The 144179-nt window shown below is 44.2% G+C and overlaps 1 pseudogene; it reads right to left on the bottom strand.

Annotated features, from left to right (window-relative positions):
* Nucleotides 1–5173: 5173 nt before the first annotated feature.
* Nucleotides 5174–5291, bottom strand: LOC126420163 (5S ribosomal RNA; annotated as a pseudogene).
* Between the last annotated feature and the right edge of the window lie 138888 nt (nt 5292–144179).

Here is a 144179-nt window from a genome sequence, read left to right on the forward strand (position 1 = left end):
GTTCACCAGTTGTGGATTAAAGTTAAGTATTCTACCAGTTACCTCCTTTTTTTACTAGACTCAACTCCTATAACTGTTCCAGACCTCACGCCAGTCTGCGTGAGCTTAACGCCTGCATTTCGGCATCCTCGCATAGTGACTTGGCTGTCTTGCCAAGTCACAACATAAAGTGCATGGCACTCATTAAAAAAAGAAGTTCAAATTTTGGCCACCAGGTGGAAATCTGCCGCTGTGAATGCAAAAAAGACGTAAAGATATGTTTCCGTATGTAATGGATAAGAAACGGGACATGGGCAGAAAACGTCAAACAAGTGGGAAAGGTATAATGTTGATTTAATTATTAACCACTGCTTACACAATTTATTCAGTAGGGACACCGGAGATGCTGCATTCATAAAGCGACGTGATCCCAAATCGGGCAGTTCTGTGTAGTCATTGAATCCTGTAGTGTAAAATTTGGCTCTGCACTCCACAGAACACTGTCCGACCACAAGTGGTCAACTTCGATCCGTGCCAGAAACTGAAGAGCAAATTCAGGACGTCACTGCGGGTCATTAGGCTTCAGCTGCTGCACCGTCTGGATCTTCTACGTGTACAGTACCAGTGTAAAATAGACTGCAAAACGTTCCGTACTTTTGACCATGGGATGGACACTCTCAGCACACTGCACGACCACTGGCACTATCTGGGTCACTTACTGCATGGTCAGTTACAGCGACAGCAAACTCGTGAAAAAATTCCGTCGGGATAAGACGCTTATCTCTTCCGGGTCCCACACCAAGCTCATCCGTGTTTTTCTAATTTCATCGTTTCTTAAACCATTTAACGTAATCAGGCCTCTCCTTAGACCTTTGAGATGTCGATACCCGCTCAGTGCAACACCATAATTGCTGTCGTTCACGTAAAACAGTTTTACTAACAGCACGCGGTCTCTCTTCTCGATAGCCATTCTGTTTACTCACGTTATGGCTTCTCGAATGACAACATCAACGTCAAAGCGTGATACAATCAGTGCTCAGCTCCAGATTTGAACCTGGCGGCCACAGTTAGAACTGATCGTTTTTCTAGCGTAAACCGGTTCCGGATTAAGGCAGCATATCTGCCTAGTTTCGCTAGTATACGATAAGTATAGCTCACACTGGAGCTCCGTGATTACCTGCACGAAATATAACCATCCTGCATAATTACAGGAACTTCCTACTACTTTTGACAGATTCTACCTCCTGTAGGAAAACGTAACACTTTTTTTTAAAAAAATTCCATGTGTATATGTACTAGCTGTTACGACTGACAGGTGTAGAACGCTGCAGTCACAGTTTTTCGTGATCCTTTGGTTCTTATACTACTTTTTAATTTAACGTTCATGATTTTACACACTGTATTACTATCTTGGCTTTACAATTCATCCTTTCCCATGGCGTATTTGTTAGAAGTAAATCTGTGTTATAGTAATCCTGAATGTTTCAGTACTTTCGGTACATAATACTGTGGTCCCTGTAGGCTTTGTCTAACTATTTTACAGCTTCCTCCAGACCTTTAACCACTATTGTAGTTTAGTTCAAATGAAAGGGTAATGAACATGCTACTTTCAAAATATATAAAAAGCAATCAATACCTTCCTACACTGTCGGTTGAACACCTTTGCGTCAAAATGATTGAGATATCGACACAATTTTAATTTTTGATGCAATAATTTACCAACAGCCGTATATATTGTAGAAATTTATTTTATTTTATGAACTTCTATGTCCTACCAGTTTCGGCATTACATTGATGCCATCTTCAGGCCCCACTCGTAAAGTCGCAATATACGGAAGGAGCCTTATAACTGGATCCGTGAATCAAATCGTCCTGCAACAGCTCTTGGTGGCCAGGCGACACAGGCTGAGGCGGTTTGCAAACATTCTGGATCATTGTAACCTTAATCTCATCTGAAACTTGAAAGAAGATTAATGTTAATGAAGTAAAGAACCTTGCAGTGGACACCAAGTGAAAAAGCTACTCCGTATGTTTCAGATCTAGACTGCCATAAAAAATGAGAAGGAACTGTTAATCAGAACTCAGGGAGAAGTTGTAGTCTAATTCACAATCGATTTATTGATCTTAAACATGACAAGACAACAAAATTATTAAAGAAACTTCATACAAAAAATCTTTATTTAACAAAAGCCTTACTAAAATGGGATCTATGGTGGACAAAGTGATCTGTTGGGGATCGACACATGACACTAATCAGAACACTACTCGCTCTATCTGACTCCATATACGAGAATCCAGGTTATGGCATCAAACTACGCCACCACCAAGCGCCTATATTCTACCATCCAAAAAAAAAAAAAAAAAAAAAAGAAAGAAGAGGGTGCTGAGAAATAGATATTATAGCCCTACATCGCAGCACTGAATACTTTACCATCCTACTGGTCAAGGCAGGACACCACAATGCGTTCGGCGACTGAAGTCATTGATGGCGGGAATCTGTTATTAAATGCGCGTTCCCGAAAAAATGCAAGTACGCGGTCTCGCATTCGGTTAATTCAGAACGCAGGTACTTCCCTAAGAGCCTCTGAAACCCCGACGGATTCCAGTGTGCCGGTATGCCCATTTGCTGGTCTGCCAAACCAACTTGACTCGGTGCCACGACTGTGCGTGTCGGAATACGTCAAATGTTTAGATGGCCGACTCAAGACAAATAAGTACACGCACGCGTCACTCGTTGTGACTGTGATGATATAAGCAGTACCTCTGATGGTTCAGAAGGTGACTGGCACAGGCTCTAAGTCGCTCACTAGCAAAGGACACAAGTCTCATTGTTTAGGTAGAGACCTGCAGTTCTTTACTAGCGAAGCGCCAGTACAAGAGACTTGTACAAGAGAGCCCTCTTTCCTTCCTCTGTGTTTCCTCCTCAGCTCGGTTCCAAAAGCACATTTCTCTTTTTTTGACTTCCCCAATTTTCGCACAAGCCAATCACGAGCTAGAGCCAGGCATTCTAAGCTCAGAGAATGGCCTTCGCACTGCAAACCAATTTGGCCAATCAGAGATTGTAAAGTTAATTGGCAGAAAACGGAAAAAATTCAGCTCCACGGCCTCTTTCCCATGCATTTGCCATATCTTTCGCTAACACAATACAGGGTGAAAGCACAGCCTTCCATAAACAGCTTGTTATCTACCCTGTTGCGTCCATTTCAAAGTTTGCAAAGAATGGCCATAAACACGCGAACAGCTTTGTGCATTGACAAAAACATGTTTTGAAACAGAGTCTGGACGTCTGGGCGCCAGTTCCCCTGTCCCACAGACATTTGCAGAACGTTTACATTTCTTTTGGCGGCTTGCTCGCTAACAAGGCCTACAATGCGCTGTCAGTGACTTTTCGGCGCTAGGCCTTATACCTGGATGTCTGCCCTCTATCTGGCACCAAAGTTAATGTGTTTTGCACAATGCGACCACTGCACGCGGCCGTCTGGAAATGTCTCTTCATCGTTCCCCAGAAAAAAACGCGCTTTGTCGGCCCACCGACGCCGTACTTTTACTGCAGTCGTTTTAGTCGGCACTCTGTTCCTTTGAATGCAGGTAAAGCTTACTGTATTTCTTTCCCTAGAGCATGCCAAAAAGACCATAAGCTGCTGCCCACCATTTCATCACAATGTATGAAGTCAAATCACCATAGAATCCCATCGCATCAGAAGTGAGAGTGCCCTGCAATCTCTCAAACTGCAGTCTGGGAGAAAAACTAAATGTAATACGTAAAAAATCTGGATAAACTTCACAATGAAGTGCCATAAAGAGCTATGAATAATTTTTTGCATTATTTTTATCATTGTGTACAAACGGTCTACTCCTTTCAGTGGCATCTTATTGATGGTTATATCTCGATTGCATGGCATGAAGCTGTACCTTCTCACTGGGAAAAAGTGTTCAACATTTAAAAAATCTTTCTGTATCAGTGCACAAAGATACTTGGAGAGGGCATTATTCTTATTTTGATCCCCGCAATTATCGGAATAAATATGCAATTCTTCAGCATTTGCAGGAAGTTAATTGTTCTCACAGTCCATGAGAAATGAACATTGGGACCCTTTTTTGCATCTTCATGATAGAGATATATTTGGAGGTATTCTGTTTGATTCTATGAAAGGCATAAACATTGACATTAATTTTACGTGAGAAGTATGTTTCCTGAACGGGAATTACTGGAACAAGTTAAATTTTGCATATAATCTAGGTAAGTGGCACGAGCACGAATCTTATTTCCATTTTCATTCTTTTGAGACTCCTGCTTCAATCTGTTATAAAATTTCTTTGCTCTCAGCTTACGTACTATTATCCCACCGGAAGTAGTTCTCTTCGCTGCGTCGCTCAAATGCGAGATCTTTATTTTGACTTTCAGAGCAGCAGTCCGACTGAGGATGACCAAATTTCAAGTTAAATTGTGTTTTGAAGTACTGATAGTATGATGTGAAGCCTTTTCTAATATATGATTTTTTCAACTTAAAAATACCGTACAATTTTTTAGCGCGAAGCCTTTAATCAGAGTATTTAATTACAAGCAGGTGGTGTAAATTGTTTATCATATTTACGGTAACAATTTCATAGTCACGAATGCGTCGTTTTTTCGTGACACTTCAGCGCCATCTACAGTGGCACTGTAAGGTAATTAATAAGAATAGAGATTCGACAGTATGATTAAGAGCTATAGAAAGCGTAAAAAATATTGTTGGCTCTCAGTTTTTATCCCATATCGAAAGAATTTAAATAAAGTAGAACCTGAGCTATAGTACGTGACGAAAAAGCAGAATACTGTCGCTCTTCACATCTTTAGGCCATCTTCAATTCCTGTTTTAAAATAGTTAAAATGCCTGTAAAATAGGTATACAAAGCTTTACGGTACTGCTGAAGGTGATCTGTCTGTAGCATGAAGTAATAACACTCAAAATACGCTAAGCGCCGTTCCAAAATCACGTGACTTGCGCTGTAGTAGATGTAAAACTAAAAACCTAAACTCCTCTCGAACAAGCCACGAAGGCCCAACGGTACTGACGGCCACCGTGTCATCCTCAGTCATAGGCGTCACTGGATGCGGATATAGTAGGGCATGTGGTCTTCCCGAGACCGGAGCCGCTACTTCCCAGTCAAGTAGCTCCTCAGTTTACCTCACAAGGTCTGAGTCCACCCCGCTTGCCAACAGCGCTCGGCAGACCGGATGGTCACCCATCCAAGTGCTAGCCCATCCCGGCAGTGCTTAACTTCGGTGATCTGACGGGAACCGGTGCTACCATTGGAGTAAGGCCGTTGGCTCCAGTAGCTGTCGCGGTCATAATTCTCGTTCTGCGCATCCGAATGCTCGCTCCATAGATATTTATACTCTATGGCATCGAACAAATATCGCGGTGCGCACCAAAGTCGGCATCTCGCATCAATACCACTGAAGTTAACGAAGCCTCGCTGCAGTCCGCATCGACGAACGGCAGGACCTGACGGAGCTATGCACCCTCTCCCAGCGCCTCAGCACCACGGCACAGAAGCCGAGACGCAGACAAGCATGGAATCGCTCACCCCAGATCGTGACCGCCGATCAAGCATACAGCATCGCCTACTATGGACATTCGTTTACTCATATCTTACAAGGTGTACAACTTTGCTTCCGCCGTTTTTTCCCCAACACTTGTGGCTTTAATGAAACATTCAAAGTATTTTCCATTGCTGGCCACTACTTTCTCCCATCTTTCGGGCAGAGTACGAATCCCACGTCGAAAAAATTGTTCGTCTTTTGAAGCGATCCACGAATAGATCCAATTTGTGACTTCTTTATGAGATCAGAAGCGTTGGTCAGCCAGGCCAAGCGCTATTGATATAAACAGGTGATAGTCAGAGGGAGCGATGTCAAGAGAATACGGCGGGTGGGGTAAGACTTCCCATTTTAAAGTTTCCACGTACGTTTTGACATCTTTTGCAACGTGGGGTCGAGCGTTGTCGTGCTGCAAAATCACTTTATCGTACCTCTCGCTGTATTGCGGCCGTTTTTCTTTGAATTCTCAGACACATTATTTACTTTCGATAACGAGCACCTGTGATTGTTTCACTTGGTTTTAACACCTCATAGTACATGACGCCGAGCTGGTCCCACCAAATGTAGAGCATGATCTTGGAGCCGTGAATATTCGGTTTGCCCGTCCACGTGGAAGCATGGTCGGGATATCCCCATGATTTTTTGCGTTCAGGGTTCTCGTAATGAACCCATTTTTCGTCCACAGTCACAATGCGGTGCAGAAATACCTTCCGTTTTTGCCTCTGAAGCAACTGCTCACAAACACACAAACCCCGTTCAACGTCTCTTGGTTTCAGCTCAAACGGGTCCCAAGTTCCTTCTTTCTGAATCATGCCCACAGCCTTGAGACGTTTTGAAATGGCTTGCTGTGTCACTCACACTAATCGTGCCAATTCTTCTTGAGTTTGACGCGAGTCTTCACTCGGCAATGTCTCCAATTCTGCATCTTCGAAAACGTTCTCTCTTCCACCACTATGCCGGTCTACGACGTTAAAATCACCGTTCTTGAAGCGTTGAAACCACTCATGACACGTTCTTTCACTAATAGTGACCTTACCATACGTACTTGGCAGCATTCGATGAAACCCAGCCGCTCTTTTTTTCATATTGAAAAACAAAAAACAGTAACACCTCCCGCAAATGATGAGAATTAGGCTCGTAAACTGACATTTTCAATCATGAACAACTTTTTGATGCAGAGACAAATCGACTAATGTTTGAATGAGGTTATGTTGGCCGGCCGAAGTGGCCGTGCGGTTAAAGGCGCTGCAGTCTGTAACCGCAAGACCGCTACGGTCGCGGGTTCGAATCCTGCCTCGGGCATGGATGTTTGTGATGTCTTTAGGTTAGTTAGGTTTAACTAGTTCTAAGTTCTAGGGGACTAATGACCTCAGAAGTTGAGTCCCATAGTGCTCAGAGCCATTTTTGAGGTTATGTTGACCGAGGCCCAAGCTAACGGCCTGACGTCTGCGATCTGTTTCTTTCTACCGCTACTTACCGTTGTCGCCACCTATCGGCAAACGGCGGAAGCAAAGTTGTACACCTTGTAGATTAGACTGTCATTTTGAACTTTCTGTTTCATGAGAAGAGTGTAGTAAATGCGTACATCAAGTGACGCTCTAATATTCACAGACAGTTGTTAATACTCGGCACATCCTTGTGGCTATGGCTTATATAAAGTTAAGCAAATCTTTGCACCATTCTTGTAATAAATTGAACTAATATTTCATATGCTCTTTTGTGGAAAACTGACATTTTAAGACCTTGAGTGTGTACAAAATGCAAATTTGTTCTTGCAAAGAAGATAACAGCAATCAGACACTTTTTATAACGCTATATATTCACATCAACAGCGCCGTTACCGGTTTAGAACTGACAGATTCGTAATCAGACGTCTTGTTCACGTTGAGATACATTTTTCTTGTAGTTTACATTAGGTTTTACTTGTTATTCCCCCAAGTTGTGGAAATAGCTTTGAGTGGTGGTGCCCTACATCAAAACATTACGTGAGAAACTGTCTAGTTAACTATACCTGTGCCTGATAACGATTTCAAACGACTTAAGTAACTAAAACATTTTCACTTTAATAATTTGTTTACATCATCTGAAATTGTTATGGGGCTCAGTTACAAATAAACAGATAGTTTCTCACACTGTATTTCTACTGTGGGGCACCACCACCCCAAGCCGGCTGGTGTGGCCGAGCGGTTCTAGGCGCTTAAATCTGGAACCGCGCGACCGCTACGGTCGCAAGTTCGAATCCTGCCTCGCGCGTGGATGTGTGTGATGTCGTTAGGTTAGTTAGGTTTAAGTAGTTCTAAGTTCTAGGGGACTGATGACCTAAGATGTTAAGTCCCATAGTGCTCAGAGCCATTTGAACCATTTTTGAACCACCACCCCAAGGAAGTTTAACTGCATGTTCACAAGTGAAAACTGGTGTAAACAACAACAGAAATGTATCACACGTGTACAAGCCACCTACTGATTGATCTGTCGGCTCGAAACCGGTAAGGGCGCTAATTTATTATTTGTACCACACTGGTAAATTCTGCAGGCAACTTCCAATCGTGCGCAGGAAAATAATGGTATCTCAGTTATACAATGTGAGAACGCATTTGGAAGGTCCTGAAAATCTAAATAAATCGTAAAATTTTGTTATTCTGCATATTTGTCGGAAAGTTTATTTTGCCTTTGTAAGTGAGAGGCTTTCTACAGACGTACTATTTTGCATTTACACGAACGTAAATTAATGAAGAGACTATTATTGAGCACAAGTTGATAGAAATGGACACGGAAAAAGTTCATAAATATTTGTTTGACAATATCTATCGTATTATTTCCAGTACATGGACCGTTTTTCAACTGAATACGGATATGATAGAGATACCGGTATGCCTGAAACTGAATCAAAATAGATACTTTAGTAATGTCTAAAAGCTTTCATTGGAAATGAAATAGAACAGTTACAACAAAAATACAGATTTTCAAATGACCTAACATTTCTCTTTCAAGGTTTTGCACAAGCAAAATTTTACCCAAGATTTTGCCCTTCAGCGATTTTGTTTTTGATTCAAGACTTAGGCCGCCTGTGATAATATTCTCTGAGACGGAACAGATGCTTTAACCAATGTCAAATTTTTAAACGACAGTTTATAAAATATTGGAAATTATACTGTGTAATTTTCATTTATTCTTCCCACAGGAGTTCTCGAATAAATCGAAAGTTCATCAGAGGAATCTCCTCATGATTTATTATTCTTGCAGTTTTGATCTACTGATTTAAATGATTTAAGATGACAAAACAAATATATAAGTACTTTCGACCAGTCGATGCCTCGAATAAAAATATCATCGATTCATCGAATTTATCGTAGACCGACAATACATCGGTTCACTTAAATGAACCCAAACATTTTATAAAAATGTATGTATGTATGTATGTATGTGTGTGTGTGTGTGTGTGTGTGTGTGTGTGTGTGTGTGTGTGTGTGTGTGTGTTTGTGCGCGTGTGTGTGTGTGTATGAATGTGTGCGTGTGCGCGCGCATGTGTGTATGTGTATATGCATGTATGTGTGTGTGTGTGTGTGTTCCAGGTGTCCTCCTAAACCACTAGACAGACTTCAACCACACTTGTTACATATGTCCCTTACTGTGAGCTAACAATCAACCAGTCGATCTGGGGGTACCAGCAGCCTACCAATCATACTTGAGGAGATACACTATGTGATCAAAAGTATCGGGACATCTGGCTGCAAATAACTTACAAGTTTGTGGCGCCCTCCATCGGTAATGCTGGAATTCAATATGGTGTTGGCTCACCCTTAGCCTTGATGACAGCTTACACTCTCGTAGCCATCAATCAGGTGCTGGAAGATTTCTTGAGGAATGACAGCCCATTATTCACGGAATGCTGCACTGAGGAGAGGTATCGCTGTCGGTCCGTGAGGCCTGGCACGAAATCTGCGTTCCTAAACATCCCAAAGGTGTTCAGGTCAGGACTCTGCACAGGCCAATCCATTACAGGGATGTTACTGCCGTGCATTATGAACAGGTACTCGATCGTGTTGAAAGATGCAATAGCCATACCCGAATTGGTCTTCAACAGTGGGAAACAAGAAGGTGCTTAAAACATCAATGCAGGCCTGTGCTGCGATAGAGCCACACAAAATAACAGGGGGTACAAGTCCCCTCCATGAAAAAGACGACCAAACCGTAACACCACCGCCTCCGAATTTTGCTGTTGACACTACATACGCTGGCAGATGATGTTCACCGGGAATTCGCCATACCTACACCCTGCCATCGGATCGTCACTTTGTGTACCGTGAGTCGTCACTCCACACAATGTTTTTCCACTCTTCAATCGTGCAATGTTTACGTTCCTTACACCAAGCGAGGCGTCAAAAAAAAAAAAAAAAAAAAAAATGGTTCAAATGGCTCTGAGCACTATGGGACTTAACATCTATGGTCATCAGTCCCCTAGAACTTAGAACTACTTAAACCTAACTAACCTAAGGACATCACACAACACCCAGCCATCACGAGGCAGAGAAAATCCCTAACCCCGCCGGGAATCGAACCCGGGAACCCGAGCGTGGGAAGCGAGAACGCTACCGCACGACCACGAGATGCGGGCAAGCGAGGCGTCGTTTGGCATTTACCAGCGTGATGTGTGGCTTATGAGCAGCCGCTCCATCATGAAGTCCAAGTTTTCTCACCTCCCGCCTAATTGTCGTAGTACTTGCAGTGGATCCTGATGCAGTTAGGAATTCCTGTGTGACAGTCTGAATAGATGTCTGCGTATTACACATTACGACTCTCTTCAACTGTTGGTGGTCTCTGTCAGTCAACAGACGAGGTCGGCCAGTACGCTTTTGTGATGTACGTGTCCGTTCACGTTTCCACTTCACCATCACATCGGGAACAGAGGACCTAGGGATGTTTAGGAGTGTGAAAATCTCGCATACAGACGCATGACACAGGTGACACCCAATCACCTGGCCACCTTCGAAGTCCGTTGCGCGGAGCGCCCCATTCTGCTCTCTCAGGATGTCGGTAATATGGAGTACCTGGCAGTATGTGGCAGCACAATGCAGCTAATTTGGAAACGTATGTTTTTGGGGATGTCCGTAAACTTTTGATCACATAGTGTATGCTGTCATAAAGAACGGCCACATGGTGAGTGACGTTTAAATGTATTACTTATGTACTACTAACTCTATTCGCAAAATGTTTCACAGACAGTTTGCGCATATGCTGCTGAATATACCTATACATTACTGTGCGACAGATAGTACAAGAGATATGACGACTTAAACATTGAAATGCTTGGAAAAATGCCGCGTGATGATGATGATGACGTTGGTTTGTGGGGTGCTCAACTGCTCGGTCATCAGCGCCCGTACAAAGTCCCAATGTTTACACAGTCCAATATTTCACGCAATCCAATCGAGCTAATGTAACGAATGATGATGATAAGGAGGAGGAGGACAACACAAACAGCCAGTCCCCGGACAGAGAAGAATTCTCAACCCTACGGTCGCAGGTTCGAATCCTGCCTCGGGCATGGATGTTTGTGATGTCCTTAGGTTAGTTAGGTTTAACTAGTTCTAAGTTCTAGGGGACTAATGACCTCAGCAGTTGAGTCCCATAGTGCTCAGAGCCATTTGAACCAATTCTCAACCCGGTCTGGAATCGAACCCGGGACCCCGTGATCCAGAAGCAGCAACGCTAGCCACTAGACCACGAGCTGTTGGCAAGGCCCATGATGCGTGAAGTTTTAATACACCTGTTCTTTACCACTAAGAGCTCCTCCAATCAAGCCAACGTTAGGAAACCCCTCGTGCTTGGCAGTGCTTTTGTCAGCTTTAAACTGCAAAGCACAAACGGGTGGAGTCGAAAAAAATAGTCGTTTATGGAGCTATAAAGAGACGTTGTCATGCAGACGTTTACAAAATTGCAGACACGGGAAGCAACTGTACTTATACATTTGTGCATGATGCATATTTCTTTGTGTAACCATTTCATAATTTCAGGGGCCGGCTGGTGTGGCCGAGCGGTTCTAGGCGCTTCAGTCCGGAACCGCGCTGCTGCTAGGGTCGCAGGTTCTAATCCTGCCTGCCGGCCGAAGTGGCCGTGCGGTTAAAGGCGCTGCAGTCTGGAACCGCAAGACCGCTACGGTCGCAGGTTCGAATCCTGCCTCGGGCATGGATGTTTGTGATGTCCTTAGGTTAGTTAGGTTTAACTAGTTCTAAGTTCTAGGGGACTAATGACCTCAGCAGTTGAGTCCCATAGTGCTCAGAGCCATTTGAACCATTCTAATCCTGCCTCGGGCATAGATGTGTGTGATGTCCTTAGGTTAGTTAGGCTTAATTAGTTCTAAGTTCTAGGGGATTGCTCAGAGCCCGGTTGATGTAAGGTATTAAAAAAAGACTTAATTGTATTGAATATACCGGAGCGTTAAATATATCTGTTAATTTTGATCCACTGACGTCACACATCGACTGTTTTTAATATACGCATGTATATCGCTCATCCCTACACCAGCGTTCAGTTGCAATTGTGCCTTACGTGTTACTTGACCCACCATTGTTATTACTCTCACTTCGGATCGTCAACGGCCGTTATCTTTTCACCTCTAAAGTTTTGGAAAGCACTGCACTACATCTACGCTCGCTCAAAAGCAGCGAGTAGACTATTACTGAGCACACGGTGGTCCGCAGTTCATCGCGCAGTTTAACACCCTAAAACGGAAAGTGAAGGGCTATTAACCGTGCCGCTTGTGCAGAATGACGCAGAAGCGAATCCGGGGGAGGAAGTATGCGAGGTGAATGAATGGCGGCAGCTGGTACTGCTAGCGGCCGCGTCATCCACGTGTCCCTGTGCAGTCCGCGAGGGCAGGGCAGAGCAGAGCAGGAGCACTCCATTCACAGGGCGCAGCCGCCCGTGGCGGGCACGCTTCCCCCGCTAACATCAACCGGCGGCGCCACTTTACAAGATGTCACTGCCTTCGGACGCCTCTTATCATCACAAACGCCGCCCTCTGAGAGCTACAAAACCCTCCGTAAGTTCGCAACGAAATTTCTCTTTTCTGTAACGGAGCGTGCACCACACCGAAAGCTCACTTCCTGGCAAGTTAAAACTATGCGCAACTGATCCAGAAGTGAGACCGAGTTAGCAGAATCGAGTGAGCAATTTTCGTTGGGCGGTGGGTTGCCCTGCCACAACTAGGGACGTTTTAAAACCAGATTCGATACGGTATCTGCTATAGATTTCTTTTTTTTTTTAATTGCGTCTAGAGGCCACTAAATGATTTGATGCGAATTCCGACTTCGTGTCCGATGCTAAGATTGTCATCCCGGAGTAGCACTTACAGTCGATATCCTCAGCTATTTGCTGCATGTATTCCAGCCTATGCCCCCCCCCCCCTCCCCTCTATACATACCGTGATTCGTCACTCCACACAATGTTTTTTCCACTGCTCATTCGTCCAATATTTACGCTCATTACACCAAGAGAGGCGTCGTTTGGTATTTACCGGCGTGATATGTGGCTTATGAGCAGCCGCTCGACTATGAAGTCCAAGTTTTCTCACCTCCCGCCTAACTCTCATAGTACTTGCAATGGATCCTGATGCAGTTTGGAATTCCTGTGTGATGGTCTGGATAGATGTCTGCCTATTACACATTACGACTCTCTTCAACTGTTGGTGGTCTCTGTCAGTCAACAGACGAGGTCGGCCAGTACGCTTTTGTGATGTACGTGTTCGTTCACGTTTCTACTTCACCATCACATCGGAAGCAGTGGAACCAGGGATGTTTAGGAGTGTGGAAATGTCGCGTACAGACGTATGACACAAGTGACAACCAATCACCTGACCACGTTCGAAGTCTGTGAGCTCCGCGGAGCTCCCCATTCTGCTCTCTCAAGATCTCGTTGTTTGGGAGATTCCCGACATTGCTTTTGATTCTCAAGAGCTCTCATCCTGCTGCACCAAACACTTGATTCTGCCAGTCAAAAATTTTTCAAACCAATCAAGTATTCCTTACGACAACAGATTTCGCTAGGGTCCACCGTGTGGCTGGTCTAGGCGCTTCAGTCTGGAACCGCGCGACCGCTACGGTCGCAGGTGCGAATCCTGCCTCGGGCATGGATATGTGTGATGTCCTAAGGTTAGTTAGGTTTAAGTAGTTCTAAGTTCTAGGGAACTGACTACCTCAGATGTTAAGTCCCATAGTGCTCAGAGCCATTTGAACCACCGTGTGGCACAGGATCGAACACGTATTGAGAATCTATAAATACGGGATCTGCTTATTCGTTTGTTTTACGATATGTTATACTAGAAGTTAATGGGTCACGTTTCGCATGGGTCATGCTTTCTGAATTCATACTAATGTCTCTCTCTCTCTCTTTCTCCCTCCGCTCTCGGTACTGGAACTCTTAGCACGTTCTAGAATCTGGCGGTAGACGGATGTGAATCATACCACTATACAACACATTTTTTTTTTCTTTTACCAGAAACCAATTTATTTACCAGGCGTCTGTGGCTCTATATTTCGAGAGAAAACGTTCACAAGGTACGGAAGTTGCCTATTTTTATATGGCAGGGCAGTGCGTACGTTAGGGGGATTTATTGCTGACCTCTGATGAGTTCGGTACGTATTTATTACATATTTCATTACTCCTCTACAACTCAGGTATACTGCCCATGACGCGCAAGTTGTCAGCTTTACTACCTATACTCATACACAAACACACTTTCACATCAACTTCTTCTTCTTCCTTTCGGCCTTCTGAGGACCGGAGGGCTCGCGACTACTCTTTGGTAAGGAGTTTGTTCTTTTCTGCTTCCATTACCCCATTTCCTGGCTGTGAGCCAGTTTTCTCTCCACTGTCCACATGATCCCTGTGGTTTTTTTTACTGGGCCACCGTTTTTGTTGTGGTTTCTCTTACGAGGTTTCCATTTGTTCCACATTCGCTTTTATCGATGTAAACCGTTTCATGTTAGATGCCTTCCCTCTTCCTGTCACTGTGAAAATTCAGTTGGTTAGTCTTTCGGGACTCACGCAAGTCGAGTATCCATAGAAAACCAGTCGCCCTTTCCTTACATATTTACCACGTCCTCTGTTGTTGGTGCAGCTCGTCGTTGTGCTGGCTTCTGTCGGTGCCTTCATTTTCTCTTATGGGCCCCGGTATCCTCCTCAAGATCTTCCTTTCCTTGATCTCCCGTTCCTGTGTCGGATCTGACCATCACGAGCCACTCAGAGACATACGGAAGAGAGAGTTTTACTATTGAGTTGTAGTGTTGGACAAGTCCGTTTGCACGCCCATCTTCCGCAGCAAGCACAGAAATTTTTGTTTTGGTAAATAAAACCACCTTTTCTTGCTGCAACTGCAATTTATTTCTCCCAGACGCGTTTCGCATTAATTTTTTTTCTCTAGGGCATCTTCAGCGGTACCTAGAACGATTCAGTTTTCTTTTGACATGGGTTCTTTTTAGATTATCAAACAGTACACATCGCGTTTTTTATGTAAATAAGTAATTATAGTTTGCTGGCACCTGCATTTTCTCTCATCCGGTCTGGTGGTCGCACCACTACTTTATTTCCGAAACATAAGCACAAATTTTTATTCCGAACTTTTTCTTTCATACTGTTCACAATGTTTATCTTTTTTTTGCGGTGCACTATTACCCTTCTGCCACTAGTTATCGATATTTGTGTGTTCGACCAAATATCTATAACTAGTGGAAAAGAGTAACAGTGTACCGCGAAAATAGGGATAAACATGGTGAGCTGTGAGAAAGATTAAGTTCTGAATACAAAAATTTGCTTATGTTTCGGAAATGAAGTGGTAATGGGACTTCCAGACCAGATGAGAGGACATGCAGTCGCGGACAAACAGTAAGTCATTAAACTTCCTGGCAGATTAAAACTGTGTGCCGGACCGAGACTCGAACTCGGGGCCTTTGCCTTTCGCGGGCAAGTGCTCTACCCAAAGGGCGTGAGTCGTGCTTGGGTAGCTCAGTTGGTAGAGCACTTGCCCACGAAAGGCAAAGTTCCCGAGTTCGAGTCTGGGTCCGGCACACAGTTTTAATCTGCCAGGAAGTTTCATATGAGCGCACACTCCGCTGTAGAGTGAAAATTTCATTCTAGTAAGTAATTAGTTATTTATATAAAAAACACGACTTGAACTGTTTGACAACCTGAAAAAAAAACACATGTGAAAACAAAACTGTATCGTTGTAGATGCTACTGAAGATGCTTTAGAGTAAAAAAAAAAAAGTTTGGAGTTTGAGGTTCCTGGAGAGGCACTTGGACGAGTAGATACTTCTTCAGGAGTGGTAAGCCCTTTTAGACTCGGTGCATATGGTGTCTATGGGTTGGTTCTCGCTCTGGTTTGCGGAGATCCCCTCTGGTACGTACTTGGCTGCAGATACTTATGCTAAAATGGTGTCTTCCGGTGGGACTGTAGAGAGGACTTCCTTGATGTTGGTCATGAATACAATCTTGTGGATGGCGATCTCCGCGGCGGCCTTTACTGCTACGCTTTAAGGGCTGTTTCTCTATATGTATATTTTTTGTCCATAAATTACAAATAGTTTGCATTCCTCGCAACTCATTAAAGTTTTCAGGACATTTCCCAGATTGTAAGGTAAATGACAGAACTTTAATTTAGAATTACACTAACTGCAGCACACGCAAAGACATTTAAACAGGCATTTTTCCCGCTCCTTATACGCGATTAGTGCGGGAAGATATCCCAAGTGGTACAATGCTAAGGACCCTCTGACATGCACTTCACAGTGTTCTGTAAATCATGTATGCAGGTCTTTGTCTGACTTGTGAAGCCCTGAACATTATCTCACACAGCGAACAGTCCAAATGATTACAGTAAAGTACAGTTACTTCTATTGTGTTGTTGTTGTCGTCTTTGTTGGCAGTCGGGTTCGGACACTGATGAGCAATACAAATGAGAAGACAATAGAATGTAAAGAAAATAGTACTACAGAAGAATAATGAAGACTAGGCGGCTAACCACGTAACTAATTGAGAGTACGAAGTGGAGAGAAAAGAAATTCGTGGCACAACTTGAGTGAGAAGGGATAGACTAATAGGTCACGTCTTAAGGCATCGTCTGTTTGGTAGGGGAGTTAAGTGTGTGGTGCAAATTGTAGAGGGATTTTGAGGCTTGAACACAGTAAGCATGTGTAAGTAGTTGTGTTTTCCGTTTTATTTCAGTTTTTTTGCTTTCAGGCCATGCCCATTCAGCCATCCGTGAAATGCAAAGACTGTTCAATAGGGCATTGGAGACGATTTTTTTTTTTTTTGTCAGTTACGGCGATACGAACGTAACCCCGGTCCCCGAGCGGAGAAAATCTCTGACCCGGCTGGGAATCGAACTGGGGCCTGTTCGAACAGCTATCTGCCTCGCTGACCACGCAGCAGCGAGGCGGATGTAGCTGGTTGTAGATGAAGCAGAAGGGGAATAATGAATAAATTTGCACAGAATAGACTAGCGTGAAGAGCTGAAGATCACAAAAACAACCCACAAACAGAAGTAGTCTGTCCTTTTTTTTCAGTCATTTGTACCGTTCTTGGTGGTAGACGAGAAATATCTTCTGGACCTTACAAAAGGTTTTGTGGGGATTATCCCTACTGGTATGGTTCAAGTAGTTGTATCGCAGTTGGTTCCGGGACGAATGGGCCACAAAGCGGGCGGCACATCCCCTGCAATCTGGCAGGCCCTGCCGACGCTCGCAGGGGGCGGTCACGTAGGGGAGGGTGCGCACCCTCTCTCCCCACCCCCCACACTGCACACAACCCCTGCAGATCGCTATCTACCGCAAGGGGTGATCCGCACCCTGGCCCAGAACTAATATTTACCTGCCGGCCGACTCGCAGTCACCATTTTCGAGCTTTCAATTTATTTGTGTGTCCGTGCTAGGGCGACTGTCCCCAGACGGTTTGTCTGGAAACTGATCAGACGCCGGGGACTCGAATGTATACACAAAAAGCTTACCTCGTACGCCTTCCTCCCTGTTTAGCCAGTGACTGGAGAATGTTAATTAATTTGTGATTAGTTAGCGCAGGGAGGGTACTCTGGGGTTTGCTGATTCAATCAGAGCCAGATAATTTGAACAGCTGTCATCTCTGTGCGCTGGCCGACCAATCTCGAGCAGACAGCAGCAGCGTCCGCCTCTCAGGCACGGATAGTGACCTCATTCCCCGCACCCATATATATAATTATTTGTGTTATGCCCTTGAAGAGAGCATTTAGACTAAACTTCATGTCTATTTCCCTGTTGTTTTCTCTTTATGTTCGTGTTTGTGCTTCCGTTCTTTAGGCCCTGTGTTCTCTTCGGCTTCTCTTTTTTCCTGTTCGTCCTATCCTCTGGCTGTGTTCTTGTCGCCTCTGTTCGGTCCTTTGTGTTCGTTTTTTGTATAGTGTCTCTTGTAGTTTGTTTCTTCTGATCAGGCTCCTAAGGAGTGTTTTGTTTTGTATCGTTTCCTGTGTGATGTTGAGTTGTTCCGTGTCATTTCTTACTTCATTCATCCATTTGTTGTTTTTCCTTGTGCTAACCTAGTCCCAGATCTGTCTCGTTATCCTATGTGGCTCCATTCTGTTGAGGTGTCCGTAAAACTGTAGTCTTCGTATCCTGAGGTGGTGTGTTATTTTCTCTGTGTGTTGGTTAGTTCTTCACCTGAACTCTTTAACCGTATCCTGTCTTTTTGCGTGTCCTCGAATATTTTCATGAGTGTTTTTCGTTCCGTCTTCTCTATATGATTCGTGTCTGTCCTTCTGCTACTGTGGTCTCGGTTGCATATAGTGCTTCTGGTAGCACCAACGTCTCGTAGTGTTGTAGCTTGGTCTTTCGCGAGATAGCTTTCTTACTATAGTGATTCCAAGTCAGTTTGTAGGCCTTCTCTAGTTTCGCTCTTCTCTCTTCATTCGATACCTTATTTCTTCCTGTAATCTGTAAATTTTCTCTTAGGTACTTGAAATTTTCTGTTCTATGTATTATCCCATATTTTGTGTGTAGTGATGGTTGTTTTGGTTGCTCATGAACTGTGTTCTCTCGTATGATATCTGTCCTGTCTTGGCTGCGATTTCGTGTAGTTCCTCTATGGCTCTTATTGTTTCTCGTACCGTTACGATGGCTAAATCGTCTGCGAACGCTAGGCACTTGACTCTTACTTTTCCTAACGGGACTCCTTTCTGTGTCTTTTCCCATTCCTTCACTATTTTGTCTAGTACTATGTTGAACAGGGTGACCCGTGGTCTAGGGGTTGCGTCTTTGATTCATAATCAAATAATCAGCATTGGCGGCCGAAGACTTCCGGCGTAAGAAGTCAGCCTCATTCTGCCAACGGCCTTGTCAAAGAGGGCGGAGGAGCGGATAGAGGTTCAGGGCACTCTCTTGTCCTAGGGGTGGGAAATTGCCCCTAAAGGCGGAAGAATCAGCAATGATCAACGACATGAGGATGCAGAAGGCAATGGAAACCACTGCATTAAAGACACGTAACGTGTATCCACAGGACATGTGGCCTGTAATTGAAGAAGTGTCATGATGATCTCTCCATTGGCAAAAGATTCCGGAATAGTCCCCCATTCGGATCTCCGGGAGGGGACTGCCAAGGGGGAGGTTACCATGAGAAAAAGATTGAATAATCTACGAAAGGATAACGTTCTACGAGTCGGGGCGTGGAATGTCAGAAGCTTGAACGTGGTAGGGAAACTAGAAAATCTGAAAAGGGAAATGCAAAGGCTCAATCTAGATAGAGTAGGGGTCAGTGAAGTGAAGTGGAAGGAAGACAAGGATTTCTGGTCAGATGAGTATCGGGTAATATCAACAGCAGCAGAAAATGTTATAATAGGTGTAGGATTCGCTATGAATAGCAAGGTAGGGCAGAGGGTGTGTTACTGTAAACAGTTCAGTGACCGGGTTGTTCTAACCAGAATCGACAGCAGACCAACACCGACAACGATGGTTCTGGTATACATGCCGACGTCGCAAGCTGAAGATGAACAGATAGAGAAAGTGTATGAGGATATTGAAAGGGTAATGCAGTATGTAAAGGGGGACGAAAATCTAATAGTCATGGGCGACTGGAATGCAGTTGTAGGGGAAGGAGTGGAAGAAAAGGTTACAGGAGAATATGGGCTTGAGACAAGGAATGAAAGAGGAGAAAGACTAATTGAGTTCTGTAACAAGTTTCAGCTAGTAATAGCGAATACCCTGTTCAAGAATCACAAGAGGAGGAGGTATACGTGGAAAAGGCCGGGAGATACGGTAAGATTTCAATTAGATTACATCATGGTCAGACAGAGATTCCGAAATCAGATACTGGATTGTAAGGCGTACCCAGGAGCAGATATAGACTCAGATCACAATATAGTAGTGATGAAGAGTAGGCTGAAGTTCAAGACATTAGTCAGGAAGAATCAATACGCCAAGAAGTGGAATACGGAAGTACTAAGGAATGACGAGATACGTTTGAAGTTCTCTAACGCTATAGATACAGCAATAAGGAATAGCGCAGTACGCAGTACAGTTGAAGACGAATGGACATCTCTAAAAAGGGCCATCACAGAAGTTGGGAAGGAAAACATAGGTACAAAGAAGGTAGCTGCGAAGAAACCATGGGTAACAGAAGAAATACTTCAGTTGATTGATGAAAGGAGGAAGTACAAACATGTTCCGGGAAAATCAGGAATACAGATATACAAGTCGCTGAGGAATGAAATAAATAGGAAGTGCAGGGAAGCTAAGACGAAATGGCTGCAGGAAAAATGTGAAGACATCGAAAAAGATATGATTGTCGGAAGGACAGACTCAACATACAGGAAAGTCAAAACAACCTTTGGTGACATTAAAAGCTACGGTGGTAACATTAAGAGTGCAACGGGAATTCCACTGTTAAATGCAGGGAGAGAGCAGATAGGTGGAAAGAATACATTGAAAGCCTCTATGAGGGTGAAGATTTGTCTGATGTGATAGACGAAGAAACAGGAGTCGATTTAGAAGAGATAGGGGATCCAGTATTAGAATCGGAATTTAAAAGAGCTTTGGAGGACTTACGGTCAAATAAGGCAGAAGGGATGGATAACATTCCATCAGAATTTCAAAAATCATTGGGGGAAGTGGCAACAAAACCACTATTCACGTTGGTGTGTAGAATATATGAGTCTGGCGACATACCATCTGACTTTCGGAAAAGCATCATCCACACAATTCCGAAGACGGCAAGAGCTGACAAGTACGAGAATTATCGCACAATCAACTTAACAGCTCATGCATCGAAGCTGCTTACAAGAATCATATACAGAAGAATGGAAAAGAAAATTGAGAATGCGCTAGGTGGCGATCAGTTTGGCTTTAGGAAAAGTAAAGGGACGAGAGAGGCAATTCTGACGTTACGGCTAATAATGGAAGCAAGGCTAAAGAAAAATCAAGACACTTTCATAGGATTTGTCGACCTGGAAAAAGCGTTCGACAATATAAAATGGTGCAAGCTGTTCGAGATTCTGAAAAAAGTAGGGGTAAGCTATAGGGAGAGGCGGGTCATATATAATATGTACAACAACCAAGAGGGAATAATAAGAGTGGACGATCAAGAACGAAGTGCTCGTGTTAAGAAGGGTGTAAGACAAGGGTGTAGCCTTTCGCCCCTACTCTTCAATCTGTACATCGAGGAAGCAATGATGGAAATAAAAGAAACGTTCAGGAGTGGAATTAAAATACAAGGTGAAAGGATATCAATGATACGATTCGCTGATGACATTGCTATCCTGAGTGAAAGTGAAGAAGAATTAAATGATCTGCTGAACGGAATGAACAGTCTAATGAGTACACAGTATGGTTTGAGAGTAAATCGGAGAAAGACGAAGGTAATGAGAAGTAGTAGAAATGAGAACAGCGAGCAACTTAACATCAGGATTGATGGTCACGAAGTCAATGAAGTTAAGGAATCCTGCTACCTAGGCAGTAAAATAACCAATGACGGACGGTGCAAGGAGGACATCAAAAGCAGACTCGCTATGACAAAAAAAGCATTTCTGGCCAAGAGAAGTCTACTAATATCAAATACCGGCCTTAATTTGAGGAAGAAATTTCTGAGGATGTACGTCTGGAGTACAGCATAGTGAAACATGGACTGTGGGAAAACCGGAACAGAAGAGAATCGAAGCATTTGAGATGTGGTGCTATAGGCGAATGTTGAAAATTAGGTGGACTGATAAGGTAAGGAATGAGGAGGTTCTACGCAGAATCGGACAGGAAAGGAATATGTGGAAAACACTGATAAGGAGAAGGGACAGGATGATAGGACATCTGCTAAGACATGAGGGAATGACTTCCATGGTACTAGAGGGAGCTGTGGAGGGCAAAAACTGTAGAGGAAGACAGAGATTGGAATACGTCAAGCAAATAATTGAGGACGTAGGTTGCAAGTGCTACTCTGAGATGAAGAGGTTAGCACAGGAAAGGAATTCGTGGCGGGCCGCATCAAACCAGTCAGTAGACTGATGACCAAAAGAAAAAAAAAATGTTGAACAGCAATGGCGAGAGTCCGTCGTCCTTCCTGACTCCTGATTTCGAATTGTTCTGAGAGCTCTCCATAGAATTTCACTTTAGTTGTCGTGTTTGTTTGTGTTTGCTGAATTATGGTTAGTGTCTTCCTACCTACTCTGTATTCTTTCAAAATTTTAAAGAGGGTTACCTTGTCTGTTGAGTCGTACGCCCTGAGGTCGACAAAGGTTATTATTATGTTCTGTTTATGTTGCGGTATAATCTTACGGTTCCACTTATTTTCAGCGCATGACCTGTATTTACGAAACCCAGCCTGGTATTCGCCAATCAGGTGGTCTGTTTGCTTCTCTTATCTATTTAGCAGTGCTTTCGAAAGGTGCTTATATGTAAGGTGCTTATATGTAACAGGTAGCAATGAGGTGCCCTTATAGTTGTTTGGGTCCGACTTATCCCCTTTCTTGTGTAAAGTGTGTATCAGTGCTGTGCGCCATTCTTTCGGTATCTCTTCTGTTTCCCATATGTGTTTCATGATGTTGTGTATGTGTTCTGTGAGATACGGGGCTTGTAGCTTCCAGAATTCCGTGATGACTCCATCCTGTCCTGATGCTCTACGGTTCTTGAGGTTTTTGATGATTTCTCTTACTTCTTCTATCAATGGCGGTTCACTATCTGGGTTTGGTGCGGCTTCCTCTGTGTCCAGTTTGTCTGTTGATGATTCTGCGTTTCGGAGTTTCTCGAAGTACTTCACCAGGCGGTTACGGTTGTTCTTGGTATTGGTCGCTAGCATGCCGTCTGGTCACCTAAAGCAGAGGTTCGGTGCTTGTTATTTTATCGTGTTTTCTCTTAACGTCCCTTAGAAATTCCTTGTGTTGTTCCTTGTGAGGTCCGTTTCTATTTCTTCTAGTTTCTGTTTGTCGTAGTTTCGTTTTTCTTTACGGATATTTTTACTTGTCTGTTTCTGTGTTTTGAGAAATTCTTGCCAGGTTTCTGGTATCCTGTTGCAATTGAACTTCTCCCATGTGTTGATTCGTCTTTCGATTGCTAGGTCACATGTGTGGTTCCACCAGCGGTGTTCCCTGGCTCTCGGTGCTACTGCTAATTTCATGGTTTCCTGAAGCTTTCCTGATAGCTGTTCCCAGTTTTGCATTGTTCCTATCTTAATTTTTCCAAGTATCTTTGTGTTGAGTGTTAGTTATTCTGAGTCCGGTCTAATGATCTTATATTTCTGTTGTTTCCTCTTAGGTACTAAACGTGTCTCTATCTGTAGTAGGTGGTGTTCCGCGTTAAAGAAGCCCGTTCGTGTGTTGATGTTATGGATTTCCCTCTGTGATTGTCTTTGTATTATGACGTGGTCGATCTGTAATTCTCTCTTGCAATTTGGGAGTTTCCATGTGGCTAATTTTTGTATGGTTTCTTGAAGTTCGTTGACATGACTTTGAGGTCATGGGTCTCGCAGAATTCTATCAGGGTCTCCCGTTTAGGCTTCTGTCATAGTGTGGTGTGTATCTTCCTGATATGTGTCAGTAGTTTTGTACTTTTCCTAGTTTTGGGTGGAAGTCTTCTAGAATAGTTTTGGTTCGGTGTATAGGTATTTTCCTGATTGTCTCGTCCATTATTGTCCAAAAGTCTTCAATGGCGTCTGGGTCCTTCCTGTTGCGGTCATTTGTTGATGCGTGTGCGTTTATGATAGTGTATGCCCTGTTTGCCGACTTAATTGTCAGTGTGCTGATTCTTTCATTAGGTGATGTGAAGTTTATTACTGCGTCTGGGATCGTCCTATGTACTGCGAATCCTGTGCCATAGAGCCTGAGGTTCTTCCTGTGTACCGATGGTTTTCCCTTGTATGTTCTGTGTTGAAATGGTCTGCATCTGGGAATCTTGTTTTTTGTAGTGCGCAAATTTTGATCTTGAACCTGTCTAAAGTATCTGTGATTTGTTTCATCTAGCCCATCTCGAGTAGTGTGTTCACGTTGAGTGTTGTGATGTAGTTCAAATGGTTCAAATGGCTCTGAGCACCATGCGACTTAACTTCTGAGGTCACCAGTCGCCTAGAACTTAGAACTAATTAAACCTAACTAACCTAAGGACATCACACACATCCATGCCCGAGGCAGGATTCGAACCTGCGACCGTAGCGGTCGCCCGGCTCCATACAGCAGCGCCCAGACCCGCACGGCCACTCCGGCCAGCCTGCGATGTAGTGTTTCTGTTTTGTCTTGAGGGAATTTGACAAGCTCCGACTCATCTCATGATGTCCGTGAGCCCCCGGAATCCGACGCTCACGACTGTTCAAGTCTATTGACTGGGGCCCAGGGTAGTGAGATTTTTCTCGTTTTTCCATCATGATGTTTAGTTGGTGGATTTGTGTCGTGTTTCCGAGTACAACCTGATTTGCCAGATCAGGAGGTTGGTTGAGACCGCCACTAACATGTGATACAGAAGCCTTTTGTAGCCGCCCATTATGGAAACCGACGCTATTGATAGTCTTGGTCCAACCCGAGTATTTCATTTCCTCGGTACCACCTATATCTAGGAGGCATTCCCCTATCCGCCACCTGAGCAAGCGCCCGTTTTCGGGTCTACCAACCGCCCCGGGTATATGTATGCCAGGTGTAGAAGCACGAAACCGGAATTTTCCTATAGATGGTGTTATCCATCAATGTAGGGCCCGTGAGACCGCGTCTGCAGTGCCATCTGCTTCCTGTAACGGCCGACAACGAATGTCAACACAAAGTTACCCAAGTTCCCATACATCGGTATCTGCTTCAAACCCGTAAACATGTCGAGTTTTGTGCTTACTAATTATGATTTGCGGACAACATTGGTTTTCTGTTGTTACTTCAAGAAAACTGCTGCAGAATCCCACCGAATGCCCGTCGAAGCTTTCGGCGAACATGCTCTTGAGAAGATACAGTATTTCGAGTGCTTCAAAAAATTCAGAAGTTGTGATTTTGACGTGAGAAACGACGAGCGCAGGAAACAACAGAAAAAATACGAAGACAACGAATTCCAGACATTATTGGATGAAGACGATACTCGAACTCAACAGGAACCCGCGGAACAATTCAATGTGACGCAGAAACCCGCTTCCCTTCCGTTTAAAGCTATGGGAAAGGTGCAAAAAATGGGAAATGGGTTCCACATGAACTGAATGAAAAACAGAAAGTAAATCGAAAGACCACTTATGAAATGCTGCTCTCCAGATAAAAAAGAATGTTGTCTCCATCGAAAAGAGACAGATGACGAAAAATGGATATACTTTGAGAATCCTAAGCTTCGTAAATCATGGGTGAATCCAGGTAAACCATCGACATCCACTGCAAGACGAAATTGCTTTGGAAAGAAGACAATGCTCTGTGTTTGGTGGGATCAGAAGGGTGTCATGTATTATGAGATGCTAAAACCTGGTCAAACTGTTAACACTGGTCGCTACCAACAGCAAATGATCGATTTAAATCGAGCATTACGTGAAAAACGATCAGAATATGTAAAAAGGCAACAGTAAGTCATATTGTCCCATGATGGCGCACAATCATACAGCAGAACGGGTCAGGGAAACGATGGAGGCGCTCAGGTGGGAAATACTGGGGCATGCGGCTTGTTCTCCAGAGTTGGCTCCGTTCGATTATCATCTATTTGCATCATTGAGACATTCTCTCGATGAACAACGCTTGTATTCATATTAAAAAATTACGAAAATGGCTCGGTGACGGGTTCGCTTCGAAAGAAGAACTGTTTTTTTAGTGTGGCACTCATAGCAGGAGAGGTGGGAGAAATGTATAAACAGGAATGGAAATTATTTTGGATAAAATATCATTTTGAAACAACACAAGTGTAATTATTGCAACCAAATTCCGGTTTCATGCTTCTATGTCTCAAGTTAAAACACACTATATATATATATATATGATTAGCTTTTCAGAGTATTCACACAAGGTTGGCGCCGGTGGCTGACATGAGGAAAGGTTCCAACCGATTTCTCATACACAAACAGCAGTTGACCGGCGTTGCCTGGTGAAACGTTGTTGTGATGCCTCGTGTAATGAGGAGAAATGCGTACCATCACTTTTCCGACTTTGATAAGTGTCGGATGGTAGCTTATCACGATTGCGGTTTATCATATCGCGACATTTCTGCTCACTTCGGCCGAGGTCCAATGACTGTTAGCAGAATATGGAATCGGTGGGTTCAGGAGGGTAATAAGGAACGTCGTGCTGGATCCCAACGGCCTCATATCACTAGCAGTCGAGATGACAGGCATCTTATCCGCATGGCTGTAACGGATAATGCAGCCACGTCTCGATCCCTGAGTCAACAGACGGGGACGTTTGAAAGACAACAACCATCTGCACGAACAGTTCGATGACGTTTGCAGCAGCGTGGACTATCAGCTCGGAGACCATGGCTGCGGTTACCCTTGACGCTGATTCACAGACGGGAGCGCCTGCGATGGTGTACTCAGCGACGAACCTGGGCGCAAGAATGGCAAAACGTCATTTTTTCGGATGAATCCAGGTTCTGTTTACAGCATCATGATGGTCGCAACAGTGTTTGGCGACATCGCGGTGAAAGCACATTGGAAGCGTGTATTCGTCATCGCCATACTGGCGTATTACCCGGCGTGATGGTATGGGGTGCCATTGGTTACACGTCTCGGTCACCTCTTGTTCGCATTGACGGCACTTTGTAGAGTGAATGTTACGTTTCAGATGTGTTACGATCCGTGGCTCTACCTTTCATTCGATCCCTGCGAAACCCTACATTTCAGCAGGATAACGCACGACCGCATGTTGCAGGTCCTGTACGGGCTTTTCTGGATAGAGAAAATGTTCGACTGCTGCCCTGGCCAGCACATTCTCCAGATCTCTCACCAATTGAAAACGTCTGGTCAATGGTGGCCGAGCAAATGGCTCGTCACAATACGCCAGTCACGACTCTTGATGAACTGTGGTATCGTGTTGAAGCTGCATGGGCAGCTGTACCCGTACACGCCATCCAAGCTCTGTTTGACTCAATGTCCAGGCGTATCAAGGCCGTTATTACGGCCAGCGGTGTTTGTTCTGGGTACTGGTTTCTCAGGATCTATGCACCGAAATTGAATGAAAATGTAATGACATAGCCGGCCGAAGTGGCCGTGCGGTTAAAGGCGCTGCAGTCTGGAACCGCAAGACCGCTACGGTCGCAGGTTCGAATCCTGCCTCGGGCATGGATGTTTGTGATGTCCTTAGGTTAGTTAGGTTTAACTAGTTCTAAGTTCTAGGGGACTAATGACCTCAGCAGTTGAGTCCCATAGTGCTCAGAGCCATTTGAACCATTTTTTTGTAATGACATATCAGTTCTAGTATGATATATTTGTGCAATGAATACTCGTTTATTATCTGCATTTCTTCTTGGTGTAGCAATTTTAATGGCCAGTAGTTTATATCGGCACACACTTGGAACGAGTAAATATCTCGATAACGATGCATCGTACGAGAAAAACAGTTTCAAGAGAAAAGTTAATACTAGTAAAGTGGCCACCTCTCTGTGCTACAACCGGCCGCCTGCTAACAACTTCTCTTGCGGGGGCGGGATCAACTTAATATTTTCAGATGGGATTGTGACTCCTGCCCCTTCGCCCCCTCCCCGCCATATTTATTGCATAGTCGGATTCTACGCCAAAAAATACGTATGATTGACTCAAACCATTGTTTCCCGTTCCTGGTAGATGGCGCTGTAGTCGATAAATACAAGTGTGCCTGTTCTTCCAATTGAGAAGCGATGCATTTGATTGTACATTTCATTTACGATTTAAAAGTACACTTTTGGGTCCTAACAGTTGATATTTATGGTCGAAATTCACTTTAGTGTTGCAAATTTGATTGTACAAATTCGATGGTTAGCCGTTTCAGCGACTGGCTAGAAACTATGTTAAACAGAGGAACAATTATGTGGATGTAATAGTTTTCTGTTCGCATCTGGATGGTTGATTTCGTTGAGTCCTCTTGTTTCTCATCATTGGGGTGCTTGATTTCGCTGAGTATGCATGTCAGGTGTCCCTGTCACTATCACTTCATGGACATTTTATATTCCACCTATAGTCACGCAGCGGTCAGCGCGATAGTTACGGCAGTTGGACGAAAAAACACACCGAAATCCAATGACAGGGTTCAAGGACGGCCACCGAAATTAAGCACTCCGATGGTTTGGTGACTCACCACAATCAACCCACAGGGAACAGAAAACTACATTACCATGCAAGTAGCTTATCTGCCATAAATTTCAATGTCTAATCGTATTATTTGTACTGTACAATCACATTTTCAACACTCGGACGTAAGTATCAACCGTTAGAACACACAAATTTATATACATATCGTAAATGAAATGCAGAATCAAATGCGTCGTTTCTTAATTGCAAAAACAGGCACACTTGATATTTGTCGACTGCAGCGTCGTTTTCAAGATATTTAGTTGTCTCGTTTTAAAACAAACACGTTTTATTAATGCCTTTGAAGACGCGGACATTGCATTAAGCTGTACAAGAATTGGCTTACATCAGAGCGTGATGCTGACTTTTTACAAGTCCTTTTGCAAAAACTTACGATGTGACTAGGATGAAGTATACAGTAAGCAATTTAATGGCATCAGGTAACGTTGTTGTAACACGTGTTGAAGATGGTGCTCATTAGCAGTCATGTTGTTGTTGTGGTCTTCAGTCCAGAGACTGGTTTGATGCAGCTCTCCATACTACTCTACCCTGTGCATGCTTCTTCATCTCCCAGTACCTACTGCAACCTACATCCTTCTGAATCTGCTTAGTGTATTCATCTCTTGGTCTCCCTCTACGATTTTTACCCTCCACGCTGCCCTCCAATGCTAAATTTGTGATCCCCTGATGCCTCAGAACATGCCCTACCAACCAATACGTTGTGACACAAACTCCTCTTCTCCCCAATTCTATTCTCTTCTTGTCCAAACTATTTATCGTCCATGTTTCACTTCCATCCATCGCTACACTCCATACAAATACTTTCAGAAACGACCTCCTGACACTTAAATCTATACTCGATGTTAACAAATTTCTCTTCTTCAGAAACGCTTCCCTTGCCATTGCCAGTCTACATTTTATATCTTCTCTACTTCGACCATCATCAGTTATTTTGCTCCCCAAATAGCAAAACTCCTTTACTACTTTAAGTGTCTCATTTCCTAATCTAATTCCCTCAGCATCACCTGATTTAATTAGACTACATTCCATGCTTTTGTTGATGTTCATCTTACATCCTCCTTTCAAGACACTGTCCATCCCGTTCGACTGCTCTTCCAAGTCCCTTGCTGTCTCTGACAGAATTACAATGTCATCGGCGAACCTCAAAGTTTTTATTTCTTCTCCATGGATTTTAATGCCTGCCTACTCCGAACTTTTCTTTTGTTTCCTTTACTGCTTGCTCAATATACAGATTGAATAACATCGGGGAGAGGCTACAACACTGTCTCACTTCCTTCCCAACCACTGCTTCCCTTTCGTGCCCCTCGACTCTTATAACTGCCATCTGGTTTCTGTACAAATTGTAAATAGCCTTTCGCTCCCTGTATTTTACCCTTACCGCCTTTAGAATTTGTAGGAGAGTATCCCAGTCAACATTGTCAAAAGCTTTCTCTAAGTCTACAAATGCTACAAACGTAGGCTTGCCTTTCCTTAATCTTTCTTCTAAGATAAGTCGTAAGATCAGTATTGCCTCACGTGTCCCAACATTTCTACGGAATCCAAACTGATCTTCCCCGAGGTCGGCTTCTACCAGTTTTTCCATTCTTCTGTAAAGAATCTGCGTTAGTATTTTGCAGCTGTGACTTATTAAACTGATAGTTCGGTAATTTTCTCATCTGTCAACACCTGCTTTCTTTGGTTTTGGAATTATTATATTCTTCTTGAAGTCTGAGGGTATTTCGCCTGTCTCATACATCTTGCTCACCAGATGGTAGAGTTTTGTCAGGACTGGCTCTCCCAAGGCCGTCAGTAGTTCTAATGGAATGTTGTCTACTCCCAGGGCCTTGTTTCGACAAAGGTCTTTCAGAGCTCTGTCAAACTCTTCACGCAGTGTCGTATCTCCCATTTCATCTTCATTTACATCCTCTTCCATTTCTATAATACTGTCCTCAAGTACGTCGCCCTTGTATAGACCCTCTATATACTCCTTCCACCTTTCTGCTTTCCCTTCTTTGCTTAAAACTGGGTTTCCATCTGAGGTCTTGACATTAATACAAGTGGCTCTCTTTTCTCCAAAGGTCTCTTTAATTTTCCTGTAGGCAGTATCTATCTTGCCCCTAGTGAGATAAGCCTCTACTTTCTTACATTTGTCCTCTAGACATCCCTGCTTAGCTATTTTGCACTTCCTGTTGATCTCATTTTTGAGACGTTTGTATTCCTTTTTGCCTGTTTCATTTACTGAATTTTTATATTTTCTCCTTTCATCAATTAAATTCAATATTGCTTCTGTTACCCAAGGATTTCTACTAGCCCTCGTCTTTTTACCTACTTGATCCTCTGCTGCCTTCACTACTTCATCCCTCAGAGCTACCCATTCTTCTTCTACTGTATTTCTTTCCCCCATCCCTGTCAATTGTTCCCTTATGCTCTCCCTGAAACTCTGTACAATCTCAGGTTCTTTCAGTTTATCCAGGTCCCATCTCCTTAAATTCCCACCTTTTTGCAGTTTCTTCAGTTTTAATCTACAGTTCATAACCAATAGATTGTGGTCAGAGTCAACATCTGCCCCTGGAAATGGCTTACAATTTAAGACCTGGTTCCTAAATCTCTGTCTTACCATTATATAATCTATCTGAAACCTTCTAGTATCTCCAGAGTTCTTCCATGTATACAACCTTCTTTCATGATTCTTGAACCAAGTGTTAGCTGTGGTTAAGTTATGCTCTGTGTAAAATTCTACCAGGTGGCTTCCTCTTTCATTTCTTAACCCCAATCCATATTCACCTACTATGTTTCCTTCTCTCCCTTTTCCTACTCTCGAATTCCAGTCACCCATGACAATTAAATTTTCGTCTCCCTTCACTAACTGAATAATTTCTTTTATCTCATTATACATTTCATCAATTTCTTCATCCTCTGCAGAGCTAGTTGGCATATAAACTTGTACTATTGTAGTAGGCATTGGCTTCGTGTCTATCTTAGCCACAATAATGCGTTCACTATGCTGTTTGTAGTAGCTTACCCGCACTCCTATTTTTTTTATTCATTATTAAACCTACTCTGCATTACCTCTATTTGATTTTGTATTTATAACCCTGTATTCACCTGACCAAAAGTCTTGTTCCTCCTGCAACCGAACTTCACTAATTCCCACTATATCTAACTTTAACCTATCCATTTCCCTTTTTAAATTTTCTAACCTACCTGCCCGATTAAGGGATCTGACATTCCACGCTCCGGTCCGTAGAACGCCAGCTTTCTTTATCCTGATAACGACGTCCTCCTGGGTAGTCCCCGCCCGGAGATCCGAATGGGGGACTATTTTACCTCCGGAATATTTTATCCAAGAGGACGCCATCATCATTTAACCATACAGTAAAGCTGCATGCCCTCGGGAAAAATTACGGCTGTAGTTTCCCCTTGCTTTCAGCCGTTCGCAGTACCAGAACAGCAAGGCCGTTTTGATTAGTGTTACAAGGCCAGATCAGTCAATCATCCAGGCTGTTGCCCCTGCAACTACTGAAAAGGCTGCTGCCCCTCTTCAGGAACCACACGTTTGTCTGGCCTCTCAACTGATACCCCTCCGTTGTGGTTGCACCTACGGTACGGCCATCTGTATCACTGAGGCACGCAAGCCTCCCCACCAACGGCAAGGTCCATGGTTCATGGCGGGGGTCATACATGCTACAAACTATTGGGTGTGGGCAATAGTGCACGTTGAATTTCATCCGAACTGGTAGCAGGACAAGCTCGTGTTACACTGTCTTTCATGTCGCAGCAATAGGTTGCATTTTCATTGTAAACTTGTTGTTTCAGTTTACTCCACAAGTAAAACTCGAGAGGCGTTAGATCTAGCGAATGTACAGGTTATTTTGTGCTGCCGGATCAACCAGTCCAACGATCTCCAAATCGGTTGCTCCGAAAATCTGTGATTCTCCGTGCAGAATATACAGGGTATCAGTCGTGTTGGTACCACATGACACGTCGAATGTCCAGTGAGTTGTCTCCTAGTAATAATGATAGTACTTCTGTTAATGAATCAAAATACTTCTCACTATTTAAGTTCCCATCAATAAAACAGAGACCAATAATTCGATTATTTAAAAGAACGCACCAGACGTTGACTGGCCAAGGGTTTTGTTTCTCCACTTCTCTCAGGCACTATGGGTTTTCAGAGGTCCAGTGGTGCATGCTGCGAAGATTAATGTGCCTGTGGTTTGCAAAATATATTTCATCTGTAAATAGTATCTTGCTCTAGAAAATTTCATCTGTTTGCAGTTTCCGTGGCCCCCATTCGGAGAATTGTACCCTTTGTCGAAAGTAGCTCATGATGAGGCGATACTTGGTATGAATAAAATCAGTTGTAATGTAGTACTTGGAGAACACTTCGTTGACTGATTCCACCCTCTCCTTCGTGTTGTCTTGTACTAACATGTGGATTGTGTTCAGCTGTTAAGATGTCAGTTGCATGTCGCTCGTCGGTTGCTGATTTGAGCCTTTACGGTTTCTGTCATAGAGGTTTCCAGTTTCCTGAAATGTTTGTATTATATTTGCGAAGGTAGATCGCGAAGGTGTTGCACGATCAGGCTATCTCTGAGCATATCTATCATAGATTGGTGACATTCGGCGTAAATAAAAACCATAGCAACTTTCTCAGCTTTTGCATACAACATTGCGAAGATCTGATAACTTTATAAAGACGTCGTCTACTCGCTTCGACAGCTTTCTACAGACTAATGGTCTTGATACAACAGATAAACACACGAAACCAGCGGTGAGTGGAACGTTGCTTACATTCGAAGCATCCTGTACATTAAAGCAATCACATAGTGTACCTTTCTCTCTGATTCTCCGTAATTAACTGACCCTCACACATAACAAAACCCAACAGAACCTAATGCGTTGTACGAGTTTTCAAAGTATTATTAATAGGTAACTAATACAACACATCAACCCATAACAAAGTTGAACTATCAAATCTCCTCTACCCTTCGACCTACGGAAAACTGGTAAACACCACACTGTGTCCCCCTTCAAGACGAGCAGCTTTTGTTTGAAAGATTCTCTTCTATCACAAAAAGCGGCTGAGGTATTCAGATGGCCTGTCGAAAGTGCCTCACCATAAACATATATATATATGGTCTCTGGCCATCTGATGATGATGCTGATGAGGTCCCATACTCCGAGGAGCGTAGGGGACGATGCCAGAGATCCGCACCGCCGACTAGGCAAGGTCCTCTGGCCATCTGATTCGCATTAACAGAGCCATGTTGTTCGCACAGATAATGCTATGGCGACAAGTGCAACAGATGCCAACAGCAACCCGTACACGACGGCGGTACTCCAGTTCAGTCTGGCCAGCTTACTAGCAGATCAACAGAGGGCGACGCCGGTGGCCGGGCCAGCAGCAGCTTTAAAGAGTGCGCGCAGGCTGGGCTATTTTCTACTTACGCCGAAACTAAGTTTGAGACAGTCAAACAGAAGTGTCAGCCCTCGAGACGACTATTTACATCTGCACCGCTTTGGCTTCCGGCAGTTTCAGCAAGCCAGACACGTTAGGTAGACCTCGTCTGGACGACACGCTACCACGGCTGACTCCTCTGCTCTCCACCATTGGGACTTACAGAAAGGAATGTCGCCGAGTGCTGAGGAATTGGTATTTTGTCTTGAAACATCTCCTACACTTGGAAAGTGTGGGAAAATTTGGAAATTTGTGGTAAGGTCTTATGGGACCAAACTGCTGAGGTCATCGGTCCCTAAGCTTACACGCTACTTAATGTAACTTACACTGAGGACAACACACACACACGAACACACACACACACACACACACACACACACACACACACACACACACACCCATACCCATGCCCAAGGGAGGACTCAAACCTCTGAAGGGGGGAGCAAAGTGTGGGACTTGGTGCCAGTATTACAAATTTCATTCGTACAAACTTTAAAAGGTCTCAGCCTATGACAGTCACTTTTTGAACTCAGTTTATTGGAACAGTCAGTTAAGAAAGTTTTTATTTTCGTGTTGTTCAGAAGGTAGTTATTGCGTTCATACCAAAATCTGTGGAGTATTTCTTGTGTTGCAAATAAATCTGCTTAATTGGCATATCTGGTGAACGTCTCATGTGATATAACCGAACGAAGGAACACATCAGATAGCTCTTGTGATCCTTAGTGTCGCCAGTAAACATGATGTGTACAGGGAGTGGAGTACGGGACCCAGCACAGACCCCTGAGGTACGGCAAGTCTGATGTCAGGGGGGATTGATGTGACTTCACCAGCTCGAACGACAACGGCGCGGCTTTGTAAATCTTGAAGAGCAGCTTCACGTAGGGTGCTGGTAAGCCCAGCACAAAAAGGTTGTACAGTAGTTGTTTGTACATCGGATAGTAGTGGGCATCTTCGCTTGTTACATTTATTTACATTGAGGTCTGACTGATAGTACCTGCACCAATCACCGATCCTCTGCAGGTCTTCCTGTGTTTCCCTCCAGTATCCTGGAGTTGCAACCATCCTATAGAGATCTAAATTGTGTACGGACAGCCTCACGGAATTTCCGACGTTTTGGACTGGATTGGATTGTTTGGGGGCAGAGACCAAACAGCGAGGTCATCGGTCTCATCAGATTAGGGAAAGACGGGGAAGGAAGTCGGCCGTGCCCTTTCACAGGAACCATCCCGGCATTTACCTAGAACGATTTACGGAAATCACGGAAAACCTAAATTAAGATGGCCGGACGCGGGATTGAACCGTCGTCCTCCCGTCCGACGTTTTCCGCTGGGTCATTTACGTATATTGTGTTGTGTACTAGTATTACTACTACTACAATTGCGAAGAAACTTTACAAAAGACCAAGTCCAGCAGTCTATGCTGCGTGAGGCTCCCACTACTAATGCACGAGCAAACTGCCGAAGGCTGACTAAGACTATTGAAGACTGAGACTGAGCCGCGTAGCAGCCGCCGGCACTCGTAGTTGGAGCCGCTGAAAGCGTGGCTCAGCGGGTGCGGACCATTGGATCCGTCGGGTCCCTGCACAACTGCTACAGGCCTGTCGGAGACGTGCGTTTCCGTTGCCAACTGCGAGATGCCGGTAGGAGTCGTATCGATCTATAATGCCACATATTGTAAACAGTGACGGCGCTACAACACTGCCTCCATGTGCAGCACTTGCTCGACGACAGATGCGCACTCGGCTCGTGCCACGAAGGCCTCTCAGACTGTCAAGTAGCTCGCGGCGTCCCGAGTGAGTCACTGCGAGGTCGCCGCAGCGCTGAGGAAGCGCAGGCCCGTGCCTCTGGAAGCGCCGCGGGACCGGCCCGGCCCCCTGGACCCCGGCCGCCACTCGACGACAAAGCGGCCGCGCCGCGCCGCGCCGCGCTCTGCTTATTAATAACAAAACGCCGGCCCTCCCAGGAAGGAAGAGCGCGGCCCGAGTGGCGCGATGGAAACCTTGTTTCCTCCGACAATATTTTCACGCGCTCTTGAGCCGCGGCTGGGGCGCGCTTTTGTGGCGCACTTGCTACTTGCTGTGGGCTTCCGGCCGGTGGCCTCTGCCGGTGGCTGGTGTGTGGAGCGGCCATCTGGCGCCGCTGCTATCACGCGATCCTCGCACGCCTGTCAGCCACACTTCCACTGGAGGGCGCAATCAGAATGCGGTAAAACTTTACGGTAAATACGCTTCACCGCACTCGCCGTGCTGCAAGTACTAGACTCGATGACTGTTCGATGACTTGCGTACCAGTGTCACTATTCTCTACGAGCAACTCCTCAGTTGCGACGCTAAGTGTACCCTGCTCCACATCTTCCCATAACAAAAAGGGCAGGTTCGAGCAGGTCTCGCGCTTTGCGAGTTCCAGCTATCTATTGCTTTTGACGAGTTAATTTCCAAGTATCAAAATATGTGACACAAATGGTCGTATCTTTTTACTGTGTTGACTTAGAAGCTTAAATTTCTTATATCGCCAAGCGACCTTAGTATCTGACACAAATTTCAGCTTGATATCTTTACCCTTGGATGAAAAAGGTGTTTTAACAGATGGACAGTCAGACAGACAACAAAGTCCTCCTGTGAGGGTTCCATTTTTACCGAATGACGAAAGGTTCAAATGGCTCTGAGCACTATGGGACTTAACTGCTGAGGTCATCAGTCCCCTAGAACTTAGAACTACTTAAACCTAACTAACCTAAAGACATCACACACATCCATGCCCGAGGCAGGATTCGAACCTGCAACCGTAGTGGTCGCGCGGTTCCCGACTGCAGCGCCTAGAACCGCTCGGCCACTCCGGCCGGCAATGACGAAAGGAACCCTTAAAAAACACACTTGCTTCAATACTTCCCTTGATACAAAAGTTAATAGGGTTAACTACACAACAAAATTATGTGCCCGTCGCATTCTATCATATACAGGGTGAGTCACCTGACATTAGCACTGGAAACACCTGCCAAACCACAAAAAAAAAAAAAAAAAAAAAAACTGAATAACCAATTCCGCACACCGTAACTGAGGAGAGGTTTGGTGGAATTGGTTAATACAAACCACTGAGAAATGCACAGAGGTATGATTTTCGACACATACTTATGTTTTCTTTAAATGGAAACCTGTTATTATTTTTAGCGCAACTGAAAATAGAAACAAATACTTAATCAATGCTGTTTGTTGCATTGTAAAATATGAAGTAAATCCGGAGTAATTTATAACGTAAAGTTGACGCTTCAAACCTCACACGTTCAGTCGTGTGTTGTAACAAACAAGATCTGTAGGGGTACGTTTACGAAGTCGACAATGTTTACGAGTTTGGCTGTCTCAGTGTCTGCATGTAGCGCTTGCTGAATTAGTCCTCAAAAAATGGCTCAAATGGCTCTTATCAGTATGAGACTTAACATCTGAGGTCATCAGTCCCCTAGACTTAGAACTACTTAAACCTAACTAACCTAAGGACATCACACACATCCATGCCCGAGGCAGGGTTCGAACCTGCGACCGTAGCAGCAGCGCGGTTCAGGACTGAAGCGCCTAGAACCGCTCGGCCAACGCGTCCGGCTGAATTAGTCCTTGTACTCAGAATAACTGTAGTACACTGTGTTACCGGACGTCTGTGATAGTGTATCGTACACAAGTACGAACAGAAGTACGCTCAGTACGAACGTGAGAAGGTCGCAAGTACAGTGTTGTAATGTTTGTGAAAATGGTTTATTCTGACTGAAAAGGCAGAGATGATAGTCATCTATGGCGAGTGTAGACAAAATACAGCTGCAGCCTGTAGGTTGAATGCAGAAAGGTACCCGGGCAGAGATCACCGAACACGCTGCACATTTGAAGACATCTTCAAACAATTGTATGCAACAGGTATGGTCGTAACACGCAAACAGGTCCGTAACAAACCCATCACAGGAGAAGCAGTTGCAGCTGATGTGTTAGCTGATGTTGCCCTGAACCCACACATGAGTTCGTGTGACATCACTAGAGGCAGTGCACTGAGTCAAAGTAGTGTTATGCGCACACTTCATCGTCACAGATTTCACTCGTATCGTGTGTCGCTGCATCAGCAATTACATGGAGATAAATTCATAATCGAGTGAATCTCTGTTCAAAAATGGTGGTTCAAATGGCTCTGAGCACTATGGGACTTAACTTCTGAGGTCATCAGTCCCCTAGAACTTAGAACTACCTAAACCTAACTAACCTAAGGACATCACACACATCCATGCCCGAGGCAGGATTCGAACCTACGACCGTAGCGGTCACGCGGTTCCAGACTGTAGCGTCCAGTCAGGCCGGCGAATTTTTTGTCAATGGGCATTAACAGAGAATGCGTTGCAGTTCTACCTGTTTACCGATGAAGCAGGTTTCACAAACAACGGTGCAGTGAATTTACGAAACATGCATTATTGGTCCGTGGACAGTCCTCGCTGGCGTCGACAGGTAGAGCGACAGCGACCGTGGAATGTAAATGTTCGGTGCGGAGTAATTGGCGACCATCTCATTGGTCCTCACTTCATTGAAGGCACCTAAACAGCTGAAAAATACATCGAGTTTCTATAAAATAACCTGCCAACATTGCTAAAAAATGTCTCGCTGGAAACGGGCAGACGTATGTGGTATCCACATGATGGTGCTCCTGCAAGTTCTACAATGAACACTAGGCTGACGCGTGACAGAATGTTCGACGGGAGTTTCATAGGACGTTTCGCACGCATAAATTGGCCAGCCCATTTTCCTGATCTTACACCTTTAGACTTCTTTCTGTGGGGTACGTTAAAGGAGAAAGTGTACCGTGATATGCCTTCAACTCCAGAGGATATGAAACATCGTATTGAGGCAGCCTGTGGCAACATTACACCAGATGTCCTGCGTCGTGTAAGACATTCATTACGCGGTAGATTGCAAATGTGTGCAGCAAATGATGGGCACCACTTTGAACGTTTATTGGCCCGAAATGCCAGGACACACACTTTTACACTCTGTAATTGAAAACAAAAAACAAATTTGTAATTTTAACTACATTCTCACGTTAATGTACATTTTCTTTTAACAAAATCAGTACCGTACTCTATTATTTAGAGGAAAAGACTAACAAGAATGTTAGCATGTGGGCGTAAGGCGCTACTCATGTCTCTTCTGTACCTACGTTACATCACTGTTGTTTTTGTATCCCTAATTAAATCGGTTCTCTCCGGTACACACGATTGAACTCAAGCATCAGCTTTACGTTACAAATTTCTCTTGTATATATTTAACATTTTACAATGTGAGAAACGGTATCGATTAAATATTTGTTACTATTTTTAGTTAGGTTAAGAAAAGTAAGTTTAGCTCATTACTTGAAGTCTCTTCATAGGTTCCTGAAGTGTGTTGAAGAAGTGTGGATATTAACAGTTACAACGCTTTGTCACCATTCATTCGCACATTGAAAAACGGAATCACGTGAGTGTAAAATAATTGGTTCTAGTAATTAGCCTCCACAAATGACGTTAACTGGTGCAACACTGAGTTCGTGGAGGCAGGCTAAGGTGTAGTAGGTTGATGGTGAATTTTTGAACTTCAAGGGGAAGGGAAGGAATTGATCGACATGCTATAGGGATGGATCGTGACTGCCTGATAGCGTCCTGCGTTTGTCTCGCAGACGCTTCCTGCAGTAATGAGAGCTGTCTTAGTTAAAAGCATGTTGAGACCTCGAACGATGGCGGAAAACAATGCGATACTTCTTAGAAGGACAGGACGCCGACAGTCACAATAGAAACAGACGTAAACCGCGTTCACTGACTGATACAAAAAGGAAAAAGATATAGGTAGAGGGGCCGGTAAGGGGACTTGCGAAAACTATTGGGATTCACCGTCTAGTCCACGGCGGCGTCACTAGTAAGGCTTGATAAGGATGAAGATGGAAGTCGGTCGTCAGTCCTTGTTACGGGAAATTTCGTAGCATTCGTTTGAATCCATATGAAATACACCGCAAAACATTGAAGTCGACTTGGACGGTGCTCTTCCCGAAAACGAATCCCGAATCCGATGTCTTTACTACTGCGCCACCGCGCGCAAGACATGCGTGGAAGACACTGCATGTTGTAGGAGTCAGAGAACTATAGAAGTATGTGTAGCTGGCAGACCATCAGGACTCTTGATGTCAGGACCTAGACGAGTTGTGTATGATGGCGATTGCGTGAGTATGCTGCCAGGCACCCACAGTGCACACCGGGTGTGACGATTACATCCCGATGTGGGCCAAAAGTCAATACCCCGGACCCCTGACGTCCGTGTCATACCAGTTATGCCTATATTCAGTTTAGAATATAGTCTATTCCGCATTTGTATGATTCATGGCCTAATTAGCCATGTAAATAGAAACTGGTAGCACAGTGAGGGCTTCGCAGTTGCCCGTTTATTTTCCAACATGACTTGTTAGAGCTAACTTCAACTGCACAGTTTTCTTTCTTCTTTTCCTTGGCCTTTATCCCGTCTAGTACGGGAACCGCTGTTGCAGCATTTTATTTAATTACTATCTGAGTACCTGGCGTTGCCCAGGTATGTCTTTATTCCAAATTTGTATCAGTTCTTCTTCTCCTGCCTTCTCTGATCCCGTCTCCTCCACGTCCATCTGCTCCTCCACCCCTTCTCTGTCCATTTCCTCCCCATCTACCTGTCTGTCTCCCCTTCCCTTTATCTCTGTCCACCTCCTCCTCTTCCACTTCTCTGTCCATTTCCTCCTCTTTCATCTCTCTATCCATTTACTCCTCCGCGCTCTTTGTCCATCTCTTTCTTCCCTCTCTCTCTTTCATTCCACCTCCTCTTCCCCTCTCTCTGTCCATATACTGCTCTTTCCTTTCTTTGTCCATATCTCCCCTCTGTCTGTCCATCTCCTTCCCTTTCTGTCAGTTTCTCCCTACCCTCTCAACGCCCCATCTATGTCCATCTCCTCCTACCCCTTCTCTTCCCACGTTATCACCCATACCCAAATAGGAGGTTGTTGGTTCTTATCCCCCACAGTATTTCGTTCCAAATACTAAGTAATACGTGTACAAGTTTGGTTGACATTGGTCCACTGTTTTAGGAGGAGCTTTTCACCCACGCTTTTGCGCGCATTTCAGTTGTATCTCTAGCGAATTTTGCCTTGGAGTTTCACTGAGCGTGGTAGGGCAGTTGTTAGCACATTGCACTCTCATTCTGTAGGACGACGGTTCAAACCCGCGTCCGGCCATCCTGATTCAGGTTTTTCGTGATTTCCCCAAATCGCTTCAGGCAAATTCCGGGATGGTTCCTTTGAAAGGGCACGGCCCACTTTCTTCCTCATCGTTTCCTAATCCGATGGGACCGATGACCTCGCTGTTTGGTCCCCTCCCCCAAACCAACCGACAAACCTTGGAGTTTTGTTTCCATGCAGCGCGATTATTATAACGTCATTTCTCCTGAACTATGCCTCGTGCAACGATATAATATTGCAGGTACATCAGTGTTATGTGTGGTACTTTCATAATTTCGTTTGAGGCGTCCACGATAAGTTGTCGTAAAGGCTTGAAGCTATGTGTCAATTTGGTTTCAAGACACTAAGTGCTCTCACTCTCAAATGCTAGATGAATATAGTGTTGCTATTTGTGCGTCGTGAGCTAAGCTTCATTTTCAGTCTCATCTCCACCAGTTTGAGGGATAGTTGGTTCTTCTTCCCCCAGTGATCCTTTTCAGAAAGCACGTGATATGTATGTTGAGTTCGGTTGAAATCGACCCAGTGGATTAGGAAAATGCATATATACACTCCTGGAAATGGAAAAAAGAACACATTGACACCGGTGTGTCAGACCCACCATACTTGCTCCGGACACTGCGAGAGGGCTGTACAAGCAATGATCACACGCACGGCACAGCGGACACACCAGGAAACGCGGTGTTGGCCGTCGAATGGCGCTAGCTGCGCAGCATTTGTGCACCGCCGCCGTCAGTGTCAGCCAGTTTGCCGTGGCATACGGAGCTCCATCGCAGTCTTTAACACTAGTAGCATGCCGCGACAGCGTGGACGTGAACCGTATGTGCAGTTGACGGACTTTGAGCGAGGGCGTATAGTGGGCATGCGGGAGGCTGGGTGGACGTACCGCCGAATTGCTCAACACGTGGGGCGTGAGGTCTCCACAGTACATCGATGTTGTCGCCAGTGGTCGGCGGAAGGTGCACGTGCCCGTCGACCAGGGACCGGACCGCAGAGACGCACGGATGCACGCCAAGACCGTAGGATCCTACGCAGTGCCGTAGGGGACCGCACCGCCACTTCCCAGCAAATTAGGGACACTGTTGCTCCTGGGGTATCGGCGAGGACCATTCGCAACCGTCTCCATGAAGCTGGGCTACGGTCCCGCACACCGTTAGGCCGTCTTCCGCTCACGCCCCAACATCGTGCAGCCCGCCTCCAGTGGTGTCGCGACAGGCGTGAATGGAGGGACGAATGGAGACGTGTCGTCTTCAGCGATGAGAGTCGCTTCTGCCTTGGTGCCAATGATGGTCGTATGCGTGTTTGGCGCCGTGCAGGTGAGCGCCACAATCAGGACTGCATACGACCAAGGCACACAGGGCCAACACCCGGCATCATGGTGTGGGGAGCGATCTCCTACACTGGCCGTACACCACTGGTGATCGTCGAGGGGACACTGAATAGTGCACGGTACATCCAAACCGTCATCGAACCCATCGTTCTACCATTCCTAGACCGGCAAGGGAACTTGCTGTTCCAACAGGACAATGAACGTCCGCATGTATCCCGTGCCACCCAACGTGCTCTAGAAGGTGTAAGTCAACTACCCTGGCCAGCAAGATCTCCGGATCTGTCCCCCATTGAGCATGTTTGGGACTGGATGAAGCGTCGTCTCACGCGGTCTGCACGTCCAGCACGAACGCTGGTCCAACTGAGGCGCCAGGTGGAAATGGCATGGCAAGCCGTTCCACAGGACTACATCCAGCATCTCTACGATCGTCTCCATGGGAGAATAGCAGCCTGCATTGCTGCGAAAGGTGGATATACACTGTACTAGTGCCGACATTGTGCATGCTCTGTTGCCTGTGTCTATGTGCCTGTGGTTCTGTCAGTGTGATCATGTGATGTATCTGACCCCAGGAATGTGTCAATAAAGTTTCCCCTTCCTGGGACAATGAATTCACGGTGTTCTTATTTCAATTTCCAGGAGTGTACATACATACGTACATAGGTGCATCAACTTTTATGGTATGTATGGATCTAACTACACTGGTGTCCAAAATTAAAGAACTAACGGTAATTTTGCAATGTTGCTTTTATTTTACCACAAAAGAGTATAACAGGTGACAGCAATGTAGGAACAACGTAAAGAATTGGTGTTGTTGTTGTGGTCTTCAGTCCTGAGACTGGTTTGATGCAGCTCTCCATGCTACTCTATCCTGTGCAAGCTTCTTCATCTCCCAGTACCTACTGCAGCCTACATCCTTCTGAATCTGTTTAGTGTATTCATCTCTTGGTCTCCCTCTACGATTTTTACCCTCCACGCTGCCCTCCAATACTAAATTGGTGATCCCTCGATGTCTCAGAACATGTCCTACCAACTGATCCCTTCTTCTAGTCAAGTTGTGCTACAAGCTCCTCTTCTCCCCAAATCTATTCAATACCTCCTCATTAGTAATGTGATCTACCCATCTAATCTTCAGCATTCTTCTGTAGCACCACATTTCGAAAGCTTCTATTCTCTTCTTGTCTAAACTATTTATCGTCCACGTTTCACTTCCATACACTCCACACAAATACTTTCAGAAACGACTTCCTAACATTTAAATCTACACTCGATGTTAACAAATTTTTCTTCTTCAGAAACGCTTTCCTTGCCATTGCCAGTCTACATTTTATATCCTCTCTACTTCGACCATCATCAGTTATTTTGCTCCCCAAATAGTAGAACTCCTTTACTACTTTAAGTGTCTCATTTCCTAATCTAATTCCCTCAGCATCACCCGACTTAATTCGACTACATTCCATTATCCTTATTTTGCTTTAGTTGATGTTCATCTTATACCCTCCTTTCAAGTCACTGTCCATTCTATTTAACTGCTCTTCCAAGTGCTTTGCTGTCTCTGACAGAATTACAATGTCATCGGCGAACCTCAAAGTTTTTATTTCTTCTCCATGGATTTTAATACCTACTCCAAATTTTTCTTTTGTTTCCTTCATAGCTTGCTCAATATACAGATTGAATAACATCGGGGAGAGGCTACAACCCTGTCTCACTCCCTTCCCAACCACTGCTTCCCTTTCATACACCTCGACTCTTATAAGTGACATCTGGTTTCTGTACAAATTGTAAATAGCCTTTCGCTCCCTGTATTTTACCCCTGCTACATTCAGAATTTGAAAGAGAGTATTCCAATCAACACTGTCAAAAGCTTTCACTAAGTCTACAAATGCCAGAAACGTAGGTTTGCCTTTCCTTAATCTTTCTTCTAAGATAAGTCGTAAGGTCAGTATTGCCTCACGTGTTCCAACATTTCTACAGAATCCAAACTGATCTTCCCCGAGGTCGGCTTCTACCAGTTTTTCCATTCTTCTGTAAAAAATCCGCTTTAGTATGCTGCAGCTCGGTTATTTTCACATCTTTCAACACCTACTTTGTTTGGGTTTGGAATTATTATATTCTTCTTAAAGTCTGAGGGTATTTCGCCTGTTTCATGCATCTTGCTCACCAGATGGTAGAGTTTTGTCAGGACTGGCTCTCCCAAGGCTGTCAGTAGTTCTAATGGAATATTGTCTACTCCGGGAGCCTTGTTTCTACTCAGGTCTTTCAGTGCTCTGTCAAAGTCTTCACGCAGTATCATATCTCCCATTTCATCTTCATCTACATCGGTAAAGAATACAGAACGTAAATAACTGCAACATGCATAAAAAGTAGACAAAAGTATTCTTCGTTTTTTCCAACTTAAGATTTGCGCACACATCGCGACAATTGGTTAATGTGCTTGTTATGGGGTGTGACCATCCTTGGCAGCAATACAGGCCTGACAACGACGGGGCATGCTGTGAGTAACATCATCAGTGCCATGTTGAGCCAATAACGACCATTCTTCCTGTGGAGCTGCTCGCAAATCTTGGTGGATGTTGACGTGATGCAACCCGTCTCTCTAGTGCATTCCAGACATCCTCTATGGGAATAAAAGCGAGAGAGCGAGAGGGACACGCCATGCGTGCAGTATCTTCCGTCTGCAAGAAAACATCAACCACTCATTCTCTATGAGGTCCAGCACTATCGTCCATCAAAATGAAGTCTGGGAGCACAGCATCCTGCAACAACCGTACGTGAGATCCCAAGACCTCGTCATGATACGTGACAGCAGTTAAATCTTTCCGATTGACCCGTAAAATTTCATGAAGAGGTGTTCGAGTGCTCAACATAATCCCTTCCCACAGCATTAGTGACCCTCCTCGGAGTAGGTCTCTTTCCACAACGTTCGGATCTCGAAATCGTATTCCACATTTCCTTCAGATGCGAATTTGTCGAGAAACACTCTCCAGAAAAGAACGTTAGTCCACTCTTCGACTGCCCAGCTAGCATGTTGACGTCCCCACCGCAGGCCTTTGCTTCTGTGAAGATGCTTCTAAGGCACCCATATAGCCGGCCTCCGACAATAAAGACGTGTCGAAGCCTTCTCTGCACCGTTTGCCTCTACACAACACGTCCAGTGGTTTCTGCGACGTCTAATTGCAGTTGCTGCGCAGTACTACAAGGTACCGGTGTCACACGTGGTTGGCCCTGTCCTGGTCTCGGAGACACAGTTTCGGTTTCTATAAACTGTCACTACATCCGAGAAACGACAGCACGATTCACTTTAAGTCATCGGGCAACATCAGTTCACGACTGTCCTGCTTCTATTCTTTCCATGGCACTCCACAGCAGAGAGGCTGCTACGCATCTTCTCTCTGCCATACTGCACCGTCTGTGACTGTGTACACAGCGATTGTGAATGTGGGACTACCCGGAAAACACTGGCCTGTTTGATAGGCGCCCAGACGTCATCGTTGGCGTGAAGTGTCATCTTCCGTGCAGAACACGATTGTACTGACATTTGCTGACAGTTTGTATGATTATATCGTGCATTAGACACTGGTCGTGGAAATAGCGGTTTGTTGGTTTAATGTCTGATAACAGTGTATGTGGCCGAATAGTCATCCAGATGCGACAGTCATCCAGGTAACCTAACTGAAGGAAGCCGTGTGAGTCATCAATCTGTGAACCGTGTAAACTTTTTTCTAAGTGGTACCGTATTTTAACTGTTTGTGTGTTATATGCTCCGAGGCGGAGTTTGGAGACCAGCCCAGCGTTTGCCTAAACGGTTGTGAGAAACCACCTAAAAACCGCTCTCAGGCTGGTCGGTTTACCTGTCCCCGGTCTTTAATCAGCCGTACAGATTCGATTCAACTTCAGCCCCCTTCCTGTGTCGCAAGATAGCCCGCTGCATGTTACGCTTTGCGAGGAGTGACTCTACCTGCGCAATACGAGAAAGGCATTTGAAATCTATTCCTAAATATCAAGTAGAAGCCACCTGACGGCTCTTAGAAGATACTCGCCGTATAAATACATAGAATACAAGATTAAGGGAGACATGAGGGCTAGTGGGAATAGCCGGAGGCATAAAAGTGAAAGAGAGAGGGAAAATATGTTTGAGACAGACGCAGAGAAAGAGAGAGAAAATAGAAGAGGTAGGGAAAGAATGAGACGTGTTAGTAAAACTGCTGTTTGCTCCTCCACGTGCAGTTCTCTCTGTACCAGTTTTCTATTGCCCTAGCGATCAACCCTGTAATATATCATAACGCTCACAACGTTTTTCAAGTAGACGTGGAAAACTTCTCTCCATTAGTTTTAAAGTCCACTCGACGGTTTGACAGTTTACACTGCAGGCCAAATGTAAGCCGTAGCGGTCAGAGACGGGGGAAGAGTCCCGTCTGGGCTTTGCGCTGGCTTCATTTATCAGCGTCAGCTTTAAAAACCCATTTGTCACGCAGGCCGTCAGGAGCCGGCGCGCCACGCAGTGAAGAATGGCTGTTTTGACAGCAGCGGCTTAGCGTAGTTTTTGAAAACTGCGTCGGCGGGACCTCCTTATGATGGGCCGCTGCAGTCTCTTTTGTTTTCCGCCGTCCGCGCTCCACGGGTCCGCTGACCGCGTGCTGTCAGACGGCCACCAGCATCCCCAGAACAGGCTCACCTCCTCCTGCAGCCATTATACGCTTTCACTCCGGAGACTGGTGCTCTGCTCTTCACATACAACAGAACATTAACTAGTGATAGAATAGAAAGCTTATCTCTGTTACACAATTAGGCATGCTTCCCTAGCCTTCTTAATAGGAATACAATCACAGCACACAATTGCGTCACCATTCCTTATCAATTCAAGTACGAGGGCGTACTGAAAAGTAATGTCTCCGAATTTTGTATGTGAAACCTCTAAAGCTTTTTAAATAGAACATACTTTGCCAAAATTTTACATTTTTATCACTTTACCCACATATTTGTTTCTCAACATAGTCACCCTGGCGTCGAACACATCTCTCCGAACGACACATCAATTTGTTGATACCGTCAATGTAGAATGTTTGAGGTTGTTGACAGATCCACAACCTCACCTCAGCTTGCATCGCTTCAGTCACTATCAAAGTGAAGTCCTGGAAACGTTTAGGAAACAGATTAAAGTCGGATGGGGCCAAGTCGGGACAGTATGAAGGATGATCCACGACAGTGGACTCAAGACATCGGATTGTTGCATATGTCACAGCGCTCATGTGTGATCTGTCATACTGAAGCACAGGGTGTTCCGAGTGTGGGCGAACTCTTCAAATTCGTGCTTTTAGTTTCCTGAGCTATTTCTCACTCGTCGACATAATTAGATTACACACTGTAATGTTACCACTACTATTCGGAGCCCTCTAGCAGCTGAGGGTTGGTTGGCACTTGGATAAGCGACGACACACATACAGTTGTGGGCACATCCGTCTACATCTACATTTATATCAACATGATTACTCTGCAGTTCACAATTAAGTGTCTGGTAGAGGGTTCATCAAACCACCTTCAATCTATTTCTACCGTCGCACTCTCCGACAGCGCACGGCAAATACTAATACTTAAATCTTTCCGCGCGAGATCTGAGTTCTCTTATTTTATGATGATGATCTCCCGAGGTAGGTCGGTGCCAACAAATTTTTTTCACACTCTGAGGTGAAAGGTGCAGATTGAAACTTCATGAGAAGCTCCTGCCGCAACGAAAAGCCCCATTGTTTTAATGATTCCCACCCCAGTTCGAGTAACATATGCGCGGCACTGTCACCCCTATTTCGCGACAAAAAATAAATAAAAAAAAATAAAATAAAAAAAGCGAGCTGCCCTTCTTTACACTTTTTCGATGTCCTCTTTCAATCCTAACTGATGCGGATCGCACACCAGTACTCTAGCAAAAAGTGTACAACCATAGTGTAAGCAGTCTTTTTGCTATGCTTGCTACATTTTCTCCGTGTTCTACCAATAAACCACACTCTTTGGTTTGCTTTCCCCACAATATTATCTACACGATCATTCCAACTGAAGTTATTCGCAATAATAATTCATAAGTATTTAGCTGAATTTCAGCCTTCAGATTTGTATGATTTATCTTGTAACAGAAATTTAGCTGATTCCATTTAGTACTCATGTGGACGACTTCACACTTTCACTATTTAGAATGAATGGGCACTTTTCGAATCATACAGATATTTGACTACATGTTTTTGCGATTGGTTTTGGTCGTCTGATGACTTTACAAGACGGTAAGTGACAGCATCGTCTGCAAACAATCTGAGAGAGCTTCTAAGATTGTCACCTAAATCATTTATACAGATCAGGAACAGCAGAGTGCCTATAGCGCTTCCTTGGGTAGCGCCAGATATCACTTCTGTTTTTCTCGATATCTTTTGATCAGTTAATACGAACTGTGACCTTTCTGACATGAAACCAGGAATCTAGTCGCACAACTGAGACTCCATAGGCACGCTGTTTGATCAGAAGTCGCTTGTGAGGAATTGTGTCAAAAGCCTTCTGGAAATCCAAAAACATGGAAACAATTGGGCATGTCATGTCAGTAGTCGTTATTAGTTCGTGAGAATAAAGAGCTAATTGTGTTTCACAAGAACGATATTTTCTGGATCCGTGTCGGCTGTTTGTCAATAAATGTTCATAATATGCGAACGCAGTATGTGTTCCAAAATCCTGCTGCATATCGATGTCAGTGATATGGGTCTGTTTCCTTTCTTGGGTTCGCCACTGGTGTGACCTGTGCAACCTTCCAGGCTTTAGGTACGGGTTTTACGACGAGTGAGCAGTGGTATCTTATTTCTAAGTATGGATCTACTGTATCGGCATAGCGGTACACAAACTGGATTGGGGCCATTGCCTTTATCTAGTGATTTAAGCTGTTTCGCAATAGTTCTTGATTCTTATTCTCAAATATTTATTTCGTCTTTTTTGGAGAAGGAGTTTCGGAAAACTGTGTTTAGTAAACTCTGCTTTAGCTGCACTGTCATCAATAAAAATCATCATTTTTATTGCTTAGTGAAGGTATTGACTATGTCTTGCTGCTGGTGTAGTTTACGTACGACCAGAATCTCTTTGAGTTTTCTGCCGGATTTAGAGGCAATGTTTCATTGGGAAAACTATAAAAGGCATCTTGCATTGAAGTTCGCGCTAAATTTCAAGTTTCTGTAAAATTTCGACAATCTTGAAATCTTGCCTTCTTTTAAATTTCAAAATTTTGTTGCCTCTGCGATTGTGCTCTCACCCGTTTTGTGTACCATGGTCGATCAGTACCATCTGCCGGGACGTAAATAATGGTTGAATCATTCGAACTTTACATTCAAATGGAGCATCTATATTTTTTATTTGCATGTAGGACGAGGAATTTACTATGGATCTTATATATATACATATATATATATATATATATATATATCATTCACTTATATATATATATATATATATATATATATATATATATATATATATATATATATATCTTATTCATTTATTTGGTATATATCTCCTAATTGTCGTCGATACTTTTTCTCAGTGGCCCAAGTCGCTCTTATGCCCTGCTTTAGACTCATCGTAACGGAAACTCTCATCCGAAAGTTCACCCTGGTCGTATCTTCTGGACGTACATGGGAAACACCGACTGCTGCTGGAGCCAACGATGTCCGCGTGACGGCCGGCCGCACCCAGTGCTGACCGTCGCAATCCCACCGCTCTGCTGCCTCCACCAGTCTGTCCAGCTCCACGGAACAGTCTGCTTCTCCAGGATCCCTCTCTGTTCGCCAGCGTAAACCAGCTGCCAACTCTTCCCCCGCAGCACCCTCAGCTGATGACTGTGACCAACTCCGTGGCAAGACGAGCCGATAACAAAGACGAGCACGGCTTATGCGCCATGGCAGACCTGTGACGAACCGTTCCCATTTTTGGGATTTAGTTCACTGCTGATGTTTACCTTTTGTTAACCGATAGTTTTTACTTTTTCACTGTTCCTTTTTTTAAATTGTGCATGATACATAGATTTTACACTGCTCGCTTCTACATTGAATATAGCCTACCTGAAGGGATGGGGTAGTAGTTCTTCTCCGAAAGCATCACATTTGTTGGGTGACTTGATGCACCAGTGATCGCAATCCAGGTGGACAGGGGCCAGAGCAGGCTGAACGCCAGGACTGCTTGCGGAACCTGTTTACGACCAAACGTGGACCACCCCAGTCGTCATTCACTTTCGAGGGAAGCTCGTAGTGGTGGCGACTACAAGTCTTCGTTTACATTTCGCTTACAAAATACATTTGAATTGGCATTATTAGCGTGAAATAAGTGAAAGTAAACTATCATCCGTGAAACCAAAATTAATAGTGTCCTTTTCAATTTGCGAATTTGTAAATTAACTGTCAATCGAAGCGCCATATTAGCTGTGTGCAAAGTGGAGATTTATTTGGAAAAAAAAAGAGAAAAAAACGAAGGAGCTGAAAAACTGCATACCAAAATTAGAAGCTTTGCATCGGCAACGGCTGCAACTATAGAAATATGCTTGAAGACAATCGTAACTTCATAACTGAAAAGAAAGAAGCATGTTCTTTCAAAACCCTTACGACACAGGACACTCTAAAAATCTTCACAATAGAAAAGATAATCGGTTTTAATCGGTCAACAGTTGAAAGGGACAGTGGGAGGGGTCGGCAATGTTCATGCATGGAATCAATCATAAGTTACTTGAGAAAGAGAAGTTTTGAGCGAGCACAGGCTGCCATTAAAACATGAAAATGAAGCGAATATGAAAATCCAGTAGTTCAGTAAATTACGTATTAATGTACTTAAAATATAAATTATAGACACAAAGGCGTTTGAAAATAAAGGAAAAGAGAAAACCACTGTTAGTTCAAAGCTGATCTTTCAGTCGTTCAACTTGCTACGGCAAGGGACAGGAAGAAGTTGTCTAAAGAGCTTCAGCTGAATGGCTTTTTTTTTTGTTAAATCATTAGTTTCTGTCACAACAGCACAAAGCACGGTCACTTTCAAAGGTGAGTGTTTTGTGGAAAAGATTTTGTAAAAAGATGTTTTGTATTTACCTTGCAGTGAATATCTGTCCATACCCCAAGAGGACACATCATGGAAGGTCGATGGCGAAAGTCATTTATGTGTCGATAAAGATTATGTTCCTTCATGAAGTTGAGCCGGCTGTTGTGGCCGAGCGGTTCTAGGCGCTACAGTCTGGACCCGCATGACTGCTACGGTCGCAGGTTCGAATCCTGCCTCGGACATGGATGTGTGTGATGTCCGTAGGTTAGTTAGGTTTAATTAGTTCTAAGTTCTAGGGGACTGATGACCTCAGAAGTTAAGTCCCATAGTGCTCAGAGCCATTTGAACCTTATACTATTATTGGTATCTTTCGGTGGATACGTGACACCTCTCAATTTTATAAAGTTCGTATTTCCCACTTTTTTCCCCATGATATCTATTTTTGCCCTGTTTTCACAAAATGCAACTATTTCTCTAGTAAGCCTGTTTGATTTCATGCTGCTGATATGGGCTTAAATCACGTAACATAGTGCTGTGGATTATTCCCATCTATTATGTTTTTTTCTGCTCTCAAAAATAAGCAAATTCTATTGCTGAGTTTTATCTTTTTTTCAATAGAGTTCTATATTGGCATATAATAATTAAATAAAAATCTCAGGATCTTATTTTAGCCTTAATGTCATTTCAATCTATTGTTAAGACTATCATTTTGGTTGTTCGTTTACACTGTTGTAGTTAACTTCCACTAGGGCACTCATACTTACAAAACACAATTAACTGGTATGAGCACTGGGGTTCGCAACAAGAAAACCCCTAGAGCCAAGCAGTCATTTGACGAAGGTGACCTACACCATTCGAAAGCTAAACATTCCTACTTTCCAATGGCGTATTTTAAATTACCTAAAACTAATTATCTTCAGACCAACGGCCTTGCCGCATTGGTAGCACTGGTTCCCGTCAGATCACCGAAGTTAAGCGCTGCCGGGCTGGGCTAGCACTTGGATGGGTGACCATGCTCTCTGCCGAGCGCTGTTGGCAAGTGGAGTGCACTCAGCCCTTGTGAGGAAACTGAGGAGCTACTTGACTGAGAAGTAGCGGCTTCGATCTCGTAAACTGAAAAACGTTCGGGAGAGCAGTGTGCTGACCACTTGCCCCTCCATATCCGCATCCAGTGACGCCTGTGGGCTGAGGATGACAAGGCGGCCAATCGGTACCGTTGGATGTTTGTGGCCTGTTCGGGTGGCGTTTAGTTTACATGTTACTTTAATTATCTTCGAATATAATTAATCTTGAAATTCATAAGCAGCCCCGTTACCCATCGCAGATTTCATCATAACCGTTGTCAGATTACGAACTTTAACTACATAATTTTGTTACTTTAATTTTTCTGTAGAAAATGACATACAGTGCTAATTAATTAACTCGATAATCAATAATTTCGTGTAATTTGCCCTAATTTGCAATATGGGCTTTATGCATGAAAACTACGAGATTTACTTTGCGTGAGAATAATAGTGTCCATTTATTTTACTTAATTCATGGCCAATAACGCCTTTTGTAAGCAAAGATCATATTAGTTCATTTACTTCATCCAATACAGTAAAATTCAAGTTAGCTGATTTTCGAAGCATTAGGTGCTTTCCAAAATAACACTTCATTTTAATGCCCGTCTACAAGTAGTCGGATTTTACCTAGATGAGCCAGTTCGAGGTTAGACAGCCCATGAGTAAGATTGGGATCGGGTGCACTCTGGTGTTGGCTTATCACAGTGTCATGCACGTCTTACACATGGATATACCCATTAACTTTAACGTTTAATGACTTTCCAGTGTTTCCAGTCACTCAGATTAAGGAACATTTTAACTGAACTGTGTTATGATTAGTAAGAGTGTGAAATGTTATTGCCATCGGAACTAGTGGTTGTTGGACACGGTGATTCTCATCATGAGCTGAATTAAATGAACTAACTAAGTTTCGTCCTTTTTAATGACTTACTACAGGACAGTGCGAAGTGCAGACTGTAACAATTTTGTGTACATGCTAAATTTGCAGTGTACTACAATAGAATGGTTAACTTCGCCACTGTAATCGTAGGTGCTGATAGTGTTCAGTGTAGTTATAAATTTTCGTATTTGAAACACTGGTCACCGTCCTTAATAACTGAACTCGGTGAATAACAAATGTGTTTATTAATACAATCTACACTATGGGGTCGTATATATCTCTAAGCAGACACCACCTCGCACTCACTTAGACTCTTCAGCTCTGCGGTGATCGAGAGTGGTCCTTACGAGAAGAACCAGGCCAGTGGCGCTACATCTGTTGGTTTCTTCCTAGGCCGAATAAATCGGCTGTCCGTTTTGGCCCCGGGACCTTTCGAATAATTACTTACTGCTTTCGTTAAACGTTTTCGATATGTGCTATCTTGTTTTAAATTGGTTCTCTAAGATATATAAACATTCTGATTTAATGACGGAAATGTAATTTATCCATTTTTTATGTATGGAGACGCACTTGTTGTTGTCATTTGCACATCTTTTGCAACTTTCGTTATTAGCTTTCTTTTGAATTCCACTTTCTTAATTAAATTCACCGAGGTGATGATATAATTGAAATCACTTGATTTTATAGTACTTCGGTTCCACATATCGTAGTGGTAGTTTAAACATATTCTTCTTTTCTAATGAAATCTTGTTAAACATACTTTTTATGTAACTGTCTTCTAGGCTTTAATAACTCCACGTGTCAGCAGACGAAATCATCTGAAAATTCAAGGAAATATAGCTTTATGTGAGTCGATGGTTAATCTTATGAATTGAATTTTGCTTGCGACACTCTTGTTTTGCTTCTTAAGGACGAAATTGACGAACAGTGGACAGGTTACATGACACTAGATTTGAATTCCAAATTTCCCGCTTTAATTTCATATCTAGATTTTGTGTTTGTTAGCGTCTGTGCTGTGATTAGAGAGGTTTTGGAATCCAAAATTTGTTCCGTCAAAATTTTTCCAACAAGAGTCATACTGTCCTGCATATGTCAACTTTCGGGTACGCTTCTAGTAGCCGCGGCATTTCATTCCTTTGTTGTGACGCATCTGTTATCCTTATCCCACCAGCACTATGTCTGCAGGAAACCCAGAACATGTACTGTCTTCTGATAAGGCGCCACACTTGGATTTGGTGTTGGAATGGTGTTACCAATGCAACAGCCTAACACAGTATCAGCTTTTTTTAAAAAAAATAAAAACGAGATGGGATTGTCACGTCAGATGCTGCACGCTTACGTCCGAACAGTCTTTCCAAATATCTGTTAACAATAAAAAAGCGTACAACTGTATACACTGTGACGTCACCTTAAAAATTCGTAATTCGTGGTTGGCCCGAAACTGAAACTGGTAGCTATAAAGTCACAACATCTAATACGAAAACCAAATGTCTCACTCATTCGTCTGGTGTCAAAACAGAAGAGCGACTAGGTGATGGTAATCGTAGCTTTTCAACTGGATTCTCAAAAAAGTCATCGGAACTTGTCAAAAAAAAAAAAAAAAAAAAAAAACGAAAAGACTGAGTTCCATAGAGAGAGAGAGAGAGAGAGAGAGAACCGAATTTATAGGAATCCCCGTAGGCAGTCCGGGTTTTGCCGCCGAAACAATCACCTTGTCGAACGACATTCTAGAAAGAGAAGTGATGGCCTGCACGAAAGATGATCTGCCAGAAACCCTAAATAAATACTGAGATACCAGCATAGGAGCAAATGGAAGTACCTAGACGAGAGCATCACGAAAATTCGATTGGACAAAGAAGTACTTCCAAAAAGAATAGATATTCTACCAAATGTCACGAAAAATATGCAGCAAAAGACGTTCTCGCAGAACGTCAGCATACATCATAAAAATCATAATACAACAGTTCCGTAAAGAGCAGCTTTTTTTTCTATGCAGCCGAAATCCTGTTTCCGTGCAGCAATAAAGTATACTTCGGAGATCCAGAGAGAGCTAAATCATTACAGCAGTTTTGGAAATGGGGATCCGTCTATGGGAGAGAGTAATTGGTCGCAAAATTTTTCTTTATTTTATGAGCGGTTTCGATCTCAGTGATCATTATCAGATGCCTCTCTTTCGTTAAACTAGTATACAAAACAATATAGGGCAGAGAGAGAGAAAATTTAAGAGTATAATAAAACTATGCTAACGCACAAATGATCCGTAATGAATGGTCATCATGACATATTACTCTAGGAAGATAGACATATCTGATGATGATAACATAGACCTAAACTGATAGCAAAATAACGAAAAAATTTACGATCAAAGATTGTTTTTAATTCTAACAATTTCAAACATTTGGTCGGTGTTTACTTCACTATGATTGTGTCACGCTTCATCATGTGTTATTCTTTTCTATATTCAAACAAGTTTCAACATCTTTGCGTCATCTTAAGTGTTAAGTACTAAAAATCCATCTTTCTATCAGTCTACAGCTTGCCATAATTAGTTTGTGGCGCCTATCAAAAGTCGAACAAATGAATTCATAGTAACGTAGGAAAACTCGCAAAAATGATCCGCGAAAACTACCGCAATTTTGAGGCCACCACCAACGTATGGATGGAAACGGGCTGACCGAAATAGTGTTTGACTTTTTCAGCGAAAAGCACAAAACTGGAATGGCCGAGTTTATGAGCAACAAAGATGGCTTTCAGCCCAAAAACGCTTACGCCAGACGTCTCATCCACTAAAAGATAGTGGCAAGCTGGACAAAGTCCTGCGAGTAAATTTGGCAGTGGAGAGCTAACAAACGCTCCCAAAAATAGCGAGTGTTTTTTGGGTGCAAAAGTAACGGAAGCTCACTGTCAACTCCAACAAGGATTGATGTGGTCCGAGACGGCCGCAACGAATAAACAAATAATTCCTCTTAGTTAACGACTGACTCCGCAACAATTTTAAAGCAGACGAGAAAACTGAATCCATAATCTCAGAAATCACAACATTTACGCTGTCTGTTGTAATTATTGTTTATATTCCACTATTGTCTTGTTTCGGCTGTTGTAGCATTTTCAAGCGGTAGCCGACGTACGTGAGAACAAGTCAACAAGCCTTCCATTCTCCAGCATACGGCGACCAAACAAAAAACTTATCGCAAGCCGACCTGCATGGTATTGGAATAAAAACAGTTTAAAAGTAGCAGCAGAACGGAGAACGCTGACCAGTGTAAGTCAACGTTAATGAAATAAACAGCCATAGCATATCCAATCGTCAGAAAGGTGATAAATTTTGTTTTCGGTTTGGCACTTGCCGGTGCTATGACAGTTTATTTTACCACAGCTGATGTTATTCCATTTTCGACTATTGCCAGAGCTATGGCAATTTATTTTAATGTAGTTTATTCGAGCTACGCCCTATCCTCGCTTCTGGTAGTACTTTACAACAGTTTTTCCACCAATTGAACGTAGCACTACTTGTTATAAATTTTATGTTCGCCCGCCATTTGCTGGTGATTGAATAGCTTAGTGGCTTGCCGTCATGCACGTCAACTACAGCTTGAAACTGTCATAACAGCCGAAATTCGTTAACAGTGGAAACGGAACTATGAAAACAGTCGTTAGAGGACATGTTGTCATTTCAGAAATTTTGTCGATTGTGGTGCCTGCCCGAGGGAAAGTAATTGAATTCGTAATGTTTGTGGTACGATCATGAGTGATACAACTCCTTCCCTTCCGTATCCGTTATTCACAACCTACGCCATGTTTCTCTTTATCACAGTGTATCTGTTATAAAGAAGGCGGGTTTCGTTTCACGGATTGGAAAATTTTTTCGAGTTGATGGATTGCAGCGGAACACGGAAAAAGCTGATGGTCACCGGCAATGTTCACGCCTTATCTCACCACCACCCGGGTCACTAGGACGGCGTGCGGGTTGTCTAACAACGCAGGCGAGTATCCGAACCACATCTCCAGTAAGGCAGCAACGAGCAGCGCGTTGGATGCGGACAGCCGGGAGTAGGCGCAGGTACGTAACTCCCGGATAAGGCTGTGGCGGAGGCGCATATTAAATTGCAGAGCTTCGTCGCTGTTTTGTGGAGGAAGTCAGAGGCGTGCGTTGCGAATGGAAGGTTTCGTTCGCGGCTGACTTTGCAGAGTGAGTCACTGATGAGAGGACGCCGTGGAACTCGTATAAAGCGTGACCTTATTGGGAGGGCTGTACGAGGCGTAGCGAATGCGGAAGGAGCGTGGAACGGGTTGGGAGTTGCGCAGACCGACGGAACGGCCGGGTGGCGTCGCGCGGCGCTGCGTGTCTCTCCTTGGCCGGCACGGCGCCGCCTATCTCCGGAGCCGACTTTTATCGCGGCCCGCGTAATTAAGACGGCTGTTTGCGTAGCCAGCCGCGGGCCGGCGACGCGCCGGGGCAGTGCGTGCGACGGCGGGGTCGGCGCGGGCCGTCCGCGTCGCCGCCGCCGGAATAAAACAACACAGCGGGCGCGGCAAGGCGGGTAGCGCGCCAATATTGACACTGTTCTCACCGGACTCAATTTCGTCCGGAATCCCTATCGAAAGCCCTGATAAGCCGCCAAGCAGGGAAGGTGATTGGCAGGTGACGCTCAAACACGTGCGCGCAATGACACGGCTGCGCTGCAAATTTGCCCTGTCCCACTTCGTTTTACACTTTTTTCCCTTCCCCCCTCTCTCTGTGTCCGATATTGTCAGTACCTGGCAGTTCCCAGAGGAGGGAGCCGCCTGTAAATTGTGGGGCTACCGCCGAGGGAAAGGTAAATTTTGACGACGCGATCAGTGTTTGCCGGAGGTGCGCAAACAGGACCACGTGGCGCGGGCAACAGATGGCCACGGCAAACACGGCAGCCGACAACTGGCTACCGCCGCAACGCGGCCCGGTCGCCGGCTAATAACGCCATAACGAGCCGCACGGCCAGGCGTGCAGTCAGAGCGCGCCGTCCGCCGACCGCTGGCGGCAGCCCAGCGCGGGGGTCTCACAGGGCCCTGGCCGTCGCACGCGCTGCACCGTCGCGCGGTCGGCCGCCCATCCCTGACGCTTGCCGGGGACCACCACCACACTTGCTGTTTCCGTTCCGTTACTACAGACGCCTCGCAATTTGAAGCATGATGTAATTCTGGTTGTACAGCCGAATTACAATGTTCATCTACATCTACATGATTACTCTGCAATTCACATTTAAGTGCTTGGCGGAGGGTTCATCGAACCGCAATCATACTATCTCTCTGCCATTCCACTCCCGAACAGCGCGCGGGAAAAACGAACACCAGAACCTTTCTGTTCGAGCTCTGATTTCTCTTATTTTATTTTGATGATCATTCCTACCTAAGCAGGTTGGGCTCAACAAAATATTTTCGCATTCGGAAGAGAAAGTTGGTGACTGAAATTTCGTAAATAGATTTCGCCGCGACGAAAAACCTGTGCTTTAATGACTTCCATCCCAACTCGCGTATCATATCTGCCACACTCTCTCCCCTATTACGTGATAATACAAAACGAGCTACCCTTTTTTGCACCCTTTCGATGTCCTCCGTCAATCCCACCTGGTAAGGATCCCACACCGCGCAGTAATATTCTAACAGAGGACGAACGAGTGTAGTGTATAAGCTGTCTCTTTAGTGGACTTGTTGCATCTTCTAAGTGTCCTGGCAATGAAACGCTACCTTTGGCTCGCCTTCCCCACAATATTATCTATGTGGTCTTTCCAACTGAAGTTGATCGTAATTTTAACACCCAGGTACTTGGTTGAATTGACAGCCTTGAGAATTGTGCTATTTATCGAGTAATCGAATTCCAACGGATTTCTTTTGGAATGTGGATCACCTCACACTTTTCGTTATTTAGCGTCAACTGCCACCTCCCACACCATACAGCAATCTTTTCTAAATCGCTTTGCAACTAATACTGGTCTTCGGATGACCTTACTAGACGGTAAATTACAGCATGATCTGCGAACAACCTAAGAGAACTGCTCAGATTGTCACCCAGGTCACTTATATAGATCAGGAACAGCAGAGGTCCCAGGACGCTTCCCTGGGGAACACTCGATACCACTTCAGTTTTCCTCGATGATTTGCCGTCTATTACTACGAACTGTGACCTTCCTCACAGGAAATCACGACTCCAGTCGCACAACTGAGACGATACCCCATAGGCCCGCAGCTTGATTAGAAGTCGCTTGTGAGGAACGGTGTCAAAATCTTTCCGGAAATCAAGAAATACGGAATCAACTTCAGATCCCCTGTCGATAGCGGCCATTACTTCGTGCGAATAAAGAGCTAGCTGCGTTGCACAAGAACGATGTTTTCTGAAACCATGCTGATTACGTATCAATAGATCGTTCCCTTCGAGGTGATTCATAATGTTTGAATACAGTATATGCTCCAAAACCCTACTGCAAACCGACGTCAATGATATAGGTCTGTAGTTCGATGGATTACTCCTACTACCCTTCTTAAACACTGGTGCGACCTGCGCAATTTTCCAATCTGTAGGTACAGATCTATCGGTGAGCGAGAGGTTGTATATGATTGCCAAGTAGGGAGCTATTTATCAGCGTAACCTGAAAGGAAGCTAATCGGTATACAATCGGGACCTGAGGACTTGCCCGTATCAAGCGATTTGAGTTAATGAAGACCTGCTCCTATTGTTGTTATTGTGATCTTCAGTCCGAAGACTGGTTGCATGGAGCTCTCTATCTCTTGAAAGCCTCTTCTTTCCGGATAATTACTGCCACCAACACCTATCTGAACCTACTATATCCATCTCCTAGTCTCTCTCAGCAATTTTTATTCTCTCACACTTGCCTCCAATACCAAACTGACACTTCCTTGATTTTCTCAGAATGTGCTTGGTCAACCAGTACCTTATTTTGTCAGTTCTGCCGTGAATTTTTCTCCCCACTTCGATTCACGAGGAGAACACGACAAGTGCTATAACTCTGTAAGTAGGCTGTTTAGGTTTTTATGTTGGTAACTCCACGTAGCACTCTGTACGAAAATCATTGACTGTGCTGTGTGCAGTCTGCGGCTGGTTGGCACTGTTGAAATATTCGCTATTGTAGTCTTGGACAGTTGGATGTGAACAGCGCGTAGTGTTGCGCGGTTGGAGGTGAGCCGTCAGCAGTGGTGCATGTGGGGAGTGAGATGGCGGAGTTTTGAGAGTGGATGATCTGGACGTGTGTCCATCAGAAAGAGTAAATTTGTAATATTGGATATCATGAACTGATGACTTTGGAATATTATTAATACATTGTTTGTTCTCTATCAAAATCTTTCATTTGCTAACTATGCCTATCAGTAGTTAGTGCCTTCAGTAGTTACAATATTTTATTTAGCTGGCAGTATTGGCGCTCGCTGTATTGCTGTAGTTCGAGTAACGAAGATTTTTGTGAGGTAAGTGATTCATGAAAGGTATAGGTTATTGTTAGTCAGGGCCATTCTTTTGTAGGGATTTTTGAAAGTCAGATTGCGTTGCGGTAAAAATATTGTGTGTCATTTTAGTGTTGATCAGAATAAGTAAAGAGAGTAATGTCTCAGTACGTTCAGTTTTGCTCAGCTGTTTGAAAATCAAATAACGCAGATGTTTATCAGCACCGTAATTCATAAATTTTTCCGAGGGGACGTTTCAACTCGACCCAGAAACTTTGCTGAGAGGAAGAGGGGTGTCTCGGCTAATCCGTATATATTTTACCATTCCTGATAAAACGACGGTTATAGCTTTCAAGGTATCTCAGATTAAATCGTGACACAGTGGCCAGCGATGCGGCTTCGCACTTTTGCGCCTCATGATCTAAACCCGATTATTATCTTTACTTTTGTTTTTCATTTATACACCCATGTGTGTAGGAGATAACTAAATTAATGTTTTCCAGTGTATATTGATATAACATTGTCATGTCATATATGCCAGATCAATGAATTTTTAAAATTGAGAAATCGATTTCAAATCATTTTCGGTGAATTTCCTGTAGTGTATCTTGATTTATAATCATTTGCAAGCGGCAGATTTCGGAATGATTATTCGTCATGCATTGTTCGACTCCAAATTGCTGCCATAGCTCGAAATATTCACCAATGTCGACGACGTTTCTTTCTCGAGTGAGATTCATAGGAAGAAACGTCACTGTGGCAAAGCTGCCGTTGAGCTATGCTCGCGGCTTTTGTAGTATCTGTTTCGAATATTTCTACTATCTGTATGGTCCAGGCGAATGCACCAAATCTTACTGAATAATAAAGATACGAATAAAATGTAACAACTGATATGAGAATGAAATATCAGTACATGAGAGTTTAAAAAGATTGTAACCCCTCAACATACCAAACACACACTCACACACACACACACACACACACACATTTGTGTATTATATAATAAATGTGTGCGACTTATTGAGAAATCCACCTGTAATTTTACAATTGCTATAGCTTCCTGGTATCTCCAAATTTGATAACAAACATTCGTTTAGTTACCTTCTACGGAAACGCTTCGATAAATGAAAACAATACAAATAAAAACAATGATGGGGTTTCGAACATGGAGCGATTAAGAAGCCGCGATTGTAACAACTGAGCGAACATTTCGTCAGAGAATAAAAGGTACATAAAGTACCCCGAAAACTCTGACCGGCCATTCTTCAGAAACGGCTGAGCATCTACGGATAAGCCGAGTAGCGAGTTCGCTTGTTTTGACTCCTCTTCCACTGAGCGAAGTTCCTGGGAAATACGGTGATGGTACTTGCCGTGTTCTCCTCGTCGCCGGCCGGAGTGGCCAAGCGGTTCTAGGCGCTACAATCTGGAACCGCGCGACCGCTACGGTCGCAGGTTCGAATCCTGCCTCGGGCATGGAAGTGTGTGATGTACTTAGGTTAGTAAGGTTTAAGTAGTTCTAAGCTCTAGGGGACTGATGACCTCAGAAGTTGAGTCCCACAATGCTCAGAGTCATTTGAACCTTTTTTTCTCCTAGTCAGTACCTTCTCACTAGTTACGCGATCTATCAGTTTACTCTTGAGCATTCTTCTGTAGCATTGTAACGTCTCCCCTTACTAACTGGTTAATTCTGAGTTATCGACCCTGATCGCCTGAGCCTAATCATAACAAGAAAATGTTTAAGGCAATCCTTACCCAAGGGAATAACTAACTAGTGGGGAGAAATGTACAATGAGTTATTCTTACAAATAACTTCCTGTAGTCTCTGCCTGTTTGAGCTGGGAATAATGCGCGTAAAACAAGTAAAATCACACACTGTATACTACGGAATGAGGGATACCATGATATTCCGAATAATCACGGCAAAAGAAAATGATTTAAATTAAGTTGTCGCCACTCCAACTGGACAAGATCTGTTTTCTAAATAATCGATACTGAGAACCGTAATAATTACGCATCTGTTTGAATAGACGTGTGGCAACAGAACGTTCACACACATGGTACGAACACAACACCACGGAACAAAATAACAACGAAAAATATCAATAGTTATTTTATCTCGTTAACAAAATCAAAACTAATAATTTGAAATAATAAGTAAGTGCTCGTCACCAAAATTATAGAGCGTGAAAACTTTCAGTTCTAGCAAGAATTACGTAACCTCACAGTAAAGTTTACTTACATGAACTGTGCTCATGCAGTTTGCATTTGAACTTCATTGAAATTTCCTATCTTAAATAATTTAAAAGCCATTTGAATACATAAATAATAGTTAACCAAACACAAAAATGATGCTCTGATAAACGGCAAGAAATGAAGTGGTGTAAAATTTAAATAGTATATAGCTTGAATTTTAATTTTCCAATAACGCTTTAACTGAAGTTAAAATGTGATAATCGTTATTGCCTCTGGTTGTTGCTATGGAACAGAACAGCTAAGCAACTGAGTCGTCGTGACAGACTGATTTGTCATATATTCAATAGGAAATGAAAAATTGCTCTATTAGTCATTTTCAATACTGTCTTCTATTAACAAACCACACTCGGGTTTTCTGCAACAGAAAAGGTTCAAGATCCTAGTCAAGGTGACAATAATATTGGTGAATGATGAGATCGGGCAGCTAAAGTTTTAACATATAACAATTATTACCTTAACAAGTTCACTGAAACTAACTGCGTATGGCTCACAATATTCCTAGTCTGGCCGAAAATTTAACGATCTTGTAATTCGTTGGAGATGCTGAGACGATACATTCGATGTTGCCGACAATAATTCTTTTACTCCATTTGTTACGGAGACCCTTTGATTAGCAATGATCAGTTATGGGACACTATCTTGATGTAGCTGGAGCCTTGTACATCTGGCCGCACTTGTCACGTTCGTTGTGCTTCGTATTTAGCATTATGGCACCACATGGCTCTAACATTCCACTCTGCACTCAACAACATTCGCCTCCACACAATCACATGTCTAACAATGAAATGCTATGCACTCTCTCTGGAGTCACACCACAGCGTTGAGAGACGGTGCTATTTTACTTTTCTCTGACAAACCATACAAAATTCATCTAGTATTTGCTGGCAGTCCCCCATAGGCATTGACCCAATGTAATCATAATACATATTTGACTACAAACCTAATTTACATTAGTTTTACAACATTGTATATTTCATTTTCAGCCACAGGTGACATTTAAGATTTTACAGAAAAAAAAATCAGATAATATTTACATTATAAAAATGGAAAAAGTTTAGGTAGCACAGCACCACAATTCAAAAGTCTCTTTTTTTTCCTTTGACTGAACTGCATGTCATCCACGTTTCAGTTCTATACAAAGCTACACTTAAGTCAAAGACTTTCAAGAAAGACTTCTTTAAGCTTCAATTTATATTTGATTTTAACAAAGTCCTCTTTTCCAGAAATGCTTTCATTGCTATAGCCAGTCTGCATTTTATATCCTGCTTCGGCCATTATCAGTTATTCTGCCGCCCAAACAGCAAAACTCATCTGCCGCTTTAGTGTCTTATTTCCTAAGCTAATTCCCTCAGCATCACCTGATATAATTCGACTGCATTCTATTACTTTTGTTTTACTGTTGTTCATCCTCATCTGAGAAAATTTAGAAACTTTTCAAGACAGTATCCATTTCATTCAACTGCTCTTTCAAGTCCTTTGCTGTTTCTGACATAGCCGGCCGGTGTGGCTGAGCGGTTCTAGGCGCTAAAGTCTCGAACCGCGCGACCGCTACGGTCGCAGGTTCGAATCCTGCCTCGTGCATGGATGTGTGTGATGTCCTTAGGTTAGTTAGGTTTAAGTAGTTCTAAGTTCTAGGGGACTGATGACCTCAGATGTTAAGTCCCATAGTGCTCAGAGCCATGTGTCTGACATAATTACAGTGACATCGGGAAACCACAAAGTTTTTGTTTCATCTCTCTGAACTTTAAATTCTTCGCCAGTTTTGTCTGTGGTTTTCTTTGCTGCTTACTCAGTGTACAGATGGAATGTCATCGGAGATAAGCTGCAATCCTATCTCACTCTTTTCTTTCGTGTGTTTCGACTCCTCTAAATGCATACTGGTTTCTGTACCTTGAGAGTTTCGAAGAGTGTATTCCAGTAAACATTGTGAAAAACTTCTTCTAAGCCTAAAAATGTTCTAAACGTAAGTTTGCTTTTCTTTATCCTGTCTTCTAAGATAAATCGTAGGGCCAGCGTTGCCTCGTGTGTTCTTGTATTTCTTCTGAACCAAAGTGATCTTCTCCGATAACGGCTTCCACAAGCTTTTCCATTCTTCGGCAAATAATTTGTGTTAGTATTATGCAACTATGAATTAGTACACTTATAGTTCGGTAATATTCATACCTGTCAGCAGCCGCTTTCTTTGGAATTGGAATTATTTTATTCTTCTTGAAGTCTGATGGTATTTCATCTGTGTCATATATCCTAAAAACCATGTGGAATAGTTTTGTCGTGGCTGGCTGTCAATAATTCTGAGGGAATGTCATCCACTTAAGGGGATTTGTTTCGGATTAGTCTTTCAGTGCTCTGTCAAATTCTTCTCGCAGTATCATATCTCCAATTTTATCTTCTTTCAGTTACTCTTACCTTTCTATAATATTGTTTTCATCTCCTTTGTGGAGACCCTCTATATATACCTTCCACCTTCCCTTCTTTGCTTAGTACTAGTTTTCCATCTCAGCTCTTGACATTCATGCAGCTGTTTCTCTTTTCTGCAAAGGTCTCTTTAAAATTCCTATAGACACCATCCATCTTTCTCCTCAAACACGTTTCTACGGGGCTGAAGTTGTACTCTACTCATTCCTGCTTAGAAATTTTGCACTGTCTGTCAATCTTATATTTCAGACATGTATTCAGTTTCAACTGCCCATTCCCTGTATTTTTATATTTTCTCCTTTCGTCAATTAAAACCAATACCTTCTTTCTACTAGGCCCTGTATTTTTGCCTATTTGATCATCTTCTACCTTCACTATTTCATGTCTCAAAGACATAAGTTGATCTAGGTCTCCGAGAGTCGGGTGTGTATCACTTTCTATGAGGTAGCATGTCGTACGCGGGGCAAACATTTTTAACAGTCGAGGAGAGATTCAAGGAACGTTAGCGACACATCCGATCAAAACAACCAATAAAATCCGACTGTTGCGGAGCACAGCCTCGAACGTTATAATGAAATTAAGTATATTATCTGGGTGCAAATGCCCAGTTTTTGGGACAACTTGGTTAAGGTATCTATCAAAATAAACGTGCCGGAGAGTTTAATAAATAGAGATGGAAGTTTCAATTTAAACAAGGCTTGAAGTCCACCACAGTTTTTTAAGATGTCACCGGCCATATCATCCACCAGAGCGGAGAATGTTGGTAGTATATGCGTTTCCTGGATTATCAGTGCGGACTTTGAACAAAACACAGCATCAAGGGGCGTAGTGGTCGTCTGGGATCGAACTCGGCTATAAATAGCGGAGCAGGTTGTCGTGTAGACCGCGAGTACACATAACAGAAAACCTCTCAGAAACTGAAAAAGACTGCTGGGTCGGGACGTCGAAATATTGTGCAGAAGTGGATCTCGGAAGTACACCATTTACTAGTGACACAGAGAAAATCTGAGAGACTACTTTCAGCTGCGTCTTTCTTTGCTGTGAAGCTTTAATTGAATCATTTGTTCGTGTGTCATAAGAGAGCACGGATATAAAGCTACCGTAACCTTTGGATTATATGGATGCTAAATATGCGGTTTGAGGATTATCCGTACATCGTTCCACGATTTTTGAAAAAAGAAACCAAGCCTAATGCTGCATGTTATAATCAGAAAGAATTTTTCCGTTCAGCTTACACTATTACGCATGTGACTTATATTTTCCCTTCGGATGACTATCCATGGACCCAATACCACCTTCCGACATCACTGAGATATTTTTTTCGTTATCAGCAGTTTCATATTTAGGTAAATTAGGGGACTCCACCCTCATATTATTGTGGAAAGCGATCCGTAGACACGAGTTTGCGACGGATGGACGGAGTGAGACTTGTGCGGAGATGAGATGTGTTGACATTTCTGCGGACTTCAAACATTTCAGGTAGCCTTTGCTTTCGCATCGTGGGCTTCGCCGACTTCAACCAAACTGTCGCATTAAACGTAACCTATACCTAGTCTGAAGAAGGACAAACTAATGTGAAACTGGTAAAGGAAAGACAAATTATCACAAAAAGGTTTTTCAAAGTTTTTCAACATACATTAAAGCTAGTTTCGAGTACAATATGTCTAGACTACTGCAGGCTGGGCTACACTGATAGACAGGAAACAAATTCTTAGTGTGCCTATATACTAGCTACGAAAACGCAATTCTCAGCAACAGTCCCAGGCTCAGCAGAGATGTCTCCCCGAGAAGTGTAACTCAGCGCAAGTATTCCAGTCTCGTAAACCTGGGCGTGTCGGAAACTAACTTGATCGCGTGGCTACAGCGACGTGACTAAAGCAATGTTCCGGTGGAAAGCAGCGTGCGTTTCTAACTCGCAGAGCAAGCACGGAAGGTAATCACAGAACACATCGTTGCGTAATTAAATTTATCGACGATGAGATGGACAAAGGAGTGATAGTGCTGACAGCGAAAGCGATAAAACTTTTAAGCAAATATTGATAAGAAAAAATTAAGTAGGCCAATGATGCACAAATTACGGAGGTAGGGACACTATGTCGAGAAGAACAATACTGAAGTATCTGTCCTAAAGCAGCAAAAAGCAAAATGCACAAAAATATTTCATTGATGGTATGAATGACTGTGTTATTAGCCTGTAGTTTCTGCGATATTATGAACAATACATGGAAATTTCATCTTTTCAGAATCACAACAGTTTTTGTCGCACAGAACTGGACTTCCATGCCCACAAAGAAATTTTGAAACAAAACAGTTCTATCCTTGGTATTTGTTTTTAAAATGATTCAGAATAAACGACTAATGTGCGAACGAGAGGACATGCAGGCAAAGAGATGTTTGCGAAAAAAATCAAGCATCAGAATTAAAGTAGCTGTTGGTTTATTTAGACGTAGCATGATTCTTACGCATTACACTGCGTATAATTGTTAAAAGAATCACTGCCCGAAGAGTATTGTCAAACAAAAGTACCACGCACCGTTTTATTGCTCTGCATGCTGGCAAGTGATAAGGGTTCATTTCTCCTGTACGACAATATCATCAAAATTTCGGGTTATCAAGTAGAAATTGACAGTTTTTTTTTTTTTAATACGTAGAGACAAGGAATGAGCTGTCTCCTTTTACTATCGTAATACAACACACACAGTACACCTTCTTCCTGTTTTTGTGCTTGATTTGTGTTCAGTTTTTGACGGGCTATCCAGTGGTCTATTTTACCACTAAAACTGGGGGGGTTTGATGGGGAATGTCCCTTGTTAGAACGCTACCGCAACGACAATAATATTGTATTAGCAACCAAAGATCACAGTGCTTCTTGTACTCACAACATCTATGGCGTAACATATCGACTATTGAAAACTACAATTAGAAAAACGTTTAGTGTACATTCCAATGAAAATACGAAGCACACATCACTTGCCTTGAATACCAAAAATGAACTAGAAATCTTACAACAGTCAAACTTTTAACATCTTGTTTAAGTTACTTCGTCCTCGCATAAAAATGAAGACACAAGTATACGAAAATGAGTCCCTCTCTACTTGGTCCCGAAAAGGCAACGGCCTTGCAGCGGTGGATACACCGTCTCTCCTCAGATCACCGAAGTTACGAACCGTCGGGGGTGGCTAGTGCTTGGATAGGTAACCGTCCGAGTTTGCCGTGAGCTGTTGGCAAGCTGCGTGTGCTCAGCCCTTGTGAAGCGAATTTAGGAGTTACTTGAGTGAGAAGTAGAGTCTCCAGGTTACGAAAACGTCACGACCGGGAGAGCGGTGAGTTGGACACGCGACCATATCCGAATCCGATGATACTCTTCGGCTTAGGGTGACACGGCGGTCGGGCGATACCGCTGGGCCTTCGGGAGCGCGTACTGAATATGACAGCTTCGTTACGGGAGTAATACGATGCTATATTCGTAGCCAGCGAAGTACTGATTTGGTACGATAACTCGAACACTCCTGCATCCAATACTTCTGCCATATTGATAAGTTACTGGTACGATACTGGTGTATTACATGCTCACAAATTATTTGCTGTACGAATATTCATACCGACGGACGTGGTGGTATCTAGCAACTGTCAATATATGATGTTATTCTGTGCCGCCTAATACTGGCCTCATCTCGCCATAATCTTTCCGAATTTATTGGTCTGATGTTCGCGTATGCTGTTGTGTGTAGTAAATGGTATTGTGAGTACGAAAACTTATACTAGTTGTTGCCATGAGAAGACAGAAACTAGTAAAGGATTGCTGCTAGCGTGCGAGGGGTTTAATACTGTGTTATGTACTAGCTTATCTATTGCGTATATGCTCGACTAATCATGAACACTGTCGTGTGATTACTATGATGAGGGAAATCGAGAATGAGGAAATCTTATTAATACTGTCATTGTAAATGTCTTGTGACTTGGGACTCACGGTGGCTGTCAGATGTAAGCCTTTTTCTTTCGAAGTGTTACTTACAGTTCTTTTGAGATAGTGTAAAGAAATGTCTGACTAATGTGATGTTGGATGGGCATTGGAGGTCCATTAAACGCCTTTGAAATGATCCGACATCTGTTGGCACCGACTGGAGAGCCACGGCTGTCAGCTCTACCGTACCCGCAGGGGACTGGGGTCGCATGATTGTGTTGACCGGGGTTCGGTAGTAGAAACCTACCTCACTTAGGTCGAACCTTAACTTAAAATAGTTTAAATATTATCATTACATTTTATTCTATCGTAAGTTGTGCAAATTTACTTGATTTCTAGGTGCGTAAATTGACTTTCAAAAATTTATTGTTAATACTTGTAGATTACTCATGGAGTTTGTTTAAATAATTACCCAATGATTTGGAGAAGCAGGTGGTACCTTTAGCAGAGTGTCGTAAGAATTTAGAAATTTTACAAGGAATGTTTGTCGTGTAAATGGATGGTTCTTGTCAATGATTTTTAATTTTATTTTTAAATTCGACTGATTACTTCCAAGTAACGATTCTTGTGAAAGATTTTAATTTCAATTTTTTTTCCTCAATTCATCCGCATGGATGTAAAATATATACAAGCGCTCAATGCTTGATAACCATGTCGAACAGCGCCGTACACGGTCAGATATTTGACAAACCAAATAAAGTTTGACAGATTGTTTGATAGTGTACGAGGGCCATGAGAACCGTGAGTGAGCTTTCATTGTGGGCGGCACGAGTCTTATCGGAAGAGTGGTTTACGGAACGTCAACTTTTGCGTTTTGAAAAATGTCTGTGTTTTGTCAGTAAGTGTATCTACCGTATTAGTGCGTCGTGTCGATGAGGCAAGAAGGGACGCGCTGCGACGGTTACGATATGAAGAAACGTGACCGTGTGCGTAATTTGGTGAGCATTCACTTAGAGAGAACTATAACTGTGTTTAATCAAAATTCACGGGTGAAGATACTTTCGTTGATCGTGTCGTGAGATCAGGAGCCTGCCGCACTGCAAAACGGTTATGCGTACATTCGTGGAAGAGATGGGAAGCATCGTTAGTACGAGCCAAAGTTAATTACAGGGAACTGTGACAATTACCAGAAGCGGAACTGAAAGTCAGGCAAGTGATTTTCGAATGATAGAAGTGCTAGTTAATGAACGGTGTGATTGAAGGGCGCAACAATATGTCGCAACGTATTGCAAACATGCCACTGCGGCTGAAGTATTAATTGCAGTGTGTGACTAGACTATTGTGTGTTTAAAACGGTATCTGAACGGTGCAGCCCACATTAATGGGCTTCCTTACAGACTACACCTGGGTGTTTAGAAGAAGCTCGTGGCCCTTATTACGTGTACGCTTGCTCAACCCACATTTGATTAAATCATTACAGCATCTGACTGCTAGTTGCAGCAAGAAGAAGAAAAAAGCAGAGGGAAAAACATGTAGGCCTACTTTTTGATCTAGAAACACGGTAGTTGAATCTTTCGATTCTCGTCATTGAATGTGTAGCGGTGTGGGTATGACTTTTTGTTTTGAGGGACACAGATTATCTTTTGTAATCTTTTGTAAATTGGTGTTTCGTGTACGGCTTTCAATCCATGTCGCAATATTGCTGACTGCAATTAGACAGTTACATCTACACCTACAACTACATGAATACACTGCAGTTCTTGGCGGAGGGTTCGTAGAACTACTTTCAATCTATTTGTCGATAATTTCACTCCCAAACAGCACGCAGGTACAATGAACATAAAAGGCTTCCCGTGCGATTTCTACTTTCTTTTATTTTGTCACGATGATCATTTCTCCATATGTAGGTGGAAGCTAAGAAAATATTTTCACAGTCGTGGGAGAAAGTTGTGCTTACTGAAATTTCGTGCAAATATCTCACTAACTACCAAAAACCCGTTCTTTTACTTATTACCACCACAATCTGTCGACTGTATTAATAACACTATCTCCACTATTTCGCGATAATACAAAACGAGCTGTCCTTGTTTGAAGTTTTTCGATATCCTCTGTCAATCCTATTTTGTAAGTACCTGATACTGCACAATAGAATGCCAGAAGAGTACGGATAATCGTAGTGTAGGCAGCTCTTTAGCAGATTTGTTGCATCTTTTTAAGCGGTCCGCCAATGTAACGCAGTGTGTGGTTTGTCTTCCCAACAACATTTTCTGTATCATTATTGCATTATAAATTGCCGATAATTGTAATTCCTAAATATTTAGTTCAATGTATATCCTTCACATTTGCGTTATTTGTCATATAACCGAAATATAACGTATTTTTGTAGTATCATATTCAGAACCTCACATTTTTCATTGTTAACCATCTACCACGTTCTGCAAGAAGCAAATATCTTGTCTGCACAATTTTGCAATTAGCTTTGATCTTTTGATGACGTTACTAATTGCTAAATGACAGAATTAATCATTGTTTTGGAAAGATAATACCACCTGAGCAGTAAGTCCTTCGTTTATTGACACGATCGACTTCGCAGCATTTTAGCTGCATCACCAGATGGAATCTGTACAAATTGACAGACAAAGGCTCAGGAAGCTAGCAAGAAAGCATAACTGCTGGATGAACGTACTCAAAAAATCAAGTAATGTTCAGGTCGAAAAAAGAGAATGGGATGACCCAGCGTCCATAATCAGCAAATTTTCGTTAAGTAACGAACTTCAAAAATAAAATCATATCGAACGTTCCCGTGATACCAATAAAGAGGAAACTAATAAGAAGTAATTCCTAAAAAGGGACTACCAGGTAGTTAAAATACTAATAAAGTTCACTCAAAGTGTGTGGGCTAACGGTGACCCCACACGCCGAAATGGTGAGCAAAGTAACACTGCACCCGATCATCTACGAAAAAAATATAAAGATTGAGCAGCTAACGGTCATCCACTTGCCTACAATGGATTAAAAAACATATTGATAAAGACTCAACTGTTCAATCTGAAATTGTAGTTAATCCCCCCTCCTCACGTCTATCCACCATAAAACTATTCCAGCGGTCGCATTGGTTAATTGAGTCAACCAGAGTTCGTTTTTTCGCTCTGAATTCAAAATACGCATTGTTGCAGTGCTGGCGGTTCCACCTATCTTCAAGTTGGACCTCTGTCGATCACTTATATTGTTGCTGCGTTTGTAGCGCTCCCACACTGACAACAACTGCACCTTATTTTAGTCCGTGTTCTGTTTGCTGTACAGAATCAACCACGCGACCTGTGATGTAAGTATTTTTTTATGGTAATCGTGAATACCGTCTTTATTTTGGATTAAAATCTTTCACTAGCAACTGTTTTACTTTTATTTATATTTTTAGGGCTTTTTTCAAAAAAGAGTTATCAGAGGAGGAGATTGAAAGGCTTCTAAATGAAGATTCAGACGACAGCAAGTGTTCTGAATCTGACTGTTTTGATAGGGAAAAAGAACAAATAGTAGTTAGTGATCACAACAGTGACTCACAAACAGAAGTAGTTCCTTTAGAGGGAGGAGAATATACACACATTGGAGAGAAAATGCAACGTCATGAAGATGAAGAAGATGGTGACGATAATTTTGATTTTACGTGTGGGTATTTTGTTGGTAAAGATGGCAAGTGGTCTGAGGAAAGTGTAAGACCCAAAACGGCGAAAACGCCCTTAAAAAAAATAATAAAAATTCTACCTGGTCCGAAGAGGTCTGCTAAGAAGTGACGACATTCAATAAGATTGTTAGTGCAGATATGATTGATTCACTTGTGGAATACACCAATTTGCATATGAGAAACTTAGTATCACAGATCATCTATTCTAGAGAGAGAGAGATATGAAGGAAACTTTTAGGGAAGATATATATATGTTCTAACTGGAATCCTTGTATTGAGTGGCTTCAAGGGTGGAAATAAAACAAACGTTGAAGAACTTTGGAGTAAAGATGGCACTGGTATGAAGATCTTTAGAGCTTGAATGTCATACAGACGGTTCTTATTTTTCTTCAGAAGCGTGAGATTTGACGACAGATTGACAAGAACACAAAGACGTGAGAGAGACAAATTAGCAGCAATCAGGTCATGTTTAGACAAATTTGTCACCAAGTGTAAGGAAAGCTATAGTTTGGGAGAGTTTGTAACCATAGATCAGATGCTGACCCATTTCAGAGGGAGATGTTCATTTGTTCAGTACATACCGAACAAACAGCAAAGTATGGCCTGAAATTCTTTGCTATTTGCGATGCCAGACCATTCTATACAGCATCTGTTGAGCTGTACTGTGGCACACAACCAGATGGACCTCACAAGGTGTCAAATAAAACGTTCGATGTTGTGCATCATCTGGCACCACCTTTGCTGGGATCAGATCGGAATATTACTTTTGAAAAATGGTATACCAGTTATCCACTGACAGTCTTACTTTTGCAGAGAAACGTCACATGCATTGGAACGCTGAAGAAAAATAAAAAGGAAGTCCCTCTGGAATTCCTTCCTCTGAAATCCAGGAACATTGGGTCTTCACTGTTTGGCTATCAGAAAGATATCACACTGTGCCATTTGTTCCCAAAAGAAACAAATGTGTTGTTCTGCTTAGCATGCACAGTGAAGTCACAGCTGATGAGCATACCAATAAACCAGACATCATCGTGGAATACAACATGACAAAAGGAGGGATTGACAGACTCGACCAAATGTGCAGTAAATATTCTGTTGCCGGCCGGGGTGTCCGAACGGTTCTAGACGCTTCAGTCCGGGACCGCGCGACTGCTACGGTCGCAGGTTCGAATCCTGCCTCGGGCAAGGGTGTGTGTGATGTCCTTAGGTTAATTAGGTTTAAGTAGTGCTAAGGTCTAGGGGACTGATGACCTCAGATGTTAAGTCCCATAGTGCTCAGAGCCATTTGAACCATTTTTTAAAATATTCTGTTCCACGAGTAACAAGGAAGTGGACGATGGCTGCATGGTTCACTTTACTAAACATCTCTGGTACCAATGCTCGAATACTGTTTCACTGCAACGCAGAAAACCCAAAAAAACCAAGGAGGCTATTTTTGAAACAGTTGTTCCAGCAACTTATGAAACTTTTTCAGGGGATTCATAATCTACACTTCCTCAACACCACTGAAAACGTTGCCCTTACAGTGAGGTGATAAAATTCATGGGATATCTCCTAACATCGTGTCAGACCTTCTTTCGCCCGGTTGAATGAAGCACCTGGACATGACATGGACTCAACAAGTCCTTCGAATTCCCTTGCGGAAATATTGAGTGTGCTGCGTCTATTGCCGCCCATAATTGCAAAAATGTTGCCAGTGCAGGATTTTCAGCGCAGTTGACCTCTCGATTATGTCCTATACATGTGCGATGGGATTCACGTCGCGAGATCAGGGTGGCCAAATCATTCGCTTCAATTGTCCAGAATGTTCTTCAAACCAATCGCGAACAATTGCGGGCCGGTGACATGAGGCATTGTCGTTAATAAAAATTCCATAGTTGTTTGGGAACATGAAGCCCATGAATGACTGCAGATGGTCTCCCAGAAGCCGAACATAACCATTTCGTCAATGATCGGTTCAGTTGCACCATAGGACACAGTTCATTCCATGTAAATACAGTCCACACCATTATGGAACTACTACCAGTTTGGACAGTGCCTTATTGACAACTTGGGTGCATGGCTTCGTGGCGGCACACTCGAATCCTACTTTCCACTCTCACCGACCGAAAGCGGGACTCATCTGACTTAGCGACGGTTTTCCAGTTATATGGGGTACAACTGGTGTGGTCACAAGCTGCAGGTGATGTCGTGCTGTTAGCAAAGACACTCACGTCGGTCGTCTGTTGTCATAGCCTATTAACGCTGTATTTCGCCCCACTGTCCTAATGGATACGGTCGTCGTACGTCCCACATTGTTTTCTGCGGATATTTCACGCAGTGTTGCTTGTCTATTAGCACTGACAACTCTACGCAAACGCCGCTGTTTTCCGCTATCAAGTAAAGGCCATTGGCCACTGCGATATCCGTGGTGAGAGGTAATACCTGAAATGCGGTATTCACGGCACACTCTTGACACTGTGGATCTCGAAATATCGAACTCGCTATGCAATACCTGAAGATTTTTGGACAGGCTAGTGACTATATGACTGTGTTCTGTCATGTGCGAATTTAAGGCCTATTTGGAATTTCGCAGGTTAAGGTGCTCTTTGAATCTTACTTCAGAACTTCTACACGTCTGGCCGATACGTATCATTGGACAGTCATCACATGAGATACAACAAACGCCAGTATAGGCGAAAAGAACAGTTTTAACCTGATAAATTTAAAACTGATCGAGGATGGCGACTATTCTGTGAGCGTAGCTAGGCATACAACTGATGCGGACAATTAACATTTCCTGGTTGAAGTTCGGCGGCAGTATGTCGTACAGTGCATCTCGCTCGCCGGGATACAGACAGCGGCGACGGCTGCGAACGTTGTATCACGGCATATCCGGAGATGGGGTGGAGGAGCCTTTCTGAGCTAAATGCAGCTCACCACAAATGAGACGCTAATATTGTTGCCAGTAGGTATTGCTTCCACTCCTAGAGTAGAAAGGGAGGCAGCCCCTTGTGCTCTGACTGTGACAGCGGGGGTGCGCATCCAACCCCAGCCTCACCTGTGCAGAGCGGGAGCGCCTCATCAGCACAGGGGTGGGGCGAGCGGCCGCAGATCCTCCTCCTGATAAACCGCGCCCCTTTAATAATCACATCCCCCGCCGCTGGAGTACGATGTAATAACCTGTCAGCACCTCGCGTGTACACCCCACAGCTAGCCACACCTGTTATTATAACATCTCTCTCCAATGCTTGCTCTCCATTACCTGATCAACCTGCTAATACGAACAAATGCGCATTTTTACTGATTTTTTCTTTCATTTGATTTGAAAATATTGAGAATCTATTTGTCTAATAGCACCGACCCCAATTCGCTAACCTAGCCAGGGGGCAGGATGGGCCTCAATCTCTTTCTCCCCCTAACCGTGAGCATAGCAAAGATTCTTATTACGCTAAAGAAAGAAAGAAATCTGATCTATATAATCATTGATGACACTGTCCTTCCTTCAAACTCGCCGAGGTGCTATACACAAATTGATCAAACAGCATCCTGGTGAATCATTTCACCGCTAAGAGACGAATCAACTTTAATTTAGTACATCAACCAACTGAACGCAGGAACAGAAAAATTCATTGTTAAATACAAAATTCTACTTCGTAATTCGTTGTCAGATATTTTAAAAAAAAAAACATGCACAGCATCAAAATGTCCCGTCGGAAATGACAGATTTTTGTGACTTTCTTGTTCGCAGATTCGATTCTTCACGAAAATTAATTTGACTGGCTTAATAGGGGCGTTGAATAAGTAAGGCAACACATTTCTTTTGAAAGTGGGTTGGTTTTATTGAAGATTACGGTACACCATATTATTCCCCATTCTTTTGGCTACAAAACCCTATTTTTCAAGGTAGCGTTCTTTGAATGCGACATCGTTGCGCGACCTTACTGGGCATGGAACCACTCTATTGATCGCCGTCGGAGCCAACGTCTTGCTACGTCAATAATCTCCCGTAATCCATGTACTGCTTCGCGCGGAGTGCATCCTCCATTGGGCCAGACAGACGGAAGCCTGAAGCTGTGATACCCAGGCTGTAGGGTGGCTGAGGAAGAACAGTTCAGTGAAGTTTTGTGAGCTCATCTCGCGTGTGCAGATTTGTGTTGTCATTGAGAAGGAGAAGTTCGTTGGCATTTTTGTGGCGAAGAACGCGCTGAAATCGTTTCTTGGCTTCCCTGAGGGTAGCACAGTACACTTGACAGTTGACGGATGAGGGAGGACATCAAACAGAAGAACGCTTTCAGAGTCTCGGAAGACAGTTGCCATGCCTTTGGGGGCTGAGGATGTGGCGCCGCTCCGTGGAGTGCTGTTTTGTTTCCTGTACGAAGTGGTGAACCCATGTTCCACAGCCTGCGACGATGATCGATCAAAACTGTCACAATCACTCTCGCAACGCGCAAGAAAATCCGCGCAGATAATCCTTCATTGCCTTTATGGTCTTCTGTTAGGTGGCAAGGAACCCAGTGAGCACACAATTTTGAGTACCCCAATGGCGGACGAATGTATCGGCACTACCAGTTGAGCAGCGAAGTGTTTGATTGCGATCCGTCGAACACCTCGATTGAGAGTGTCCGTACGTTCCAGCACTGCAGAAACCACAGCTTTGAGAGGCCGGCCAGCATGCGGGTGATCGGTCAGGTTTGCACGACCTTATTGCGATGATAACAAACGCTTCGTCCGAAGACTCACCGTGCTTTCGTTCACTGCCAGGTATCTGCAGAAATTCTGCTAGGGTCTATGAATACCTACGATGCTCTGATTTTCCGCTCTGCTTGGATGGGCCTCATTTTGAAGACTACATATAGCGCCGCTACCTATCGGAACTTCGTGGAACTGTAGGGGCTGAAGCAGGTATATTTAGCATGCTTGATCAGAAGGAAAGCGTAAGTTGGAAATCTGGAAGATCTATCCATTGAAAACGTTTTTCAGAAACAAGTGAAACTGAAGTTTGTTTAATTTTTGTGAAAAATACAGAATTAAAAAAAATTATTATGGCTGTTGCAATTAGTCATACTTTATAACTAGTTTTGATCATATTTAATGATCATCTTCAGATATGATTAATCACGAATGTGAAAAGAGAATATTTTTTTTAAAAAAAAGAACAAAATCATAAGATATAAAATGAAAGGAACAGCACAATATTAGACTTCTGACGACATTCAGTGCTATTCAGCATGTTGACACATGGCTCTGTATGATACAAAGTGAATTTAGTAAAATGCTGGATACCACTGAACGTGGTGACAAACGGGAGCGGTTGAAGAATATTTTTCCACACACGCCACAGGCTTCTGCGACCCCCGCTCCCCATTCCACTCATTTTTCCACACAAGTGACATATTATTTTCCGCTGTGCCCCCTCCATTTTTCAACTGACCTATCATTTTGAACATCATCATTCTCTCCTTCCCTCATGCATTAGTTTAAATTTTTGGACTCTTGGTAAACCTTTAAAAAGAAATTTAAACCTAATAAGCCTGGAAATCGGTTGTTTGTGCTATTAATTGTGATACTCACCGTGGACAAAGTTTTAAACTAGGGGCGCCTCTGCAGCCCCTCTCAGCTCGGATCCGAAGCGGCCGTTTGTGTCACTTCAAGCTTAAACTGACTCTGGGCACAAGCGAAGTATTGTGGTGTTTCTTTTACTTTTCAGCTTATAACTTTGTTCTTATTTAAAAAATACCTAACTTCTCACGCTTCGTGATAAATCGGATCTGAAGATGATCATTAGAGGCAACCGAAACTAGTTATCAATGAATAACTGCAAGTGAGACTGTTACATCAAAGGCCGGCCGCGGTGGCCGAGCGGTTCTAGGCGCTCAGTCCGGAGCTGCGCGACTGCTACGGTCGCAGCTTCGAATCCTGCCTCGGGCATGGATGTGTGTAATGTCCTTAGGTTAGTTAGGTTTAAGTAGTTCTAAGTTCTAGGGGACTGATGACCTCAGATGTTAAGTCCCCATAGTGCTCAGAGCCATTTGAACCATTTGTTACATCAAACATTTTACAAAATTTGTACAGTTTCGGCGTTCGCATGAGAATATGTCATCCTTTATGAATAACAGACAAGTTAGTGTAATTGTCATCCTCCGCACATATACAGAGATGTACATATATGTACAAAGAAATAAATATACGTATATATACATATATAAAAAACACACAAACATATACACACACTATGTGTGTGTGTGTGTGTATGTGTGTGTGTGTGTGTGTTTATGTATGTGCATAAAACGTTTGGAGAGCTGAAAATTTATTTTAATATTTCATCTTTATTCAGACAGTGTTTATCAGTTACATTGACACATTTTCGACACGTTACGAGACAGAGAACTATATACAAAGATGAAATGTATTCTCTGAATGGTGATCAATTATTAAAACAAATTTACAGCTGTCTTAGAAAAAGTTAACTCACTATATAGGCTGTAAATAAATTCTATTTCCAAACGTTGAGGACTTGTAGTGGTGTGCATATATATATATAAAACAAATTAATTACAATTTAATCAAATTTGATTTTTTTAATTTCAAAGTGAATGAATTGTCTTTTAGTCTTAATTTACAAATTTTGTAAATTGTGATTCAGTAGTAGCGTGAACCTACGTCGATTTTTGCGTCCTCTACGTTGTTGAAATTTACGCAAGTTAGTTATATTCTTCTTCTTCCGCCATAAGTACTTCTCTTTTCTGACTGTGAATACAATACTGATTCTTATCGGACTTCCTATTTCGATACAGGCAGCTACAGTGACATGACGTTAACATAATGCGCGGAAGAAAATAGAAAGTTTCGCGGTTTTGCACTAATAAGAATCCTCATACTTCATATTTTCATAAAAATTATTATTCAGATATCACAAATTCTACTACGCACTTCTCACAAAAAATACGTCTTCTGCCTACGAGGACTAAAGATAGAGTCTATTAAATAATTGACAAAAAAATTGAACGAAGTTTCCATCATTTGTCATTTGTCTTCAGGCCTGGCAAAATACATCTTTTCCAACGCTTACAGCGGTCGCGCTAGTGTTTATTATCATTGGTTTTTAAGTTTTGTCGTAGCGTGTTGGGGCTTTTCCTTATGTATCTATACAGTGGGCACCAAAGCCGGATAAGTGTAGAATAGGAACTCATGCCCGGAAACGTGCCGTTTTCCCACTACACGCAAAATACCACAACGCACGTTGTAATCTCCTGCATTTTCGGCGCCTCTGACTAGGGTATTTCGTACGTCATTCACCGATCACCTGATGTCCCATGTCCGGTACAGGTTAGTTTACATGCCAATTAGTTGAGTTTGTGGCCTTCAAAATGGTTCAAATGGCTGTGAGCAGTGTGGGACTTAACATCTGAGGTCATCAGTCCCCTAGACTTAGAACTACTTAAACCTAACTAACCTAAGGACATCACACACACCATTGCCCGAGGCAGGATTCGAACCTGCGACAGTAGCAGCAGCGCGATTCCGGACTGAAGCTCTTAGAACCGCTCGGCCACAGTGGTCGGACCATTTGTGATCTGCACAGACAGGTTTTTGCCTGCTGTTGTGCTTGTGGTCTCTATTGAGTCTGTATTACTGTACAGTAGTAATTATTCACTAGAGTACAGAGTGCAAACTGTGCGTACATTTTATTTTTAGTGTGTTGCCGTTGACCATGGTGTACTAGCCGTTTGAGGAATACGCCGACGTCATGTTATTGTACGATGAAGTTCGGCACCATTGGGGGATGGGAGGGCTGCTCGTCAGTGGTATGCGGATCGTTTTCCACGCCGTCAGACAAATTCGCGGTCCCTCTTCGCTCCGGTGTACGCGAGCGACGCGACGCGGCGACGAGTGCCAGAAACGTAGCAGATAGACTGGATGTCTATCACCAAAGTGTTCTGCGTGAGCGGCGGCTACAACAGTACCACCCCCACAAAGTACAGGCAATGTAGTCGCAGGATTCTCCGTCAAGAGCTCCCTTCTGCAGGTGGTTAGTGCAACGTTGCATGGACGAGCCTGACTTCGCACGGCGGATCCTTTTCACAGGTGAAGCCAGGTTCACCAGGGAAAATGTTTTCAGTTACAACAACAGTCATGTGTGGGCTGATAAAAAAAACCGAGTGCTGTGCACCCCCACAGGATTCAGGAACGATTCAGTCTGAAAATTTGGGCAGAAGTCATGGATGGACGTGTGTTTGGGCCTCACCTTCTTTCAGCACGTCTCCCGGGTACCGCGTACTTACGATTCCTTGACGGCCTATTCCATGGGCTCCTGGAAGATGTGGCACTGTCAAAACATGTAGTTCCATCATATGGGCAACGGTGTCTAGGGGGATAGGGCGTGGTGGCTCGATTACCTGACCTGCAATTTCTCCACTAAACTAGTGCCTGTGGCATAACATGAAATCCTTGTTTTAAGACACCATTGTGACATCCAAGGAACGCCTTCTGGCGCTGGTTATGGCTGCAGCGGGTGGTGGAAGACCAGGAATTTCTGATTCTGTGTACCGGAACTTGGTATTGTATCTCCGTTATCGTCGATAATCGTCACATCCGCTCTGCTTGTGAGTGGACCAAGACGACAAGCAGCAGGAGTCAGAGAGCAAAGTGTGTTGTAGTATTTTGCGTGTAGCGGAAAAACGGCGCATTTCCGGGCATGAGTTTCCATACTGAACTTAACAATCTTGGATTCCATTACAAATCGTCAAAGTCTGTAAAGGGAATGTAGTTACACCCTATATACAGGGTGTATCATAATTAATGACGAAAACGTATACAGTTGAAAGTACACGATACTAGAAGCAAAAAAGTCTCGGTAAACATAAGGTAGAAAATGCATATCTTAAGAGCTACGAATAATTTTTCATCTTCGATACTGTGAAACAAATCTCTTCTACTGCAAGCTCTTTGCTTTCCATATTTTGAGAAGTGGCAGTATGGACCAAAACAAATGTACACGTTAAGAGCTATGAGCACTTTTTCATATTCGCTACTTTGAAACATAACTCTTCGAATGAACAATTGCTCACAACTTTTAAGGTATGCATTTTACAGAACATGTTTAATGGTCATTTTTTCTTGTTTTAGTCCATACTGCCACTTCCCAAAGTATGGAAAGCAAAGAACTTGCAGTAGAAGAGATTTGTTTCACAGTATCGAAGATGAAAATTTGCTCGTAGCTCTTAAGGTATGTATTTTCGACCCTATGTTTACTGAGACTTTTTTGCTTCTGCCATCTTGTACTTTCAACTGTATGCATTTACGCCATTAATTACGATACACTCTGTATATACCAACCGCTTAACTGTTAACTGCAGAGAAGCCAGATACACTCCTGGAAATTGAAATAAGAACACCGTGAATTCATTGTCCCAGGAAGGGGAAACTTTATTGACACATTCCTGGGGGTCAGATACATCACATGATCACACTGACAGAACCACAGGCACATAGACACAGGCAACAGAGCATGCACAATGTCGGCACTAGTACAGTGTATATCCACCTTTCGCAGCAATGCAGGCTGCTATTCTCCCATGGAGACGATCGTAGAGATGCTGGATGTAGTCCTGTGGAACGGCTTGCCATGCCATTTCCACCTGGCGCCTCAGTTGGACCAGCGTTCGTGCTGGACGTGCAGACCGCGTGAGACGACGCTTCATCCAGTCCCAAACATGCTCAATGGGGGACAGATCCGGAGATCTTGCTGGCCAGGGTAGTTGACTTACACCTTCTAGAGCACGTTGGGTGGCACGGGATACATGCGGACGTGCATTGTCCTGTTGGAACAGCAAGTTCCCTTGCCGGTCTAGGAATGGTAGAACGATGGGTTCGATGACGGTTTGGATGTACCATGCACTATTCAGTGTCCCCTCGACGATCACCAGTGGTGTACGGCCAGTGTAGGAGATCGCTCCCCACACCATGATGCCGGGTGTTGGCCCTGTGTGCCTCGGTCGTATGCAGTCCTGATTGTGGCGCTCACCTGCACGGCGCCAAACACGCATACGACCATCATTGGCACCAAGGCAGAAGCGACTCTCATCGCTGAAGACGACACGTCTCCATTCGTCCCTCCATTCACGCCTGTCGCGACACCACTGGAGGCGGGCTGCACGATGTTGGGGCGTGAGCGGAAGACGGCCTAACGGTGTGCGGGACCGTAGCCCACCTTCATGGAGACGGTTGCGAATGGTCCTCGCCGATACCCCAGGAGCAACAGTGTCCCTAATTTGCTGGGAAGTGGCGGTGCGGTCCCCTACGGCACTGCGTAGGATCCTACGGTCTTGGCGTGCATCCGTGCGTCGCTGCGGTCCGGTCCCAGGTCGACGGGCACGTGCACCTTCCGCCGACCACTGGCGACAACATCGATGTACTGTGGAGACCTCACGCCCCACGTGTTGAGCAATTCGGCGGTACGTCCACCCGGCCTCCCGCATGCCCACTATACGCCCTCGCTCAAAGTCCGTCAACTGCACATACGGTTCACGTCCACGCTGTCGCGGCATGCTACCAGTGTTAAAGACTGCGATGGAGCTCCGTATGCCACGGCAAACTGGCTGACACTGACGGCGGCGGTGCACAAATGCTGCGCAGCTAGCGCCATTCGACGGCCAACACCGCGGTTCCTGGTGTGTCCGCTGTGCCGTGCGTGTGATCATTGCTTGTACAGCCCTCCCGCAGTGTCCGGAGAAAGTACGGTGGGTCTGACACACCGGTGACAATGTGTTCTTTTTTCCATTTCCAGGAGTGTAGGTATATATATTTGTGTGTGTGTTTATGTATCTGTATGTATGTATGTCTGTTTGTACATTTAAATACGAGTATGTATGTACATAAAGAAAGCTAGAACGAAGAAAGATTAGGGTTTAACGTCCTGTGGCCATCGAGGGAATTAGAGACGGAATACAAGCTCGGATTTTCTGCAAGGATGGGGAAGGAAACGGCGGTGCCCATTGAAAGGAACTATCTCTGCATCTGACGGGAGTGATTTAGGTAAATCACGAAAACCTTAATTCAGGATGATCGAACGCGGATGGTTTGTACACATATGATAAGTATGTGTATAAAGAGAAAAATATTATATATATATAATTGAAATGCACAAGGCATGCGTATGTACTAGCAATGCCGCAGGTCTATAGTTAGACGCGTTTAAAACTGATCTCCGATAGTTACAAGATGTGTAACTTGCTAAATTCCGCTATGAATCATAACTTGGTACACACTCAAAGAAAAAAAAAAGAAAAAAAACCCCAACGCAATACGAAAGAGTTACACCACATGAGTATCGACGGAAAATGCAAAATTGTTAACTTTGACGGCCGATAGATGAATGTGTGGCGCTGCAGCGCAGTTTTATAGCGCAACTGGCGCGGAACGTGAACAGGTGATACATGGGTACCAGGGCATAAAATCTTTGCGAATTCCATTCCTTGTACTCGACAATAACTATGTCTCGCACACAGGCCCTTGACGCACACGTCAGCATGTGAGAGAGTCGAAGCCAAAGCAGCCATTTCGTGCAATCGGCGAATCGCTCGATATTTGAATAGGAGCGATGCCACTATTCGACGATGTAGGCCGTAACGGGTCACCAATGGCAGAACACAGCGTCAAGAAGGGAGCGGTCGACTTAGGGAGACGACAGAACGTGAGGACCGAGCAATCGTGAGAGAGGCACTCAGAGCTGCGGATTCATCATTTTGACTGACCGGACGTGCAACAGGTGCTCCGCTGAGCACAAAGGACTTTAATAAACGGCTCACATGAAGGGGGCTGAGCTCACGGCACACTTTCCGCCGACTACCATTAAGCTCTGTACACCAACAAGCTCGTTTGCATTGGTCTCAGGCACATTCGGGCTTGGATATCACTGACTGGAGTAAAGTTGTCTTCAGAGATGAGTCCTGCTTCGAAATGAGCCCCGAAGACGTGTCTGGAGAAGCCCCTGACAGCGATGGGATACCAACCTGTCGCCCGCCATACGGTCCGACAATCAGGAGTGATGGTCTGGGGTGCCATTTCATTCCATAGCAGGATCCCCTGCACCCTTGCAGCACAGTGTGAATTTACTTTCAAAACTTTTTCTTAAGAATTTACTTTGTTTACTAGCGATTCAACAAGAACATTAACACATTTAATGACACTATGTAAGCGTGGAAGTAGTTGCCAGTGGGTAACTCATGAAAACAAATCAAATTTCTTTCAACAAATGGAAATTTTATTCCTAAAAGCCTTTTTTTAAACAGATTTAAAATTATAATCAGAAAGCACCCTCTAAATATCACGTTACAACTTATTCAGCGGCAGAAAGAACAAATTTTTGACAGTATGAGCTTTCGGGCTGAGAACCTTGCCGCTCCCTTTTGACATGGCCGTAGTCACGACCGCTCACAACAACCTCTGAGAGACTGCACTGGTGCAAATCTGCAACACACCAGATTACTTTAAACTAAAAATTTTAACAACTCACACAAGCACATAAACTATGCACCCCGTAGGAAGGATGGAAATGGTACAAAACACTAACAGTAAAAGATTAACTTGCCACCGAAGGTGCAACTTGATTTTAAAAAAGGTCTTACGGTGGAAGGGTGGCAATTTATATACTAAAATGACCATATAAATAAAAACCCATGAAATGCAGTCTTACATAAAATATACAAGGTTGGCCAAACATGGTCTACATTACACATATTCCGCCTCTCAAGATGATAGGCAAGATAAAAACATATTTCATGAATTCGGTCGTTACACTTCAAGTAATAAATTCGTTAACACCGAATCCGACAAACATGACAGAGGCAGCTATTAACGTACGGCAGACTGACAGACAGACAGACAGACACTAACTGCCTAACAAATGCGTACGGGAGACAGACGAGTAAGCTGGGGACGAGAGACTGACCAAGAAAAGAAGTAGAATTTAACAAGCAAGTGAAACAACATATCACGAAACACTTAACTTCTACCGAGCGAGGTGGCGCAGTGGTTAGCACACTGGACTCGCATTCGGGAGGACGACGGTTCAATCCCGTCTCCGGCCATCCTGATTTAGGTTTTCCGTGATTTCCCTAAATCGTTTCGGACAAATGCCGGGATGGTTCCTTTGAAAGGGCACGGCCGATTTCCTTCCCGATCCTTCCCTAACCCGATCTTGCGCTCCGTCTCTAATGACCTCGTTGTCGACGGGACGTTAAACACTAACCACCACCACCACCACTTCTAATAAACTGCGATGTCTGGCGAAGACCTGGCGCAGCACCCCCAAAACGCTGTCCCGAATCGTCCGCTGCCAGCTGCTTCAACGGACGCAGGAAGGCGCGCCGATCTCCCGTCTCACGGCGTCGCAGCTCGCACCGGCCAGACCGATGTCGTGGGTTGACTCCAGTTGCTGTGTCGGCCGCGAAGCCCCTACCCCTCGCAGTATGGCGCGGTCCTCTGGGCTGACGTGGCGACCTCACATGCGCCGACGCTCAAGACGGACGAGTCATCCTGTGTCTCAGTGCGCGACCGACCAACCGATCGATCCAACCGTCAATGCCCATTGCCTGAGCAAACTCGAGCAGACTGGCGGCCTAACACATACTAGCACTCCGGACGACAGACAGACACTGACTGCCCCACACTGACCCAACTGACCAGATTCGCCGCCTAGCGAGCTCATAGCGCCCCTTAAATGCACGTGAACAGGCTACCTTTCCCCTTTCCCACCAGAGGGAGACACCAAAGCTACGATTGCCACAGCGGCGCCACTGCCACAAACGGAGGGCGACTGCTTCACACTACGCGCTGCGGCGCGGTCTTCAAAACAGCAATTTTTCCCACGGCTCATCGACGTTTTGTTATCCTTCATAGCAACCCATCGTGGGCTTATAATTCAGCAAGATAATGCCCACCCGCGCACGGCGAGAGGTTCCCCTGCAGGTCTCTGTTTGCCAAACCATACATTGGCCACCAAGGTGCCACATCTCTCTCCCTAATAGAGAAGATTTGGAGCATTATAGGCAAAACCCACCTACCAGCTCGGGACTTACACGATCTAACGCATCAGTTGGTCAAAATTTGGCTCGACATCCCTTAGGAGGACATCTAACAATTCTGTCAGTCAATAACAAGGCGAATAGCTGCTTGTCTAAGGTCCGCAGGTGGACCAACGCGTTACTGATTTGCTCATTCTGTGATACTACTGAATAAATCAACCAATTTTACAGAAATTATAATTATTTGTTTGCCTGTACACGTACATCACATTTACCGATTCCCATCCCATTCGGCTAATTCCTTCGTCGTGCGCCGTAATTATTTTTTTCTTAGAGTGTATTCAGTTGTAATTATTACAAACGAAGGAGTGAGAAAGATGAAGTAGTTGCCGTTGGTCGAAAACATCAACTGAATATTGTGCAACTGACTAAGCCGGCAGAATAAGTACACTTCTATCAATCAGACAGAAAATGGAAGTGTTGAACTCTTGCAACGAAGCTGCGTTGTGTTTTGGTCAACACTTTTAAAATGACCAGTTTGATCACAAATGAGGTACCAGTCTCAAATTTTTCATATTTCCGCCCCTTAATGTCTTGCGGTCTAATTTGCTGGGCCGACTCACATTTACGAAGAAATTAGTGACTGCGCAAAAGCGGTCAGTAACAAAAATATTAATGTCAATAAAGCTGTTACTGACTTAGAAATAGTCCAACATGCGGCCACGGACATCTTTGACAACCTGCCGAATAACGCCAATTTTAATGTAAAACCACTTCTACATCTACATTTATACTCCGCAAGTCACCCAACGGTGTGTGGCGGAGGGTACTTTACGTGCCACTGTCATTACCTCCCTTTTCTGTTCCAGTCGCGTATGGTTCGCGGGAAGAACGACTGTCTGAAAGCCTCCGTGCGCGCTCGAATCCCTCTAATTTTACATTCGTGATCTCCTCGGGAGGTATAAGTAGGGGGAAGCAATATATTCGATACCTCATCCAGAAACGCACCCTCTCGAAACCTGGACAGCAAGCTACACCGCGATGCAGAGCGCCTCTCTTGCAGAGTCTGCCACTTGAGTTTGCTAAACATCTCCGTAACGCTATCACGGTTACCAAATAACCCTGTGAGGAAACGCGCCGCTCTTCTTTGGATCTTTTCTATCTCCTCCGTCAACCCGATCTGGTACGGATCCCACACTGATGAGCAATACTCAAGTATAGGTCGAACGAGTGTTTTGTAACCCACCTCCTTTGTTGATGGACTACATTTTCTAAGGACTCTTCCAATGAATCTCAACCTGGTACCCGCCTTACCAACAATTAATTTTATATGATCATTCCACTTCAAATCGTTCCGCACGCATGCTCCCAGATATTTTACAGAAGTAACTGCTATCAGTGTTTGTTCCGCTATCATATAATCATACAATAAAGGATCCTTTTCTATGTATTCGCAATACATTACATTTGTCTATGTTAAGGGTCAGTTGCCACTCCCTGCACCAAGTGCCTATCCGCTGCAGATCTTCCTGCATTTCGCTACAATTTTCTAATGCTGCAACTTCTCTGTATACTACAGCATCATCCGCGAAAAGCCGCATGGAACTTCTGACACCATCTACTAGGTCATTTATACAGTATCTATTATGTAAAGCAATGGTCCCATAACACTCCCCTGTGGCACACCAGAGGTTACTTTAACGTCTGTAGACGTCTCTCCATTGATAACAACATGGTGTGTTCTGTTTGCTAAAAACTCTTCAATCCAGCCACACAGCTGGTCTGATATTACGTAAGCTCTTACCTTGTTTATCAGGCGACAGTGCGGAATTGTATCGAACGCCTTCCGGAAGTCAAGGAAAATAGCATCTACCTGGGGGCCTGTATCTACTATTTTCTGGGTCTCATGAACATATAAAGCGAGTTGGGTCTCACACGATCGCTGTTTCCGGAATCCATGTTGATTCCTACAGAGTAGATTCATGGGTTTCCAAAAACGACATGATACGCGATCAAAAAACATGTTCTAAAATTCTACAACAGATCGACGTCAGAGATATAGGTCTATAGTTTTGCGCATCTGCTCGACGACCCTTCTTGAAGACTGGGACTACCTGTGCTCTTTTTCAATCATTTGGAACCTTCCGTTCCTCTAGAGACTTGCGGTACACGGCTGTTAGAAGGGGGGCAAGTTCTTTCACGTACTCTGTGTAGAATCGAATTGGTATCCCGTCAGGTCCAGTGGACTCTTCTGGATGACACCATCTACGTCATAGACTCATATCTTATCACACTGGAAGCGTGTGTGGTACAGTAGATAATATGTTTCCCTTGTTGTTCAACTGGTGTTTCACATTTAACGTAAGTAGTAGCTAAGACTAATATATTCATGCTCGTTCTAATCCAATTGTCTCTTAGTCCTCGGTAAAAGGTAAGCTACACACGAATCATGTATACACAGTCAGTACATTGACTCTTTCCTCGTAAATGATGTGTGAAGCACACAAATGACTAGTGTATGATTTGTGGCTATCTACGAGATGACTAAATGTACTACGTCCACCCTATATCGGTTGTCAGAAGTCCGAATGTTTATGGCTATTTTTCAACGTAGTCCCCTTTTAGGGCCACATTTTTGTCGCCGGTACTACAGGCTAGTTACACCCTCCTTGTAGAACAATTCTTCGTGCATAGCAAAAACGTCCTCCACCGCAGCCATGACGTCATTATCTGATCGAAAATGGGTTCCACCTAGAAGTTTCTCGAGCTTGAGTTGTTTGTTATCTGCTGGAAACATTCTTGGGTCACCTTGTGCATGTCAAGTTCCTACGGTATTCCCACTCTCACAGCAATGTCACACGCTGATCTGCCACGACGATATCCTGGATTGCAGCGGCGTTTTCCTTCGCACAGGCCGCCACTGCTGGTGCACTTTGGACAGAGATGCTGCCCCACTTGAATTCCGCCACACACTTTTTTACAGTGGAATAGCAAGGGTAAACCTCCGCCAATGTTTTCCTCATGTCATTATGGATCTCCTGTACACTCATACCATTTTTGAGCGGGTATTGGATGGCACTTTTTCAGAATGTGTACACCCTGGACACTTCAAACTCCAATACGTAAAGAAAAAAGAAAGAAAAAGATATTATTGAAAAACTTGTTGTGTATCCTAGCAAAGGAATATACTGCATTCGGCTACTACAAGTATTTCATGTGTGGGCCGATATCATTAGAGTTATCGTCACGCAAGTGCAAGTGACCTTTGGGGACGCTTAACAAAATTATACCACGCATACAGAACGGCAGGCAGTAAATATGGATCCGTCGATTAAGGCATACTTCAGCGAATGTCGCGTGATGACATTGTTCAACATGTTGACTGCGCGAACTACATCTACATCTACATCCACGTGATTACTCTCCTATTCACAATAAAGTGGCTGGCAAAGGGTTCAATGAACCACCTTCGCCGGTCTCTGTGGCCAAGTGGTTCTAGGCGCTTCAGTCCGGAACCGGGCTGCTGCTACCGTCGAAGGTTCGAATCCTGCCTCGGGTATGGATGTGTGTGATGTACTTAGGTTAGTTAGGTTTAAGTAGTTGTAAGTCTAGGGGACTGATGACCTCAGATGTTAAGTCCCACAGTGCTTGGAGCCATTTGATTTGAACCACCTTCAAGCTGTCTCTCTACCGTTGCACTCTCGAATGGTGCGCCGGTCATAGGTTGTGTACTAAAAATGAACAACATAGAGACAGAAGTGATGACATTTTCTCCAGGACATGGCCATCATTTTGCAGGACAATGCTCAAGCGCGTACAGTGCAAGCTGTTACTGATTTGTTTGACTGATGGGACTGCTAAGTGCCATACCACCTACTGCACTTCCCTGACTTAAGCTCTCGTAAGTTCAACTCGATTTTTAAACTGAAGGAAACATTTCACGGCATTCGCTTCAGAACTGCTACAAATTTGTCGGAAAATAGACTGCGCCGCTCAAACTGTCAACACAACTGGCACTACTAAGAGTATCCTACGACTTCCACATCGCTGGCAACGTGTTATACACAATGCTGGTGACTACTTTGAAGGTCAGTAAAACTTTGAAACACGTATCTATTTTGTACGAGCTGTGAATAAGTAGTTGCCACTATTAAAGTTCCAACCCTCGTATACAAAAATACTGCAAGCTATAGCCCTTACGTAATTTTTTGGATAAATGCTTTTTAATATGGTTCACAAGAAATTCAGGTCATTCATATACTTCCGAGCACGGCCTAGGTGGCTACATTGTGACTGGGTGTATCGTTTTAATGATCTGTAACGTACTAGGCTGCGATAGGAGTGAGGGTGAGCAAACATAGACTAGTTTTTCCACCTTTCATTTATGATAGTTTTTTGCAATTTGTGTGTGTGTGTGTGTGTGTGTGTGTGTCTGTGTGTGTGTGTGTGTGTGTGTGTGTGTGTGTGTGTGTGTGTGTGTGTGTACGAGGTAAAGAATTTCAAATTTGGTAATATTCCAAGTCACATCCTTCATGTAATGTTTTATGTAAATATGTTTGAACATGGTGTAAAAAGTTTCAGGTAGTTTGGATACCTTTGAGCAAGGCCAAAAAGGATGCCGTGGAGGTACATTGCCATTGGCTGTTTCATTTTAATCGCCATTTAACTGTCAAGAAAATACTAGGCTGTGATTAAAGGAGAGGAGTGGAAGGAGAAGAGGGGAGGGGAGATGGGGGAGATCAAAAAGCACAACTGGGTTAGTTCCACCATCTTGGATGTGTTTTAATTGTTTTTACTTTTTTGAATTTCCTGGCATCTTGTATTTTTGAATTTCGTGTTAGTGCGATCCTGATGGCATCATATGGTCAGGGTCATTGAAGACGTCATTACCCCTGCAATGCAGGCAGCCAGCACTAACTCTTGTACCTTTCAGGGTCGAGGGACCACTAACTTCGATTGTGATGTCAGTGGTACTGCATACTTCTCTAACACATTTAAGTTCGAAGTACACCACAATCAGCGTACCTTTCCTACTCACCTGCTGTTCCAAACAATTCCAGATCTTACGTATGGAATTCGAAGTGGGTAATTCAGTTAAGGGGACAGTAGAGATGCGGTATGGAGCCTCAGTGCTATTAAACCTGCGTTGCACTGTGAAAATGGCAGTTGTTACCACAGAACACTGAAGACAACACAGCTTACTCATTTTGAATATGTAGAAGAGACGGAAATATATCGTTACCGAGAATGTTGAACTAAACGATTTCACAGTAACCTGAGAAAGTAAAGCACCCCTAAAACACAACACAGACACCACTTGCCGAAACTGTAATCTCCCCACACTGCGGATCAAACTCTTGACTTGATCGTTGATACACTCGATACCTTGCGTCATTTGAAGGGAGGCAAAACTGTGACACATTGGACCACACTACACCCCTACAGACAGGCAGATTGTGTGTTGCTTAACGTATTGAAGACGTGCAGCTTCATGTGCTACTGTGAGCAGTGACCTTTTACGAGATACCCAACTCCATGTGTCCATTGCTTGCAGTCCCCTTCGCAGTGTTCATTCGGAAACTGTTTGAGATGGACCTGCATTCACTGCCAGCAGCTTTTCCCATCAGGTTTGAAAGTGATTGTCGTTAACTGACACGAGTCTCTAGTCCATATCGGTTAGAATCTGTTTATGACCACTGTTCTTAGGTCGTGTTACAGGGCTATCAGTGGTACACCATTCTTTAAAAACATGTTGGATAATCCGGCTTGATACCAAGAAACTGGGCAACTTCATTCCCAGTGTGGTCATGGGCATGGTGAAATGTGATAGATCTATCAGCCATTCTGTCACTTCCTTACATCCTCCTCCTTGTTTCCAAACAGCCGATTGGAACATACTAACCGCTCCACTGGAATGACTTCACGTTTGCGATGGAGAGTCACATGACCATTTGGTGCCAGTAGTACACCAACGTTCCAAATCAGCCCCTGCTCTTTCAACCCTTAGTGTCCAAATAATATGAAAACATGTGATTGTTAAATTACTCAGGAAATCAGCCTTTATTATCATGGAGAGCAATGAATAGACGAAGAAATTGCCAAAGAGTGAACACAAACTTCTTTTAAGGACGTGGTTTCACTTTGCATCTAATTTTAAAATTTTTCACAAAATTAACCTGTATTATCGTAGCAAGCGACGAATACAAGAAGAAAGAGGCAAAAATTAAACAATCCATTGTTTGAAGGTGGTGGTTTCACTTTGGGGCCACTAGCACACACAGTTTTCAACCACACTTCGTTGCATGTGATACATTTGAAAATAAATTCGCATTTTTCCCAGTCATAACATCGCATCTAGAAACTAGCATGAACTCATAATGACTAAAACAAATTATGGTTCTAAATAGCCGGCCGCGGTGGTCTAGCGGTTCTAGGCGCGCAGTCCGGAACCGCGCGACTGCTACGGTCGCAGGTTCGAATCCTGCCTCGGGCATGGATGTGTGTGATGTCCTTAGGTTAGTTAAGTTTAAGTAGTTCTAAGTTCTAGGGGACTGATGACCACAGTAGTTAAGTCCCATAATGCTCAGAGCCATTTGAACCACTTTTCTAAATAAGAAGCAAAAAGGTCCTAAAATTTAATAAATTTCATTTCAAAACTACATATTGCCCCAGTGGTTCTACATCCAAACTACTCATAAAAGCAGTAGTACGAATTCCAATTTATCGAACAATAACTTCAGGTGTACGTACTTACACTGCCAATTATCTCCTCAGTACGGTCACTATGTAAATACGAGGGTTGGAACTTAAATAGTGACAACTATTTATTCACACCGAATACAAAAGAGTTACGTGTTTGCACCTGTTACTGTCCTTCAAAGTAGTCATCAGCGTTGTGTAGAACCCGTTGCCAGTGATGTGGAATTCGTAGTGCACCGTTAGCAGAGCCTGTTCTGTGAAGCGAATGGAGCGGTCTACTGACTGTCGAATCTCTGGAACAGTTCTGAAGCGAATGCCACGAAGTGGTTCCTTCATCTTCAGAATCAAATCCAAGTCACAAAGACTGAAGTCCGGGGAGTATGGTAGATGGTACAGTACTTTCCAGTCCCATCGACCGAACAGAGCAGCCACAGCTTGCGCTGTATGCGACAGCTCATTGTCGTGCAAAATGATGGGTGGGTTGCGAAGAAAGTGTCGCCGTTTCTTTCGCAAAGCTGGTCGCAGGTGATGCTCCAAAAACGAACAGTAATACTGTGCACTTTCTGTGTGCCGTGGAGGAATGTAATGCGTTAGGTTAACACCATCACAGTCGTACACCAGAATCAGCATAACTTTCACCATACTGGGGCTCTGACGCACTTTCGACTTCCGCGGCGACCCATGATGACGCCATTCGTTGGATTGACATTTCAGTTTTGGCTCGTACGACGTGGCCCATGCCTCATCCAGTGTTACGATACGGCGTAAGAAATCCTCTCCTTCGTCCTTGTGGCGCTCCAAGTGCGTCTGAGCAGCGTCGTAACGCATCCATTTCTGCATTTTCGTCAAGTCATGCGGAACCCATCGTGCTGCAATTTTTCGCATTCCCAGGCGTTCCTTCAGGTTGTGAAGTACAGTCGTATGCGCTAATCTGGTTTCGTTGGCGAGATCAAGAATCGTATGGCGTCGATCACTGTCCACTAACGCGGCAACAGCATGCACTTCTTCTTCAGAGACGCTAGGAGGACCTGCCCGATGTATGTCTGCCACAGTTTGTTGACCTTCGTTGATGGCTTTTACCCAATGTGCCACTGTTCTGTACGGCAATGCCGATTCCCCGCACGCCTCTTGAAGACCTTAATGACACTGTCGTGCTGTACGACCTCTGCCACATTCAATCTTGATCCAACTCCATTGTTCCTGTTTCGAAAACATAATGACACCGTTACGTTACGCCGCTCGCTCACAAGTGACTGTGTTTCCCTCGATTGTGCGCACGCTGGTGACGTGGGCAGGCGAGTCCATTTGCTCGGAGGTAAGGTTGGTGTGTCAACGTATGCTATCAACGACAATACTAGATTCCATTGTATAGTGTGTCCGCAGCAGTGTTGCCACTATTTAAGTTCCAACCTACGTGTATTAAACCACATGTCGCAATCTCATACAATCACGAAGCACGATCTCCCCGTCGGAAAATTACAATTTAATGTTGGTTTCAGGCAGAAACCACCTGGTACTCAAAGTTAAAGGGGTGAATAATATTTTGCCTTACCAGTTCTGATTGCAGTTGTTCCTGGTAAAACTGCCACACACTGGATAAATTTATCACTGTTACGAAGTGCAAATCTAGATGACGCCAGTCACTTGCGGGGAGAGCGAGCGCAGCTTCGGTGACCCCCGGGTGGCCTGGATGCTCGCCTTAGGCGCAGCAAGTGTCTGCGGCCCGGTCACGTGACCGGCACGTGGCAGTCGCGTGTCTCCCCTCGCGGCCGCAAGGGGCCGATAGCATCGCGCCTATTGTAGCAAATGCTCGGCGGCCGCGACCGTCGACCAATCCGACGGCAATTAACGGCGGGGGTTCCCCTAAGCGCGCGATACCATCTGGGCAGGTGGCGCTGCGCCGAGCCCCGGCCGGCATCTGGCCTCTCCCAGTCCCTGCATCCACTCGCACTCTGCTCTCTGTTACTGCCCTTACGCGCAAAGCCAAACGTGACATTGCCACCGAGTCATAGATAGCGGATGCTTTGCCATATAGACCCATGTCACTGACATCAATTTGTTGAATACATGTATTAGGATTGCTTTTATACACCACTTTTGAAAAATACACTGGGAAAAAAATGTAAATTTTTATCCGGTGACGGAATAGGCCACCTCGGGGATAGCAGATGTGCTGATTATGGTTTCAACGTCGTATGCCAACAGATACCGTAGTGGAATAGCTACGAGAACGCCATCTGTGTCTATCCTTTTGTATGGAATTCTCACAGTCAGAAGTTGAGCGTGGTGCAAACGAGTGAAGTAAGCGGCAACCATGTCACAGAGACGCACTCGTGCTTCCTACAGCCAACAGAGCGAGTTTGAAAGGGTCAAATTGTGACCTTCCGACTGGCGGGATGGTCCTTTCCCAGAAGTTGGACATGCTGCGGCAGATGTGCAACGATGCTGGTATCAGTGGTTACGTGAACATTCTTACACCTGTAGGCGAGGTTTGGGCGTCCACGCAGCATAGATGCCCGCTACGCCCGCCAGGATAGTGGTATTGTAAGGGCAGCTGTGGCAGATCGTACAGCTACAACAGCTCAGATAAAAAGGCTTGTGAGTCCAGACGTGTCAACACGAACTGTTGCGAACCGGTTATTCGTCGTGGAACTACGGGCGCGCACGCCTCTGGCCCGTCTTCCACTAACGCCACAGCACCTACGTGCACAGCTCGAATGTTGCCGCCAGAGGATCACTTGGAAAATGGAATGGCGCGCTGTGGTGTTCAAAAATGAAATCAGATTCCGCCTGCACGCTATTAATGGTAGCTTGCGCATACGACATACAATTGAAAGAAAATGAGCCCTCGGTCACTATTTTTAACAAATTAACCTGGTTTCGACACTGCTAGGAGTGTCTTCTTCAGAATTTAAAACAAAGAATGGTCTATATTCTATAACATGGTCAAAGAATTATGACTAAAAATGTATGATAGAGTATAAGTGCCGCGCGGGATTAGCCGAGCGGTCTAAGGCGCTCGTGATGACTGGGCGTTGTGTGATGCCCTTAGGTTAGTTAGGTTTAAGTAGTTCTAAGTTCTAGGGGACTGATGACCATAGATGTTAAGTCCCATAGTGGTCAGAGCCATTTGAACCATCTAAGGCGCTGCAGTCATGGACTGTGCGGCTGGTCCCGGCGGAGGTTCGAGTCCTCCCTCGGGCATGGGTGTGTATGTTTGTCCTTAGGGTAGTTTAGGTTAAGTAATGTGTAAGCTTAGGGTCTGATGACCTTAGCAGTAAGTCTCATAAGATTTCACAGACATTTGAACATTTTTGAGTATAAGTACGGAAAGACTGGCAGTACTTGTATATCATTTATAAAATAATAAATATGCCAAAAGGGCATTAGTCACAAAGATATTTAAGATAAAGAAAACTGTGATGGCGAGCCACCGAGGGTTGATGGTTACTTGCGCGGTGCAGGTTGGCCCATTTTCTTTCGCATTCAACAAATGGGACACCAATTATTCTGAAACTTATTTCAGCTAATCTTTCCGTTTCTATTGGTCTTCGTAGGCCGAATCTGAAGGATCCACACAGGTTTCCTAACTTCAGTTTCTAACGAAAACTGAATAGTTACTTCTATGGACCACTCAGGAGCCACCGTTCCATAAACACGAGACAGAAACAAAGCAGACGACACGGCAGTGCGTATGCCCAAGTCACCCAACGCCGCAGTGTTTTTGCTCACTGAACTCGAGACAAAATATTCCTTAACTAGTTTTGCAAAGTAACGATTTCAAGCAACTGTTGTCAATAGCTGAAAAGTAAGTCAAGTTATTTTGGAAAACAGATGTCAATCGAGTTTGTTGGAGTTGGTTTTTGCTGTGAAGGTACCTTTAGTCTTCCTAGCAACAAACAAATCTGATCTTTTCGAATCAGTTAAAATAGAGGAGTGCATCAGTGATAAAACAGCTATTATAGCATCTATCAGTTAGGGGTGTTAAAAGACTCTTAGGGAAGATAGAAACATATTTTTGACTCGCCAGAGTGGCAGGGTACAAATTTCAGAGTATCTGAGTAGTCACCATCGAATATTCAACGCTGAGGACAAAGATGTGGATCTCAAATGGATAAAATTCAAACGCACCGTTCAATACAACGTTACACTAGTATGTTTCAATCAAGGTTTTCAAAGATGGAAAAGACCCACTGTGTATTAATAGCCATGCCAGGATGTTGCTGCAAAAACAGAGAGCTTCATTACAGATTTAAGAGAAGTCAAAAAGTAGCTCACAAACAAAAGTTGAACGAAGCGAAAATGAGCACTGAGAGAAGCATTCAATGTATATGAAAGTAAAATTTTGCCAGCCGGTCTGTCTAAAATCTTACGAAGCTTTCTCTTAGATAAAAGCCGATCGAAATCATTATTCAGTCGCTCAGAGACGACACTGGCACAGGAACAGAAGAGGACAGAGAGAATACTATAATACAGAATTCAGTCATTTAAATTTGTTTCACTGCGGAAGATAGTAATACGGTCCCTCCCTTCAGTCACCGCACGAACACCGAAATGGCAGATATTGAGATAAGTAATCGCAGAACAGAAAAGCAACTGCTATTGTTTAGTAATGGAATGACACTGGGGCTACGAGAGATACCTGTAAGATTCTACGAAAGTTATGTGAAAGAACTTGCTTCGTACGAGTAGCAGCTTATCGTAGGTCGCTGGAACAACGAAGGGTACTTAGAGAGTGGAAGAAAGGGCAGGTCATTTCCGTCTTCAGGAAGAGATACGCAGCAGATACGTATAATTATAGGCCTACGTCACTGACGTCAATATGTTGTACAATTATGGGACATGTTTTATGCTCAAGAATTGTGATGTTTTTTCGAGAGCGAAAATCTCCCCTATAAAAATCGACTTGGATTCCGCAAACATAGATCTTGAGAAATGCAGCTCGCTCTGTTCCTCCATGAGATCAAAGCGTAGCAGACATCGGCGCTCCGGTTGGTGCCATGTTTCTAGATTCAGGAAGGCACCCGACAACGTCCCGCACTGCCGTTTAGTGAAAATAATACGAGGGATCTTTTAGTCGGTGCAAGAACGTTACGGAGGTGCTCAACAAACTCCAGTGACAGATGTTACAAGAGAAGCGTTACGCTTTACAGATAGATTCGTGAATCCGCACTCCAAATACGGGACATATCGTTAGCAACGAATAGGAAATCAAATTAAGGGTGTTTTAATACGACACAATGAGTAGAAGAGTCGGACAACATATTACTCCCACATACGTCTCAAAATGGCAACAACAAGAAAATTCGAAAAACTGTAGTTAATGCTGACGTTTACCAACAACGATTCTAAACACGCGCCATTCACGAATGGAAAGGGGTTGCGAGTATTAGATGGTGGTACCAGAAACACCCTCCGTTAAGCACCGTCAGTTTGCTTGCGTACTGTACACTGGTGTACGGCAGCAATGGACCATCATCCGTCACAGTGATTAAACGGCGCATTCGCTTTCGGTCTGTTCAAAAAAGTGTGAATTATGAAGAATGTTGTGCAGCGGTCGTCGAACCGCGGCTCGAGGGACTCATGCGACCATAACGACGTAATCGTGCGGCCCGCGGCTCTCGGCCGTATTTTTGATAATAGGCGTCTAGCAACCTACAGTCGAATCCAAAAAGTCAATTAATGGTAAGAGCCGCTTATCAGTGTAGTTTTCCGGCTCAGTAACAAATGAAAACGCTTATAGAGTAAGTAATATTCTACGATGCTCTCATTGACTTGAGTGAATTCGGTAGTAAGCTAGTTGTACGTTAATTTAGCCGTTTACCTGATGGTCAAAGGGGTATGTAGTGCGGTCACTGCAGGGTAAGAGAACGTGAGAGGTGGAATGTTTTCTTGATTGTCCTCCAGTGCTGATAACACATTGGCATATCTGCCTCGTACCAATCAACTGCTATGGTAAAAATTTCAAACGGGAGTAAGATACACTCCTGGAAATTGAAATAAGAACACCGTGAATTCATTGTCCCAGGAAGGGGAAACTTTATTGACACATTCCTGGGGTCAGATACATCACATGATCACACTGACAGAACCACAGGCACATAGACACAGGCAACAGAGCATGCACAATGTCGGCACTAGTACAGTGTATATCCACCTTTCGCAGCAATGCAGGCTGCTATTCTCCCATGGAGACGATCGTAGAGATGCTGGATGTAGTCCTGTGGAACGGCTTGCCATGCCATTTCCACCTGGCGCCTCAGTTGGACCAGCGTTCGTGCTGGACGTGCAGACCGCGTGAGACGACGCTTCATCCAGCCCCAAACATGCTCAATGGGGGACAGATCCGGAGATCTTGCTGGCCAGGGTAGTTGACTTACACCTTCTAGAGCACGTTGGGTGGCACGGGATACATGCGGACGTGCATTGTCCTGTTGGAACAGCAAGTTCCCTTGCCGGTCTAGGAATGGTAGAACGATGGGTTCGATGACGGTTTGGATGTACCGTGCACTATTCAGTGTCCCCTCGACGATCACCAGTGGTGTACGGCCAGTGTAGGAGATCGCTCCCCACACCATGATGCCGGGTGTTGGCCCTGTGTGCCTCGGTCGTATGCAGTCCTGATTGTGGCGCTCACCTGCACGGCGCCAAACACGCATACGACCATCATTGGCACCAAGGCAGAAGCGACTCTCATCGCTGAAGACGACACGTCTCCATTCGTCCCTCCATTCACGCCTGTCGCGACACCACTGGAGGCGGGCTGCACGATGTTGGGGCGTGAGCGGAAGACGGCCTAACGGTGTGCGGGACCGTAGCCCAGCTTCATGGAGACGGTTGCGAATGGTCCTCGCCGATACCCCAGGAGCAACAGTGTCCCTAATTTGCTGGGAAGTGGCGGTGCGGTCCCCTACGGTACTGCGTAGGATCCTACGGTCTTGGCGTGCATCCGTGCGTCGCTGCGGTCCGGTCCCAGGTCGACGGGCACGTGCACCTTCCGCCGACCACTGGCGACAACATCGATGTACTGTGGAGACCTCACGCCCCACGTGTTGAGCAATTCGGCGGTACGTCCACCCGGCCTCCCGCATGCCCACTATACGCCCTCGCTCAAAGTCCGTCAACTGCACATACGGTTCACGTCCACGCTGTCGCGGCATGCTACCAGTGTTAAAGACTGCGATGGAGCTCCGTATGCCACGGCAAACTGGCTGACACTGACGGCGGCGGTGCACAAATGCTGCGCAGCTAGCGCCATTCGACGGCCAACACCGCGGTTCCTGGTGTGTCCGCTGTGCCGTGCGTGTGGTCATTGCTTGTACAGCCCTCTCGCAGTGTCCGGAGCTAGTATGGTGGGTCTGACACACCGGTGTCAATGTGTTCTTTTTTCCATTTCCAGGAGTGTAGATTCTTGAATGTGCATTGCAGAGACGGTCATCTTCAAATACGGGACATATTTTTAGCAAGCAATATGAAATTAAATTAAGGGTGTTGCAATACAACACAATGAGTAGAATAAAAGTGACATTCAAGAATTAAATAAAAACTTTGGACCGTATTTCGTATTGCACAATGCTTTTGAATGAAAGTAGTTACTGTTACTAACACTGTAGCAGTGAGTCCGTCAGCAGACAGGTTGCGAAAATTTCGGTGGATTGCCGACCCAGACGTGTCACGGCGTAGAATTTCTCCCACTTTTAAACGGCAAACCACGTATATTGATGGGCTCGATTGAACTTCAGTATTTCGAGGGACATAATAGTTTCTGATACAGCCATTTGTTGTCTGAAACAAAGCTGCTGGAGTGCGGAAGATGTTCGTTCAGTACGTAAAGGAACGGTGGACATGGCTCCACATTGTCTTACAGAGGCTGAAATTTTGCGTAAATTGCAGCAAGATTTTGTTGACAACGACAGTGAAGATGACTAGATCGACGATTCAGACTATAATCCTGATTTTGTGCACGAAAAGTTGTGCCACACTTGGAGTATTTCTCGTTTTGATTTCGGAAAAGTACATTGAAACGTTGCGTTCTTTTTCGATGTTTCTTCAGTTTTAAAAACATGAAACACTTCAAGAAAGGACACTACATACTAGTGCAGTAAGTGCACAGAAGTCACGTACAAGAAGCCTCGTTTCAAAGCGAGTCACACAAAAAATTATACTATGTGACAGAAAAGTGTAACAGTTTACATATGTCCCCCACAAAAAGTAGTTTCAGGCTTTCGTAAAAGCTTAGTATCACAGTTAAATGTTGGCTAGTGTTCATATTTTTTTTTAAAAAGGTTAAAACTGCAAGGTTAACTTGACCGCCAGTCAAAGTGTTAATCAATTAAACATCCGTTCACACACAAAAACACTTCGTCAGGGAATTACAGTGCCTCAGCTTTGGAGACGCTGAGGGCGACAGTATTCTTAAACAGAAAAGTCAACACGAACTGTTACGAATGGTGCTGACTTTCAACGATCAGTACTTGGGTCCTGTCGACCTTACTGTAGCTAGGATACTGGGTGCTCATAACACTCTAAAATATGTAGACTACCAATCAGTATCAACTGGTACGTATGCGGCTCGAGGTACCACCCCACAAAGTCAGTACTGGCTTTTGAACAAAGAAGTTTGACGACCATTGATGAAGAGACAGACCATTTCTTCCTGAAGAACCGAGAACCGCAAGAAACAGGCATGAAATTCTGGGCCTGGCAAAGGTTGCTGCCTGGCCACAGTCTTTCAAAAGCCCTCCGAAACGAAGCAGCAGCGGAATTATTGCAGCTGTGCCAGAGCATTTCAAATGAAAATAGTATCTATTTACACGTACATGTATTCAAACATTCGAAAAAGTGCAGCTGAATGGTATCAATCCTATGTTAAAGCTTTTGACAGAATAGCAGCAGGTATGGACGCTTTCAGAACTTGCTTCAAGAACTCCAAGAAGCGCATTTAAGGGCTTGCATAAAAGATGAATATTTACCACCTCATTCATCACCCCTCTCTGTCTACACATCACACACCATACAAATAAAATTAGGCAAGTAACAGCTCACATGGAGAATCACAAGCAGTCATCAATCATACATTCTCTCTGTGAAAGGAATGGTAATGCTGTTACTACGTTGTACAACTAGCCTTTTCCAATGTCAGCATATGACATACATACTGAATACACCTCCCTTTCTGTACCTGCCTCTTCCCCCCTCTGTCTATCCACCTCATCCTCTCATTTCCACTTATCTGTCTCCTCCCCACTCTCTCTATCTCTTCCACTCTCCTTGTCCGTTTCCTCCAGCCCCTCTCTCTGACAGCATCTTCCTGTCCCCCCTCTCTGACCACATCCTCCTCCCCATCTCTCAAACTCCAACTCCCCCTCTTTCTCTTCCACCTGTCTACCACCATTTGTCTACACGTTCCACCTGCCTCATCCATCTCCCCCACTCGCCTCTCTCTTCCTCCTCCCCCTCACTCTGACCATCCCCTCCTATTTCAACCTGTACACAGCGTTACAGATGTTGCCCCAGCAATACAGTTCATCAATGCAGGCGAATACTACTCCCACAACATGCCCATCATGCAGGACAGGCTATCTGTCAATGGTTTAAAAATCATTTATTTACCCCTGGCGTACAGTCTGCCATTCACAGCTGTTTTAGAAATCAGTCTGATACTACTCCACCACAACAAACTTGTCATGTAGGGCAGCGTATATGTCAGAGTCCAGAAAACTGTTCCTTGCCTTTGACACATAGGCTGCCCTACAAGGCAGGTTGACTTGGCAGGGCGACATGCATGTTGTTTAGGGCAGCCTATATACCAGAGGCTGAAAAATACACAATTTTGGCCGTTCCTATATCTCTGCTCCTACTCAAGGCAGGAGGCTACAAACCACTGATACTCATGATGCCCGATGTTTCTGTGAAAAGTTTGGTTGAATATATTGAGTGGTTTTGGAGGAGATCCTGGACACTCACACATACATACACAGAGCTTGTATATACACACACTACCGTTTGTGGAAACTGCAACACCAAGAAGGAAACACCTGAATTCAATTAATTTAATACCGCGGGTTAGGTACATGACAAGTTCCTTTTCAAATCTGTACATGACCTTTGAGCCCTACCATTCAGTATGTCGTGTGGCCACCGTGCGCTGCAATCAGAGCTGCTATACGCCGTGACATTGAATAAATAAGGTTCTTAATACGTTCCTGAGGGATTTCCCTCCACGCAGGTTGTATCCAAGTTCACAAATCCGTAACCCCAGTTACTGGAGGACCGTGACGCACCAGGAGCCAACCAACCACATCCCAGACATGTTCGAAGGGCGACATATCTAGCGAACGTGCATGCCAGGGAAGCAATGGTACCCGTCGCTCTTCGAAGAACGCCTGCGTGTGGCCAGGCGCTGTCCTGCTGAAATGTAGCCTTTGGAGATACCTGAAGCAGGGGGAGTACCTCAGGCTGGGTTCCGATTTCTATTCAAAGTGCCCGCAATACATACGAGGTGAGATCGGTTGTTGTAACCAATGGCGCCACATCTGAGGTCATCAGAAAGTTCATACGAAAGTTCACTCGGAGTGGCGTTAGGGAAAAGTTTCTGGGTTGGTCAGAACACTGCACTCCCTACGATTAAGTGGAAGCAATGGCTTTCCACAGTAGGGTAGCACGTTGTGAGCAAGTACGTGTGCTTCAAACTGTTTCCACCACTCGAGCCAATTCTCTTCTTGTTCACAAAACTGTCGAAAAGGCGGTATAGCTGTAGCTGTTGCTGTAGGTGGTGCTAGTTCCGTCGGGCGTGCAGCGTTGGACAGCAGCTGCTGTGCCGCGTTACGCAGTGTAGACATTTGCTGAGTCTGGAACTGACAAATCTGCATTAGCTGTGTTGCATCTAACACTGGCGGCTGTGTCACCTGAGCAGGGCAACAAGAAAAATAATTACAAAAGCAAAGAAAATTTCAGCACCGCCTACCTGAAAACACTGATTAGCAAAAGAGACTGTTAAAGCAAGTAAACGCCCCTGCAAAGTAATGACAAGGTAGAATTAAGGAGCCAGAAAAACACAAAGGAAAATTCTGTGGGCGCCAGGCACTGGGTTCTTCTTGTAACCCGTCGCCAATGTGGGGTCCTGCCCACCCGTGTAATATACGTTGCATAGGAAGCTGCATTCTAGGATAACTAAATAACAGTTCAAGCAAATGTTATTAATGAAGTTTATTACAGTAAATTAAACTGACAATACTTAACTTTGCCTATTTATAAAGAGGTGTCACAAGCAATTGGCGAGATGCAAATAATCATTGTCCTTCGATATATACAATTTCCATGCAGGCAATTAGTATAGATCACAAGTTCCAGCTAAATCGTTTGGATCAAGGCTCGTCTTCCAGTGTGACTAGCTGGAGCGGAGCTTATATTCTCTTCGTATAGGTGCCGCTCCTGTCTTGGTGTCGTCCAAGTCAGTGTTCTATTGGCTGACGTCGTCTCAAAGCCTTCTCGGCTGTTATGTTCCAGGCAGACGTGCCAGGGCTTCATGTTACACAGGGACATAGGCGCTGCTGACCGCAGCGCCGTATTCTGCCTGTTTACATATCTCTGTATTTGAATAGGCATTCCTTTATCAGTTTCTTTGGCGCTTCAACCTATTTCGTGCAAAGGAATCGTATTTTGTTTTCGTTAAATTTTATCTAATTTCGGAATTTTAGTCTAAATTATGTGTGGTAATTTGATTGGCTGACATTAGAAATACTGCGGGAATAGATGTGCTCGAGTTGATCTGATTAGCTGCTTAACATACTAACCAATAGGAATTCAGCATTCCCCGCGCGAGTCGGCAGGGCTTTGTGCCTCACATTTATGAGTTAATAACATATCTAGGGAGCCGTCTTTCTGTGTTAAAAATGGCTCTGAGCTCTATGGGACTTAACTTCTGAGGTCATCAGTCCCCTAGAACTTAGAACTACTTAAACCTAACTAACCTAAGGACATCACACACATCCATGCCCGAGGCAGGATTCGAACCTGCGACCGTAGCGGTCGCGCGGTTCCAGAGTGTAGCGCCTAGAACCGCTCGGCCACTCGCGCTGATTAAATCTGCACCAAAATAAAGAAATCCGAGCGTTTAATTGGTTCTCGTGTATTTGATGAAAAGCGACTACGGTGTTGAATATTTTGTGAAAGTTTGAGCTGTGTGAGTGATTTGTTTTAGGAGATTTCGAATGTGAACATTTCAAGTCACACATAATCTACGCGTCGTGTGTTTCGTGCAAATTACGAGACATTATGATGAGCACTCCTGTACATGAAGACTACTGAACGACTGACTGTGTTAATTCGAAAGCAATTGCGGATCAGTGACTGTTTAGGACGTTTAAAATATAGAGCTGAACTAAATTTCTTCTGGTGCTTTCGGGTATGAACCTGGAATAGAGATAAATTTCACAATTGATGTCGAGATATTATTGAGGATTTGATAGCGCTTTGCTGTTTTGTAAAGACAATAAAACAAGTTACAGGAAATTCTAGACTCTTTTTTTCCAACGAGTCATGCAACAATCCAGAACGCTCGATAGTTTAACTAACTTTCAGATGCTGCCCATGGACTAGAGTTATGTGGCATTTGCGTGATAGGTATTTAACTGACTTTTCACCAACGCTGCTTTTATCGGCTAAACCAGTATCTACCATCGCAGAGTGAAGGGGCAGACATCCTGAAACCTATCCAGGCAGGTGGACTGATTGTTTAAAGGATAGTGAGAGAGCGGCCCTCCCTGCTGCAACGTGGGAATTCCTGTACTTAGTTTTTACACCGTTATGTGGAGTTTTGTCCATCGACGAAGTGCATTTCAACCGGGAAGATATTTTGAACGCCCGAAATAGCCACATTTTGGATCAAGAAAACCCCGAAGCCACATCTTGAGGAAGATTTCAGCACACCTTCGGCATCAATTTCTGGGCAGCTATCTGCGATGGTCGTGTGACTGGGCCGTACAGCCTTCCTCCTCACATACCTAGTGCCAGGAACCTGGCATTCCTGCAGCAAGTGCTGATGAAGTTTTTGGAGGATGTGCTACTGGACATTCAGCAGGAATAGTGCTTCCAGCATGTTGGTGCGGCAGTAGGTTTCGCCGTTCGCGTCCTGAACGTCTTCTGCGGGAACAAATGGACCGGTCGAAGTGGACCAAATGCTTAGCAAACAAGTTGCCCAGCTTTAACCACTCCGGACTTTTTATTGTGGGGCCGCGTGATTAGTCTTGTCTACGAGAGAGCTGTCCAGTCAGCCGGCCGCGGTGCCCGAGCGGTTCTAGGGGCTTCAGTCTGGAACCGCGCGACTTCTACGGTCGCAGGTTCGAATCCTGCCTCGGGCATGGATGTGTGTGATGTCCTTAGGTTAGTTACTTTTAAGTTCTAGGGGACTGATGACCTAAGATGTTAAGTCCCATAGTGCTCAGAGCCATTTGAGTCGGAGGAAGATCTGGTTGCACTGATCATGGCTGCGGCAGAAGCGATTGTCCGTAAGCATGTTGTTCAGGGTGTACGCGAATTTACTGCGCAGATACACTGTTTGCACCTAACTTGGTGGTCGTCATATCGAACAACTGTTGTAATATCACAGTAGGTAGAAGTCAGATCTGTGCTTCTTGTTTTCCTTGTGATAAGGAAACGAACTGTTCCTGGACATAAGTTCTTATGTAACCTTCTGAACTTCGCAGTTGACCTGCATCCTTGCGGGTCTAGCACTCTTGGAAGATAGGATATGGCGGAGACGTATCTTCGCCGCAGCCTTGGAGGTCGTTTCCAGACTGAATTTTTTACTCTTCATCGTAGTGTGTGCTGATATGAAACTTCCTGACAGATTAAAACTGTGTGCCGGTCCGGAAATCGAACCCTCGACCTTTGCCTTATGCGTGGAAGGCTCTAAAGAATTAGGAAAAGGTTCTAGGCTCGAATCCCGGTCGGGCACTCAATTTTAGTCTGCCAGGAAGTTTCATATCAGCACACACTTCACTGCAGATTTCTTTCTGAGAGTACCATTTTGTTTTGGCGGCATGCTACGGTACACTGGCGCGGGAAATTTTGTGTATACCAGGAATAAAGACTTGTACTTGCCAACAAACAAGAATTTAATAACACATTTTTTTTTGGAGATGATGGTTAAAAGTTTATGACTACTGAGTCGTGTGACGAAGTGGATACCACGTACCTGGAGAACATGACCGTCGTGTTTGGCTACCTGGGGAGCTAGCGCTCTCTGGCGGGAAACGGTGGAGGTGACAGTCGGGCCAAGGGCTGGTGGGAGTCTCAGTGAGCACAAGGCGGAGCGTGCTTGTTTTGGGTCATCGTGTTCCGGCAGTGGGCCCAGTGTGCTGGCGCAGACGGTATACAGCTCTGCGGCGGTTACTGCAGCGTGCAAGACGCTACTGCTGTATTCCGGCCGAAACGCTTAATGAGAAGTATGACAGGACGTTTGCCCGGCCGGTTTGCTTGCCATGCTTCATCGAAGACAGAGCTTGGGATTTGCCGCTGCCTGTTTTGATGGTGAGGGCTCTTTGAAGTTTCTGGCACACTCGTTCCGGCCAGTGGCTCTTGTTTGTGGTGCACCGGTTTAGTGATTATTGCCTGCTTGGTACTCAACTTTCTACCGTTAGTTTAACAGTCCAGTTTTGGTAATATCTATTTCTAAACTTTGGTCACGTGCGCTGAGCCCTCTCCCTTGTAGACAGCCTACTGGATCTATTAAGGCTAATTCCTCTTGAACTGAAGAGGCCAAGATCATTTTAGGTTAAGCCTTTTTAGTGTCATTACACTACTGTCCATTAAAATTGCTACACCAAGAAGAAATGCAGATGATAAACGGGTATCCATTGGACAAATATATTATACTAGAACTGACATGTGATTATATTTTCACGCAATTTGGCTGCATAGATCCTGAGAAACCAGTACCCAGAACAACCACCTCTGGCCGTAATAACGGCCTTAATACTCCTGGGCATTGAGTCAAACAGAGCTTGGATGGCGTGTACAGGTACAGCTGCCCATGCAGCTTCAATACGATAACACAGTTGATCAAGAGTACTGACTGGAGAATTGTGAGGAGCCAGTTGCTCGGCCACCATTGACCAGACGTTTTCAATTGGTGAGAGATCTGGAGAATGTGCTGGACAGGACAGCAGTCGAACATTTTCTGTACCCAGAAAGGTCCGTACAGGACCTGCAACATGTGGTCGTGCATTATCCTGCTGAAATGTAGGGTTTCGCAGGGATCGAATGAAGGGTAGAGCCACGGGTCGTAACACATCTGAAATGTAACGTCCACTGTACAAAGTGCCGTCAATGCGAACAAGAGGTGACCGAGACGTGTAACCAATGGCACCCCATGCCATCACGCCGGGTGATACGCCAGTATGGCGATGACGAATACACGCTTCCAATGTGCGTTCACCGCGATGTCGCCAAACACGAATGCGAGCATCATGATGCTGTAAACAGAACCTGGATTCATCCGAAAAAATGACGTTTTGTCATTCGTGCACCCAGGTTCGTCGTTGAGTACACCATCGCAGGCGCTCCTGTCTGTGATGCAGCGTCAAGATAACCGCAGCCATGGTCTCCGAGCTGATAGTCCATGCTGCTGCAAACATCGTCGAAGAACTGTTCGTGCAGGTGGTTGTTGTCTTGCAAACGTCCCAATCTGTTGACTCAGGGATCGAGACGAGGCCGTTGGGATCGAGCACGGCTTTTCGTATTATCCTCCTGAACCCACCGATTCCATATTCTGCTAACAGTCATTGGACCTCGGCCGACGTGAGCAGAAATGTCGCGATATGATAAACCGCAATGGCGATTGGCTACAGTCCGACATTTATCAAAGTCGGAAACGTCATGGTGCGCATTTCTCCTCTTTACACGAGGCATCACAGGAACGTTTCACCCGGCAACGCCGGTCAACTGCTGTTTGTGTATGAGAAATCGGTTGGAAACTTCCCTCATGTCAGCACGTTATAGGTGTCGCCAGCGGCGCCAGCCTTGTGTGAATGCTCTGAAAAGCTAATCATTTGCATATCACAGCACCTTCTTCCTGTCGGCTAAATTTCACGTCTGTGGTACGTCATCTTCGTGGTGTAGCCAGTAGTGTAGTATTTAATTTCTTGCGAAGGGTCTTGCGACCTGTATGTGTTGTTTTATCAAGAAGTGATCTCTCGTTGGTAGCAGTAACAACCGTTGTGCGGAAGCATTAGTCTTTTGTAATTCTTGTCACGTTTTAGTTAAGACTTCCCTGAGTAATCCTTCGGACATACTGAAGTGCTTGTTACTTGTTGGCGTGTTTAACTTAAATGTTCTAACTCAGTATTTGTTCCCGAATGAGGTAACAGGTAGACAGTGCGTTGCGCCCTGAAAACATACTTTGCATTGTTTGGCACGCTTGATTAACTTTCATATAAAATTTCTGTGAGATTATTGTTTGTGTTTTGATGCTGTTAAATTTCTCGGGCTCACTTCCGCTCTAGCCTTCAGTGTCTTTTGCAATCGGCCAGTGAACTGTTGTTTTATCTCTGCTTTATTGAAGAAAGGTTTCACGTATGTTGTCCTTCGCCCACGTTAACTGCACGTCTTGTCGCCGCTGATCGTGTGCCCGATGTCTACCTCGGAGTGTAATGTTCAGTCTGCGGGCTTGCAGCCTGATCTCATACCGGGCTGGTTCCGCATAATTTATTGATTGTGGTCTAAGGAACCTCTCTGACTAAATTGTTTTGCTCGAAATTCTTGGATCTTTTAATGCTGTCCCCCGTAGCTGCATGGTCAGAGTGACGGATTTTTCAATGCTCTGGGCCCGGGTTCGATTCCCGGCTGGGTCGGGGAATTTTCTCCGCCCAGGGACTGGGTGTTGTGCTGTCCCCATCATCATCCTATCATCCTCATCGACTGCAGGTCGACGAAGTGGCGTCAAATTGAAGGAGCGGCACTCGGGAAACGGTCTGCCTGACGGAGGGCCCTAGCCATACGATTAAATAAAATAAACTGTTTTAATAAGAAAAGAATTGATCCCTGAAGCTACTAACTGCTTTTGTAATCCTTTTGGAACATCATGCAAAATTTGAATTCTCAGTGTAGATGAACTTTTCCTAATATTGCACTGTTTTAACAGAAAAGAAGTTATATTAGAACAAATAAGCCCTCGGTCACAAATATTAAGTCAAAATTGACCGGGTTTCGACGCTACTATGAGCGTCGTCTTCAGAATTAGACTAACTGTTCTAAAACATAGTAGGTATATAATACATTAATAAAATTAAAGTTTGTACTGACTCTAAAAGATGCAGTGCTTACAAGTCACATATTAAAAAAGATCTAAGCCGGAAAGGCGACGTCATGAATAGTTGTGAGATGGCGAGCCGCTAAGGGCTGTTCGTACTGTGAACAAGGGTTGCAACAAGACTGAGGTGCCCCCTTTAGAAAGTGTGGGCAAGTAAACATGGTGTTTAGAAACGAAATTAATTCTTGCAGCTAGTAACTGGTTTACTGTAAAATATTGCTGAACTGTATTGTGGTAATACATGTTGTCAAGATATTATTTAAAAGAGACAAACGCTGCTCAGCTTGATACCCAGTCGTTGCAATAGGACTTTGTGACTGTGTCCTCTCACTGACGTCTTTGTTAGGTCGTACCAACTAACTTTCGTACTTCCATTAGAGATGTGGCTGAATGTAGCGATTGCCGGTCACGAAAAGAGTATTGATCATAACAAAAACTAAGAAAGTCCCGAGAGGGGAGTAAAACATGTGTGAGCAGCTTTAAATATTCCTCAAGTGTTTATTGTTCGCTGACAGGCGCAGGGTAGCATCAGACCGCCTAGCTCGGTGGTACAGCACAGCAGAACGCAGTCTCACAGATGTGGCAGTCGAGAATAGTGTGGTGATACTGGTCCGCATGGTCGCGAGGTGGCGCCAGCTGCCGGATCACCAGCTGTCCCCAGAGGCCGCGCATCGATCTCTTCCACGCAGTACAGCACCGGCAGTGGCCGAACCACTCACGTCGACTGTAGCTGTGAACGAGCGAAGGCAGTGCACGGAACGGAAGAGAACACGGGAGAACGATCATAGCGTGTCAAGGATACGAACGCTATGTTATTATCTTTTTGGCGTTGAAGCCGTCCGCCCAGAGGTTTCATTCCATGCGAAAGTATACCGCTGGTCGTTAAAACTGCAACACCGGGAAGAATAACAAATATCGAAACAATACTTACTGCAGGCATAGATTACAGTAGGGAGAATACATGCTTAAATTTTCAGGTGAGTTGGCGGTGTACAAGGGGCTAAATTTAATACCTAGAGCCGACTCCTCTGACAGCAACAACGGTTATAATCCGACTGCGCATCGATTCGACATATCCCAATCTGGATTTGGATGATAGACACATCTACGTCACTCCATATAGCTTCAGGACTGCGAGAGAGTTCGTCAGCCACAAAGGCTGGTGAGTGGTGGTGCGCACATGTCCAAATGTTTTCAGCGGGTGAGAGATGCGGAGAACGTGTTGCCAAGGGCATGTCGATGTGGGTCAGGACACCAATCTTCGCGTTGTCTCGTTGAAACATAACACCACAGAGACCTGAAAATTTTTTTGTGTTTTTTAGTCATCGGTCTTCAGACTGATTTGATGTGGCCTCCCACGAATTCCTTTACTGTGCCAACCTTTTCATCTCAGAGTAGCAACTACGTACTGCGTCATCAATTTTTTCATGGACATATCCCAATCTATTTCTTCCGCTATAGTTCTTACCCTTTACTGCTCCTTCTCGTACCATGGAAGTTATTCCCTGACGTCTTAACAGATGTCGTATCATGTCCCTTCTTCTTGTCAGTGTCTTCCACATATTCCTTTCCTCACCTGTTCTGCGAAGAATCTCCTCATTCCTTATCTTATAAGTCCACCTAATTTACAAATGCTTCGATTCTCTTCCGGTTTCTCCACAGTTCGTGTCTCACTGCCATACAATGCTATGCTGCATACGCACAGTCTCAGAAAATTCTTCCTAGGTTTGATACTAGTAAATTTCACTTGGCTAAGAATGACCTTTTCGGCAGTGCTAGTTCGCTTTTCATGTCCTCCTTGGTCCCTCCGTCATTGGTTGTTTTCATGCCTAGGCAGCAGAACTCCTTAAATTCATCTACTTCGTGATCACCAAGTTTATCGCTGTTGTCATTTCTGTTACTTTTCACCACTATCGTCTTTCTTCGATTTACTCTCAATCCATATTCTATACTTATTGGACTGCTCATTCCATTCAACACATCCTGCAATTCTTCTTCACTTTCACCGAGGACAACAGTGTCATGAGCGAATCTTAATATTGATATCCTTTCACCTTGAATTTTATTCTCACAATTTCTTTCATTTCCGTCCTTGCTTCTTCGAGGTACAGACTGAACGCCACGGGCGAAAGACTACGTCTGTCTTACAGCCTTCTTGATCCGTGTTCTTCGTTCTTAGTCTTCCATTGTCACTGTTCTCTCTTGGTTCTTGTACGTGTTATACACTGATCAGCCAGAACATTATTACCACCGACCTACTATCGATATAAACGCGTCTAGTGATACCAGCGTCACCCCTCATTGCAAATGTCAGACATCGTAGGCTGGTCAGACTGGTAACACAGGACAGGTGGCAAACTGTGGCGGAACTAACATCAGACTGTCATTCTGGGCAGAGTACACGTGTGTCTGAACACACAGTGCACAGAATACTCCTAACGATGGTCCTCCACAACCAACGACCCATGCATGTGTCAATGTTATCACAATGACCTCGTCAGCTACGACTGAAATGGGAACGTGACCATAGGCATTGCACGTTGGCGGAGTGGCAGAGCGTTGCATGGTCTGACTGAATCCCGGTACCTTTAGCATGTCGATGGGATGGTGCGAATCTGTCGTCTTTCAGGAGAACAGCTCCTTGACATCTGTACGGCAGGATGGAGTTTGTGGCGGTTCAACTATGCTCTGGGGGGACATTCACATACGCTCCCATAGGTCCAGTGGAGCACTTGCAAGGCCTCATGACGGCCAATGAGTGTCGTACACTGGTTGAAGACCACGTACACCCCTTCATGACGATCATGTTTCCCGACCGCAGTGACATTTTGCAACAAGATGATGCATCATGTCACAAAGCCAGGAGTGTGATGGAGTGCTTCGAGAAACACACTGACGAGTTCCAGTTGATGTGGTGGCCCCATCAATTCGCGAGATCTGAACCCGATCGAACACATCTGGGATGTGATTGCACGTGGCGTCAGAGCTCATCGCACTCTTCCACGGAATTTGCGGGAAATGGGTGATTTCTGTGTGCAGATGTGGTGCCAAATTCAGCCACCTACCAAGGCGTCATCGCTTCCGTGCGACGACTCCTCGCCGATGTTATCCGTGCCAAATTTGGAAATACCTTCTATTAATTACATATATTACCCGTCTTCCCCTGTAGCTTACCGCAATTTTTCTCAGGATTTCGAACATCTTGCACCATATTACATTGTCCAACACTTTTTCCGCGTCGGCAGATGCTACGAATGTGTCTTGACTTTTCTTCAGTTTTGCTTTCATTATCAACCGCAGCGTCAGAACAGCCTCACTTGTGCCTTTAGCGTCCCTAAAACCAAAATGATTGTCGTTTGACAGATCCTCAGTTTTATTTTCCATTCTTCTGTATGTTATTCTTGTCAGCAATGTGGACACATGAGCTGAAAGACTGTGTCTTAAAACATCAGACCGGTAACGGCTGCTGTTCAGATTACCAGCTAAACGAACAAGTGACCGTGCAGCGTACTCAGTGACACCTCGTACCCATCACGACATGCGTTAGAACTCTACGACGATGACGAATTCAGTCTGGCAACGCCAGTGCTTCTCAGAGCCTCGACACACGGAAGCGTCCAATTTGATACTGTGAATGGGTCCAGCTTTCGCCTAAAAAGCCAACATGGTGCAATTGACTGTTAAGTGTTGTCAATGACCGAGCCCCTTTCCGCTGCTGAGGTATGGGAAGCCTCTACAGGGCTCAGAATCCGTGGTAGTAGCGAAAGTAGCCGCATTAACCATATGGATACACCTCTTGCTGCAAACAAGTCCGTATAGAGGGTCTTATGTAGGTGACGTAGCTGTACGATCTTGCACAGCCCAGCGAACTCTGTCCTCTCGGGCCCTAGTCACGTGGGACCGTCGATATATTACATAGCGTTGCGTATGGCCCTTCTGTACCCATAGATTCCACATGGGGAAACCTGTCGCGAGATCGCGAGCAGTGATATCGCGGAATGGTAACCCACAATCTCGATAAGCGATGGCTCTGCAGCTGTGCAGTTGCGACGTGTGGTGGTAGACGTTTATCCTAGTTATACGATTCACAACTCGACCTTCTCACAAGCAAGCTACGATTTCTGAATGACAGACCTTCTGCATAACGTTTCTTCATATCCGAAATGTACATAACGTCACTCGTATCTTCTTTGTGCGGTTATGTTGAAATGATATCAAACTTGCATATCCAAGCATGCAAATTTCACCCGTTTGTTGCACGCTGCCTTCATGGTGTCATGGTGCTGCAGTTTTAAGCCATCCGCGGTGGCCGAGCGGTTCTAGGAGCTTCATTCCGAAACCACGCTACTGCTACGGTCGCAGGTTCGAATCCTGCCTCGGGCATGGATGTGTGTGATGCCCTTAGGTTAGTTTGAAGTAGTTCTAAGTTATAGGGGACTGATGACCTCAGATGTTAAGTCCCATAGTGCACAGAGCCATTTGAACCATTTTGTTTCGACAGAGTTTTCCGTCACATTAAGGCCCGTAACATAATGAATATACATGGAATATATCCCGTATCATGAGTTATGGGTAATATTTGAGATAAAAGTTTTTTGTTTGGTATTACAAGAAAAGGAAATGGAACTGTACTTTTGTATACGTTCAAAAATTTCTGTTGTAAAACGTGTTTATTTTGAGTTGAATCCTCGGACCAAGTTGCCATTTTAGTGGATAAAATGTAGCACATTATACAAATATCAGGACTTGGAGTGAGGTTCTAACTGAACATTAACATCTTTTATTAAAAAGAGGTTGAAGGCATGTAAATGTACAATTCCATCTCGGTTTCTTGCAGTGCTAACCAAAAATTTTTTACCTGAAATATCACGGCATAACTCAAAATATAAGATATATTCCAAGTTATACGCACTATGTTGCAGGCCTGAAGATGACAGAGATGTCAGTCGAAACTGGTTTTCTACATGAACAAATATTTCAGTTCATCCCAAAGGCGTTCCATTCGGTTCAGGACGGGATTGGCTCTGAGCACTATGGGACTGGTGTCATCAGTCCCCTAGAACTTAGAACTACTGAAACCTAACTAACCTAAGGACATCACACACATCCATGCCCGAGGCAGGATTCGAACCTGCGACCGTAGCGGTCGCGCGGTTCCCGACTGTAGCGCCTAGAACCGCTCGGTCACTTCGGCCGGCTACTCGACCACACTATCTCCTCCCCAAACACTATCAAGCATCAGTTAAAAAGTCTGTGGATGGCCCTGTGTAATACAAAATTGACCACTAGATGTCACGAGGTGGGAGTATCTAGTACAAGAGGAAGCGGGAAGTACTGTGTCATCATTATAGAAGCAGTAACAGCAGAATGGGTCGACCAGGGGAGCTCAGCCTTCAAACGAAGACAAATCGTTGGATGTCACCCGAGTAACAAATCGATCAGGGCCATTTCAATCCTCCTGCGACTGTGCCGAGGAATAACTGTTAAGAAAAAAATTAGATACGGCGCGCCGTTTCAGAGTTATTTAGCATTGAAGTCAGCGAATCAAGGCATTGCGTGCCCAAGTTTAAGCACTTGCGCACGCCCAAAAAAACGCACAGACATCTGTGGATTCGTGGGTTACCACTTGATGAAATGCTCATTACAAGTTAAAATGCGCCTTTTTCGGGACTGATAAATTTAATCTAAATGAGCCGTGTTCGGTATGAGGAAACCAAGTAAAGAAGAAGTTCGATGACACTTGAACCGTGGCAAGACTTTCGTTTCATCAAAAATTAGAGAAATTTACCATCCTGAGTTTGACAACATGGAAAATCGGTGTGAAAGTGTTATTGATACTATAAACCAGTGGCTGTAGGCCCCCTGTGTAATTTACATGTCCCTATTTATTAACTCAGTGACGGTTTTTAATGAATTATGAATGATTCAAGGGTGCATGTGAATGTCCAGCGCATTGAGCTTGAGACAGAACAACAGGAAAAGCTTTGGCGAAGCAGGTCGGTGACCGGCCTTGGCCTGGATGTCTTAAGATTCTTGGTAGTGAGCTTTGCCTGGAACCCACAGCGGGTGGCAAGCATTGTCCTCCAACACGACTGCTTGGGCCAACGTCCACCTAGAGGTCAGTACGATGGCATGTCTGACAATCGGGGAAGGGGGGGGGGGATCTTTCCATGTTTTCTGACTTCTTTTGAAGATAAGCCTCATCCGCTTGTAGAAAACACAGGCCCCAGGAGAAAAACTCTAGGCTGCTAATGGTCCTTTCTGAATTTCTGAATTTCTCGAACCCAGTTGCGATACTATGGGCATTGTAGGGAGAACGTGCGGCTGGCGTAAAGATGTGCGTCAGACCACTGAAATGATTTTTTTTTGTAATAGAGGAGAGTTTTATGTTGTCACTAGGGGCTGAAAAAGACGCACTGTTTTTGGCAGGAATCTCTATTTGAAGGAATCCTTGTAGTGGGACCGCAGTGATTCGTAATTTTGCGAAGGGCGACTGGCACTTTTTTGGTGGAAATGTATGGTCAGGGCGTAAGTGACCACAGCAAGGGACGCACAGTCCTGTAGGACGCGAGCGTATCCACATCAATATCAGTAGGAGACGAGTCTTCATCAGATTCGCGTGAGGACGCCCTGGTGTCCCGATCGTCTTGGCGTAGCAGCGAGTTGGAGGCTGCCACGTCTTGGAGCGCCGCAGAAGTGGTGACGACTCCGTCTTCGCAAAGCAGCCAGCATATCAGTCAGTAGCTCGCCGGTCGGCGCAGCACGATCATACTCATGGCGGGCATTAATCGCAGCACCGGTAGACTAGTTCAATTTGATTTCACACTTGTGCAATCCAGAACGATCGCATGTCTTATATCCTATTGCGCTGGGCAGAGACTAAATTCTTAAGAGGTATTAGTAGTCATGTCAAAAATCATAACACACATAGTACTCCAGTCAGCGTTAGAGCGAAATTTTGTGCAAATTCTCCATTTCAAAAACTATGCCTAGGACCGTAATTTTCGCATTACCCATTTAACATTGCACACAACGAATTTAGAGATTAGTTATTAAGGAGGTGTCTTGCCCACAACTACACTCCTGGAAATGGAAAAAAGAACACATTGACACCCGTGTGTCAGACCCACCATACTTGCTCCGGACACTGCGAGAGGGCTGTACAAGCAATGATCACACGCACGGCACAGCGGACACACCAGGAACCGCGGTGTTGGCCGTCGAATGGCGCTAGCCGCGCAGCATTTGTGCACCGCCGCCGTCAGTGTCAGCCAGTTTGCCGTGGCATACGGAGCTCCATCGCAGTCTTTAACACTGGTAGCATGCCGCGACAGCGTGGACGTGAACCGTATGTGCAGTTGACGGACTTTGAGCGAGGGCGTATAGTGGGCATGCGGGAGGCCGGGTGGACGTACCGCCGAATTGCTCAACACGTGGGGTGTGAGGTCTCCACAGTACATCGATGGTCGGCGGAAGGTGCACGTGCCCGTCGACCTGGGACCGGACCGCAGCGACGCACGGATGCACGCCAAGACCGTAGGATCCTACGCAGTGCCGTAGGGGACCTCACCGCCACTTCCCAGCAAATTAGGGACACTGTTGCTCCTCGGGTATCGGCGAGGACCATTCGCAACCGTCTCCATGAAGCTGGGCTACGGTCCCGCACACCGTTAGGCCGTCTTCCGCTCACGCCCCAACATCGTGCAGCCCGCCTCCAGTGGTGTCGCGACAGGCGTGAATCGAGGGACGAATGGAGACGTGCCGTCTTCAGCGATGAGAGTCGCTTCTGCCTTGGTGCCAATGATGGTCGTATGCGTGTTTGGCGCCGTGCAGGTGAGCGCCACAATCAGGACTGCATACGACCGAGGCACACAGGGCCAACACCCGGCATCATGGTGTGGGGAGCGATCTCCTACACTGGCCGTACACCACTGGTGATCGTCGAGGGGACACTGAATAGTGCACGGTACATCCAAACCGTCATCGAACCCATCGTTCTACCATTCCTAGACCGGCAAGGGAACTTGCTGTTCCAACAGGACAATGCACGTTCGCATGTATCCCGTGCCACCCAACGTGCTCTAGAAGGTGTAAGTCAACTACCCTGGCCAGCAAGATCTCCGGATCTGTCCCCCATTGAGCATGTTTGGGACTGGATGAAGCGTCGTCTCACGCGGTCTGCACGTCCAGCACGAACGCTGGTCCAACTGAGGCGCCAGGTGGAAATGGCATGGCAAGCCGTTCCACAGGACTACATCCAGCATCTCTACGATCGTCTCCATGGGAGAATAGCAGCCTGCAGTGCTGCGAAAGGTGGATATACACTGTACTAGTGCCGACATTGTGCATGCTCTGTTGCCTTTGTCTATGTGCCTGTGGTTCTGTCAGTGTGATCATGTGATGTATCTGACCCCAGGAATGTGTCAATAAAGTTTCCCCTTCCTGGGACAATGAATTCACGGTGTTCTTATTTCAATTTCCAGGAGTGTAGTTTTGGAGAGTTAAAGAAAATTCTACACCGTGGTGCTTTGTACATTGTCTCTGGCAGTCTGCTTGAATCTACACGCACGACTATCTAATAGGCTAACTTCAATATTAAATAACTCGGAAACGGTGAACGTATCGAATTATTTCTTAACAGTTATTTCCCAGCACAAGTCCCCTTCAACACCCTTAAAGCTTTTCAGACTGTTTCTGTCCAGCGGATATGATACGGATTAGAAACATTGTTAGGCCGTAGATGTACTCAGTGTTTCGCATTATTTGAAAAGAGGCAAAATTTTAAATAGTCAGGCCACATCACACGCCTCCAGTTACTTACTGTGGAGTTGCTGTGTTGCTTAGTCAACTGAAGACGTTTAATCTTATGTGTCACTGCGTGTAATTTGTATGATTTATAGAATTACCTAAAGCTTTTGATAATATTACCTGAAATACACTCTTCGACATTCCGAAATTACCATGGGCAAGATACACGCAGTGAAAGATTGTTTACCAATTGTTCGGAAATCGAACTGCAGTGACAATAGTCAAAGGACATGGCAGAGAAGCAGTTGCCGACAAGGCAGTGAGACAGCATAGTAGTCTATAACCTACGTTATTCAGTCTGTACATTGTGAAACAGTAAATGAATGCAAACGACATTTTAAAAACGAATTGGTGTTCAGGCAGAAGAGATAAGATCTTTGTGGTTTGTCGATGACACTGTAACTCTGTCAGAAACTCCACTGGGCTTGGAAGATCAGTTGAACAGTGTGCATGAGGTCATGAGATGTATATTAACGTAAGCAAAATAAATATAATGGAATGTAATATAATTAAATTAGGCGAGTCTGAGCGAAGTCGATTAGGATATGAGACACTAAAAGTAGTTGATGTCTCTTGTTATTTGGGCAGCAAATTAAGTGATGATTGCCGAAGTAGAGAGGATTTAATCTGAACATTGGCAATAGCAAGAACAATGTTTCTGAAAACGTGAAATTTGCTGAGATAGACTAGAAGTCTTAGGGCGTCTTCTGTCGAGCCGGCCGGAGTGGCCGAGCGATTCTAGGCGCTACAGTCGGGAACCGCGCGACCACTACGGTCGCAGGTTCGAATCCTTCCTCGGGCATGGATGTGTGTGATGTTCTTAGGTTAGTTAGGTTTAAGTAGTTATAAGTTCTAGGGGACTGATGACCTCCGAAGTTAAGTCCCATAGTGCTCAGAGACATTTGAAGCATTTTCTTCTGTCAAAGTATTTCTGTGTATGGAAGCCATGTACGGAAATGAAACGTGTACATTAAACAATTCATATAAGAAGAGAATTACTAGTTTATTTGTGTGGCCATCCTCTGCAGCAAGCATAAAACTACCTTTTCCTGCTGCTAGTTACTATATTTATCCCATACGCGTTTCGCCTTCTCCTGTTCTAAGGCATCATCAGTGAGGTCTATAACGATACAGTTTTGTTAGTTATAGATTATCAACCAGTTCACTTCGCGATTTTTTGTGAAAAAAAAAGTAATTACTTACGGTTTGCTGATCTGCGTTTCCTCACATCTGGTCTGGAGGTCGCACTACCACTTTTATCACTGCCATATAATCACATCTTTGTGTTCTCGCCCTCCACACACTGTTCACCATGTTTCTCCCTCTTTTTTGTGGTGGACTAGTGTTCTTTTGTCACTCGATTCAACTATTTCGTCGTACACTGCTTTTCACAACAAAAATATTGCGACTCCATTTCGTTTTTTATCTTCTTTGGTATGTTTACCTATTTGTTGCCAACCTACCAAAGTATACGTCCGATATTAACTTCTATTTATGATGTTTATACCGTGCGTGTGTGTATGAGTGAGAGAGAGGGGGATAGAGCGACAGTTTTTTATTTTTTTGTTATTTTAAATTTTTTTCTTATTTTTGTGTGTGTGTGTGGGGGGGGGGGGGGTGTACTAACTGTTAGCGAGTGCCTGAAAACTTTGGTGACTGCTGTCTTTTTTTTACTTTTCGTTTCAATCTTCTGTGGAGGGGTTCATGGATGAGTAAAAATGGTGGGTTCTATTATTATTACATTGGACAGTGTTATTATATTAATCCTTTTTGCGAACGTTATTCTATTATTTTATCTATTAGCGTAAATAATGAATGGCTTGCATGTGTACTTGGGCCATGCAAGAAAATTACCACATACATAAAACCAAAGCAGAGGGGAAAATCCTGTTGAATGACCAAGTACACATGCCAAGCAATTCATTATTTACACAGCATATCGTAAGTAATTACTTTTTTTTTACAAAAAATCCCGAAGTGAACTGTTTGATAATCTATAACTAGCAAAACTATATCGTTCTAGATCCCACAGATAATGCCTTAGAACAGGAGAAGGCGAAACGCGTATGGAATAAATAAAGTAACTAGCAGCTGGAAAAGGCAGTTTTATTTACAAAACAAGTAAGAAGAGAATTGTTTGATATGTACATGGACAGATTGAACGATTACAGACTGAATCGAATTGGGGAGAAAAGAAATGTACGGCACAAGATGGGATCTTATGATAGGACACAAAAGCATCAGTCTGGTCATGGAGGGAAGTGCGGGAAATGAAAATTGTAGAGGGGAAGGAAGGATTGACAAGAGTAAGTCGGTCCAAACTGATGTTGGAGGAGTAGCTCTGCAGGGAAGAAGATGGTTGCGGAGGTTACTCTATAGTGTGGAGCAGTTTCATGTCAGACCACGACAAGAATAACAAATTATCCGTACATTATACACAAACAAATTCCTGAACTGAACATTTGCGCCGACCTACGGACGACTAATTATGTTCAACGCTTTATTCCTGTAAACCACACAAACTGATTGCGTATGTCTGCTACCGTTACGATTCTGCCCCGCACAAGTACATACGTACTTGAATCTCACTTGCTACGTACTTTCCGGTTCTGTTCATCTTCACCAACGCCTCTGAGAGCGAACTCAAGATAGTAAGAAACAACGCATTCCGGGTAAAGCGAGGACTGCAGCCGCACGCCAGAGCGTTCTCGTCTTTCCTGGATCTAGCGGGACTTACAAGCCCGGATGACTTGGCACGCTCTCGGCCACTCTAACTGGTGGACGTGCGTCCCTCCGACTGTAACGGCCCGGAACCTGCCCGCTGGAGTGGCGGACGGGTGGCTGCACGCAGTGGGCCACGGTGACTCAGCAACGGCAGTAATGAGATCAGCTGAGAGGGGGCGACTCCTTCCGGCACGACATGCGAGCCTTCCATCTCCTAACTACAATCAATATCATTGGACGCACAAATAATCTGTAGATTTCATGCCCATGCTTTACTTCACGTATACACTGAGGTGGCGAAAGTCATGGGATAACGATATGTACGCATGCAGACTGCGGCAGTATCGAATACACAACGTATAAAAAGGCAGTGCATTGCAGGAGCTGTCATTCGTACTCAGGTGAATTTGGTGGAAATGTTTCCTACATGATTGTGCGGTAGCGTTCTCGCTTCCCACGCCCGGGTTCCCGGGTTCGATTCCCGGCGGGGTCAGGGATTTTCTCTGCCTCGTGATGGCTGGGTGTTGTGTGCTGTCCTTAGGTTAGTTAGGTTTAAGTAGTTCTAAGTTCTAGGGGACTGATGACCATAGATGTTAAGTCCCATAGTGCTCAGAGCCATTTGAACCATTTCCTACATGATTATAGTCGCACGACGGGAATTAACAGATTCTGAATGTGGAGGGGTACATGGGACTTTCCGTTTCGTAAATCGTTAGGGAACTCAATATTCGGAGATCCACGGTGTCAAGAATGTTCCGAGAGTACCAGATTTCAAGCGTTGCCTCTCACCACGGACAACGCAGTCGCCGACGGCCTAAACTACGGAGAGCAGCGGCGTTTGCGTAGAGTTGTCAGTGCTAACAGACAAGCAACACTGCATCACATAACCGCAGAAATCTATGTGGGACGTATCACGAACGTATACGTTAGGACAGCGCGGCAACATTTGGCGTTAACGGCAGCAGACGTCTGAGGCGAATGGCTTTGCTAACAGCACGACAGTGCCTGCAGTGCCTCTCCTGTCCTCGTGACCATGTCGGTTGGACTCTCGACGACTGGAAAACGGTGGCCTCGTCAGAAGAGTTCGGGTTTCGGTTGTGTAAGAGTTGAAAGCAGAGACCGAGTGTGGCCCAGCCCAAGCGAAGCCATGGGCCCAAGTTGTCAATAAGGCACTGTGCAAGTTGGTTGCGGCCCCATAACGGTGGGGGCTGTGTTGACATGGAATGTACTGGGTTCTGTGGTCTAGCTGAACCAGTCACTGACAAGAAGTGGTTGTGTTCGGCTACCTGGAGACCATTTGCAGCCATTCATAGGCTTCATATTCCCAGACAACACTGGCATTTTTATGGATGGATATCCACCATGTTACCAGGCCACAATTGTTCGCAATTGGTTCAAAGAACGTTCTATACAATTTGAGAGATTGATTTGACCACCCAGATAGCCCGACAGGGAACATAATCGAGAGATCAGTTCGTGCACAAAGTCCTACATCACCAATACCTCCGTAATTATAGATATCTACAGAGGCAGCATGCCTCAGAATTTCTACAGGGGATTCCAATGACTTGTGAAGGCCATGCCACGTCACATTACTGCACTATGCCTAGCAAAAGGACGTCCGACGCGATATATCCCATGAATCTTGTCACTTGATTGTATTTCTACAGTGAAAAGACCTATTTTTGATGACGACGTGTGCACATTTCGGAGGATTTTCAAGAGTGACATATGCTGAAGCAAAATCTTTCGCAGAACGACTTGAAATTGGTCCAAAGGTCGAAATTACAGTTGGGAAATAAATAATTTCTAAGTATCAGAGTTTGGAATGTATGATCCCTTAATTGCGCAGCTAGGTTATAAAATTTAAGACGACAAATGGGTAGGCTGAATTTAGATATAGTGGCAATTGGGGAAGTGCTATGGCAGAAAGAACAGGACCTCTGTTAAGTTCACTACAATGGTTCTCAACACAAAATCAAAAAGGTATGATGCAGGAGTGGTTCTAATAGCGAATAAAAAAACATGAATGTGGTAACTATGGTCAGTACATTGAATACATTGTGATGCCAAGATAGATGCAAAATCAACACCTACAAGTATGCCAGTTTTGCTATTTAGGCAGCAAAATAACTGGCGTTGGTCGTATTGGAGAGACTACAAAATATAGACTGGTAACAACAACAGAAAAAGCGTTCCTGAAACAGAGCAATTTGTTACAACAGAATATAAATTTAGGTGTCACAACGTCTATTGGTCGGTTGGTTGATTCGATGGAGGGGACCAAACGGCGAAGTCATCGGTTCCAGCGGATTAGGGAAGGATGTGGAAGGAAGTCGCCCGTGCCCTTCCAAAGAAAGCATCCCGACACTTGCCTGAAGCGATTTAGGGAAATCACGGAAAACATGAATCAGGATGGCCGGACGCTGGTTTGAGAACGTCTATTCTGAAGATATTTGCATGGATCATAGCCTTATACGTTAGTGTAACATGGAAGATAAGCAATTAGACAGGAGGAGAATACTTTTGAAGTAAAAATTTTGAATGCTTGGTGTTCCGTAGCTTTCAGATATTTATTAAAGGACATCTTCCGTACGCTGTGAGCTGCACTATAAATATTTGCCAAAACCGGTTTTCGGGTTAATATCCCATCATCCGTGACATATGATGTTCGTCTATTGCAGTCACATGCGTGTCAGTTAATACGATAGGATCTGAAATCTTTCCAGTAACAAAGTATACAGGTTGTCATGTATGTTACTGCTGTCAAATTTTCGGCAGTGACAGTTCTTGATAAATTTTGACGTAACTGCTGTATAGTGTAAAGATGGAACTCTGTGACAGCCTGTATATTATGTTATAGGACAGATTTCAAAGCCATCTATTAGCTGGCACTGCTATAGGGGTGCATAATATGCCACTATCATATAGTGTAAAAATGGAGCACCATGCTTACTGTCATATAGTATAAAAAACGGAATTCCATGTTTACACTATATGACAGTTATGTGAAACGTTATCAAAAGCTATGACTGCCTAAGATTTGAGAGCAGCAGCATACATGACATACTGTATGCTGTACTATAGGACAGATCTCATATCCTACCATGTTAATTAACACGCATATGACTGGTATAGAAGTACGAAATATACGAATGATGGCTTATTAATCCAAAAACCGTTTTTGGCAAATAAGTACTTCTAGCGCAGTTCATGGTGCACGAGAGATGTCCTTTAATAAAGATGCTTTTGAAATGTGATGCTGCAGACGAACGTAATAATTGATGAGTAGGTACTGAATCGAAATGGAAAAAAATAGAAATTCATGAAACAGCTTGATTAAAAGAAGGGATCGATTTAGTGGACACATTCCGGGGCTTTAAGAAATCGTCAGTTTGGCAGTGAAGAAAGTGTGAGAGGTAAAAATTGTAGGGAGAGATCGAGGCTTGACTAGAATAAAGAGGTTCAATTGGATACAAACTGAGGTGACAAAAGTCAAGGGATACCTCCTAATAACGTGTCGCACCTCCTTTTGCCCAATGTAACGCAGCAACTTGACGTGGCGTGGACTCAACAAGTCGTTGGAAGTCCCCTGCAGAAATATTGAGCCGTGCTGCCTGTATAGCCGTCCATAATTGCGTAAGTGTTGCCGGTGCAGGATTTTGTACACTGACTAATCTTTGTTATGTCCCATAAACGTTCGATGGGATTCATCTCGGGTTATTTGGGTGGCCAAATTATTCGCTCCAATTGTCCAGAATGTTCTTCAAACTGCAAACAATTGATGCCCGGTGACATGGCACATTGTCAACCATAAAATTTCCATCGTTGTTTGGGAACATGAAGTCCAAACATGGCTGAAAATGGTCAGCGATCCGTATATTTTGACAGAGGATCCAGTGCATTCCACGTAAACACAGCCAACACCACTATGGAGCTACTACCAGCTTGTACAATGCCTTGTTGACAACTCGCATCCATGACTAAAGGACCTGCGCCGCATTCGAATTCTACCATCAGCTCTTATCAACTGAAATGGGGACTCACGGTTTTCCAGTTGAAGGTCCAATCGATATGGTCACGAGTCCAGGAGAGGCGCTGCAGTCGACCTCGTGCTGTTAGCAAAGGCACTCGCGTCGGTCGTCTGCTGCCAAATTTCGCCGCACTATCACAACAGATACATTCATCGTACGTTCCATATTTCTGTGGTTATTTCACTTAGTGTTGCTTGTCTGTTAGCACTGACTACGCAAACGTCGCTGCTCTCTATCTTTAGGTGAAGGCCGCCGGCAACTGTATTGCCTGTGGTGAAAGGTAATGCCTTAAATGTTGTATTCTCGGCACACTCTTGACCCTGCGTATCTCGGTATATTGGATTCTCTAACTGTATGCGAAATGGAATGTCCCACACATCTAGCTCCATCTACCATTCCGCGATCCTAGCCTGTCCGTTTACGCCGTATGGCGTTAATCACATCGGGAAACTTTCCACATGAAAAACATTGTAAGTGGGCTTTTTCTGTGTTGGCACCGCTATGCAGCGCTTTGCATTGGATCTCTGACTGCGCTTTCTTTGTAAGAGACTCTGTGGCTGGTTGGACTCGTTGGAAGTTAATCGCCTGTAGTGTTGGGCAGTTGGAAGTTAGTCACTAGCAGTGAGTGAAGTACTGTTTGGCACTTGGAGGTGAACAGCCAGCAGTGATGGATGTGGGGAGAGACTAACCACAGGTGACGGAGGTTAGAGGTTTGAAGTGTTAGCTCGAGCGGACGATCTGGACGTGTGTCCGTCATGGAAATGTAATCTGTCGACGGTTATATAATCTTTTGGAACTGGATGTCATGGACGTTTATATATTATATGATTTTTGAACTGGTTGCCACTTTATTAAAGTAAATATATTGTCTGCTCCGCAGCAAAATCTTTCCTTTGCTAACCATACCCCTATTAGAAGTTAGTGCCTTCAGTAATTAGAATCTTATATTTAGCTGGCAGTATTGGCGTTCGCTGTATTGCAGTAGATCGTGTAATGAAGATTTTTGTGAGGTAAGTGCTTAATGAAATGTATAGGTTATTGTTAGGGTTTCTTTTTAGTCAGGGCCATTGTTTTGAATTAATTGTTTGAAATCAGGTTGTAACTTTTTTGAGCAGTCATATTGCGTTGCGCTAGAATATTGTGGGTCAGTGTTGACATGATACACTACTGGCCATTAAAATTGCTACGCCACGAAGATGATGTGCTACAGACGCGAAATTTAACCGACAGGAAGAAGATGCTGTGATATGCAAATGATCAGCTTTTCAGAGCATTCACACAAGGCTGGAGCCGGTGGCGACGCCTACAACGTGCTGACATGAGGAAAGTTTCCAACCGATTTCTCATACACAAACAGCAGTTGACCGGCGTTGCCTGGTGAAAAGTTGTTGTGATGCCTCGTGTAAGGTCGGACTCTAGCCCATCGCGACTGCGGTTTATTGTATCGCGACATTGTTGCTCGCGTTGGTCGAGATCTAATGACTGTTAGCAGAATATTGTATCGGTGGGTTCAGGAGGGTAATACGGAACGCCGTGCTGGATCCCAACGGCCTCGTATCACTAGCAGCCGAGATGACAGCTATCTTATCCGCGTGGCTGTAACGGATCGTGCAGCCACGTCTCGATCCATGAGTCAATAGATGGGGACGTTTGCAAGACAACAACCATCTGCACGAACAGTTCGACGACGTTTGCATCAGCATGGACTATCAGCTCGGAGACCATGGCTGAGGTTACCCTTGGCGCTGCATCACAGACAGGAGTGCCTGCGATGGTGTACTCAACGACGAACCTGGGTGCACGAACGGCAAAACGTCATTTTTTCGGATGAATCCAGGTTCCGTTTACAGCATCATGATGGTCGCATTTGTTTTTGGCGACATCGCGGTGAACGGACATTGGAAGCGTGTATTCGTCATCGCCATGCTGGCGTATCACCCGGCGTGATGGTATGGCGTGCCATTGGTTACTCGTCTCGGTCACCTCTTGTTCGCATTGACGGCACTTTGAACAGTAGACGCTACATTTCAGATGTGTTACGACCCGTCGCTCTACCCTTCATTCGATCCCTGCGAAACCCTACATTTCAGCAGGATAATGCACGACCGTATGTTGCAGGTCCTGTACGGGTCTTTCTGGATACAGAAAATGTTTGACTGCTGCCCTGGCTAGCACATTCTCCAGATATCTCACCAATTGAAAACGTCTGGCCGAGCAACTGTCTCGTCATAATACGCCAGTCACTACACTTGATGAACTGTGGTATGGTGTTGCAGCTGCATGGGCAGCTGTACCTGTACACGCCATCCAAGATCTGTTTGACTCAATGCCCAGGCGTATCAAGGCCGTTATTACGGCCAGAGGTGGTTGTTCTGGATACTGATTTCTCAGGATCTATGCACCCAAATTGCGTGAAAATGTAATCACATGTCAGTTCTAGTATAATATATTTGTCCAGTGAATACCCGTTTATCATCTGCATTTCTTATTGATGTAGCAATTTTAACGGCCAGTAGCGTAAGGTTAAGTAAAGAGAAAGTACGTTCAGGTTTACTGAGTTTAAATAAGGTAGAAGTTTCATCTTCTCAGTCATTTAAGTACGGACACACCCATTTAAATAAAGAAGTTTCAACCTGAATCACCTGAGTACTAAAGACAGCTTTGCCAAGGCGTTTCCCTTTCAAACTTTGTGTACGCGACACTACCACCATCATCTGTATATGTACATATCGCTAACCTATGAATGTTGTCACCTCAGTGTAAGCTGCATTATTGAAGGAACCTGCGCAGGAGAGACCACTGTCGAAAGCTCCACTACGTCTTCGGATTGAATCCACAACAGCAAAAACAACAACAGCAACAACTAAAGATTTATGACTGCTCCTGGTCCTCCCGCGTGATGGGAGGTAAGGGCACATGTGGGTCCCGGCGCCTGGTGACTGTGCGCCCTGGGGATGGCGCAGGCAGTGATTGCAGGAGGAACACGGCGCACCCCCGCGTCTCGCATGGGCGGCGGTGCGTGTCGCCAGCCGGCCGTGGGGCGGCGCCGCCCCTACCGCCTCCACCTGCCGCCACCCATCGCCGCAGCCGGCGGACACCCGGCCAGCAGAGCGCGAAATCCCCGTCACCTCGACCCGCCGTTTCCGGACTCGTCGAAATCACCGCCTCCGCCGCCGCCACACCTGCTGACTCTGCCGTGCGTGCAGAGGCCGCGTCACGGAAACGCAGTCGGCCGAGGTACCCGCCTCTGTGTTTGTGGGGGAGTATGCAATTCACTGCCTAGCGGGGCGTTACGGCCGTGTTATATCTAGAGTGCTAATGGAAAAGTAGTAAGGGGGAAGGAAAATTAATGTAGCTTCTGAAAATGACACCGACTGTTTCAAGGAGTAGACTCTACATTTGTAGAGTGGAAAGGGAAAACGTTGTAAGTGACAAATCTGACATTTATCAGGAGAATGAAATGGCGACGTATGTCTCTTTCCACATAACTGATTTGTATCCGAAAAATTGAGATGGCATTCTGATACCATGGCATTATGGTGCTCGTTGCAAAAATAACAGAAACAAGAAAAAAAATACTTCATCAAGAACATACTAAGTGCCACGCTAGGAAAATGACTCGTTGTACGTGCCAATAAGAAAGTTTTCACAAGGTGACATATAAACAAATTAATAATGCTACTTACTTAGACAAATAGCATCGTTACTGGTTTTCAACCGACAGGTTCATCTTCAGCAGCTGTTCAGTATATATTACATTTATAGTTGTCTACATGAGTTGATGGCTGTTTTTTCAAGAATAAATGCAAACAACAAGAAATAGAATATAAACATCGACAGCCGTCTGAAGACGAACCTGTCGGTTCGAAACCGGTAACGGCGCTGTTAGCACAAATAAATAGGATTATTAACAGTGTCTTACGGCTGTTTTCTTCTTTCCAGAAATTATCTTGTGTTTCGTACACAGCCACAGTCTCACAAATGTCAATTTTCATTTAAAGAAGCAGAAAAAAAGTGCTTGTACCACTCCCATTAATATAACACATTTTACGAGTGATATTATGTGTGCCAGGAGCATTGGTTTTTTTAAAGCTAGTAGAGCTGCAGTCAACAAAGCAATATCCCATACTTTAAGTGTTGGAACTCCAGTGGGAAACACAGCTTGGCACACAGATCATGTTCCATTTTAACTCACGTTTGAAAGACTTTCTCCATGGTTTGGCACCTGGATCCTGTCTAGAAACATGCTACATAGACCGAGAACACAATAGCACTTAAAACTCGTTTATTGAAAAAAATGGCACTTTCCGTTTTCTATTACCACATTTCCCACTGCCAGTCTTCATTTATCTTCCAACCATTGTGAAATGCACCGCCGTGGGTATTTCGGGTTGTGCTACATATCAGGATTTCTTCCCATTCCATTCGAATATATGCGTGGAAACGATGATTGCTGACATGCCTTTGGGTGCCCTCTAAAGTCTCATTTACTTTCCAGCGAATGGAAGCGAACATGTGTAAACGAGGATTCGCAGACAGTTCGCCAGTGTTCACTGCCGTCCGCTTGCCCGCGTGAAGAAGCGTTTGCCCCGAACGACACAGGACACTATAGCAGGAGTTCAATCTGCCCACCCTAAGAAGCTGCTTTATTGTGTTTTGCTGCTAATAATCTTCGGCGGATACGAACGGAGTTCTGGCATTTCGCTCTCAACTCCAGGCTCTGATGACTGGTTACACAGCTTGAGGATAGAGTGGATGGGCACCACTTATGTGGACCAGCTGTGGGGATCCAACATACGTCCAGCACGTGCGAGTCCTCCAATCAGTCCTCACCGGTGACCAGCCCAGTTACTGCTCGCACTGAGGTTGACCCCTCACCTGTGGTCTAATGGGAGGTAGCTGCAGGACGTAACAGGGGGCGAAAGACTTCCCAGGGGGCCGCACGCAAGGCCTCGCCTTTTAGTCTGGCAAACAGGTTCCAGGTGCTGTCTGTGGCTGACACTGTCGCTGAGCCACATGCCGTTACCTGTTCTGTTTAAGAGGAAACCTCTCAGCCTGAAAGATCCAGGCAATCACAGTGGGTGGAATTATTGAAGGTTGGGAGCTCCAACTTTACGCGTGTTGTGGGCCCCTTAGAGACATAGCTGCCAAGAAGGGAAAGAAAGCCAATGTGCACTCCGTGTGCATACCGGGTGGAGTCATTCCAGACGTGCTACGGGTGCTCCCAGATGCCATGAGGAGCACAGTGTGCAGCCAACAGCAGATGGTGGCTGCCGTCGGTACCAATGATGTGTGTCACATTGGATCAGAAGAGACTCTCTATGGTTTCGATCGGCTAACAGAAGTGGTACAGGCTGCCGGCCTTGTTTGCAAGATGAAAGCACAGCTGACCATTTGCAGCATAGTCGACAAGACCAATTGCGGACCTCTGGTGCAGAGCCGAGTGGAGGGTCTGCATCAGAAGCTCAGACCGTTCTGCGACGGTGTAGGCTGCTCATTCCTTGACTTGCGCCAAAGAATGGTCGCGTTTCGGATTTCGCTAAATAGGTCAAGAGTCCATTACAAGCAGGAGGCGGCTGCACGGGCAGCACGGGCTGTGTGGCGTCGACTAGGCGGTTTTTTACGATAGAGGATCTCAGAAAAACACAAAAAGGGCTTCAGTCGGAAAGTGTGCAAGCCGAACACAGGAAGAACGTTGATACAGGAACCATCGGTATAACAGTTGTAAATTGTCGTAGCTGTGTTGGGGAAGTACCAGAGCTCCAGGCGTTAATAGATAGCACTGATGCTCAAATCGTTATAGGCACTAAAAGCCGGCGAAAGCTGGACCTAAGCTAAGACGAAATTTTTGCGAAGAACCTACCGGTGTTCCGAAAGGATAGGCTAAACACGGTTGGCGGTAGCATGTTTGCTGCTGTTAGAAGTAGTTTATCTTGTAGCGAAATTGAAGTAGATGCTTCCTGTGAGTTAGTATGGGCAGAGTTCATTGTTGGCAACCGGAATAAAATAATGGTCGTATCCTTCTTTTATCGACCTCCCAATTCAGATGATACAGTTGCTGAAAGGTTCAAAGAACACTTGAGTTCGATTTCAAACACGTCCCGACTCATACGACTATCGTTGGTGGTGACTTCAATTTACCCTCGATATGTTTGCGAAAATACATGTTTCATTCTGGAGGTACACATAAAACATCATACGAAATTGTGGCCGGCCGAGTGGCCGAGCGGTTCTAGGCACTACAGTTTGGAACCGCGCGACCGCTACGGTCGCAGATTCGAATCCTGCCTCGGGCATGGATGTGTCTGATGTCCTTAGGTTAGTTAGGTTTAAGTAGTTCTAAGTTTTAGGGGACAGATGACCTCAGAAGTTAAGTCCCATATTGCTCAGAGCCATTTTGAACGAAATTGTGCTAAACGGATTCTCTGAAAATTGTTTCAAGCAGTTGGTTCATGAGCCCACCCGAATAGTAAATCGTTGTGAAAACACACTTGACCTCTTAGCAACAAATAATATTGCTTTAATAACGAGCATCAAAACGGATACAGGGATTAGTGAACGCATGGTTGTCGTACAGAGACTGAATATTGTAACTACAAAATCCTCCAAAAATAAACGAAAAATATACCTGTCAGAAAGGCAGATAAAAATTCACTTGACGCCTTCCTGAGAGACAAGCTCCACTCCTTCCAAATTAACAATGTAACTGGAGAACAGATGTGGCTTGAATCCAAAGAAATAGTATCGGCAACAACTGAGGGATTGATACCAAATAAATTAACAAACGACGGAGTTGATTCTCCTTGGTACACGAAACGGGTCAGAACATTGTTGCAGAAACAACGAAACAAACATGCCAAATTTAAACAGATAAAAAAATGCCCAAAATTGGCAATCTTTTACAGAAGCTGTAAATTTAGCGCGGACTTCAACGCGAGATGCTTATAATAGTTTCCGCAACGAAACTTTGTATCGAAATCTGGCCGAAAATCCAAAGAGATTCTGGTCGTGTGTAAAGTGTGCTAGTGGCAAGAAACAGTCAATGCCTTCTCTGCGCGATAGCAGTGGAAATACTATCGAAGAGAGTGCTGCCAAAGCAGATTTACTAAGCACAGCCGAAATGCCTTCACAAAAGAAGACGAAGTAAATATGAAGAACAGCTGCCAACATCAGTAACGTAGAAGTAAATATTCTCAGAGTAGTAAAGCTACTTTAATCACATAGTAAAAGCACGTCTTCTGGTCCAGACTGTATACCAATTAGGTTCCTTTCAGAGTATGCTGATGCATTAGCTCCATACTTAACAATCATATACAACCGTTCGCTTGATCAAAGATCCGTACTCAAAGACTGGAACGTTGCACAGGTCACACCAATATTCAAGAAAGGTAGTAGGAGTAATCCACTAAATTACAGGCCCAAATCATTAACGTCGATATGCAGCAAGGGTTTTGGAACATATATTGTGTTCGAACATTATGAATTACCTAGAAGAAAACGTTGACACACAATCAACATGGATTTAGAAAATATCGTTCCTGTGAAACACAACTAGCTCTTCAAAAATGGTTCAAATGGCTCTGAGCACTATGGGACTCAACTGCTGAGGTCATTAGTCCCCTAGAACTTAGAACTAGTTAAACCTAACTAACCTAAGGACATCACAAACATCCATGCCCGAGGCAGGATTCGAACCTGCGAGCGTAGCGGTCTTGCGGTTCCAGACTGCAGCGCCTTTAACCGCACGGCCACTTCGGCCGGCTAACTAGCTCTTCACTCGCATGAAGTGCTGAGTGCTATTGACAAGGGATTTCAGATTGATTCCGTATTTCTGGATTTCCGGAAGGCTTCTGACACTGTACCACACAGGCGTCTTGTAATGAAATTGCGTGCTTATGGAATACCGTCTCAGTTATGTGACTGGATTCGCGATTTCCTGTCAGAGAAGTCACAGTTCGTAGTAATTGACGGAAAGTTATCGAGTAAAACAGAAGCGATTTCTGGCGTTCTCCAAGGTAGTGTTACTGGTCCTCTGCTGTTCCTTATCAATATAAACGATTTAGGAGACAATATGATCACCCGTATTAGGTTGTCTGCAGATGACGCTGTTGTTTATCGACGAAAAGAGTCATCATAAGATCAAAACAATTTGTAAAAGCGATTTAGAAAACTTCTCTATATGGTAAAAAATTGGTAATTGACCCTAAATATCGAAAAGTGTGAGGTCATCGACATGAGTGCTAAAAAGAATCCACTAAACTTTGGTTACACGATAAATCAGTCAGATCTAATGGCCGTAAATTCAACTAAATACCTAGGAATTACAATTACGAACAACTTAAATTGGAAGGAACACACAGAAAATGTTGTGGAGAAGGGTAACCAAAGACTGCGTTTTATTGACAGGACACTTAGAAAACGTAACCGATTTACTAAGGAGACTGCCTACACTACGCTTATGAGTCCTCTTTTAGAATACTGCGGCACGGTGTGGGATTCTTACCAGATAGGACTGACGGAGAACATCGAAAAAGTTCAAAAAAGGGCAGCACGTTTTGTGTCATCGCGAAATATGGGAGAGAGTGTCACTGAAACGATGCAGGATTTGGGCTGGACGTCATTAAACGTAAGGCGTCTTTCGTCGCGACGGAATCTTCTCACGAAATTCCAATCGCCAACTTTCTCCTCCGATTGCGAAAATATTTTGTTGGTACCGACCTACATAGTGAGAAACGATCTCCATGATAAAATAAGGGAAATCAGAGCTCGCAGGGAAAGATATAGGTGTTCGTTCGTTCCGCTCGCAATACGAGATTGGAATAATAGAGAATTGTGAAGGTGGTTCGATGAACCCTTTGCCAGGCACTTAAATGTGATTTGCAGAGTATCCATGTACATGTAGATGCTCACAGGCCTCACTCGACAACAACACTAGTTATAGTCACGATCCGAAGGTTTAACGTTCAGAGAGGATTACGTAGCACGGCAAGCGCACTGTTTTTGATAAAGTAAGCAAAATGACGTAGAGTATGAATTTACGTGTATGAGTTTGCACGTAAGAGTGAAACGGTGGTTCTCTCAGATCTCTACAGCGGCAGCGGTCAGCTTAATTTGGCTCGCAGCCAATACAGTTTGTTCTGGAAAATGGACATGTGTAAAATTCCTACGTTAGCTCTATTAAAACGCACATTTCCTCTCTTGTCCATGCGTTAATCATATTGTTCTGTTGGTCGTTTACATATATAAAAACTTTTTCTATCCGTGGACATGTAGTACGATAAAAAGGAGAGATATATGTCCAGCCAGTAAATAAGAACATAAGCTTATAAAAGTCCACCAAATCTGACAAACCAACTTCTGACAAAGAGCGTACTTGTATTTATATACAATCAAGTATTACAGAAATTCTTTCTATTATTTTCGTAAGGAAGTCAAACAGCCTTTTAGAAAACATGAAGATGGAAAAAAGAAAAACTTGGATATAACAGAACTCGAACCCTTGATCAATCTAGTGTCTAGTTTCGTAATATGGCACTTCTACTTTTTTTCCATTTTGTTTCTTATCGGTCGTCGTGTTTGGCTGTAGCGGATATCACATGATGACATCCGTTGAAGTTCGTTCTTGATCTCTTCATTCAGTTTTCTGTTTTTGCAGAGAGCAACGACCTCTCTGTCCGAAGACGCTGAGATACCGTGCCGACTGCTTACTGATCACACTACACTGTAGCTATCAGTGTCATAATCTTTTATGTTAAAGTATTCCAAAGGGATTTATCGCTGAAAAGTTATTAATTGACATTTAATTATAACAAATCCTAACCTGAACGACACGTTTCCCATGAATCTTGAATGTTCCGTTGCCTTAAAACCGCTCACTTCCGTACTTCGCGAGATATAGCGTGAAAATAAATAAATACGAGAATTCTTTAATAATCAGTATAACTTTTCCCTTCAATTTATTGCAACAAATAGCACCAACAACGATTCATTCTGGAGACATTCAATGCTACGGTGCTCCGGAACACAATATATTCGTGGCGTGTAAGGTATAACATTAAACCCACCGATTATGAGCTTCTACTGCAAACCACAAATTGAGTATGGTCTCTAGCTTCCTACTCGTGTCATGGGGAGCACTCTTGCTTGGTATTGGTTCTACTTTACGTGGCACGTTGCCGAGATACCACAGAACTTACTTTGTGTTTCACGTGACGAAATAGCTCCACAAGATGAAATAGCAGGAAGTGGCGTCACTAAACTCTGGTACGACGACGTAGGGGCGAAACACAAGCATCAGTGCCCATCACAGTTGCAGACAGCTAACGTGGGTCTAGGCAAGGTGAGCAGGGCTTTACTCGTAAACTGGTTTTATCAAAACAGCAGAAACAGGCTGCTGCTCTTCGCAAGTATAGACGCATTAAAGGAACACAGATAGGTCCTCTTTTCGCACCGGGGTTGAAGAACGTGATTCGGAAGTTCGAATTAAGTGGCAATCTGGGAACTGCACCTAGGAGCGGCCGACAGTGAATTGCGCCACAAATTATTGAAGTTTCTGTTGCCATGACTGGGAATGCTGGACGCAATTGCGATCTTTAGGCAGTGCACGAGTTGCATCACGGCAGCTGAACGTTCCATGTTCCACGGTCCGAAAAGTGCTGTGGAGAATTGTGAAATAGCATCGCTACAAAATTCCGCGCTCTTGTGGATGTAGATGGTCGTCACATTGAGCAACGTTTTTAACCTGGAACGTAAACATGGTATGCAATCTACAAATGTTACTCTCCCATATAGAAATTAAAATACGTTTCTTTCAATGGTTTCTTCGTTATTTCTCTTGCGCATATCCTTACAAACGTTTTCACGTTTCATTATCTTACGATCACTCGTTTTTCAGGGGGTCCCTCTAATGTAGCGAAAGTTGAATTATAACAAGACTATATGTCATTTTATGCTTTTCACTGGTTTCTCAATAGAATTGAAGAAGAAACAGTTAGCCGGCCATTGTGGCCGAGCGGTTCTAGGCGCTTCAGTCTGGAACCGGGCGACCACTACGGTCGCAGGTTAGAATCCTGCCTCGGGCATGGATGTGTGTGATGTTCTTAGGTTAGTTAGGTTTAAGTAGTTCAAAGTTCTAGGGGACTGATGACCTCAGATGTTAAGTCCCATAGTGCTCAGAGCCCTTTGAACCATTTGAACCAAGAAACAGTAATTAGAGACGATCCCCTGCTTATTACCAGTAACTGTTTCCCGCTTCAATGGTTGCAGTATTACAAATATTTTCTAATGTGTATAGTGACATATGCTAAGCACATCAAGGATCTCATTGAAGTACAGAAATGGTTCAAATGGCTCGGAGCACTATGGGACTTAACAGCTGAGGTCATCAGTCCCCTAGAACTAAGAACTACTTAAACCTAACTAACCTAAGGACATCACACACATCCATGCCCGAGGCAGGATTCGAACCTGCGACCGTAGCGGTAGCGCGGTTCCAGACTGAGGCGCCTAGAACCGCTCGGCCACATTGAAGTACACACAAGGAATACACTATAAAGTATGAGTATACATATAACACTTCATTTAAAGTATTTCATCAAATCCTCTAAATAGTTTATTGGAGGGCAGATAGTGTGATCACAGGAAAACAGTTTTCATTTACTGGGTTATCAAATCAAAAAAATTCTAATCTTAATCAGCACAATACATACATGTTCGTATTTGCTTACTTCCAACAAAATTTGTTGTGCTGCTCCTTTTTAATAGAAATAGATTCAGAGCTTTTCACTCCGTTTCCGCCTGTGGAAGCACATATCAAATTTATCGTATGTCTCACATCCCCTTGATGGACCTCTGAGTCTTCCGGTAATTTCTATCAGTCATATTTCCATTTCTGCAGCATCTGTGCTGTGTGCCTCTTGCATCTCACAAGCACCTACGGTATCTGTACTGTTGTCACGTGTCATTCTCTCTTCTCTCGTTCTTTCCAGACCACTGCATCGCTCACTCTACTTACGTCAACAATAAAAGTAGTTCGCACACAAAGCCGTAGCGAAACGAACCTGAATTTCTTTCGATGTTTCGCTGAAAGGCTGACAACCAGTGGAACACGGACGAGCGCCAGCAAATGCCAAACAAACACGACCGAATGCTCTTAGCTCGCGTTCATCTAGCGTTTAGAGAAGAAAGAATTCTTGTTCGGTTATGGTCGTTCGCTTATTTTTGTCCTGGTCTAAATCAGGCTTTATTATTCTAATCTTCTCTTAAAACTTTTTATTACGACGTGCACATTGCCTTTTTGTACATGGCGACTAGCTTCAACTGCACTACGGCGTTATCTTCAGGCCTCGTGCTAACAAACAAAGGGAAATAGTCAGAAAAGATAAACAGGGTAAAATATACGATAATGATTGAAGCAGAAGAAATGAGTTAAAATTTTGTGTTGCGGCCGGGACTCGAACCCGGGTAAAATATGATATCGAATGAAATATACGCGACATACTATGTAGTCATTACCACCTTAACCTCGCAAATTACTATGTCACAACTTGCCACGCTGAATGCTGCACAAGCATCACTTATCACATGATGTTGCTTGGGTGTCGGCAACCTATACAACACTCACAGATATATACCAACAAATTCCAAACGAGAAAGCAAAAACGATAGCTAAATCACAAGTTAGATCAATTCTTAAGTAAAGATTCGTTGTATTAAACGAGAAAACGTGTTAACTGTTCCCTGAAATCAGCGTAGGGACAATGACGTCGGGCGGCCTCTGTCGCTTGTAGTGAAATGCTAACCGTCATAGCAACTTGGCGCCTTCTACTTTTATGTGTAGTGTGTTGTTTTCACCATTCTTGTTTTTAATTGGGCAGATATATCTGCAACTGTTGCTGGAAAGTGTAATATCCTGAGCGCCGCCATGCGGATGCATGATCCTATATTACTGCTAGAGGTTTGTAACACGTGCAGAAACAAACACCTTGTGAAATGACACCTGTCAATTGCTCATCAAGAAAATATTCCACAATTCGAAAAAAATTACTCTACTATTTCGGAAACCAATTGGAACGCCTGCGAAAAAACAACGGACCCATACGGCTAGAGTAATCTGAGCCGAGGACCGTAGTTACGAACAGTTCCCTGTTGGAAAGATAGAAGAGACCTCTGAAACAGGTGAAACCAGAGGATAATAAAGAACATTCGAAAGGAAGCTCATAGGCTACAAGTCACTATCCCTATGTTCTCAAGGACAGGACGGAACGGTGCGTTGGTGATCTCAAACAGAAAAAACATTACGAAGAATATTTCAAGAATCCGCTAAACTGTGAAATAAACGAAATTTCATGGATACTAAGGATCCCACACTAAGGTTCTCAGAACTCATGCCGACTGGTAAATAAGAAATCAAACGATGCAGTACTTAGCGTCTGGAGGACAAGACACTAGGAGAAGACTCAGTAATTGAATAACTTTGGAAATACATCCCTGCAAAAGAAAATAGGAGAAAATAGCCCTGATACACCCATTACAGAAGAAAGCAACGTGAGAAAAGTCAATAATTACAGAGGAATCTTCCTGCTACCAGTGACCTATAAAATTCTATCACTTGCCATCCTGCAATGGTTAGAAAAATCAAACAGCAGAATGCTGAGGAAGCTTCAGAAAAACTAACTCGAAAGGTGAACCTATCGTAAACCACAAAATAATTATCAGCTACTGTACGTTCAAGTCTAAACAATCAGTCTTTCTTTGTGGACTTTCTTAAAGTGTATGACAACATAGAGCTTAAAGTCTTATTAAACATCCTTAACGAATTCACTGTCGACCAAATACAGCAGGTCGTAAATAAGAGCATCACTCTGTCACTCTGTCGTTCTTTGAGGTCAATACAAGATGATGGTCTGTCTCTCTTTCTATTTAACAGCATTGACGGAAAGATCATCCTAACATGACGAAAGGAGCAAACGAAAAGTGACTGTATCACACTGAGATTGCGAAAGATTAATGGAGGGATCGCGATAGATCGTTTGTATTTTGGTGACGACATCGTCATCCTGTCAAATGACATAGCAGCCGCTAGTATCCATCTCAACCCGCCAGCCGTTCTGTTGCTTCACTGCAGTCACTAGGAAACACAAGCTCATAGGCACTTGATGACATAGTTCTGATAGCGTTGGCACCTAGGCACAGTTCACAGGAGATGGTAGTCTCTTCATTTCCTGACGGTTGACACGGGTTGTGTCACGGTAAGTAGGCACAGCGACGTTACTCCGACAGGAACTTCCTGGAAGTGGGGAGCATACGGCGTCGAACACAACTGCCCTCCTGGCCTCTGGCGACTCTATTTCATGGCAGAGGCGTGGCGGTGGCGACTAGGAACTACGGGAGACACTGCTTCTTCGAAGCATCTCATTGGCGCCTTTTCATACCGCTTTGCTGTGCAGTATCTCTGCGGTGGTCGGTACTTCCTGAGCCGCTCTCGATATCCGACGACACCGCGGTATTGACTGAGGGAATTGTGACAGAGCAACGGTATGTGACAGACAGCTTGCGTCCTCACGTATTACCTCTCATGCGATTGTATCATGTGCCATTTTTCAACAGGACAATGGTCTTCTGCACAGAGCACTTGTCTCTATGAACTGTCTCCCTGATGTTTGATATATTCCCGTCACCAGCAAGATCCACCTGTTTGCTATAGAACATATATGTGTGGGACCAGCGTCAGTACCCGGGATATCAAGGATCAATTACAACATTAGCGCGCTATCTCGCCCCAGGACACTATGCTACAGCATTATGACACCATTCTCAATGAACCAGTGCGTGCATCAAGGCCAAAGGTGGTCCAAAGTCATACTCGTAAGTGGCCTCATACGGACAAGATTTTTGTAAATCTGATTCGCTTTCGTAATCAATAATAACCCATGAGGTTTCATTTCGATTCCTCCTCTCCTGGGTACTGCACTATCTCTGTTAGGTTTATAGAAAACGTCACTGCGACGTCTAAAGTTCATTCACAGCACATTATTATTCACACGAATCATAACTCCGCTCGAGTCAGCTGTTGTTTTTCTGAGTCACTCCGGTTGCGCTGTAATATTATACAGGGTGAGGAACTTCTCAGTGCGATTCCTCACATACTGTCAATACAAAAATATTACTCACAAAATTTCGCCCTCAGCATATATCGGGCATTAAATGGACGTTAAAGACCGGCAATCTGGCAACACTGTAATCAGATGTACGGTAACACTCTGTCAGTAGAGTGAGCAGTTCTGTGCAGTTGGGCGGTGGATAGCTTTTTGGGTTAGCATGCCAGAGGTCAAAAGTTCGGTTCTGGGTTGAGGATTATTTTCTAAAAGTAGTCTGCGTGGTACGGCATCTGGCACACTCGTCATACGGCGATTACAGTGGGTCTTCTACAAAACATTTGTAGTTACGTACGATGAACACAGAAATGGAGGTAGAAAAGTTTTCATTGGTCAGCTTTTAAAGAAGCCTTTTGTACATCTTGGATACGAATTGTTTCTTTCCACTGCATCTACTGGATCCCAAAGCAGTTTCCTGTGTTCCCTCACCCAATGGTCCCATCGAAATTATTTGCAAAGCACGTTGCCAGTCCTACTGCCGACGTAAGACCCTAACAAAATATAATGGACCCGAACTGCTATTAACCTATGGGACCATTGGGGGAGGGTACGCACAAAACAAGTTTGGAATCTCAGTGTGTATACACAGACAAGAAAAAATATTCCCTGGTTTTTACCGGTTAAAAATAAACTGTCTCCCGGGTGAAAACACGCTTTTTCCGTGTTAAATGACAGTATACTTTCCCTCGGGATCGTAAAACTTACCAATGCTTTGAATGGTTAAGGTTTTGTACCCAGAAAAAAAATACGTTTTGGAGATATCTTTGATTTGTAGAAAAATGTACGCTGCATATTTTCGTATTACGAAAGTATATAGTTGAACTCTAAGAAACACAGAACGTTAGTTTCCGTAGCATTTAATGGAGATCGCCATGTGCTTTTGTAAGCCAATCATAGCTCAAGGTCACCTGATCTCGCCAGCCGGTGATAGCAGATATTCATCACGCTTACATAGGGCTCCCAAAACCGGATTTCGTAAATCGTTCTCCCAGTACCTCTCCTGCGTGGTCACATAAACACTTCAAAATCGATTCTGGAAATCCGCTTCTGTTTGCCTGTTTTCCAGTTCCGCAATCGATTTTCGCTACCATGTAAACGCAGCCGGTATTGAAACGTGCTTCGGCTGTCATGCTTCGTCTTGTTTTTAAAAATTTCGGCTAATATTGACGGAGTGGCTTTCTGTAGAGAGAAGGATAGCTAGAGATATAAGGCTGAAGCTATTTGCATCTCGTCTAACTGAGGAGAAGTAGCACTTTTGCTGACTAATTCATAAGCTACATCTGCTGTTTTCCAAACGCCGCAGTTAACTGGGCTAGCAAATTCGCTTAAGACCTTAACATGCAAACACGACAGCGATAAACGGTTATCGAAATTCGGTTTTCTCTTTCGGAAGATGTGTCACATGCAAAAGTAATGATTCAGGGCATGGAACACGTGATGTAGTCAGCCCGTAGCAACATCACTGTTAAATGGCACTAACACACAAACAGGAAAAGTTAATGGTTCAAATGGCTCTGAGCACTATGGGACTTAACATCTATGGTCATCAGTCCCCTAGAACTTAGAACTACTTAAACCTAACTAACCTAAGGACATCACACAACACCCAGTCATCACGAGGCAGAGAAAATCCCTGACCCCGCCGGGGAAAAGTTAATGGTTTAGATTAATGTACAAAGAGTAGCTACAAGAAAAGCTAAGGTTTCACATGTAATATCTGTCTTTTTTGCGGGTGTTCACTTCGGTATATCACATACATGTGCCAGGAAAATTTTAAGTTATGACGTAAATTTCTGGTCTTCTGGGCTCGAAATTCTTCAAGTGGCTGGCCATCAAAGTGTTAAGCTCTAAATGAAAATCAAAGCACTTTTGCACACGAACATAACTCATATTGTTTAGAGTTAAATGTTCTTTAAAAGTAACGCTTTTCAAACGACCAACTGCAATATTTTCCCGCGACCTGTTAGAATTTGTTTCAGCAGTTGTCAGAGAGCGCCAGAAAACGGCGTTACTGTTCCAGCGAAGCCACGATGACGTAGGTAACCCGTACCCGTCATAAACTAAACAGGACATCGGAATTTCGTAAACCACACTAAAATCCGTAATTCTGCTTAAAGAGCACATTCATATGTCCAGATTCACAAAGAAGCTGATATTAAACTTTTCAATGTGGTTTTCTGAATGCAAATTTTCTTTAAGTACTAGTACTGTATTATCTCATGTTTAGTTCTATGGCATAGTGCCATACGTCGCAAAAGATAACAATGTGCACTTGAAATTCCGCAAACAGTTGACATTAGCCAATGGTGTTTCAAATTGACAGCCTGAGCGGAAAATATTAGTTAAAGACATTTTTTTAGGGAATCACCAAAAAAGCTTCATTGTTCTGCACGGCAATTAATACCCGACTGCCAAAAACCTGGAAATAAAATAAAATAAAAAACTAAGACTAATAATATATTTTAGCCT

This window comes from Schistocerca serialis, chromosome 9 (assembly GCF_023864345.2).
Source record: "Schistocerca serialis cubense isolate TAMUIC-IGC-003099 chromosome 9, iqSchSeri2.2, whole genome shotgun sequence".
NCBI classification, from domain to species: domain Eukaryota; kingdom Metazoa; phylum Arthropoda; class Insecta; order Orthoptera; family Acrididae; genus Schistocerca; species Schistocerca serialis.